At 41.2% G+C, this 144,179-nt stretch overlaps 1 protein-coding gene and 1 pseudogene across 2 annotated transcripts; both read left to right on the top strand.

Annotated features, from left to right (window-relative positions):
• The first annotated feature begins 23,475 nt into the window (after positions 1 to 23,475).
• On the top strand, positions 23,476 to 23,756 carry LOC147604141 (small ribosomal subunit protein eS28-like; annotated as a pseudogene).
• Positions 23,757 to 58,231: 34,475 nt separating this feature from the next.
• LOC147604140 (Regulator of chromosome condensation (RCC1) family protein) lies at positions 58,232 to 100,124 on the top strand. 2 transcript variants are annotated; one of them, XM_086795237.1, is made up of 7 exons: positions 58,232 to 58,523; positions 65,668 to 65,823; positions 97,830 to 97,988; positions 98,070 to 98,270; positions 98,482 to 98,622; positions 98,949 to 99,200; positions 99,384 to 100,124. In XM_086795237.1, exons 1-7 carry the CDS (start codon positions 58,334 to 58,336, stop codon positions 99,533 to 99,535), a joined length of 1,251 nt encoding a protein of 416 aa, XP_086651363.1. In that variant the 5' UTR covers positions 58,232 to 58,333; the 3' UTR covers positions 99,536 to 100,124. The 2 variants fall into 2 exon arrangements, with proteins under 2 accessions (XP_086651363.1, XP_086651362.1); XM_086795236.1 differs by having other exon boundaries at positions 58,234 to 58,523; positions 99,372 to 100,124.
• Positions 100,125 to 144,179: the final 44,055 nt, after the last annotated feature.

Here is a 144,179-nt window from a genome sequence, read left to right as displayed (position 1 = left end):
TCAACCCACAGGTCCATATAAAAAGAGCCATGGACTCATCTGTTGAGGACCAGCAAGGTCAATCAACCAAATCCATGCCCGGTTTCAGAAAACAACTCTTATTCCTTGTTCCAATATCTTCCACGACGCACGTGTGGATATCTTCGGCGACCCAGAGCCCGAGCATCGTATGGTTAGCACCCTCTAGGATCCTTCGCAGGTGAACTAGCGCTTCACTCATAGGCCGCTTCCTTGGTCCCTCATCCACCGTACCGGAAGCTCACCATTTAAATTGAACCGAGGCTGGTCAAGACCTCGGTCGACCTTGCTACACGAGACGTCCTCCATTGACTCTCCGTCAGCAGTTGCAACTTTATCAGTTCGGTCTTCATGACCTTAATCCTCAAGACGGTCAAAATGCTTCCCCAGCATTCTTAACATGAAACAATCATTTACAAACAGTCACAAATACAGTTTCTATATCAAACTCTCGTCTTTCCACATTATCCCTCCTCAATCCATATTACTTAATCCACATTCCATTCAATGTGTTTTCATTTTCATCCATTTACTCATATCGACGACACATTATTTTCCATACACATTCACGTTCATTATTCTACATACACATCCATGCATACATCCACATCATACCTCCAATCCCACATCCACATACATACATCCACATCCGCATTCACACATCTATATCTATGTGTATACATCCACATCTCCATGCATACATCCATATCCCCATTCACATTCACATCCACATCCACATCTCATCCATACATTCACATCTCCATGCATACATCCACATCCACATCCACATTCACATGCATACATCTACATCTACATGCATACATCCACATCTCCATGAATACATCCACATCCACATTCTCTTTCACATCCATACATCTACATCTATATGCATGCATCCACATCTCCATGTATACATCCACATCCACATTCTCATTCACATCCATACATCTACATCTACATGCATACATCCACATCTCCATGTATACATCCACATCCACATTCTCATTCACATCCATATTTCTACATCTACATGCATACATCCACATCTCCATGTATACATTCACATCCACATTCACATTCACATCCATACATCTACATCCACATGTATACATCCGTTTTCACATTCATACATCCACACTCCCATTTCCACATCCACACATCCACATACATACATACATCCCTTTCCACATACATACATCCCTTTCCACATTCCCATTCATATAGCCCCATACGCCTTCACATCTATTCTTTTACATCACATCCATTCTCGCCCTATCACAACCCATATACATCTTATCTCATCACATACACTTCTTATCTCATCCCATACACATCTTATCACATCTTAACTCATCTTATCACATCCTAACTTATCTCATATGCATCTTATCACATCTCATACACCTCTTATCACATCCTAACTCGTCTTATCACATCCTAACTCATCTCATATACATCTTATCCCATCACATATACTCTTACCTCATCCCATACACATCTTATCACATCTTAACTCATCTTATCATATCCTAACTCATCCCATATGTATCTTATCGCATCTTAACTCATCTTATCACATCCTAACTCATCCCATAAGTATCTTATCACATCTCATCCCATAAGTATCTCATCACATCTCATACACCTCTTATCACATCCTAACTCATCCCATAAGTATCTTATCACATCTCATCACACCTCATACACCTCTTATCACATCCTAACTCTTCTCATATACATCTCATACATCTCTTATCACATCCTATCCCTTCTCATATCTATTTATAGAATACAAGGGAATTCTTATATTGATATAAGATTTCTTTATGCATCTAATTATGCATAAATTCCATTTAAGGAGACTAACACTTTCGAAATAAAAATCAATCTTTTATGCATCTTCCTATGCATAAATTCATTTTAAATGAAAATGACACTTTGAATTAAAATTCAATCTTTTATGCATCTTCCTATGCATAAGTTCAATACACTTTTGAATTAAAATCAATCTTTTATGCATCTTCTTATGCATAAATTCAATTTAGATGAGAATGACACTTTTGAATTAAAATCAATCTTTTATGCATCTTCTTATGCATAAAATTCAAATGTGATAAAAGTAACACTTTTATAATAAAATAAATTTTTTTTTGTAATATTTTTATAATAAAATAATAATTTATTTATTTTTTCACCTCTATGCACGAAATTCAATTTGATAAAAGTAATATTTTTATAATAAAATATTTTTTTTCTTTACAGTTTTACAATAAAATAATCATTTTTTTTATACCTCTATGCATGAAATTCAATATGCTAAAAGTAGCGCTTTTATAATTAAATATTCATCTTTTATGCATACCTCTATACATGAAATTCAATTATGCTAAAAGTAACACTTTTATAATAAAATATTCATCTTTTATGCATACCTCTATGCATGAAATTCAATTAGGCTAAAAGTAACACTTTTATAATAAAATATTCATCTTTTATGCATACCTCTATGCATGAAATTCAATTATGCTAAAAGTAACACTTTTATAATAAAATATTCATCTTTTATGCATACCTCTATGCATGAAATTCAATTAGGCTAAAAGTAACACTTTTATAATAAAATATTCATCTTTTATGCATACCTCTATGCATGAAATTCAATTAGGCTAAAAGTAACACTTTTATAATAAAATAATCATTATAAAAACTTGACATTAATTAATTAACCATTCACCTAGGATAGAGAATGGTTGGTTTTGTTAGAAAAGAGAGAAAAATACCTTTTTGTAATGAGGTATAACATTTTTAGAGAAGACATAAAACATAAGAACCATTAAAGCCATAAAAATCATAAAATAAGTGAAAAGAAGAATCTCCAACTTACTAATGACTTTCAAAGCTTTCCTTTGGCTTGATGGTTTGAGGGTTCAACTCTTGTTTGGACAAGAGTGGCCAACCAATCTTTGGAAGAGGGAAATGTCGAAAACTAATGAATTATTAATAAATTCATAGTTCTTGGCTTGGGTGAAATAGAGTAACAATGCCTTAAACACTATATATTTTCAACAAGGGGGAGGCTTCTATTTATAGGAAAAATTGAGCTCCTAACCAAACAAACTGATTCTAGAATTTTTCAAGTCAGTTTGGTCAATTTTTGACCATTTTTAGGTCAGTTAAGCTAACTTTTTGGAACTAGACTTGAATGAGGAGAGAGGAGAGATGAAATATCTCAATTTTTGATGATAAAAAATTCAATTTGTCCATGTGAAGTAGGCGCCTCATTGAAGGCCCTCCCCTTTCTTACATATATGTCAAAAATGGAATCATTATACTCAAAATATCTCATATTTTTAATATTGCTCATAGTTTCTTACTAATAAACCTTGTACATATTCAACTCTTCATCTTATGTGAGAATTGAAGGGACTCCCCTTCCTTACATATGTGTCAAAATGGAATCATTATACCCAAAATATCTCATATTTTTAATATCACTCATAGTTTCTTACTAATAAACCTTGTACATATTCAACTCTTCATCTTATGTGAGAATTGAAGGGACTCCCCTTCCTTACATATGTGTCAAAATGGAATCATTATACCCAAAATATCTCATATTACTAAAATTACTCATAGTTTCTTATTAATAAACCTTGTACATATTCAACTCTTCACCTTATGTGAGCATTTACTCATTTTTGGGTATCTTCTTTTACAAAATTGGATTTATCTCCTCCCCACACATGGATTGATCTTATTGCTCCATAAGAACCTTAATTGGACCATAATCTAAGATTTCTGAAAATCTAGACTCTTAAGCTAAGGTCCTTTATACCCATTTCCAATTAATTCCAATTGCACATTGGAAAGTTCTTTCTGAATATCTATTTCAGGGGAATTCATTTTAATAATATGAAAAAATTTTCTATCTAAAAATATTCAAAATCTGAATATTCTCTCTCTAGAATATTTTCTCTCTCTAAGTCAAAACAGGTAGAGACAAGATCTTTTATATTTCTGAGGAGGGTATTCAGGAGAAGATGTTGGACATTTTGAGAGGCTGGGGAGGAATCTTACATTCTCTCCCACTTGAAAAACGCGAGATGTTCTCATCTCGCAAACTGGGATAATTTTACAAGATGCACGAATATGAGACTAAGAGAAAATTTAATTAAGATTAACCACCAAGAAAATCTCAAAGAGAGCAAGACTCAAGACAAGAACAAAGATTTCAACTTTATGCACTCTTGGAACATAGACAGTAAAGATAGAAGAACTTTTTACACTTCCATAAGCTCGTCCATCATATGGTCACAAAAGCAGCACTCACAAGCTGCACATGTATAAGGGAACTCATCTATGGGAATAATTCGGCTGGTTATTGCAGCACCTACCTCAGTGGTATGAGGTGATCTAACAAAAGGACCCTTGAGAGGCAAGCCAAAAACGGGATAAAGGCATATCTTCTGATGAGGAAGAAAACACGCTAGTAAGAAGACCCGCTCAAAAAACCCAACATGCCTTGATCTCATCACGCAGTAGTATCGGGGACCCAAACCCAAGGCTTCAATAACCATAGCCAAGCGGACATTGTTACAAAAGTACTGCTGACCCCACGGTGTTACCCTAGTTATGTCTTGATAGGTTCGCCATTTGGTCTGAGCTACAGAAGTTTCCAAGTGAGGAAAAAGTGAGCGCTCATACAGATCTATAAAATCCTTCTTCAGAGACTCGCTTGCGTCTTGAAGGTGAGAAATCATCATGGATAAAACCAGTCCTTGCTGCCAAGCCATGAAGGAGATTAAGAAGAAAGGAGATCAATGGAAGTAAGATTACTGCGAGCGACAAGTAAGAGTTACGACTTATATAAAAGAAGGAACTAGCGTAACCTAGAAGCCAACGGGGTATCTTACCATTGAAGTTTTACTACCGACTTTCTATGACTTTAGGTTTGGCACATATTTCTATAGAAGGCTTACATGAAATACATTAGGAACTTTGAGATGAGGAGGTAAAAGAAGCTCGTAGGCTAAGTCACCTACTTTCTTTGAATTCAGATATGGTCCACAATATCTGGGAGATAACTCCCCAAGAGATAAAGAACTCCTTTTGGGACTGTACTCGAATGAAGACCATATCTGCTTCTTTGAATTCTCTGACTGTTCTCTTCTTATCTGCATACTGCTTCTATCGATCCTGGGCAGCTTTTATATCTTTATGAATTGCCTGCGTCAGCTGCTCCATGTCGTCAAGCATTTGTCTGGACATCTCAACCCTAATCAATGGGTCGGATCTAGTTAATGGAGTTAAGCAATCTTGTCTGAGACGGACCCTGATTAGATTGGTATGAAGGAATTGGTCTCAGAATTTGGGTTCTTGACTTCCCTGTGCCCTTGTCATGGCAGGAGTCGGGCAGTCTTTTAACTGATGACCAAAACCTTGGCATCCAAAACACCGGTTCTCACTTCTGAACTCCTCGTTCAGAATCCTTAAAACAGGTGGGCCTCCTGAGGTATTCTGGGGAAAGGGTCTTCCTTTTTAAACAGAATCTTTCTTTTATTTTTGAGAGGGAATAATTATAAGATCAGAAAGGGAGGTTCTTACTCCTGCATACTTCAAAGGCTGGGGGAGGAATCTTACATTCTACCCCATTTAAAAAGTGCGAGATGTCCTCATCTCGCAAGGTAGAGGACAACTCTTTTTCTTAAGATCCAATTTATTCTGGGGTTCCGTATATTCAGGTCAACCCAACAGATTACGGGGATAAATATCCCTTATATAGAACTCATCATTAAATAACAATTCATTCAGATCATATCATTCATATCTTTAACACGATAATGGTCCATTAGACCGAAAAATTTCTTTCTGAACATTCCTCCACGGGAATTTCAGATAAACAAGTTCTCAATTTGTCATCCCTTAACTTGATCTACCGTGTCAAGTGTTAACAGTAGCAATTTGACAGCACAATCCACTAATCTCATAGTGATTTGCTGAAATCATTATCATCATTCCAGTTATGAATATTATCATAGGGACTCATCCCATTCATCCTCATTGTGGTTTCGCTCAGCTTATTACATTTCAACCAATTCTCAGGAATCATCCTCATTGTGGTTTCGCTCAGCTTATTACATTTCAACCAATTCTCAGGAATCATCATTATTCAATACAGAATCCAAATCAACTCATCAGGTCTCAAACAGAATTAAAAATCATATCAACCACATTCGAATTCACCAACTAGATAGCATTAATGCTTATAATTTCAAGTCTTAGATTTACTCGTATATACTGCCGGTAAACAGCTACAGTTATACCCTCGATATATACGGGTAGTCATGATACTTGGAACTATAAGGTAAATACCATCATGTCTAGGCTTCAAGCAAGTCAAAGTTCCATACAATTGCGGTGCTTCCATCTGAAGATCCAATTACTAATTTATGAATTTTTTAGTTTGAATATCAAATTGTATTAATTTATATCACACAATTACAACCTTTTTGTGCTTCTTGATAAATTTTTGACAGATTTCGCTTCTCAGTTGATCTTTATTAGCCAATTTGCTCTGATACCAATTGTGAGATCCATGTCCCCATGCACAACGGATTCGGGGTGCTAGCAGCGGAAGTAGCATTTCTTGCGCGAGGCAAGGTCCCACACTCGGGGCCTCGTCCACAGATATCCGGACAAGAGACTAATCCGTCGGTTTTTCCAAAACCGCACCCGAAAAAACTTCCCTTATCCGGAAAGCACGGGCGATTCCTCTAGGATAACTTTTTACTCTAACGTAGTCAAGACCATTACTGATCAAACTGATCCGACTACACCTATAAAGATACTCGGTCAGATCAAGGAAGAACTTGCACTTGGATCATTGGGATCAATGCTTTTTTCCCCATCAAGAGGCACAGCCGTTGATTCCTATCCATAGAACAATTACTATCCGGGATTTACTTCATCTATCATAATAACAGAAATTGAGTCTCGATTTACGGATCCATCAGTCCAACCTAACCCCATCCGATCCCATGGGTTAGCCAACCGCCCAACCACTGTAGTGATGGGATCCAATTTGGAATTTGGTTAGGTTTTGTCCCGGGTACCAAGGAAAAGAGTTCCCAAGGCCCCCTAGCCAGAAGTTCATGCAAACATAAAACTAGTCACACCACTTACACACCCAATATGAAATTGCCTTTTTCTCAGTATCAACTAGCTTTAAAACAATCCTTTAATAAAACCATTATGTCACTGATGACAATCCTCAAAGTCTCTGGTTGAATCCTTATTTCTAGTCATTCATTCATCGGTGTACTTATGGCATCATTGGCAACCAGAACGCTCACCACCTGTTCACTCAGGGGCCTTTTCCATAGTTTCTAGCTCATAGTAACCGGCGATATATTCACATAATAGAATGGAATCTCCGTGGATCAGCAAGATCAACCCACAGGTCCATATAAAAAGAGCCATGGACTCATCCGTTGAGGACCAGCAAGGTTAATCAACCAGATCCATGCCCGGTTTCAGAAAACAACTCTTATTCCTTGTTCCAATATCTTCTACGACGCACGTGTGGATATCTTCGGTGACCCAGAGCCCGAGCACCGTATGGTCAGCACCCTCTAGGATCCTTCGCAAGTGACCTAGCGCTTCACTCATAGGCTGCTTCCTTGGTCCCTCATCCACCGTACCGGAAGCTCACCATTTAAATCGAACTGAGACTGGTCAAGACCTCGGTCGACCTTGCTACGCGAGACGTCCTCCATTGACTCTCCGTCAGTAGTTGCAACTTTATCAGTTCGGTCTTCATGACCTTAATCCTCAAGACGGTCAAAATGCTTCCCCAGCATTCTTGACATAAAAGAGTCATTTACAAACAGTCACGAATTACAGTTTCTATATCGAACTCGCATCTTTCCACATTATCCCTCGTCAATCCACATTACTTAATCCACATTCCATTCAATGTGTATTTATTTTCATCCATTTACTCATATCGACGACACATTATTTTCCATACACATTCACGTTCATTATTCTACATACACATCCATGCATACATCCACATCATACCTCCAATCCCACATCCACATACATACATCCACATCCGCATTCACACATCTATATCTATGTGTATACATCCACATCTCCATGCTTACATCCATATCCCCATTCACATTCACATCCACATCCACATCTCATCCATACATTCACATCTCCATGCATACATCCACATTCACATTCACATTCACATGCATACATCTACATCTACATGCATACATCCACATCTCCATGAATACATCCACATCCACATTCTCTTTCACATCCACATCCACATCCACATCCACATCCACATTCTCTTTCACATCCATACATCTACATCTATATGCATACATCCACATCTCCATGTATACATCCACATCCACATTCTCATTCACATCCATACATCTACATCTACATGCATACATCCACATCTCCATGTATACATCCACATCCACATTCTCATTCACATCCATACTTGTACATCTACATGCATACATTCACATCTCCATGTATACATCCACATCCACATCCACATTCACATCCATACATCTACATCCACATGTATACATCCGTTTTCACATTCATACATCCACACTCCCATTTTCACATCCACACATCCATATACATACATCCCTTTCCACATTCCCATTCATATAGCCCCATACGTCTTCACATCTATTCTTTTACATCACATCCATTCTCGCCCTATCACAACCCATATACATCTTATCTCATCACATACACTTCTTATCTCATCCCATACACATCTTATCACATCTTAACTCATCTTATCACATCCTAACTTATCTCATATGCATCTTATCACATCTCATACACCTCTTATCACATCTTATACACCTCTTATCACATCCTAACTCGTCTTATCACATCCTAACTCATCTCATATACATCTTATCCCATCACATACACTTCTTACCTCATCCCATACACATCTTAACTCATCTTATCACATCCTAACTTATCCCATATGTATCTTATCACATCTTAACTCATCTTATCACATCTTAACTCATCCCATAAGTATCTTATCACATCTCATACACCTCTTATCACATCCTAACTCATCCCATAAGTATCTTATCACATCTCATACACCTCTTATCACATCTTAACTCATCCCATAAGTATCTTATCACATCTCATCACATCTCATACACCTCTTATCACATCCTAACTCATCTTATCAGATCCTAACTCTTCTCATATACATCTTATCACATCTCATACATCTCTTATCACATCCTATCCCTTCCCATATCTATTTATAGAATACAAAGGAATTCTTATATTGATATAAGATTTCTTTACGCATCTAATTATGCATAAATTCCATTTAAGGAGACTAACACTTTCGAAATAAAAATCAATCTTTTATGCATCTTCCTATGCATAAATTCATTTTAAATGAAAATGATACTTTGAATTAAAATTCAATCTTTTATGCATCTTCCTATGCATAAGTTCAATTTAGATGAGAATGACACTTTTGAATTAAAATCAATCTTTTATGCATCTTCTTATGCATAAATTCAATTTAGATGAGAATGATACTTTTGAATTAAAATCAATCTTTTATGCATCTTCTTATGCATAAAATTCAAATGTGATAAAAGTAATACTTTACAATAAAATAATCATTTTTTTATAATATTTTTATAATAAAATAATAATATATTTATTTTTTCACCTCTATGCACGAAATTCAATATGATAAAAGTAACATTTTTATAATAAAATAATCATTTTTTTCTTTACTATTTTACAATAAAATAATCATTTTTTTCATACCTCTATGCATGAAATTCGATACGCTAAAAGTAACACTTTTATAATAAAATATTCATCTTTTATGCATACCTCTATGCATGAAATTCAATTATACTAAAAGTAACACTTTTATAATAAAATATTCATCTTTTATGCATACCTCTATGCATGAAATTCAATTAGGCTAAAAGTAACACTTTTGTAATAAAATATTTATCTTTTATGCATACCTCTATGCATGAAATTCAATTATACTAAAAGTAACACTTTTATAATAAAATATTCATCCTTTATGCATACCTCTATGCATGAAATTCAATTAGGCTAAAAGTAACACTTTTATAATAAAATATTCATCTTTTATGCATACCTCTATGCATGAAATTCAATTATGCTAAAAGGAACACTTTTATAATAAAATATTCATCTTTTATGCATACCTCTATGCATGAAATCCAATAGGGCTAAAAGTAACACTTTTATAATAAAATATTTATCTTTTATGCATACCTCTATGCATGAAATTCAATTAGGCTAAAAGTAACACTTTTATAATAAAATAATCATTATAAAAACTTGACATTAATCAATTAACCATTCACCTAGGATAGAGAATGGTTGGTTTTGTTAGAAAAGAGAGGAAAATACCTTTTTGTAATGAGGTATAACATTTTTAGAGAAGACATAAAACATAAGAACCATTAAAGCCATAAAAATCATAAAATAAGTGAAAAGAAGAATCTCCAACTTACTAATGACTTTGAAAGCTTTCCTTTGGCTTGATGATATGAGGGTTCAACTCTTGTTTAGACAAGAGTGGCCAACCAATCTTTGGAAGACGAAAATATCAAAAACTAATGAATTATTAATAAATTCATAGTTCTTGGCTTGGGTGAAATAGAGTAACAATGCCTTAAACACTATATATTTTCAACAAGGGGGAGGCTTCTATTTATAGGAAAAATTGAGCTCCTAACCAAACAAACTGATTCTAGAATTTTCCAAGTCAATTTAGTCAATTTTTGACCATTTTTAGGTCAGTTAAGCTAACTTTTTGGAACTAGACGTGAATGAGGAGAGAGAAGAGATGAAATATCTCAAATTTTTATGATAAAAAACTCAATTTGTCCATGTGAAGTAGGCGCCTCTCTGAAGGCCCTCTCCTTCCTTACATATATGTCAAAAATGGAATCATTATACTCAAAATATCTCATATTTTTAATATTACTCATAGTTTCTTACTAATAAACCTTGTACATATTCAACTCTTCATCTTATGTGAGAATTGAAGGGACTCCCCTTCCTTACATATGTGTCAAAATGGAATCATTATACCCAAAATATCTCATATTTTTAATATCACTCATAGTTTCTTACTAATAAACCTTATACATATTCAACTCTTCATCTTATGTGAGAATTGAAGGGACTCCCCTTCCTTACATATGTGTCAAAATGGAATCATTATACCCAAAATATCTCATATTTTAATATCACTCATAGTTTCTTACTAATAAACCTTGTACATATTCAACTCTTCATCTTATGTGAGAATTGAAGGGACTCCCCTTCCTTACATATGTGTCAAAATAGAATCATTAAACCCAAAATATCTCATATTTTTAATATCACTCATAGTTTCTTACTAATAAACCTTGTACATATTCAACTCTTCATCTTATGTGAGCATTTACTCATTTTTGGGTATTTTCTTTTACTCATTTTTGGGTATCTTCTTTTACAAAATTGGATTTATCTCCTCCCCACACATGGATTGATCTTATTGGTCCATAAGAACCTTAATTGGACTATAATCCAAGATTTCTGAAAATCTAGACCCTTAGGCTAAGGTCCTTATACCCATTTCCAATTAATTCCAATTACACATTGGAAAGTTCTTTCTAAATTTCTATTTCGAGAAAATTCCTTTTAATAATATGAGAAATTTTTCTATCTAAAAATATTCAAAATCTGAATATTCTCTCTCTAGAATATTTTCTCTCTCTACGTCAAAACAGGCAGAGACAAGATCTTTTATATTTCTGAGGAGGGTATTGATTACAGGAGAAGATGCTGTGGAGTGGACATTTTGAGAGGTTCGGGAGGAATCTTACAATCCCAATTCGTTTTTCAAGTAATATTTGTGCTCTAATTTTCTTTAACCCCAATTTTAGCTTGAATCTTCTTATAATTTTTCATCTTGATTTTTAATTTCAAGATAAATTTAAAAAAATGATTCATACTAAAACTAGAGGATTGCCTAAGGAAGGGGAACACACAGAAGATGAGGAGGAAGTGTGTTGACGACGGTTGCGTGCAGACACTCTTGATATAGGAGGATAGCTTCTACATAGGTTAGCACTAAGATAGAATGGGATTCCATCGTTAGGGGGGATTACCATTCAAGAAAAGGGGTTACAAGCTTGAGGAGTGGTGGGGAGTTACACATGAGAGTGGGGGACACCCACGTGCTTGAGGAGTTACACATGGAGTGGGCTAGTGGGGTAGCCCAAGAGTCACTGACCCATTCAGCACTATATATACACCCATTGTATCTTGAGTTGGCTTCATGAGAGTTCATGAGATGGCATGAGATGAGATAATGCGATCATGATGCTTTTGTCCCATTTCTTGTGTCTTGAGTATCATCATGCCTTCATTATGTTATTAAGTATTGCTTTTAATCATCATGTTGCTCATGTTTAGTGAGGATTAGTGTGTTTGCTTAGGTGTTCACACCATGTTTGGGACGCCAACCCCAAACACTTTGGCACGCCCGGTGTAGAGTCCTCGACTCTCTTACCCATCAATGTCCCTTCTCCGTAGTGTCAGTTCTTCTGTTTTCCGAATAATGATAAGTCTCCTCGTGGTTCCACGGGCGCTGCCGAAAATGCAGTGTTGCATTGCATGAAGTGACGAATGTACATGCAACAGATTCCAGGCATCAAGAATGCCAGCATCACCAGCAGCTGACACTGTTTTGCAGATGCGGAAGTACCCACTGGTAGTGGAAAAGTTTTAAATCACATCGTCTGGGGTTGAAAGCATGGGAACTGCCCCAGTTCAACAGGTCGTGGAAAAGGCGAGTACATAGATAGCACATCGTGAATGTACTCACGGCGCCTCTGCCAGGCAGTGAGCACAGAGGCCTAGCAGGCAGCTGACGCAACTAACGAAGCAAACCCAACATCAAGCCTGCTGACTGCATCATCACAACATCCTTCAGTCCGACCTTCCTGACAGAAGGGAAGGGGGGGGGGGGGGGGGGAGAGTCTCTGATCTGTTCGCTTTACACGGATACTGTGTGCCTGCCGACAGAGAAGAAGCTCCAGCAAGTGAGCGGTCTGGGGGTCGTGTAGCGCCATCCGGAGAGAACTGTAGCGCCGGTTAGTATTGGGCAGAATCAGCGGTGAGGTCCCTGCACTGAGCTAAAGGATCAGACGGCCGCCATCGAGCAATGCACAAAATGACTGGTAGGTTTTCAAGCTATGGGCATTGCGCATTCACACCTCAAATTGCTTTTGGGCTTTTTACATTAGGGACACTGTCCATTTCTTTTCCTCTTGGGCACGAGTGGCCGATTGTACTTGTCAAACAAATTTAGCTGTGGTGCATCCCTTGTAACAGCAAAAATAATCATAGGAAGTGGGCCATGCAAGAAAAATAATTAAAATAAAAATAAAAATGGCAAAAGCTGAATGCTATCTTTTGGCACTAGCTAATGCGGAATTGCCGCCATCGCGGGAGTCCGGAGCATTGCTCCTGCGAGACGACTGCCCCGAATGCGCGAAATGTGACAGATTCGGACACAAATCCAAGCATTGTCCGAATCTGCCCAGCTCGAGATGTCAGTGCAAGGACACTGCAAGGCAGAGTGTCCGTTTGCCTTTTGCCGAGAATGCAAACAAGTTGGCCACGAGGACAATTATTGTCCAAGCAGATTTGAGGAGGAAGTGTTGCATCTTCCTGACGTGCTGATAGTTTGCAACTATACATGGGCTTTGGGTACGTTGGGAAAATTTGAAGCCAAGCTTAGAAATGCATGCGCACTTAATCAGAAGTATGGGCAATATTGTAGGGACCATCGAAAATGCAAATATTTTAAAGGAGATCATGCTGATAGTGTCTGCATTAGGAGAAGGTTTTTTGCATTGCTTGATCAACTTGATGCATTATATACATCCCTAGAGGAGAGGGAGAGGGAGAACGACAGGGCGGAGCCTGAGGGAGCATGGGAGGAGAGGAAGAGCCAGGAGAGCCAGGTGTCCTTGAATGTCCGTAGCCTTGCATCGGGTGGGTCTCGTGAGTGGGCGGATAGTCCAGATGATGGTTCAAATTCGGTGGAGTCTGAGGGAGCAGGAAGAGCCAGGTGTCCTCGTATGTCCCTAGCCTCGCATCAGATGGGTCTAGTGAGTGGGCGGATAGTCCAGATGATGGTTCAGTTTTGTTCCTTACTCAACGACGGATGTCGGACTCTCACTACTGACACGTCGGATAGTCAGGAGGTCACCATTGCTGATTTGATGGAGTCAGATGATGCTGATAATGATGTTTTCTCCTTTGTTCTTGATGATGATCCCAAGGAGCTAGCTTTGGCTAGTAGTGATGCAGATGTGAGGGCTCTCTTTGAGTCTGTTTTTCAGATTTTGGACACTCATGTGGAGGTACCATTGCTTTGGTTCGCCATGCATGCTTGTGATGACGTTTAGACGACGTCAGCCCCAGCTCACAATTCCCCCTACATGTTCACTAGTGTGCCAGAGTCGGATTCCCTGACTTGTGATTCAGATGTACGTGAGTCTGACTTTGAGTCAGGAGAGCCAGGTGTCCTCGAATGTCCCTAGCCTTGCAGATGGGTCTCGTGAGTGGGCAGATAGTCCAAATGATGGTTCAAATTCGTCTGAGGGAGCATGGGAGGACAGGAAGAGCCAGGAGAGCTAGGTGTCCTCGAATGTCCCTAGCCTCACATCAGATGGGTCTAGTGAGTGGGCGGATAGTCCAGATGATGGTTCAGTTTTGTTCCTTACTCAACGACGGATGTTGGACTCTGACTGCTGACACGTCGGATAGTCAGGAGGTCACCATTGCTGATTTGATGGAGTCAGATGATGTTGATAATGATGTTTTCTCCTCTGTTCTTGATGATGATCCCAAGGAGCTAGCTTTGGCTAGTAGTGATGCAGATGTGAGGGCTCTCTTTGAGTCTGTTTTTCAGATTTTGGACACTCGTGTGGAGTTACCATTGCTTTGGCTCACCATGCATGCTTGTGATGATGTTCAGACGACGTCAGCCCCAGCTCACAATTCCCCCTACATGTTCACTAGTGCGCCAGAGTCGGATTCCCCGACTTGTGATTCAGATGTACGTGAATCTGACTTTGGTGCTGACTTGGATGATGTTATGTCATGTGCTTTGGCAGTTCCTATATGTAGTGCCGATTCCGATGCTATTCTGGATGGCCCCATTGTTCAGATTCCAACACATGTAGATGTTTCACTTGACAGTACAGATGCATCCGATGCCTTTCCAGATGGTCCGACTGATGGTCTGATGGATGTTGCGGATGCAACAAATACCTTTCCAGATTATCTGACTGTGCCTCACGATGGTTCGATCGATCCGAGTTTAGCTTTGACACTTATGCCACCACTTCAGCAGATGTTCAAAGCTTATGCAGCGGATGCCCACATGTATGCTAAGTTTCAGATTTCGACCCCCATGCTGTTATCCATGCGGAGTCCTGACCGCATGGAGGATTCCTTGGTACAGCCCTTCTTCATCATTGTTTGATGCAGTCGGATCATTACCGACATCCGCATTTCCATCTACTTTCCGACTGATCGCCTCCGGATCCAAGGCCAGTGCCTCACGCGGATTAGCAGAATGTACTCCATGTTCTTGGAGTCTGAATCTTCTTGTGGATGCATGATTTTTCATTTTCATCTTGTACCCTATAGCATGGATGCATTTGTATATGGTATGCACACCGCCTTGGCATTACACTATGATGATTGTGAGTTCAGGTCATCGGATTTCTCATCCGCGATCCACCGAGCATGCCAGGTGTTGACGGCAGGCGCGTGCACACACTCTTGATAGGAGGATAGCTTCTACATAGGTTAGCACTAAGATAGAGTGGGATTCCATCGTTAGGGGGGATTACCATTCAAGAAAAGGGGTTACAAACTTGAGGAGTGGTGGGGAGTTACACATGAGAGTGGGGGACACCCACATGCTTAAGGAGTTACACATGGAGTGGGCTAGTGGGGTAGCCCACTAGCCCAAGAGTCACCCATTCAGCACTATATATACACCCATTGTATATATAGTGGGCTAGTGGGGTAGCCCAAGAGTCACCCATTCAGCACTATATATACACCCATTGTATCTTGAGTTGGGTTCATGAGAGTTCATGAGATGGCATGAAATGAGATGAGATGAGATAATGCAATCATGATGCTTTTTGTCCCATTTCTTGTGTCTTGAGTATCATTATGCCTTCATTATGTTATTAAGTATGCTTTTAATCATCATCTTGCTCATGTTTAGTGTGGATTAGTGTGTTTGCTTAGGTGTTCACCATGTTTGGGATGCCAACCCCAAGCAAAGTGTACCAAAATTACTTGAAGGAAACATAGCTAATTTTCACAAAAAAAGGGGTACACATTCGCAGCCATCGCAAATCCTACAAATGAAAGGATTTCTTTGATTTATATTTAATTACCAGGATTGGCATGAGAAGCAGCAACAATTCACAATAGAGAAGCCGCAACTCATTACCTGCTTGAGCTTGCCTCCAAATGACTAAGTCTAGTCTGTTGTGTAAAAAGAGCAAGTTGGTTCAAATATTATTTGAGAGTGTAATGTATGGTTGCTCTATTTTTGTAGAAAGAGAAAGTTGGTTCAAATAATTGCAAAAGGAGAGAATGCAATGAAGACTGCACATATACAATGCAGAGAACTTACATTCCATGCATTCTTCAACAAGCACGTATATTGGCATCTCTTAATAACCACATCACTTGATATAAAGTGCAAAATGTAAGAAGAGAAGCCAATCTTGTGGGAGGTTCACGCGGAAGGAGAATCAAAGGGAATAATATCCTTGAAAGATTATTTGAGCGATTGCAAAGCAAAACACTTCGACACCGCATTTGTATCTTGGCAAAAAGTAATGTGGTTTTCTATCACAGCATCACCACACCTCATGTGTACAGCAAAGACGCACCATATATAGGTAAGCTTAGAATAGAATATTTCATTCCACGATCTTGTGCAGCAAGTATAGGTATGCTGATAAGACTAACTCTAAATTATCATATTTATTATACCACAGGTGGTGGGTTTTAATGAAGGACATAGTTTCTTTCCCTGAGCTTCGTCATCTTGTAGATGAGTGGGTGTTGAGTGAGGTTGAGGATAATGGCATATATCCAAAAATCTGGATAGAAGAACTTGTTGGAAAAGAGGTATGGAGTTTATGCCCATGGTAGTTAGATTATGCCAATGGGACATACCCCCCTAACGAGGAGGCCTTGTGGAAAGTTATTATCCATGCCTTGCTCCATGTTATATATTGCATGCCTTGCTCCATGTTAACCAATTGACATAATTTTGTGAAAAGCAAATCTACAAGTGACCTATAGCTGAGGGATCCAAGCAACCTATAGGCCATGGCAGGAAAGGTGTAGCCAGGGCAGGTAGTGGGGAAGCATTGCCTACAAATGTCGCAAAAGATGCAAGTGGGTGAGGTAAAGGTGCAACTGATCTTGGCACCAAAAAAAAGGGTGGCAAGTCAAATGTGGAGATCTCAGGCATTACAATAGGCTGGCAAAGTTTTTTGGGGGCTTGAACAAGTCTGGAAATATAGGAAGCCGACCCTCATCTTTGGGAGGATATTTAATGGTGTGGGAATATTTTCCAAGAGGGTTGCCTATAGATAAGGACACTTCGCTAGTTTCTTGCTAGAACATTTGGAAGAAAGAGCTTGTTGAGGCTACATGTGTTCTTGCCAATGAGTTCTTAAGAGAGGATGGAACCTTTGTAACCACTTGCATCGGTGATCATTTTGGTGACATAGTGGAGACCGCCAAGCACATGATCTTGCTCTAGAATTCACTTTATATCTTGAGTTACAAGAGAGCTACCATCACTCTGACAAGATAGATTTTGAAGAGCTATGAACCATCACTTTCTTTTCTTCTAATATTGGGAAATTAAAAGAAAACTCTAAATCATTATTCAAACAAATGAGGTGTATGTCATGAGTGTGCATGTAATAATGTTGATTGTTGGGATGTTTGTTCGACACCCACCAAACAAGCGTCCGACCTTCAACATATATGAGAGTGAACGGTAAGGATACACCTGCTACAACCTCTGAGTTTACACACTACACTGACCTTCTGAGTCAGTTGCTCCGCCTAAAAGGAAGGTGTGCCACTCATATTAGGGGGATGGATAATCAACCACTACGGGGGTGCAGCTAAGCAACCCATTAAGACTGCAAGGTATAGAATAAACACTATGCACTTTTTATTGGTAATGATTCAATACAATGTAAGACACTGATCTTAAGCTTTTCATCATTTTGGCAGGTGGCTCCTTGGTATTTTCACAATGGAGGGGAAACTAGTACTTGATTGATTTGCAGGGACTGGTGTCATGGCTAAGGTATGTAAGGAGCTTCACTGACATTATATAAGTATAGAAAATGATTGGCTGTGCTATAATCAGGAGTTGGCTCATTTGCAAGATGTGCCCATAGACTCGGGTTCCATGTGGTTTCAAGGTAAAGAATTCAAGAAAATTATTCAAGCAGCACGCAACCTCAAATTACATTGGAGGAACCTTGGCATGGATAACCCCAATGGTTGCCAGGGCATGCTTCATATGTACCACGTGGTGCTACTTCTACAGCTCGACAACTTTCTTACTATCCACCACCACTTGGAGCTACCAATACAACCCGACAACTTGCTAATTATCCACCACCACCAGGAGTAGAAATGACACCAGCAATGATGCCATACCCTTGTGGTATACCACAGCCTAACATTACCAACCCATATCAGTATCCAAATTGGGAGGGAACTCCATGACCTAACACAAACTAGCAAGATCATGCAACTTCAAGTAGTGCTAGTGCCTTACATGGAATATGAGTCATGGAGATGACCATGTCATTGGTTGCCAAAAACATTTATTGTTGTTTTCCATGGATTTTGTATTCATTGTCTCATGTATGGAAGTGACTTTTATCAATATCTTGCAAAAGTGTAAAATGTGTTGGTGTGTACATTTGTTAATATTAAGAGAGAGAGAGAGAGAGAGAGAGAGAGAGAGAGAGGGAGGGAGAGAGGGAGAGAGAGAAAGAGAAAGAGAGAGAAATTTCCTGTGTTCCATGTGAAATATCTTACAAAAGTGTGAAATGTGTTGGTGTGTACATGGGTCAATATCCCGAGAGAGAGAGAGAGAGAGAGAGAGAGAGAGAGAGAGAGAGAGAGAGAGAGAGAGAGAGAGAGAGAATGTCCTGTGTTACATGTGAAATATCTTGTAAAAGTGCAAAATGTGTTGTTGTGTACATGGGTCAATATCCCAAGAGAGGGAGAGAGAGAGAGAGAGAGAGAGAGCGAGAGAGAGTGAGAGAGAGAGAGTGAGTGAATGAGTGAGTGAGTGAAAGAGAGACAGAGAGTGAGATAAAATGTCCTATGTGTTACGATTTCAACCAAGCACACTTATTGGTGTTTTCCATGGATTTTGTATTCAGTGTCTCATATATGGAAGCGACTTTTATTGATATCTTACAAAGAGAGTCTACATGTGAATTGTGTGTGAGAGAGAGAGTGAAAGAGAGTGTTATGATTTCAACCACTCGCCAGTTTCGCAAAACTGCTCGCTCGTAATTGCTCGCAAAAAAAAAAATCACCCTTATTTTAGGACACAGTGTGTCCATAGAAGGACTAGCAATGGACCCGACGAAAGTGGAAATCATAAGTGAAGGTGCAACCACCTAAGAATAACAAGGAATTAGCCAGATTCTTGGGATTAATCAAGTGGCACAAGTTCATGAGATTTTTGGAAAATGTAGCAATACCTTTGTATAGTCTAACTGTGAAGGATGTTGACTACATCTGGTCAAGAGCATGTCAAGAAGCATTCTAGAATCTGAAACGGATGCTATCTTCAGCTTTGATTCTTCAACCGCCAAACTTTGAGCTAGTGTTCCACATGTTCGTGGATGCTTCCGACTTGTTGGTCATAGGAAGTGCCTTAATGCAGGAATCACATGAAGGATGGTTCATACCAATGTATTATGTAGCAAAAGATTTTTTAAAGTAGAAAGGAATTCTTCCACCACGGAGAAGGAGTCACTTGGAATGATTTTCTCAATCAAGAAATTCAAGCATTATCTATTGGGGAATGTTTTCAAATTCCACGTGGATCATAAGGCTCTTGTATCTGGTAAATAAGCCAGACTTATCAAGAAAGCTAGCCAGATGGATGCTATTGCTGTGCAAGAGTTTGAGTTCACACAATTAAACACACCACAGGAAATAAACATGGAAGGTGGTAGATTTTCTATCTAGACAAGAATCTGGAGAAGCTCCAGATTTTCTATCTAGATTTTCTATCTAGACAGGAATCTGGAGAAGCTCCAGATGGGGTGGAGGACGATTTTCTAGATGCACAACTCTTTATCATAGATGGAGAATAATAAACACACCACATGAAATAAACATGGAGTGTGGCTGATTTTCTATCTAGAGACTGGAATCCAGAGAAGCTCCAGATTGGTTGGAGGACGATTTTCCAGATGCATAACTCTTTATCATAGATGGATAAAAACCAAGTTGGTATGATGAAATGTTGTAATTCCTCTTCGATTTGTCTTTTCCAAAGTACATGTCACGAGATTAGAGGAAAACATTGACCCTCCAAAGCAAGTCATTCATGGTGGTGTGGCATGATAGTTATAATAAATGGGCATAGACCAGATCCTAAGAAGATGCATTCCTCAACATCATGAACAACAAGCTGTGCTGGGCAGAGGCACATCAAAGAATTAGTGGAGACTACTTTTCTAGGGAAATCACATGAAGGAAAGTGTTCCAAGAAAGAATATGGTGGCCAACAACATTGAAAGATTCCCACACATTTGCAAAAGAGTGTGACAAGTGCCAAAGGCTAGGGCAGCCAAATGATTCAGAAAAAATGCCTCACAACCCTAAATTGCCACCCTAGGCATTCCAAAAATGGGGTCTAGACTTTGTAGGCCGGTCCCATAGGGCAATGGACAAGCAAAATCCATGAACATGATCTTGAAAGGAATTTTGATCAAGACAGTGAATGAGAATAGGACAGATTAGGACACCAAACTTCACTTTGCATTGTGGAGGTCTACCATACTCCGAGTGACTTTTTGAGCAAACCAAAAATCAAGCAAGGAATGCCAAAAGGCCTACTATAGAGAAGGGTATTCATCAATGCACAAGCAATTTACATTGTCTTCAAAATGGTGCAACCTGGTGTTTGTGTGCTTTTGTGTGTCCATAAGTAGATTGACAATGGACCATATAAATATTGAGTGAGAGATAGAGCCAGAGGGAGTAATAGAACATAAGAGAGCACATTGGTTACACTTCAGTGTATATATTATGGAACATTCATAAATACATTGACACCAAACCATATAAATATTGATTGTGAGATTGAGCAAGGGAGAGCCATAGGTATAAGTTGTGATAATTGGTAGTGCAAATATTTCCTAATCATGTGGCCTCCTTCACAACACAAAATTGAGCAAATAGAGTGAAACTCAAAATGGATTCACAAGTAGATTGAGCTACATGCCCTTGTAAGCTCATGAACAAACACATTGAAACTCAAAATTGAATGCAAAAAACCAAGGAAGACAATATCCTAAATCTCAACCATAGCAAGTCATGTAGATTCACACTCATCATCAATAAACATGTGACTCTTTTGTGGCGATGCTCCTCATGGTCCACCTCAAATCATGGATCTTCAACCATGGATCTTGCCATCACTTTAGCATACTCTGGCAGTCGACTTTACATGAAAGCAAAAACAAAAATAGGCTTTTAGGTAGTACAAACAATTATGTACATCCCACACAAACTCATATTCGTGTTCCATTATTAGAGCTACGTTTCACTACTACTATATCTACAACAATGACATCCTGGCTTCATGACTAAGAGTCAAAAACACAACTATGTTATGTTGTTGTCCATTCGATGAACCAAAAAACATAGGTATCCATTACCACAACCATAGCAAAAAAAAACATAGGAATCCATATCCAAAACCATCGCTAAAACCATAGCAATAAAAAACATAGGAATCCTAACCAACTACTATCAAAAACACAAATGTCTAGTCACTATTGTTGGTATGAGGAAGGTGTAGATGGTCACTACTAGTACAGACTTCTCCCACACGTGGATCAATCTCATTCATCAGCAGCTTATGAACCACTAGCATTCTCCTATCTTCCCTGCTTTTCCTAGCATGTAGTAAGGGCTGCATGTATGAACTCTCATCCTTGTCCATTGATGCTGCACACACACATCCTGTCTTCAAAAATGCCCTGAGAATAGGGGTTATACCACATCCCAACTCAAGACAAATAACATTGCGGTGGCAAAACAACTCAACAAAGTTGCTCAAGCCATAAATGTGAACCTCCTCTCCAAGACACCATGCCACTCCTCCTTTTAGTAGGCTCTCTAGCCTGTGACATAAGTTCATAGTCTACTTAATACACATAATTGGTTGTTCTCTTTGCAATTACCTTCTCACTACTACCAACACTCTCTTCATTGTCAAAAATAAGAAATCTAGGAAAAAAGGTCAAACAAGTCATGAAAGAGCCAAAGATGGCACTTACTATGAACGGATATGGTATCCTCTGACACCTTAGTGTCATCATCATCAATGTCTCTATTTTGCTGCGCTCTCCACATTGGCCACCATGACTCCATAGACACATGCAAAGTTCTCTTAAATAAAAAATGCACAATATGGTAAAGAGATTAAAGCACTTCAATGAGAGATGGGTGTGCTGGGATATTATGTACTAAAGCTAGAAACACGTGTGAAAGAAAAGGGATTTGATAAACTTGAAGTTAATTATTATGCAAGTGGTGTATCTAGCTAAGGCTTGGAAAGTAGCCAAGAAAATAAAGGATCAAGCATGCCAAAGCAGGTCATACATCTCAAGTGGACCAATCATGCTTGGATAGCAACACAATGTTTCGTGGATATCAAAGAGGGCATACAAACTATGGCTAGTATACTAGGATTTTAAGGGCATCCAACAAGTAAGAGCTCGGGTATACACATAAGAATGACATTTCTCTAGGTGAAAAATAAATAAATGGTTGTCCTACAATGTGCAAATAAGGCTTAAAAATAATATGGCCAAGGGAGGCTGCACCGACCTGGCCTCCGGCCATTTTTTTCTAAAGCCATGGCGATCACACATCATAACATAGATCTAAATTATAATGACCATACTTGCTTGCTTGCAATAGCTTGCTTTGGTGGTAGATTATGCCTATGTCAAGAATCCAAATCAAGAGCTTCAATAAATGGATACGCCTGTGGAGCTTGCAATAGTGGCGAAGGTCATCAAACAAACTAGATCAAGAGGGCAAGTGACCCAAGTTAGGGTCAAGTTTCCGACGGATGATCAAAATCGTCTCATTAATGAGAAATGTGAAAGGTCTAGTCCAAGAAGGTATGCATTGGCTTTGTTTTAGTTTTCTTGCATGGGACAACAACATGGTTTTTTTCTAATTGTTTTCAGGTCTAGAAGGTGATATTCTCACTTTGCCTTGAGTCAAAGAGGGAGGCTAGGAGGCTTCGATGACTTCTAGTGAATTTGCATAGTTTTGTGGTATTTATAGTTTGTTTGTAGGAGTGAGTTAATTGGCACAAGTGAATTGCCATGTTATGCCATACATGGATGGATACGAGATACTTTGTGAGATTAAATTGTAGTGGCGAACTTTTGTTTTAGCAACAAAGACAAAAAAAAAGGCCATGCTCAGAGGCCAAAGACATTTTGCTAGGTGCCAAAAAATAAATGGCTGGCCTACGATGTGCAAATAAGAAAGAAAAAAACCCATAATTTTGTTTTTGAAACCCATCACAGACACCACCGGCATGGCCTTCGCAGGCCCTAATGTTTTTGTAAACACCCATTATAGACACCATCATCATCCTCATCTTCATCACAAAAAAGAAACACATGAAAACCCATCACAGACACACCACAGATGAGTGTGTTCTCACAAAAAAAGATGCCTAAGGGAGGCCATGTGTCACGCGGCCTCCCCTGGCCATATTGTTTTTCTAAAGCCATTTCCATTACAACCACCATAAGCATCATCATCATCACCCAGATATGGATTATAATGGCCATGCTTTACAAAACAAAAGATGCCAAGAGGAGGCGCACCTCCTTTGGGCATCTTTTTTTTGTGATGAGAACATACTCATCTATGGTGTGTCTGTGATGGGTTTTCATAGGCATTTTTTTGTGTGATGAAGATGGGCATGATAAGGGTGTCTGTGTTGGTGGCGTGGCCTCCTTAGGCCATAATTTTTTTTTGTGAAAACCCATCACAGTCACCACATCATCCCCATCCACAAAAAAAATGTATGGCGTGAGGAGGCCGCACCTAAGGCCATAATTTATTTTGTGAAAATCCATCATAAACACCACCACATCCCCATCTTCATCACATAAAAATGTATATTTTTTGCAAAGAGGGAACCCAAGACACCACATCATCCCCATCTTCATTATTAAAAAAAACAATTACAAAGAGGGTTTATACCAAAAAAATTTGTGGCCTAAGGAGGCTGCGTTGATGCAACCTCCTCAAGCCATAATTTTTTAGTGGTTTACAAAAAAAAAATGTTTGAGGAGGCTACGCCATTAAAAAAATTATGGCCTAAAGAGGCCGGCATGGCCTCCTCAGGCCATAATTTCTTTTGTATAAACCCTGTTTGTAAAATCTCTTGGGAGTGCATTGATCACCTCAACTCTGTGCCACACGTGACTCTCTTCTGGTGTGCGAGGCCATAATTTTTTTAGTGGTTTATACAAAAAAAAAATTATGGCCTGAGGGCACGGCCTCCTAAGGCCATGATTTTTTTTGTATACACCTTGTTTGTAAAATCTCTTGGAGTGCACTGATCATCTCAATGGTCCTCAACTATATGCCACACATGACTCTCTGCGCTGCTTACTTCGCACTCAGCCAGCATTCAAGCATGAGCCCCGTTTGACCCAGTTTTGCACTCATAAGCTCCCACACGAGCCATGCCAATGTAGCTGAGCAAAGAAGAAGCAACGTTTAAGGAGGCTCTTTAGCAAGACTGCCTAAGGAAGTGCTGCCCAAGGAGGCACTTAAAGAGGCAATAAGGAGGTGTTTGCATGCTATAAACTGAAAGCATAGCTCAGTAAAGCATGGAGAGAAGGAGGCGACATGAAGGGGAAGCAAAGCCAGTGGCATGGTGCCTGTGTCGGGGATCTAGTTGTGTGTTGTGGAAAGCAACCCCGTCCTGGTAAGCAAGGAGTTGTGCTGGTGAAATACATTTGATATTTTTCACATGTGTTAAGTTCAATTTTCCTCCCCGTGGGTTTTGGGGCAAAGTACAGTTTGTAAATACAATAAAATCCTGATATATTTTTTGCCATTTTGCATGTTGTTTTTTTCATGCTTCCAAGTTTTTATGATGCAAGTCTTTCACCTGCTTGATAAAGTCAGTAGCATTTTCATTGGGCTTCCTTGTTTCATTGGTGAGTTCAACTCTCAAGGCAATCTATCTTGAAGTGCTTTTAGACACACCTCTTTTAGATTGTCCCAAGCTCGACACGTGCGGGCTTCAGTAGTGAGATCAATTGGTCTCTCCATAGAAACCATCTACCAACTATCTTGGAAGAGTAATAGGGTGACTCCATATTCAATTTCCATGTTGCATAGTTTGTATTAGTGATTTTTTCAGCTTCTTCCAAGTGTAGGCTACTCAAGTTGGGTGCCATTGACTCAATAGAACAATCATCTGATTCCAATTCGGGTTTCGATAGTAGCTGGAGCTGACTTCGAAATCTATTTCTAACTATAGTAAACCTTGCCAAGAAAGTAAACCCAGCAAAATAAGTAAACCCGACCAAACGCTGAATGCCATCTCTAAAATGTAGAAAGTTATGCGAAAACAGGCAGTGACTATCTACAGCAACAAGTCACTAGTTGTCAGCAATAGGTCGACGACTCTGTTTTAGTAGGCAAGTCAACATCTTGTTCAGTTGTAGGTCGACCTTGATGGCTAACTCTCTGATAGCTAATTTAAACGACTCATTTCAAGAGTTGATTCAAGAAACTGATTCTAGTAAGCTGATTTAGGCAGCTGGTTCAAATAGCTATTTCAGACAGCTGGCTTCGGTTAGCCAGAAGATGATATGACATCAACAAGGTAGAAGATGACATGACTTTTGTAGGTCAAACGATGACTTAACTGGCCGAAAGATGACATGGCATGGGCTAATCAAAAAATGATGTGTCATCAGTAGGTCAAAAGCTCATGTAGATTCTATAGATCTGAGTCTACAAGAAGAAGTGGCTGATATTGAATCGACAATCCAAGTGCAGACTGCTGAATGCCAAAATGTAGAAGATTGACTTAGCAGTTGTGCAGTGCCGACGCAGAGCAGAACGGCTATAGATATGCGAGCGGCGTAGATCTAAGGCAACATATGTGACTAAAGTTAATGCAAATACTAGTGTACCTGATCTCAGAGGCTAGGTGGCATCTAGGAAGACTCTTCCCAATGGTAGTAAATGAGGCTCTAATACTGTGTTAAAATTATGGGGACAAGGAAATGTGACATAACGACTAGCAGTTCAGATTAAATGAACAAGTTTGAAACTAAATCAGTTATGACCATCGAACCACCCCCCACACAAGTGCTTATGCCCGATGGTAGGACATTAGAAAAAGTGTAGGTGATAGAGGCATTGATCTAAGCTGCTAAAGCAAATAAGGAAGAGACCTTGCAATTGGCACAACATCGATTGGCAACCCAATTAGCCCAATACGAGTCCCATGCCAGGACTGTGCAAGTAGTGCCCGATCGTCTCAAAACAAGCAATAATATTGCGCCTAACACTTTGGCAGAGATGAATTTCATGGATTTAATGAAAGCACTCCACCAAGAGGGAATGAAGGCTCATCAACTCCCCAAAAATGTACATATGTAAATAAAGTGAGAGCTTCAATGGTGCTCAACCTACATTCAACCAGTGAGTGTCCAGTCCCAAGGGCACACTATAATGGTACCTTCAATGGTGCTCAACCTACTGGCAAGGACATGCAACAGGTGCAATAGGAGCTCTATGGATAGGGATATCAACATGAACGCTCCCTGGTTGCGAGCGATGAGAGTAGAATAGGTGTCTCTCTCAAGTTAACCTCAACTCCATCATATGGTGTATAGGTCGCAAGGTTTGGCTCAGAGGTAGCGGCGGTTGAGGCCGAACCTCTGAAGTGGCTAGCTACGCGACCAAAAATACTGGTGGGGCTGGCTTGGCTGGTGAGACTTGGTTAGGGTTCTCACTTCTTCGGGCTGGGGATCCTTCCATTGAGTTGAAATCTGAAGATGTCTCACTCGTCCCTAGTAGAGGTCCTTGTACAACGCTAAACTGTATAACGCTAACGATCGAAGGTCCTAAGCCTAGTGTACACTAGTACGTATCTAGTCTAATAGATGCACTATCATCTATTTCAGCCTCTAATACACGCCCAGATAGTAGGTGCATGTGATTACAGGGTGCAGGAAGGTCCTACAGATGCCCTGGACAAGTTTGGAAATTTTTGAAATTTTTTGGATTGGCCAAAGTTTTTTCGAAACACGTGTTTTATGTTTCTTAAACCGTCTGGCACCAAAAATAGTGCTTTTTTCAGGTGGGTCAAGCGTTGCAGGCGTTGGCTCCCATAGTTAAGGAATCTTAACTATGTAAAATTACAATATTTTTTGGGTCTCGCACAAGTTGCGATAATGTGATCACAATTTCCTAAAACATATAATATGCAAGTACTTTCTAAAAATTTTCTATACTTTTTTTTTCCTGGACCTACCTTTCCCCTTTTACCTTTTCCCTTTCACTTTACACTTTTTTTAACTTTTTCACTTTTACTGTTCATTGTTTACAATTTCACTTTTTGGTTTCACGTTTCGGTTTCACCGAAAAGGGGGTTTTGACTTGGGGCATGCACACATTAAATGCGTCCAACCACACAAAATAGACTTTTGGAAATTTGTGGTGGCCTAAAAGCCTGCACGCCTTAAATGTGGCCAGCCAATTAAGATGCCCGGAGTTAGAGAGGATTAAGTGAAATTAACTCGTGTTAATTACACTAATGTGAAATTGCAAAAAATACAAAAAACACATAAATTTCTGTGTGTGCCAAATCCTCCCCTGATTTATGTTATTATCCCAATTTCTCTGCACAAGGAGTCAAAATTGGAATAAACCGTGTGCTAGGAAACCAATTCTAGGGTCTGTTTTACCCAATTCTTTCCATTTTGATGCTCAATTTTATTGTTTTTAATTTTGAATTTGAAAAAATATACAAAAACCAAGAAATGCATAATTCAAAAATTGGACTTGCACAATTGAAATTTGAAAGAGGAATTAATCTAAATGAACTAATTGTAACACTCACAAGAAATGAAAAACAAGCAAAAAATTAGACAATATGCAAGAATTTGAACAGTGTAGAAATTGCAAAAAATGTAAAAAATCAACTAGAATGCAAACATTTCCACAAAATGGACACATTTCCATCTATTAATATCTACCCTTCGTGCAAAAACAAAAAACAAAATTCAAAGATACACACACACGCATTCAAAATGCATTGTGGCTATGAGGTAGGGATATTCCCCGGCACAGCACCATTTATGGGAAGCCCTTACACCATAGAAAGAGTGCAAGAACTAGCCAATGTTGTGGGACCTTGCCTCACCGCACTCATGAGCATAAACAGCTCAAACCGAAAGGTTAATCTACCATAACCTAGCCTACAATTGTATAAACAAGATGTGTCACTCACCTTGTTGCTCGGATTCTCATAGGAGAGCTTGTTGTTGCACAACCACACTCCAAGCGCTGCTCCAATGTCACCTGTCGCACTCCAATGAAAGCTCGACCCTCCTCTCTCACTCAATCACACACTCACTCTCTCACACACATGCAAGCAAGCACACAAGAGCTTAAACATGCAAGAGGCAAGCAAGAAAGCTATAGCACATGAGTATAGAGAAGAAAAGCACTCTCTTGAATTACCATAAAAGAATGAATGGTGAGCATACACAATGACCCTTATCTTGGTCTATAGCCTTTACACCTTGGACGGCCATACTTAAAAAGTAGGTCCATAGCTATCCACGGCTGCCTAGGCTTATGCAAACACCTAATCTAAGAATACAATCTCCATTATTAATCACGTGGCATGCCTTTCATAGACAAGCGGCGATTGCACACGTAAAATATACAATGACACTAGAGAGGTGTCCGATGAGGGTTAGCAGATGTTCCCCATGAGATATTGTTTTAGATTTTTCACGAAAACATGAATGGTAATACCATTAGTAACAAATACTGTTATCATTGTTTATGGAAACTAACGTGCTTTTGTCACAATACTGACCCCTTCTCCAATGGAGGTTCCCATTCTTGCATCGGAGATTGGGAACCCCTCCTCTTATGGAGGTCCTTCTAGAATTGAAGTAGGCACATCCAATTCTCTTTCCCTTATCGGCTCATTTCTTGGATACATTATGTGGCTTGGCCATCTTCTCACAACAGGCAGTTATAGTTGTACTAGTTTGTGAGGCCATAAAGTCTAACAATTTGGGGATATTTAGTGGTGCTTTCATGATCTCCTTTCCATAAATAGGTGTCGGTCAAACTGGAAAATTCATCTTTGAGAGGGGATCAGGGTTTCCATATGGTAGTTGTCCCTTCAACCAATCAGGGATCAAATTATGAGAGGTGGAGGCCTCGTACTCTTCCATGATGACACTCGGCACATCTAGAGGTTTGTGAATCTCAGTAGTAGATATTAAGGTACTGGGGTGTATAGTATCTGAGACTCTCACTTTTTTGGGTTTTGGATCAAGATCATCTTGTTTTTTCATAACTAAATCGCTAAATTCTTGGAGTTACTTAATCTCCTTCTAAGGGTCAAGATAAGAGCCAAGTTTTGTCATGTGTGATCTAGTTTCAAGAATTACAGGTTCCCATGGGATCTCCTTCCCCGTACTCTTGGTTTTGGAGGGTATTTCCCTACCATGTTCAGAATCAGCCATTGTGTCCAAGGAGTCTAAGTCCTCATTCAGGTCGCTAATGATGAAGACTGGCTCTTTAGGCATCCCAAGATTTGTCTTTTTGGTTTCCTTCATTTTCCCATCCTTAATCAACTTTTTTCTTCTTCTTTTTAGATTTCGCTAACAAGGCCACAAATTGTTGCTCAAGAACATGTTGGTTTTGGGCTTGTAGTCGGGTGGTAGCATTCAAAGGTGTGTGATCTAGAGTTTTTAGGATCTACCTTTGAGTTTGATTACTTACCCCAATCATGTTTAGGGGTGTGATGATGAGTCCCATCTATGGACTTGTCACCACACAATATTTTTGGGGCAGTCCTTAATCTAATGATCTATTCCATAATGGTTACAAGTAACCGGTGGCATGTTTGAGGGTACTGCTTGGTTGAGTTGAGGAAAGAGAGCATTCCAAAACTCAATGGGGACCTTGACAGTGGTAACATTGAAAAGGTATTCTTCTAGCTATGGTGTTAATGTCTTGGCCCCTTCCCATCACAATAAGTTTGTAAACTGGCTTGGCCACCCCTCTCCCATCCACTACATAATAGTCAAGATAAAGCTCTTTGGGGTCCTCAAAGAGGTGGGAGGTGGGCTCAACATCTACCTCATATTCTTAGTAATCAATAAGCTCTTTGGGGTCCTCAAAAAGGTGTGGGGTGGGTTTGACATCTACCTCATATTATTGGTAATCATTAGGCTCCTCAAAGCTTACTTGATTAAGAGGTGTCACCCATGGTGGAGGTGGTTGTTTTGGTCCCAAGAGTGGTGGAGGTAATGGCACATTGGGTGCATGGTGCATGCCCTTTGATAGGGATTGTTGCTTGGGATTGTTCAACCATTGCTTGATTTGTTACAGGACTAAGGGCTAGTTTTTTTTGTGGTGTGCAATGCTAGCTATGGTCTTGTTGTGTTGGCAAAGCTTACTTGATTAAGAGGTGTCACCCATGGTGGAGGTGGTTGTTTTGGTCCCAAGATTGGTGGAGGCAATGGCACATTGGGTGCATGGTGCATGCCCTTTGATAGGGGTTGCTGCATGGGATTGTTCAACCATTCCTTGATTTGCTACAAGACCAACGGCTAGTGTTTTTTGTGGTGTGCAATGCTAGTTGTGGTCACGTTGTATTGGGAATAGCTTATAGGCATGTTCTTCAGCCTCGAGCTTTGAGACCATAGTTCCCATAAAAGCTACATCTACCATTGTAACATGCTCTTAAAATTGGACATTTTCTACTGGTATGTCCTTGGAATACCGATGTAGCTCTCTCCTTGGGTACATGTGTGCATTGTCAAAAGCTTTGGTAGCCTTCATTTCTACTTGGAGGGCTTTTGAGAAGTCACTCCAAGTCATTTCTGCTAAGGTATTACCTTTAGCTATAGGTTTTATAGTGGTGGGTGGTGGTGCTATGAGGTGATCGATGATTGCTAATGTAATAAACGTAGAATCTGAAGCTCTTACTTGCTTTATCATCAAATTATCCTCAAGTTGGATGGCATTTGTTTGGGACATCATAGCATAGCGGAGGCTACACTCCAACCCACACACTTTGTCAATCCGTGAATGCAACCCGGTTAGCGCATAGAGGCTATCCCGAATGGGAGAAGATTAGTTAACCACACACTAATGACTTCTAGTCCTACTCAATCCTTCTTCAACACTCAAGCAATCAATCTAACATAATCAAAGCATCAAGATTAGGCTACACTCAAGCATAAAAATGCAACTTATGCAAAGAATCTAACATGCAAAGAGCTATCACACAAGCCTCAACTACACATCATTTCATGCATAAGCTTCATCACATGCACTCTACAATTCACAAATCAGATTTTAGCATCAAAATATCATTAAGAAATCTAGATTAGCAAGTGTGTAGACCATAACCTCATATCATTGAAAATGTAGAGAATAGAGAGTACAAGATTGAAGCAAGAATGGAGATGGAGAGCCTTGGGAGAGCACATGAGAAGGAGCTATGGAGCAAGCTCTCTCTATGAGCCTCTCAACCAAATGACCAAAGAGTACTCTAGCTCTCAAATGAGCCACTTTTTATACAAAAACTCTAAAACTCCCAAAAGTTCCCATGTGGGATTATTGTCAAGCCCTCTCTCACATTCATCTACAACTTGGAACTCTTTACAAGAGCCCTAAGTGTCTTTTTTGTTGCATCCTTGCATTGATCTTCATTCATGCAACACTCTCCCCTTCCTATTTTATGCACGTCCTCGAGTGCGGTAGGAGCACGAGCTGCAAAAAACAATAGATACAAGTAAAGCCTTTTATTGAAAAAAAGAAAAGAAAAAAACCAGCAATGATAATTTCACACGTGAGCATACAAGTGCAAGGCTGATTAAAGTTTTAAAGAGTACTAAAATAGGTGAGTAAAGACTAGTCAAAGTGAGACTTAAGTGGTAGATAGTGCTATGCAAAGGCAAGTGTGCTTGTACACCGCCGGTTATGACCGCAGTCTCAATGTCCTACAAGTATTTAAGTTATTCCTAAGTGGCAAACCTACTCCTAAATATGAGCAAAGGTGATTGGAACTCTTTTTTTTTTTTGATGTGTGTGTAGAAGGTGATAAAGATTAAGGTTCCATCCCAAAGAGACCCAAGCAATGGCCAAGAGACCTCCGCCAAGAGAATCTAAAGACCGCTAAGTATCTCAAGGGCGACAGACCCTTTTTCTTTCTTTTATGACATAAGGAGTACCCCATGAAGATGAGGGCATCGGTCTCGAGGGCCCATAGTGTACCCCAGAGTCCTACCAACATCTATCAAGGCGATAGATTCCTTGAAGGTCTTCTTCTGAAGTTTTTTAGACGTCCGTGTTCACCCCATGGAAACCAAGGCATCGACCCCAAGGTGCTAAGACAACCCCAGGTCCTACCAAGCATTCCTCATGGCTGTAGACACGTCATGTCTCAATTCACTTTGTATATATATATATATATATATATATATATATATATATATATATTAGGGTATATTTTCGTAAAATTTTCTTATTAATCCTAGCACCTAGCTCATACCTAAGAGGTAGCTACCACTAGGGATAACTAATATACCTTGAAAGCATAAGAACTTGGCATACTCCCTTGGTATATATCCTACACTGTCTTTAGATAGAAATATCTTTTACTAAGTCTTCTAAGAATCTAGAATTCACTTACCATATTTTAACAACTAATCAAAAACTTAAACCAGCCAACATTGTGTGAACATGCAAACCATATATCAAAAGATAAAAGCACATAAAGAAATAAAGATTAAGATTTGAATACACCTGTTGTAGTGCCATGTTGATGTTGTTCGTTTGCATTGATGCATTGCTGATTTTGTGTAGATTGCTCTTCCTTGGTCTTTGTAGGCGTAGCATGTCTCCCCCCTTCCTAATTTGTGGGCACGGTAGGTGGACTGTTGGGGCATGTTAGATGCTCTTGTTTATCTGAGATCTCTGCAAAATGGTTATTAACAAACAAGAAAAGAAAAGAAAAGATTAAAATTTGCTATTGGTGCCAATCACCGAATATAGCCGAGGGGAAAAACCCAGTGGGATAAAAGTGCCCTGGCTTGTCGATCTTATTGTGGAGTCATTGAGCTTACCCTTACGCTGGTGGTGGATCCATGTCCTCGTCTGCTGGAAAGATGGTATCAATTTCCTCAGGATGCAGGGACAACCCCTCACAAAAACCGGCCTCTGGAGAAGGTGGTAGAGGAAGGAGTGCTTCCTCACTAAAATATGGCATTGGTTCTATAGGAAGGTTAAGCAGACAATTTCGATTTTGGAACTGCGCAATATAGGTACTCATATTGATCCAATATTGACATGTTGAGGCTTGGGGAAGGAGGGCTTGCAAGATAGGTGGTTGCAAGTCATTTAAGTTTGTATCCCTCCATTGTTGTGCTTGAACCTCCTCAGGTAATCTACGTTGATTTGGTCCTCTCTCTGGTATTCTCACATTAAGAAGATTATGGCGTTGGGGTGTAATTCCCACAATTTGTTTCATTAAGCCCGTGCCATATCGTCTAAAGTAAGAGCGGCATATCCATATGTGAAGCTTCTCCTAATACGAGTCATGCACACTCTTGACAATGTGGAAATGGGTGATGCTGTTGATAGAATAACGTGACAAAGTGATGCCCACAATAATTTTCACCTAAGGGAGCATAGAAGTACCTAGAATGAGTTTGAAACGGAGGAGCACTATAACCCCCGCGATGATCAGGACGAGTACTATCAGGGTCAATGCATGGTGGACATGTATCTCGCCAAATATCCATCAGGAGTTATGTGGACGTAGAACAATGAAATTCAGAACACTCATATCCATCATTACAATTCCAATCACAAACAAGATTTATCTCAAAAAGAACACATCTTCTAAAGGCATAAGGAACCACATTATTCAAACATTGATCTACCAAAGAGCTTCAATTGTAGTGTTAATGCCTTATCTTTGGTTTTAGGTATATCCTTTTTAAGAGGTGGGAGTTTTAGCAATTGTCTTGGAATTTGAGCAAGATAAGAGGATTTAGGCATTGAAATGCTAGAATCTATGCTCAAATGAGACTCATTTGGACTTGTCTTAGGTACACAAGTTGATGGTGGAATGGTGTAACAAGGAGAAATTGGGACAACCGGTGTTTCAATACATGTTTTAGGAAGATCAACACAAGTAGATTTGTAGGTGCTATCACAGCCACCTATCCTTTCTTGAAGAGTTTGTGTTGATTTCTTTTGCACCCACTGATATGGAAAATCAAGGGTGGCTTTTGGAATCTTTCTGAAACACTCTTTTACCCCTAGCAAACCATGGCATTTTGGAAGCCAAATTGCTGTTGCCCCCTCATAATAGCCTTGTGCTTTAAGAACATGTTTTGGGACCCATCGACGAGTAACAATCCGAGGTTTAGGCTTGGAAATGATGTGCTTTTTAGAAGGCTTGGTAACTAGACTAGATGGTACAAGTTTGTACGCATCTTTGGGTAGCCAAATTGATAATTCCTTCTTGCCTGGCCTTCTTTGAGCAGCAACTAGAGTAGTTGGAACATGCCAACCATGGCCCTCACTTGAGTACTCATCAATTATCCACATCATTTGTTTTGGAGCTTCAAGAGCAGATTTTGAGAGTGGGTTGTGTAAGGTAGAAACATTACCCTTTTGACACGATACAGCTCGTGGAGTAGCAGATCCCAAGATGCAATCAGAATCAATTTGCAACTTGTATTGTCTATTCTTCCAATCTAATGAGCAATTGGTAGCACTTAACCACAATCGACCGAGAACAGCCTCTACTACTGCCTTGGACTTACGTGCCACATAAAAGGGCACTGACATCTGGTGATCCTGGATGGACATCATAATGACACATTTTCCCTCTATAGGGTTATCTTCGCTTGAGAAGCTTCGTAAGTCAACAGGAATGTGTACAAGTGTTGGTTGACCCAAGGCTATCCATGTGTCAAACGAGAGAACATTATAATCTGCACCAGAGTCAATTAAGGCAGAGACAAAGTAGGTAGTCTCATGAAGATGAAGGCACACTTGAATATTGAATGGATCGACATATGGTTCATCAGTAGCCAACTGTAGGGCCAACATAGAAGCTTTGCGACGCTCCTTGGCTTTTGCAACTCTAGCTTTAGCCTCTTCTTGAGCCTGACATTTAAGTAGGTCAAGTGCTTCTTTCCGTGTTTGTGCAGCATGCATCTGTTGAAGCATGGCTTCAGTTAATGGTTCATTGTATTTCTTGAGACGACTTCCATTAATGAAGTTAGGCATTTGTTCACCTTCTAGTGTCTCTAAACGCACTGCACCACTTGGAGTAAGCTCATTAATCACAAACAGTCCTAGGCCACGTTTCTTGAGCTTTCTCTTATGCTTCTTAAGTGTGTACAAGAGCACAAGGTCCCCTTTTTTGAATCGGCCAGTTGTTACATTTCTATCGTACCATTGCTTCTGTCTCCTCTTCTCGGCATACATCCCCATTACCGCCAATAAGCGGGTCTCATCAAGCTTTTCCAATTCATCAATGCGTTGTGAAAGCTCATGACCATTCCAATCCAATTGTTTAGCTACTCGTAGAGTAGGTACAAGAAATTCAATGGGAAGAATTGCATCTAGCCCAAAAGCAAGCTCAAATGGGGTTGTGCCACAGATGTTCTATAGGCTGTCCTATATGCCCAAAGAACTGAGTGCAACTTTTGCTCCCAATCCTATGTCCCTCAACAATCTTTGTGAGTGCTGTGCAGAGAATCTTGTTAGTACTCTCGACTTGTCCATTGGTCTGGGGATGATAGGGTGCAGAACGCTTGTGAATTACCATAAATTCTTGAAGCAAAAACTCTATGACCTCATTTACAGAGTGCACACCTTGATCACTAACAATCTCAATAGGTAAGCCATAGCGTGTAAACACGTACTCATACAAGAACTTGGCTGTGGTTCTGGCATCATTTTTTACTGTAGCCTTTGCCTCTACCCATTTGGTCAAATAGTCGGTTGCGACTATAATATATTCTGCATGCGTGTGACGAGCTGGAGGTTTAATGGGACCGACAAAATCAATACCCCATTTTGCAAAAGCACGTGTGCTTAACATAGGCCGCAATGGCATATTGTCCTTTGTGATGGGAGGTTTGGTCCTTTGACAATCGTCACAACGTTTCACATATTCTTCGGCATCCATTTGTAAGGTTGGCCACCAAAGCCCAGACCACCTAATCAACTTAGCTGTGGTATTGCCTGAAAAGTGTCCACCCCCAACACCTGCATGTGCATGAGTTAAGATTTTCAAATAGTCAGCTTCACATACACACATGCGTAAGTTGCCATCCTTGCCCCTCTTGTAGAGTTGGCCCTCTATCAGCATATAGTTTGCCGCTTCAACTTTAATAGCACGCTTTCGATGTTTAGGAATTTTTTGATCCGTATGACCATGCTGAAGATAGTCCACAATATACTTACTCCAACTTGGTGTAGTTGAAATTTTGAATAATGTGACATTATGAATTGGCTTCTGAATTTTACATGAAGCACAGTTACGAACAAATGTTTCAGCATCTGCATGCATGGTAGGCCATCATTGCCCATCCTGAGATATACGTCGCACACAAGTAGTAGCTGATGCATGGATTCCATCGATACCTGCATGTGCCCATTCCAAGATTTCCTCATATTAGTCAGGGTTAGGTATAAGCCGCAACACTCCATCATTACCCTGACGATATAATCTTCCTGAGATTAACTTGAACGGTCGCCATAGGTCCACATTAGGACCCGCTAGTTGTATCTGCCCACTTGTCAAAATTTCTAAAATGGATTCAGACCATTTAGGAGCTGTCTCTACAAGGAAAAGTGTTGAATCTAACATATCATCATCCACACCCACAGGAGCTTCGCCAGAGGTGATTCGAGACAAATGATTGGCCTAAGATGAGTTATTCCTTTTCGAACTGCCACTTCAAAATCAAACTCAAGAAGGATGATAAACCACCTCACAATCCTTCCAGTTGCACAAGGCTTATTTACCAAATATAGCAACGCTTGATGGTCCACAAAAAATATGAATTTGTTTGCCAAAAGGTAATGGCGAAACTTTTTCACTGCATATATCATGGACAAACCTTCTCTTTCTGTTGTGGTGTAATTCTTCTCAGCATTGTTCAACTGTCGACTAGCATATGAGATTGGGAAATCCTTATTATGTTCTCCTGATTGAGCCAAAATACATCCAATTGCAAAGTTTGAAGCATCAATATGGACATGAAAGATTTGGTTCCAATCTGGTGCCCGTAAGATGGGTGCCGTCACTAATGCTTGCTTCAACTTTTCAAAGGATTCCTCACACTCATCAATCCAATTAAACTTTACAAGAAGAGCATATAATGGTCTGGCTAGGACAGCGTACATGTAGATGAATCTACGGTAATAGCCACAATGTCCCATGAATGTTTGTACCCCTTTAGGGTTGATAGGCCGAGGTAATGAGACAATGACATCAATTTTATCCATATCTGTTGAAATCCCATTGCGAGAAACAATATGGCCCAAAATTTTCCCTTGTCTTACCATGAATTTGCACTTGTCAAGATTCAAGCATATACGATAAAGTTGACACTTTTGAAACACAAGTCTGAGGTGTTCTATATGATCATCACGCTCTTGTGAATGAACACATAAATCATCCATGAAGATCTCAAGAAATTGCCTAAGGTACTCCTTGAATACATGACTCATTAACCGCTGAAAGGTTGCTGGTGCATTTGTTAGACCAAATGGCATAACACGATAGGCAAAGATGCCATCTTCAGTAGCAAAGGTTGTCTTGTGTTTATCCTTTGGATCAATTGACACTTGATTGTAACCGGAGAATCCATCCAAGAAACTATATGCCTTTTTCCTTGCAACTCGTTCCAGAACATGATCCGTGATTGGAAGTGGGTAATGATCACGCACAGTAGCTGCATTTACCTTCTTGAGGTTTACACATACTCGAAGTTTTCCATTTTTCTTGGGCACCACTACAATAGGGGAGACCCATTCAGTGTGTTCAATCTCATAGATAAATTCTGCCTCTAAGAGCTTGTCTATTTCTTCCTTTATCTTCCGTGCGAAATTTTCATTGTAAGTATAAGGACGTTGCTTGGAAGGCTTTGCATCCTCTCGCAATGGAATTGTATGCTGACATATGCTTGGATCAACTCCTTTGAGGTCTTTATAACTCCAAGCAAAAACATCGCGATACTCCTTTATTGTTTGTATTAATAACTTCTCCTCATCTAAGGACAAGTCTGTGGCAATCCACACATAGCGAGGCTCTTCTGCTGGCTTAGCAATATCAATCTTTTTTCCATCTTCTGGACCATCGTATGAAACCCCTGGCATGCTTGGTTTTTGTCGCATGGGCTGTTGAAGAACAATCTTCCGATCTTGAAGAGTGTACTGTGTGAAATTGGGAGGAACATTGAGACCTTGTTCTTGTCCACTTGAGTCTTCACTAATTGAAGAGCATGCGGTTTTGAGCTCTCCTTTGCCATCTTGCATCGGTTTTTTTTGTTCAACCGTTGTCTTTGCACTTCCGACACTCTTTTAAATCGGTTATAGATTTGAGTTTTGGTTTTTGTTTCTTCGTTTTTTTACGATTTTTGCTAACAGTTGTTAGCTTTTCCCCTGCTTGGAATCCATCTGATCGTTTTACTTGGTCTTTGATACTATCTTGTGCTTGGACATAGTATAGATATCCGCGAGAAGTGAGGTGGTGGTCGAGAGTTTTCACTCTTAGACTCCTCCTTTTCTTTTTGTAGTCTCTCACGTTGTTCCCGCTCATCTTGTCTACTGATTCTCTTATGGCTCTTACAGCATTTACGTTTAGGTCGGCTTCGAGGGATCTCTACTTGAACCTCCCTTCCTCTCAAGAGTAGGCGTGCCTTTCCTAACTCTTCCTCAGGGATTGTCACATCATTATTAAAATCAGAGTCCCATCCATCTTCCTTATCAGCATCATTAGCAGATTCGAGTGTTAAATCCTCTACTGAGACTTCCTCGACATGCATAGCTGTTGTGGATGCATCCCTATAGTACAAAGCATCTAGAAGGGCACGTGGTTGTACCATTCGTATAGGAATAATATCATATCCATCTGAGTCACAAAATTGAATCGGCTTCGGTAAAGCACATGTCGATAATGTTGCAAGGACATGACTCCATTCTAATGGATCAATTAAATGCTCAGGGAAGGGTTGTGGAATGTATGCCTCGTCTGATACACTTCGATTACCCTTAAGTCTCTCAGTGTTGAAATCCCTACATGAGGCTCCACACATCCACAGATCTTCTCGCCCGTCTGACAATGTAACTCTTGAGCCCTCAGATGAAGCAGAATCAAACTCATCTATTGGAGACCTTGTTACATCACGATATGAGTGATTCCTTAGGTTGACCCTTGTGATGACAGAATCATGTCGGAGGTACAAATAATTGTATCCCCAATCTTGAATCATTTGAAATTGTCGCATGAATGGTCTACCCAATATCACTTCATAGTTTGGATGTTTTCCAAAATCCACTACTGCAAAGGTGTGCTCATATTCAATCCCACATGTGGTGACCAATATGTTCTCAAGTAGCCCAAGGGGATGTTCTAAGCTTCCATCTGCTAGCTACAAGCGCATCTTGGTACTCCTAATAGCTGGTTTGCCCCACTTTTTCCAAATGGACCTTGTCACAATGCCCACTCCTGCACCACTATCAAGTATTGCAGTTGAAACTACTTTTCGCACTTCTAATGGGAGGGTAGCATTTCCCTGATCGTCCTCACAAAATTTTCCTACTTTGTTGATAGGAACTGGCATAACATGCTTTGTCTCAGGGTGTATAGTACACTCATGGTGACCCTTTTGTAGCAATACCTGCTTTGACAAACATGTGGCAATATCATTCCACAACTCAAGTCGAATTTTTATCAAATCAAGCAAAGGTAAGGTACAAGCCACTGGTGCTGACAAAATAGCTTGCACGGTATTCATATCCTTCTCCTTTGTCAACCTTTTATGCATGGAGGGTATCCTCAAGGTTTGAGAACAGTTCTCATATTCTCCCAGATATGATGGTAAGGTTTTCATTGTATGCTTACTTCTAGGAGAAACAATTGTTTGAACTTCCTCCTGGATGCTTGGGCGTCCAAAGTTGTTTTCCGTGCCCCTGGTAAAATCCACCTCAGAGAATGGAGGTGAACTAATAGAGGACATGTTCTCATTAACTTTCTCATGAACTGCGGCCCACATCTCATTTGCCATGTCCTCATTAGCATCAATAACTTCATCATTGCATGGGAAGACAAGGCTAGGTGGTGGCAGAATACCTCCTTTCAATTGGGTGTCAATTGGTGCAGACCTTCGCTATGAGCTTGTGAAATGAGCTCACTTTTCATTTCCCGACTTGATGACACTTTTGGTATGGTTTCTAATGTTGGCTTAAGAGAGGTTGGGCCCCAAGGAATAGGTGGTGGTGGTCCCTCAAGTATGAGCTTCCCTAATGAGTTGCTGATGTACAGCTAGATTGATCTTCTCCTCATGAGGGTTTGGGTATTCTTGAAGCTTCTTGGGTAGCTCAGATAAAGCTGCAATGCGACTTCTATGAGCATCAATGATGGCATCTAAAGTCTCATTCACTTTATCCACAAAAACAGAACCCCCACAACTATCCTCGGTCATACTAGTCTCATCTTGTTTAGCACTAGGTCCTGGTTGAGGTTGATGTTCCTCATGCACTTCTTGGGATGTAAAAGTTTTATCCCTCATGTTTTGTTTAGAGGCTTCTTGAGAACTAGTGGATGCACTTTTAGTTCGCTTGTTTCGGTTTTTCTTCCTCCTAGTGGTCTTTTTTCTATTGTCCACTAGATTTGCCTTTACATCCCTAGTTCGAGGTGTCTCAGCAATCTGTATTTCGGCATTTCGTGTCTGTGATCTAGTCATGACTCTAAGTGGCACGACATCCTCATTCTCAGATGAAGGTGGTGATGGAACTACCCCTACAAGGTTGAGTGAGACCTTTGGTTGAGAGGTGCCTTCCTCATGTGGTTTCAGCAAACAATCCTTTGGGAAGTGTTCTACACAACACCCTAGACAATGTCTTTCAATTGGTGGAAACTGTTGTACTGTTGTATTGGATCGAGATGCTTGCCTTGAGCGATGTGGACAATCACAAGCCCAATGGGGTTCTCCGTACTCATAACAGGGGCCCATTGGTTTGGCCTCTACTTTCCTTGGCTGCCATTGACCTGAGGGGCCTGGAGTCCTAGGTTGGTAGCCGCCTAGCAACATTAAAGAGTTTTGTTCCCCTGGTTGAGTCTCCAGTGCTGGGCTTGGGTATGCGGGACTTTCAAAGAGATTTTCTTTGGATGAATATGATGCGTATTCCTCTTCCACATAGCCTGGGTTTACCAAGTCTCTACACATATTTGAATTGTCGTAGTCAACAACCCTCACAGGAGCAGGAGGTTGAGCACCAAGAACAGGTCGTGCTTGCTCTTGTGCCATCAGTGGCTTACGTTCAAAATTAGTATATTGTTGATACATTTGTGGAGCCACTCCACCCCTTGGCTCCTCACGTTCTTGTCTCATTCTTGCAATGCGAGTACATTCTTGTGTGGTATGGGTAAAGTTCCAAGCACAAGCTTGGCACCACTTCTTTGTGAGTTGGTTTGAGACTAGAGGAGAAAAGGTATTACATTCCTCTGTTTTATGGTTACCGCCACATGCTCCACAAAGATGAGGACCTGTAGGAAGTACACTCCTCATTCTCTGCTGCTGTTGTTGTGGCTGCATGGGTGGACGATAGGTCTGTCCCAATCTCCTTAGTACTAGGTTAGCTATCTGGTCTGGATTTACTAGAGCGCTAGACCCTAAACTTTGGTCATCACCCCACTGATCTCTAGGTTTCACCCCTGGGCCAGAACCATCTTGGAATTTGAAGTTATCGGTGAAATCCATAGCATCATGGCAACACTCATTGAAATTTGTATGCTTCTTCGCATAGAGATGTGTATGCAGTGTTGAATTTTTGAGTCCTTTTAAGAAGAGAGAAATTAATCGACTTTGGGCGGGCTTCTCATCTTCTGGGCAACGATTAATGTACTGCTTCGTTCTATTTACACAGTCTCTAACACTCTCATTCTCGCCTTGCTTGAAAGAGTAGATGTGTGCTACCGTGTCATGTTGAATTCCCATCAAGGAAAAAGCAGCAATGAATCTCTCTTCCAAAACTCGTAAAGAAGATTTGTCTGAAGCCTCTAATGCCTGAAACCAAGCAAGGGCTTTTCCCTCAAGAGTGAGTCCAAATCCTTCAATTTGAGTATGCTTGTCAGCCACTTGCTCAGCTCGAACCGCTTGCCTAAATGCTGCTACATGGTCATATGGATCTCCCGACCCTTCATACTTCTTTACCAGTTTCTGAAGAGTTGATGGCCTTACTTGTCTTGAATACTCATCATAGGGCCTACGGCCTCTCACTCTCAATGGGAATTGTTCCTCTCTTTGGTAAGATGGTCCACATGCATCCCAAATTGGTGTAGGGCCCCTATTACCAGCCTCACCAAACCCCTCCAAAGATCTTGTCACCCGCATTTCAAGAGGTACATTTATGGGAGGCCGAGTTGGCTCCCCTCTCCTCCGATTGTCATAGTGAGAAAAATGTTGTTGTGGTGTGATCTGTGGTCGCACTTTTGATGTAGGACTATATCTTGGTGCTAGAGTTGGGCTACTAGCAGTGGTCCACTTTGATGTTGAAGGTCTCTCTCTAGTGAACTCTCGTAGGGGAGGAGCAACAGTTTCTCCAAGAAAGGCTGTCTCTCCTGGTTTGGCTGTATTTGTTGAGAACACTTCCATGAATAATGGTTGTCCTTTCCACGTGAGCTCCCGAATCTCCTTCCAATCTAAGATTCGGTATTCATTGGCCCATTTATCAATTATTCGGTTCATGTGTCCTGCAAGCTTCTCAACTACCACCACCAGTGCTAGAGGAAGATCTAGCTCTGGCAATTTAGTTGTGGCATAATATCCCTCTAAAGAGTCCTTATAGACCTCTTGAAGTGGGTCATCCTGTAAGACCTTTGTCACTGGAATTTGTCGTATAAACTCCCATTGGTTCTCAGCCCCCTAATCCATTTTGCTCTTACCTTTCCTATTTCTTTCCAAATTTAGATCTACAAGAAGTAAATCATCTATGGATGGTTTTGAGGACTGGGCATTGGATGGTCCAGGCATGTCCGGCTCAATGAGCCAATCATCTCTAGACTCCCTTGCTCTGGAAAGTTTTGATAAGTCTAAGAACTCGGTTTTAGAGAGCTCCCCTAATTTGTCTACATTTTCTGGATGGTAGGTGACTTCGTAGCGAACACCATCTCCACCCATGTACATGTTACCCTGGTCATTGACTAGAGGTGCTCTATCAAGTTCTGAGAAAATGTCTGTGATCTTAACAAGATACCGTTGTTGTGGGTCCCTAAAGATCTCAGCTCCTTGAGCATTCGTGTAGACATATTGGAGTCTCACATTGAGTGTTAACCCCATGGTGTCGGCTTCAAATGGATTAAAGGATCTTGTGGGTGTTCTATTTGGGGCTAAGGGATGACTATTTGTCGGCCCTAGATTGTCCATGGACAATGAGCTAGTTGTTTTGGAGGAAAGGGTATCGGATTGGGATTCAGAAAGGGTTTCAGCAATATCTGCCAGATTTCCTACCGATTGGGTCCCACTTTCTTGCGTAGGTACTCTAGAAGGTGCCCTAGGCCCTATGGCAGAATCTATAAGACGTCCCGACCGCAAGTGCATAAGGTCAAATTTTTTTATTTTTATTTTTTTTTGTTTTGTTTTGTTTTTGTTTTGTTTTGTTTTTTAATATATATATATATATATGTATATATATATATATATATTTTTACCCTACCTAACCACTAAAGGCAACTAAAATGAGTATATGTGTAACTATCTATCCTCTTTTTTTTATTTTTTTGGTTTTTTTTAACGATTTTATTTTTTTACCTTTTTTTTCTTAATTACAAAAAAATATGAATCACGCTAAACAAAATACTAATTATGCACACAATTACAAAAATTCTAAATTAAAGTGCAAGCTACTTTAATTATGCCAAAAAAATAAAAAAGAAATGAAAAATTACAAAATATGCAAAGAATATGGACTCCTAAAAAAAACACATAACTTATGTTTTTTTTTAAATTTATATTTCTTTTCTTTTCTTTTCTTTTGTTTTCTTCTCCTTTTGTTTTTTTTTATTTTTTTAATTTTTCTTTTCTTTTTTTTTCCTTCCTTTTTCTTTCTTTGGTTGTTTTTTTAATACTAATAAATTTCGTACTGATTACACAAAATTATGAATCACGCTAAAAAAAATTACTAATTATGCACACAATTTACAGAAATTCTAAAAAAATGCAAGCTACTTTAATTATGCAAAATTTTACAAAAAAATTAAGAAATGAAAAATGGACTCAAAATACGAAAATAAAAATTGATTTCTTTTTTTTAAAATTTTTTTCCTTTCTTTTTTCTCTCTTTTTTCGCTTTTCTCTTCTTCTTCTTTTTTCTTTTTTTTCAAAATTTATTGTTTTATGGTTTTTTTTAATGCAAACAACATAAAAATTAACAACAAAAAATAAATAAATAAAATAAAATAAAATAACAAATTAACAAATTAAAAAAAAAGAAAAATTACTAACCTCTTTTTTTTTTCTTCTTCCTTATCGCGTCCGGGATTCTGGGATTTCTGCCGCTCCTCCTTCACGTGCCTTCTGTCAGATGCCACCTCACCACCAGCTGGCTTTCACGTTCTTCTTGCTCTCCTTCGCTCTTCTGTAGCCCCTCGGCTTCGGCCTCTCCTCACCACTACCGGCAGCGCTTGCTTCGCCCCCTCTTGGCCGCCTACCGGCCCTTAGCTGCAGCCGGCTTTTGACCAGTCAACCAACAGCCGCGCAACGGCCACCGGCCAGTCTCCACGCAGCCCCACAGCTGCCGCCTAAGCACCCGCCTTCGTTTGCTACTCCACGCGGCCCTTAGCGTTGCAGCCCTGCCAACTGTTGGAATTAGGGTTGCAGGAATGCACACACAACTTCAAGAAGATGAGGAAGCTTGAGCACAACACAGTAGTGTATTATGAGTGCCAAAAAATGAAAGATTACAAGCCCTAGAAGATAATAGGCGTATATACAATGCACGGGGGAAAAAACCTCCTAGTGAGGGAAAAAGTGCCCCGGCGGTCCTAAGTGTGTTCACACACATCACTACTATAATATGGTAACAAATCCCCCCTGGAGTGATGCGGTGAACAAGAGCTAGCACTCATGTATAGGGAAGTGTCTAGCTATGTGGACGAATCCACAAAAGGGAGTAAGCCCAAAGCTTTGCGAAAAGCTTCGAACTTCTCACGAGGCAGAGCCTTTGTGAAAAGGTCTGCAAGGTTATCCTGTGTTGGCACATAAGCCAAACTGATCTCTCCTGCAGAGAGTCTCTCCCTGACATAGTGGTAGTGCACCTCAATGTGCTTCGTACGAGCATGGAACACTGGGTTCCGCACAACTGCCAATGCGCTCTGACTGTCAGTGAAAATGGTGGTGGCAGATGGCTGCCCAACACCCAAATCAGCCATAAGGCGTCTGAGCCACACACACTCAACCGTAGCTGTGAAAGCTGCCCTGTACTCAGCTTCACAACTAGAAGTGGCCACAGTAGGCTGCTTCTTGCTCAACCATGATATGCATGAGCTTCCAAGCATGAAGCAAAAACCACTCGTGGACACGCGTGTGTCATAACAACCAGCCCAGTCAGAATCTGAAAAAACATGTAAATCTGGCGGCAATGATCCCCCCTTGGGATAAAACAACCCAAGATGCCGAGTACCACTCAAATAGCGAAAGATACGCTTCACTGCCTGCCAATGCTTAATGCCTGGGCTATGCATAAATCTGCTCACCTGTGAGACTGCAAACTGAATGTCTGGCCTCGTAATGCATACATAAATGAGGCAACCAACAGCTGTCTGATAGAGTGTGACATCAAAGTGATCTCCAGCATCATGAAGACTCAACTTCAAACCTGTCTCCATTGGAGTAGCAATAGGCTTGCAGTCTTCAAGGCCAAATCTCCGCAACAATGTTTCAATATACTTTGTCTGACACAAAGCAATACCTCCATCACACTGCTTAAATTGTATCCCCAAATAATGATGCAAATGCCCCAAATCTGACATCTCAAAAGAGGCATTCAAATCAGCCTTAAAATCAGCAATATGACTCTCATTTGGTCCTGTGAGCAGCATGTCATCGACATAGAGAGCAATGATTAGATGTACACCATCCACACGTTTAACATACAAAGTGCTTTCTGTTGGACTATTCTGAAACCCATGTGCAGTCAAATATGCATGTATTTTTTCATACCAAGCTCGTGGAGCTTGCTTTAAACCATATAAAGCCTTTTTTAACCTGCACACTTTGTTTTCCTGCCCTCTTTGAACAAAACCACGAGGCTGCGATACATACACCTCCTCATGCAAATCTCCATTTAAGAACGCAGTCTTTATGTCCAGCTGATGTACATTCCAACCATTATGAGCTGCTAATGCACAGATGCTACGAACAGTGGTCATACGACATGTGGGAGCAAAAGTCTCATCAAAATCAATGCCCTTCTCTTGAGCATAACCTTTTGCAACAAGCCTAGCCTTATGGCGATCCACTGTGCCATCAGGCTTACGCTTCAATTTGTATACCCACTTAGTGCCAATGGCCTTCTTGCCAGGGGGCAAGTCACATAAAGACCATGTACCATTCTTCATAATAGCATCGTATTCTGCTTGCATAGCAGCCATCCAATTTTCTGAACTTTGTGCCTCATCAAATGAAACAGGCTCACTTTCATCGCACATACTAGAAACAGCCAATGCATAACAATCTGACGCATAAGAGGCACCATGAGAGCCAGAACGAGTGCGACTAGACAAAGGGGCATCCAACTTGCTGTCACGCAAAGTCTGCACCAGCCATCTAGGCATATTCCTAGAGCCCTCAATCTCTTGTCTCTCATCCTCAAGTGCATCATGCACATCTGCATCAGATATAGGCTGATCTGTGCCATCATTTAAAACCTGCATAGGCTGAAAAACTGCCTCATGAGGTATTGCACTTGACTGTGCACCACTGAAAAGAGGCAACAATGTATCATAGACATCACGTGAGCTGATATCTGTCTCCTTAGTACATGAAACCAAGGGCTGAACTGCATCTTCCACAAATACAACATCACGGCTAACCAAAATGCGCTTTGTCTGTGGATGATACAAACGATAGCCTTTGCTCTCAGCACTATATCCAACAAAAATACATTTGACAGCTTTGTCATCCAATTTTCTGCGATGTTGCACAGGCACTAATGCATATGCCAGGCAACCAAAAACACGTAAATGGCCAACAGATGGCTTGCGGCCATGCCAAGCCTCATATGGAGTGACAACCTGTAATGCTTTGGTGGGACACCTGTTTAGTACATAAGTGGCACACATGACAGCCTCAAGCCAAAAACCATGTGGTAGACTTTGACTCTTAACCATACATCTTGCCATTTCCATGAGAGACCTGTTTTTTCTCTCAGCCACACCATTTTGCTGTGGTGTATACGGCACTGTACATTGGTGTTTTATCCCACGCTCAGCCAGAAATGCATTAAATTCTGAAGACATATACTCCCCCCCTCGATCTGAACGGAGGGTGCCCATCTTACTTTCTGACACATTTTCAGCCATAACCAAAAACTGTTTGAAGCACAAAAACACTTCGGACTTTGCCTTCAAAGGATATACCCATGCATGCCTGGTAAAATCATCAATGAAAGTCACGAAGTAAAGGTAGTTTCCAAATGATGGAGTTTGCATGGGACCACAAACATCACTGTGAACAAGCTGCAATCTGCGTTCAGCTCTCACTGATCCATCTTTGGGAAAGGAAGCACGCTGCATTTTACCCAATATGCAGCCCTCACAAACATGCTTGACAGGTGCCTCAAGCTTAGGCAAAGAAGACACCATTTCAGATTTCTGCAGGCGCAGCAAACTTGCAAAATTCAGATGACCAAAACGTGCATGCCACAGTTTTGCATTTGAAATAGCCTGCGTATCCATAATAGCACATGCTGAATCCTCTACACATTTGCCATCCATATTGAGCTTATACAGCCCTCGACATAGTGAACCAGATGCTACAATGATGTCACCACAAGAGAGATCATGAACAGTACATCTGTCATCCACAAATTTTACAACCAAACCTGTTTTGGCAAATGCGGAGACTGACAGCAGATTCTTTTTGATCCCTGGCACATATAATGCATCAAAAAGTGTAAAGGTGTTGCAATTTGCAACATTCAGCACAATCTGTCCAACTCCTTTAACGGGATAAGAGGAGTTATTGGCACAAGTGACAGTATTCCCTGTGGGAGCAGACTCAAGGAAAGTGAATAAACTGCGCTGCGAGGTGATATGCTTAGTGGCACCACTGTCAAAGTACCATACATCTGAATCTACTGCAGACATACATGTGTCATGCAAAGATGGGTCATAACTGCACTGCGCATTGAATGCCCATTCTGTATCTTGTACAACATTAGCAGATTCATTGTTAGAAGGAGAGGCATCTGCAACAGCCATACCAGCCTCTTTCTTCTTAGCCTCTTTCGCAGCCAGCTTAGGACATGCTTTGATGACATGATCATTACCCTTACAGTACTTGCAAAATGTCTTCTGTTTGTCACCCTTCTTCTCATCTTTGTCTTCCTTCTTTGGTTGCGTAGCATTTGCAGATTTCTGCTTACTAGAAGAAAAGCCAGCTTTACCTTTCCCGCTTCTCTGACTAGCAACGAAAGCTTGATCTGCGACACGCATAATATTCCTGTTTTGCCTTGACTGGTCTTCTTGCAGCAAAACAGAAACTAACTCCTCAAATGATAAGGCATTGGGATTGCCTTTCATCATCAGGCGAAGAGTGGAAGCAAAACCCTGATAAGAATCTGGTAGACCATTCAAAACAGTCTGCACAAGTGAACTGTCTGACAGGATTTCATCTGCAGAAATGAGCTGCTCTTTGAAATCCTTGATCTTTGTCAAAAAGCTATCCATAGAATCACCTTCGTTCATATGCTCATTCTCCAACTGTTTTCGGAGATAAGCAACACGAGCCTCATTTCTTGCCTGATACAATGTGGCAAGTACATCCCAAGCATCCTTAGAAGTCCTGCAGGAGCGAATATGTGGGATAATGGTACGTTTGACAGACAGCGCAATCAAGGCATGAGCCTGCGCATCTCTACCATCCCAACGAATCTGCTCTGCTGAAAGTGGTGGTTCTCGAACAGCTGCTACAGCACTTGTGCCTGCACCATCATCAACAGTACCTGTTTCTGATGTGTTTGCAGCATTCCCAGCCACAATAGGACGTGCATCAATACCCTGCACAATGTTCCATAACCCCTTTGCTACCAATACATGTCGCATCATATATGCCCACAATGGATAGTTGGTGCCATCCAACTTATCCTCAGCAGCCAACATGCGGAATACATCATTGTTGTCAGCCATGGCCAATGACTGTACTACTAGATGTAAATGCTGTCTGTAAGAGGTAAACCTGTATAAAATCGACCTGTGCTATGTAGCACAGCCCAAAACAGACGAATGGGCACCTGTCCTGCAGATTTTAATCTTGACAGAAAATCTGCACAGCAGGACGATTTTGCCTGCGCAGTACTTGGAATGCAAAAACGGAGGGCGAAATGACTTCAGATCAAAATTCTGAAACCTGCAGACGCTCGTGAAACCTCGTCGCAATCGGAGGAGATGAAGCGGCAGGTGCCGGTGATGCTGCCCGGGAGGAGGAAGCCTGCTCTGATACCAATTGTTGGAATTAGGGTTGCAGGAATGCACACACAACTTCAAGAAGATGAGGAAGCTTGAGCACAACACAGTAGTGTATTATGAGTGCCAAAAAATGAAAGATTACAAGCCCTAGAAGATAATAGGCGTATATACAATGCACGGGGGAAAAAACCTCCTAGTGAGGGAAAAAGTGCCCCGGCGGTCCTAAGTGTGTTCACACACATCACTACTATAATATGGTAACACCAACTTCTTCTTGCCGGCCACCACTGCTGCAACCGGCTGCTTCTTGGCTCCGAGCACCCCGCCTTTCCGCCCTTCCTTCACTCTGCTCGCTGCTCTCAAGCCAGCCGCCTGCTTACTCGTGGCCACCTCTTCGCCTTCTTGCCTCCACTTCCTTCGCGAGCTGCAGCCCACAGCTTCACGCCTTGATCAACTTCAACTGGCACGTCAGCTCTGCAGGCGCCCCCCACTGCGCTCGATGCAGACAACGCCCCCCACTGCGGCGCTTCTACAGGCTGCTGCCACGTCAGACGACGCCCCCCACTGCAGCGCTCGATGTAGACGACCCCCTCCAGCTGCCACGTCAACGTATATATATATATATATATATATATATATATATATATTAAAGCCGCCTTCTCTCTCCTTTCAGCCGCCCGCCCAACAGTCCTTCACCTGTCTACAGCAGCGGTTCAACGAATAAATATATATATATATATATATATATATATATATCTCTTTTTCTTCACTGCGCCCGATGAAGACGCCTCCCCACACAACTTCACTGCAACCTCTTTCCGTGTTTATTTTTCTTTTCTTCTCTTTTTTTTTAATTTAAAAAAAAGGCCGCCTCCAACACTTCCTACCTACCTCTCGCCAACCCCGTCAAAAATACAAAAACAGAAAGTACTTAAATCTGATTAATGGCGGGATTTCTCTACCGCAATGGGGTTTTAATTTATTTTTTTTTGCTTCTAATCAAAAAACAGAAAACACACAAGGCACCCTTGAGATCACACACTCAATGCCCTTGCAAACTCTACTCTAATCTACCCTAATCCACGATTTTGCAATCAATGGAACACTTAGTATGAAGTAATAGTTAACACCCTTCACTAACTTAGGTGTGCGTTCCCCGGCGGCGGCGCCATTGTTTGGGACATCATAGCATAGCGGAGGCTACACTCCAACCCACACACTTTGTCAATCCGTGAATGCAACCCGGTTAGCGCATAGAGGCTATCCCGAATGGGAGAAGATTAGTTAAACACACACTAATGACTTCTAGTCCTACTCAATCCTTCTTCAACACTCAAGCAATCAATCTAACATAATCAAAGCATCAAGATTAGGCTACACTCAAGCATAAAAATGCAACTTATGCAAAGAATCTAACATGCAAAGAGCTATCACACAAGCAAAGAATCTAACATGCAAAGAGCTATCACACAAGCCTCAACTACACATCATTTCATGCATAAGCTTCATCACATGCACTCTACAATTCACAAATCAGATTTTAGCATCAAAACATCATTAAGAAATCTAGATTAGCAAGTGTGTAGACCATAACCTCATATCATTGAAAATGTAGAGAATAGAGAGTACAAGATTGAAGCAAGAATGGAGATGGAGAGCCTTGGGAGAGCACATGAGAAGGAGCTATGGAGCAAGCTCTCTCTATGAGCCTCTCAACCAAATGACCAAAGAGTACTCTAGCTCTCAAATGAGCCACTTTTTATACAAAAACTCTAAAACTCCCAAAAGTTCCCATGTGGGATTATTGTCAAGCCCTCTCCCACATTCATCTACAACTTGGAACTCTTTACAAGAGCCCTAAGTGTCTTTTTTGTTGCATCCTTGCATTGATCTTATGCAACAGCATTATCCATGACGTCCTCTCAAGTGGTGATACCTCTAATGACCAAACCATTACGAATATGTTCATGTTTAAGCCCGTGCATCTTTATGCAACTGTGAAGCCACACTCCACAAAGCTCCCTCAAGTACAACTTGCTTTAGGTATAACCTTCAATCTCCCATTGGAGATTGGTAACAAGATATTATATTTTTATAAGAGCTAAGATATTATATATACACAAATTTAAATAGTTATAAACAAAAAATTAGTTATATAGCTAAACTAAATAAAATATACATATGATTTATCTATACTATAAATAAACTATTATATAGTTTATATATTAGCTAGTTTAAATAGCCTAGCTTGTTTATATAGTTTATATAATTTTTCATGTTATATATTTTATCTACTTTATTATTATTATTATTTATCTAGATCGTTTTAATGCTAATTGGTTTATTTTAGGAACCTAATTGATTTTAGCAATTTATATAATTTATATAATTCATCCTATTCTATATTTTAGCTACTTTAGTGTTATTGTTATTTACCTAGATTATTTTAATACTAGTTGGTTAATTTATTTTAGCTTGTTCATGTATTTTAGATACTTTATTATTATTATTATTTATCTAGATTATTTTAACGCTAGTTGGTTAATTTTAGGAAACTAATTGATTTGAGCTTGTTCATATATTTTAGCTAGTGAGCTTGTATTTTAGCTACTACTTGGTTAATTGAAACAAGGTAAATGATTTTAACTTGTCTATTTATTAAAGGCTAGTTGATTTTCTATAGCTATTTTAGTTATTTTAATGTTTTAGCTACTAAATTCTAGCTAGTTTAACTCTTGCCCATAAACATGTAGTAGGAGGTGTATCTACCAAGCCTAGGATACAAAAGATGAATTAGGCTTACACATAACATGACTTTTAGGCTTGATTCATTACCAAGCCTAAATTACCAAAGCTAAATAGGCTTGGGTTTAGACTTGCATGGACATAAAAAGGATTCTCACTTGTACCAGGGTGAAAAATGGGCTTACCAAACTGAAATTAACCCATTTGTTTTTTTAAATAAATTGACCATTACAACTACATGAGTTTGGAGTAATCTAAATTAATGTTAAATTTTTTTAATTAAATTATAAAACCTTTATAGGTCTTCTAATAGATTGCCATAATTTTGTAAATGAGATCTAAAAATTTATAACCATTAAATTTAGATTTCAACTTAGACTCATTCTATCAAACTTCATCTATTTTCTAACCATTGAGCCTTGTACGTTATTGCTCTTATGCACAAAAAGTAGTGTGTTTTTTCCACCTATAAGCTCTTAAAATAATTTTAAAATATAGAAATAATAATTTTAAAACACCAATAAATCAAGGTAGGCTCTATCTTTTGTGAATTTATTATGTTTAAAGTGGCTTGTTGATTTGAGCTAAGATGCAAAAAGTATAAGCATTTTGAAGACAGAATGTTCTATAGTCTAAATCTACAACATAAGGTACTTGCTAAGAGTGTGCATAAGGAAATATGTACTTACAGATATCCAATTCTCAAGCAGATTACATCATTAGATGCCTAACTTCATGTGTGATGTTTTATTAGAAGATCTTTTAATGAAATTCCACTTGTAGCTAAGGGTGATTGGACACATTAAAGGTGTAGAAAGGCAACCTATTTCAAGGCGCCCAGGTGAACAACGGTGGGCACCCTTACCACGCATTTACCCTAATATGCTATAATATTATCAATGAATCACATGGGTGAGAGCTAAACTAGCTAAAATTTAGTAGTAACTAAAATATTATCAATGCATTATAACAAGGGGCTCTTACAAACTATGCTTTGCAAGTACCGCACAATAAACCATGTAGCTATGTGATACCTTCATAGGCATCCTTGTAGTAAACAATTTACAATGAATTCAAAGGCAAACAAGTAAAACATGATCAAACAACCATGCATTACTCATGCATCCAAAGTCTAGTAAACCAATTGATGGGTCTGAGATGAGACTTCTAGTCCTCAAGTCTCACAACTCTGATCATAGATCCTCTAACCGTAGTCCTGCTGAGGTCTCCACACCACCATTCCACATGAAAATTTAATACCTTGAGATTTCTTTAAACTGATAAAAATCTTTATTCTATTATGCACTAGAGTGAATTGTGGGCTCATCCTCATGCTTGAGTTTAATTCAAGATCTTGTGGGCTAGACTAAGGCTTTTGAGATATGCATGAGCACCCTTTTTCTAAAGTGAACTAATAGAGGTATGTATGACACCCGATTTTGGTGAATAAATTAACATTTATCACTTCTATTTACTACCCATGGTTTTACAAATCCACCCTTGGTTTCCACCATATCATGGTTTTTCAACCTTAGTCTATTTAGCCTTTGAAGATTTAATTTATTAATGTGCACACACCTTGCTTAAGGTAAATTTATTTATTTCCTTAAGAATAACCATAATGCTTTAAGCTGGATATTAATAATAGGGTAATTGGAACGTGTTGAACAACATGGGATTGGGCTAAGTCTATTGGAATCGGTTAAAGTTGATAAAGGATTTAAACACATTAGAAAGTGGGAAATTGGGTGGACCCGAGCTATGGGTGCTTTCCAAACCTAGAGAGCAAACCTAATTATAGATTTAGGAACTTAGGAAAATATGGGAATCCATTTTAGATTATAGAAGTCTTTAGTGAAATTAAGATAGAACAGTCCCCTTCATAATCGAGGAATAAGATGCCATGTTGAGCCCAAGGTAGTTGTGATGCCTCTTATTTATGAGAATTATGAGGTGGACATAAATTTGGAAGAAACATACTTAATTCCTATGATAAGCTCTATTTTAATGTAGCTACGAAGAGAAAGATGTTAGATTGCTAAGTAGCGATGGGATATTAATGTATGGAGGCTCAACGAGTGAGTCTCTCCACCCTTAGTCTAAATCTTGATCATATCTTTTTGCGATACCTAGATTATCCCATGACAGCCTTTATAGTTGAGCATTTACTACTGAGTTGTCGTCGTTGATGTGTGAGAGACTTGCTCTAGCTTGGCATTTTAAGGAGCTGTACGTTTTGACCTCGGTTGAGCAACGAAATTATTGGTTAACTCACAACACTATTACCGCTTACTGCAATCAAGAGGTGATGATGATCTATCAAGAGGAGAACATCTCTTTAGCTATGATACATTTTAGGATGAGGACCATAGCCCAACTTATGTTGTATGGGCTTATGCCTAGAAACTTTAGAACTTTTAGACGAGTTTATCATGTTCTTAGTTTCTTTCTTTCTTGACCCAGGATTTTGTGCCTCCCCGAGTCATGGACCACGTCTATCATGGCATGATAAGGAGAGAGTATCGTAGGGCCATCTAGATGATGAGGGTTGAAGACAAAGCTCATGAGAGGGTAGAAGACAAAGCTCATGAGAGGGTAGAAAAGTAGGATTGATGAGGTGAAATTTAGAGATTAAAGGCCTCATACCCTTAGCCTCTTATAATTTTATACACCATGTTATAGATCTCCTAACCTCTAAAGAAGCCTATGAGAAGATGAACAAGCTTTTTGGGGATCAAGCAAATAACTCTAAGTTTCTTTACAGATAGATTTCTATGGTCTTATAATGTAACCACATGAGATCTTTGATACTCAAGTAAATAACTCTAAGTTTCTTTACAGATAGATTTCTATGGTCTTATAATGTAACCACATGAGATCTTTGATACTCAAGTCCATGTTGGAAGAGCTTTATGGGAGCCTCATCACCAAGCTGAAGAACCAGCCAAATCTTACCTTGGAAGGGGTCATAGCCTCCTTCATGAAAGAAGAAAGGAAGATTAAGAACAAAGAAGAGGGAGAACCTCCTTCTTTACATAAAGAAAAAACCTGGTCGATATAGATATTTGGCACAAATGTATTGGTTATGTGAAAGCACAATGATTGAAGTCTATGTAGAATTAAGAAATTATTATAGGTTTGCCAAAGTTTAAGGTGGATGGGATGCATAAAGTATGTGAAGCATGTCAACTTAGAAAGAAAACAAAGAATGTATTTTCACATGACAGGAACATAAGTAAGAGAGCACTTAATGTGGTGCACTCAGATGTATGGAGGCTGACAAAGACGACATCAATGGGAGGATGTTGTTACTATGTATCTTTCATTGATGACCACACAAGGAAGGTGTGGGTCTATTTCATGAAAGAGAAAAGTGAAGTGTTTACTCACTTTTAGAATTTCAAAGTGTTGGCTGAAAAGCAAACAGGTTTGTAGGTTAAGTGCCTAAGGTTAGATGGAGGGGAAGAGTACTTCTCCAATTAGTTTAATGAGTACTTGAGAGAGCATGAAATTCAAAGACAATTCACATGCACGTACACTCCACAGCAAAATGGTATTGCTGAGAGGAAGAATAGGCACATCATAGAGGTTACTCGTGCATTGATTGGCTGAGAAGAGCATGCCTAACTATTATTGGACTGAGTTTATGACTGCAATTTACATTATGAATAGGACTCCCACAACGGTGGTGGTAGTGCATGGTGTTACTCTAGAGGAGAAGTATACTAGTATAAAACTAGATTTGTCACACTTGAAAGTGTTTGGATGCATCGCATATGTATACTATCCAAAGGCTAAAAAATGTGTGTTCATTGGTTATTCCCTTGAGCAAAAGGGATATACATGTTATAACCTTATTTCACATGAGATGAGGGTAAGCGGAGATGTTGTCTTTGATGAGATGAGCATTGATATGCTACTGTAAAAGACTCAATTATGGATGATATACAGGAGCAAGTGGTTGTGGAGAATACATGTCAATAATCACAACCATTAAGTGGACCAAGAGAGTTCTTTAGTAGTGAAACTATTGATAGACCATGGAGTGGCAGATTGCGTTAGAAAATTAGTCTTGCAAGTTCAGCAAGTGCATGACATAAAGGTAAAGATAAGGTTGATAAGTCTCTTGGTATGCCTGACATTTAAGCAGGGCATTCATATGTTGATGGAGAGTCTAGTGGCTACTTGTACAATCAAGTTATAACATACTAATCTTGCCAGCTCACCTTCACATTATGGACTGCTTGTACATAGTATTCTAGCACTTATGTTGGTTTTTCACTTATCTTTTGTAGACCTTTTTTAAGACCAACAAGTTAAACAAGATTTTAGCCTTCCATCTCTATGCGTGTCTTCTCCATTGTTGTGAGTGTGCTTGCAAGAGCTCAAGCTCTCTCACCTCCCTCAATCTTTTCAGTAGTATGGTTACAACCAATATTAGTGTCCTTCAATTACAGATACCAAAGGGACAAAAGAACAAGAGATGTGTCCTTCAAAGAAACACACCAAAAAGGGACAAAAGAACAAGAGACCTATAAAGTAGTATGGTTGTCACAACCAATATTAGCTTTAAGGAAACATGCACAAGAGGGACGAAAGAACAAGCAAATAAAAATGAGGACAAAACTACGTGGCAATAGCTACAAGGGATCACATCAACATGTAGCAAGCCATGAATGACATCTGTCAACCTTCTTGGGGGGTGATAGCAACTATGGGCGATTGAACACTACTAGGAGCACATTTCAACATAGTTGTAATTCAACGGTGCCAAGCCCTTAAGGGGGTGTGTCCCTTCACAAAGTTAAAACACACACACACACACACACACACACACACACACAACACGCGCGCGCGCACAATTTAACGCGCGGTCGCGCCACTACAGAAATGGAGGAGCGAGAAGGGCAGCAGGAAGACCAGGCTTGTCGTTGCTGCTGGAGCTGGGGAGCCGGTACGCATGGGCAGCTGGCCACTGGCGCCTTCCACGATGAACTTCTTCCCCAGCCCCTCCCCAACCTCTCGGCTTCTCCCCTACGCCACATCGCTTGCGGAGGCTCCCACGCAGCTGCTGCCTTGAGTATGTCACATCCATGAAGGCTTATTTATCTGGAATCGTGTACATTTGAATTCTACACACCCACAATGTATGTATGAATGTAGAATGCCACATGTACATGCGTGTGCGCGCGCGTTCAAAATATGTACATATGTACATAGACACATATCCATTCATACGTGTATCTGTACATATACTCGTGTTGTTGAATGTATGTATTATTTGGGTACAACACAATTGTGTATATACGTAAAATTGTATACTTGTATGTAGAATGTACACATGTATGTATGCATGTGCGTCTTAGTCATACATAAGTATCTGCCTACATATGCTTCTGCACACGTGCACACAAATGTATGCCTACATACAATTACTTACATGTATCACGCATATACAAGGCATTCATGAACATATGTGGTCATCCACACACATAGTTATGTTTGTGTGCGTATATATTTGTGTGTGTATGTCTGAAGCCTTTGTATATTCTCATATGACTCTAGCAAGGTAGTAGAGGCGATTTATGCAAGGTGTTTATGGTCTGATGAAATCCCTTTATTAAGTGTGAATATGTAAGGCATCACAAAAGTGCTAGCTGCTGTGACCCAAGTTTGTATAAGTCCCAAAGAGTTATCACAGAGACTCTTTCATAGCTCCTCCTCCTAAGGTGGGCACCTCACAGAAATGCCAAAGCGGAGTCAATTCTATCATCCGGGCGATATCAAGAATTACTATGTGCATACCCTATATTTCTTCTATATTGGAGTGCGCTGACAATAAGTAAGGGCCCCCTTGATTCTTCTTTTGAAAAGACACACCGCCACCACAACATTTCAATATGTCAAAGCATATTCTTGCAAAAACTAGGAATTCCATTGGGTTGGAAGCGGGTTGCACCTCTCGGATTGGGTTGAAACACTATTCCTTCTCAAAGAAACCATGAATTGGTCTTTTCTCTCTTTCCTCAAACTTCTCCTTTTCTAGCCGACCTGTCTCGAGTTGATCGTAATCTTGTGCCACTGCATGTTCAACAATTGTAGAGGCAGAAGAATCCTAGCTAAACATATTGGCTGCTCCCTTTCCCTTAAAATTGGATGTGGGGACACTTTGGCATGTCCGGATAATTTCTACCGGTGGAGGTTATAAAAAAAAAGGCAGGGGAGGGGAGGAAGAAAACGGAGGTGGGAGGATGAGGAAGCAGCAGGCTTGTGGAAGGCTGAGGGTCGGCACACAGTAGGCTAAGGAAAGCAAGAAAGAGGAATGCTGGTAAGGTCAACTTTGGGGGGGGGGGGGGGTGGGGGCGGGGATCCATAGGAGAAGCAGGATGAAAGGGGGAGGTGAAGCAGACAACGCTGCAAGAACTAACTTTAGAAGGGGAGAGATGGGGCAGCTGGTAGAGTGAGTGTTGTACTATGGGGGGAAGGGCAGATCTCTCTTGGGACTTAGCACTGACGTGAAGGGGAGAAGGCTCAGCTAGAGCTTGGGTGATTGTTGTTGGTGGAGTAGGAGCTCCTTGAGGGCTTACAAAATAATGTCTATTGTGCCGCTCTTCAGATATAATAAGCTTTGCATGCCCTTTGGGACAAAACTATGTTTCCATTATGTTAAGAACTCAAGCTGATCCCATATTGCCAATGAGGTGATAGCTCAAGTGGTGAAGGTGTTTGCCTAGGACCAAGAGGTCGTGGGTTCAAAACTCCCCTTGGTCCTTCCTCGGTGACATCGCCTATGGCCGGATAATTAAGCGCCTACAAGTGGGCGAAAATCAGTAAAACTACGGGAGGATCTGTTAGAAGTCATCTCTTGTCTATATTTATACACCAGGGCCTCTGTTGTGGGTGTGCCCGCCCTGTATAAGGTGTTTTATCATTTTTCCACACTCTCCGTATTTTTTCCTATTTTTTTTCCATTTTTTCTAGTGGTGGGGAGGGTTGCCAGAGGGTGGCAGGAGCACTCCAGAGCTGGCCGATTGTCCCAACAGTAGTCCTGTGGCTGGCCGACTGCACACAGGTGATGCGTGGGCTTCAGGACTGCTGACCGACTGCACACAGATGAGTCGTGGGCATTTTTCTGTTGGCCGACTGCATTTATGCAGTCGTGGGCATCTTTTATGCTGGCCGACTGCTCTCCCAGGGGCATATATATAGGTCCCTTGCCCCCACCACTTATTCATTCAGTTTTCTCGGGATCTTGTGTATAGAGAAGAGTTTACAGACCTATCTCTCTGTGTTTCTTGTGCTGTTTATTTTCTGCAGTCTACTTGCTCTTGTCTACCCAAGTTTGGTTATCATTTCCGCTGCATATTCTGTCATGGTATCAGAGCCCTAGACTCGAGATAGATCTTGGGAGTTTTTATGAGCAAGAGGGGGAGCGTTAGGCTGCTGATTGGTGGACTGTTTTGGGCTGTACGGGAAGAGAAGGTGCAAGAGGAAGGCGGGCTTAGGTGCTGGACAGCCACTTGCAGGTTTATAGATTTTTTTCCCACCCACCCACCCTTTCAGGTCTAGAGATGGCTGAGAAGCACATGAAGATTCCGACTCTCCCCACGTTCCCAGTGGATCGTCAGTTGGACGGGTCCAATTACGGCATCTGGAAGGTCATGATGGAGTCGGTGCTGGAGTCATATGACCTTGGTGATTTTATCATCATTGGAGTTCCACGGCCGGAAGCAGAGGAAGGGGAGTTACTGTCGACGAGGAAGGACCGCGAGGCACAGGCACACATGTGGGATCGTGTCAACGCCAGGGTCCGGTCATTTATTTTCCTCAACTGCACACCACAAGTGATCAATCATGTGAAGCACATGATACTGGCGAGAGGCATATGGGAGCACTTGGCTTCTTTGTATAACAGGGTATCACCCATGAAAAGGATCTCCTTGGAAGTGCAGATGCGGGTTATGAACCCTGCAAAGTCTTCGACGATGCGGAAACACATTAACAAGCTGCAGGCCCTTCAGCAGGAAGTCCTACAAGCTGGGAAAGAGATATCATCTGAAGACATGGCCATCACTTTGCTGTCCCACTTGCCTGGTCAGTATTCTGCTTTCTATTCCTCGTTGATTACGAGTGGCAGGCTCAGCACCATAACCTGGGAGGAGCTTGTGCCAATGGTCTTGGACCAAGAGGAACGCTTCACGAACCCTCCTCACAGCGGAGGTTCGGAGGCCTTAACTGGGCAATGGTCGAAAGGCCGGAATACCAAGGGCAAAGGGAAGGCTTCACCGAAGAAGTCTTCTGAGAAGAAGCCTGATTCAGAACGAGAGAAGCTGAAGGTCGAAAGATCTTGTAATGATTGTGGCGAGAAAGCCCACTACTGGAGGAAGTGCCCTAAGCGGACAGGGAAGAGTGCTTATTCCTTAGCCTCAGCTGCAAAGACTCCAGCATTTGTGCACTTAGAGATGGTGGACTCCGATGCTTCATCATCTTCGAGCGAGGAGGCAGTTGGCTTCACCGCGAAGGATACCCCGGAATGGATTCTCGACAGTGGTGCTTCCAGGCACATGACTCCATCCCGTGACTTCTTTCTGGATCTGAAACGGCAGTCAGGTCGCATCTTTATTGGCGATAACTCCACTATTCCGATACATAGTGAGGACCGGATGGAGATTATTCCCGACGGCAAGGGGGGCAAGCATGCTTCCCGTGTTCTCTATGTCCCTGCTTTGGGTTTTCATCTTCTGTCAGTGCATGAGGTATGCAAGACTGGCTTTCGGGTGGAATTTGAGGAGCATTCAGTTGCTCTAAGGGACCGTGAGACTGGCCAAGATGTTTGGGAAGGCGGTGTGGAGAATGGCATCTACAAGCTCTCTGCACTCTCCTCATTGACAGGTTCTCAGGTCGGAGATTTGTGGCACTTTCGTTTTGGCCACTTAAATGTGGATGCTTTGAGGCGCGCCTTCCGGGACCAGATGGTGGTTGGCTTGCCAGATGTTGGTAGTAGGCAAGGACGTTGCAGTTCTTGCATATGTGGTAAGCAGCACAGGGAATCCTTTCCGAAGCAAGCTTCCAGGCGGGCTTCGAAACCATTGGAGTTGATTCACTCTGACCTGTGTGGAGCTCAGCAGATACCATCTTTGGGAGGATCTCTCTATTTTATGTTGCTTGTTGATGATTGTACCAGATTCACCTGGGTCTACTTTCTTTCCCAGAAGGACCAGGCTTTTGCTCGGTTCAAGGATTGGCACGTGATGGTGGAGAAAGAGTCTGGATATGAGGTTAAGACTCTCAGGGCTGATAAAGGAGGTGAATTCTCCTCGACTGTATTTTTCAGATTTTGTGCAGATCATGGCATCAAAAGGGAACTGGCCAATACTGGATCGCCTTCGGAGAATGGAGTTGTTGAACGCAAGAACAGGACTGTGGTGGAGATGGCGAGGACCATGCTGGAGCATCGTGATCTTCCTCGTCCACTTTGGGGTGAAGCTGTGGCAACGGGCTGCCCATACCATCAACCGCTCTCCGACGACTTCAGTACCCCATATGACTGCATTTGAGGCATACTTTGGCAGGAAACCCGATGTCTCACACTTCCGTGTCTTTGGGAGTGATGCGTTTGTACATATTCCGAAGAAGCAGAGGGGGAAGCTTGACTCCAAGTCCCGCAAGCTGGTATTTGTGGGGTATAACTCTCTTTCCAAGGGATACAGGTTGTATGATCCAGATAGGAACGAGATTGTTGTCAGCCGGGATGTGGTCTTGGACGAGCATGTTCCAGCATCCACTGTTGAGGAGCCGCCACTTCTTGGAGATCCAGAGGAGTCTGATGATGATTCCCAGTCTATCATTCCAGTTGATCCACCTCAGTCATCACAAGAGGTTGAGGCCGCAGCTGGAGTAGAGCCCACGCGACCACAGGAGGCTCCACGATCTGTTCGAGTACCTAGGTGGTTGTTAGACACCCTTCGGGAGTCAGGTGTCACGGAGTTACCCTCCGAGTGGACCACAGAGAACGGCCCTCGAAGATCACATAGAGTCCGAGATAAAAGCAACACGGCGGAGCTTCTTCAGGTGAACTATGCTTTGATGTCTCGTATCATGCGGGATAAAGCATCGACTACGAGGATACCTTTGCACCGACAGCACGGATGTCCACGATTCGGACCGTTCTTGCCCTTGCTTCTTCTCAGAGGTGGCCCGTGTATCAAATGGATGTAAAATCTACGTTCCTTAATGGTGACCTGCAGGAGGAGGTGTACGTTGAGCAGCCTCCAGGCTTTATTGTTCCAGGATTGGAAGGGATGGTTTACAGGTTACGTAAGGCCTTGTATGGTCTTAAGTAGGCTCCCAGGGCTTGGAATCAAACGATTGATTCCTTCTTTATTCGGACTGGATTTTAGAGATCGGTTGCAGATCCGAACCTGTATCTCTTTCGGGAACGCGGCATGGTCACGCTTATCATCCTTTATGTGGATGATCTCATTCTCACCGGCGGTCATGTGGAGCACATTGGAGTGACGAAGACTGCCTTGTCAAAGGAGTTTGAGATGACCGATTTAGGCTTACTCCACTTCTTTTTGGGATTGGAGATTTGGCAGACCTAGAGGGGGTTTTTCGTCTCTCAGCAGCGGTATGTTCATGAGTTGCTTGAGGCCTTTGGGATGGAGAACTGCAAGCCTATTACTTCGCCGATGGACCCGAACACAAAGTTAACCGTTGCATATCCTTGTGAGCCAGTTGATGCCTCGCAGTATCGGAAGTTGGTTGGTTCATTGATCTGGTTGTTGAACACCAAATTGGACTTGAGCTTCTCCGTGGGGCTGTTGAGCTCTTTTATGCAGACGCCATTGAAGTCTCATTGGGACGCAGGATTGCGGATCTTGCGGTATCTGCAGAGTACGAAGGATCTGGGACTCTTTTACACGGGAGGGAATGGAGTCAAGCTCCAAGGTTGGAGTGACTCAGATTGGGGAGGAGATCCAGACACGAGGAGATCTACTTCAGGATACAGTTTTACCCTCGGCTCAGGAGCAGTTTCTTGGAGCAGCAAGAGGCAGCCAACTATTGCCCTTTCTTCGACAGAGGCAGAGTATCGGGGTGCTTGTGGTGCTGCTTGTGAGGTTGTATGGCTGCGGAGGCTGCTAGGCGAGATTGGGTTTCCACAGAGGGAGCCCACAGTCATCCAGTGCGATAACCAGAGTTGTATAGCTATTGCTCGGAACCCGGTTTTCCATGCCCGGACCAAGCATATAGAGATACAGTATCACTTTGTACGTGAGAAGATTTTGGCTGGTGACATCTTGCTACTTTATTGTTCGACGGAGGACAATGCGGCGGACCTCTTCACGAAGTCTCTACCTCAGGCTACGCTCAGGCTGCACTCCAGCTCCCTTGGGTTGGTTTCACAGCCAGGAGCTGAGAGGGGGTGTTAGAAGTCATCTCCTATCTATATTTATACACCAGGGCCTCTGTTGTGGGTGTGCCCGCCCTGTATAAGGTGTTTTATCATTTTTCCACACTCCCCGTATTTTTTCCTATTTTTTCCCATTTTTTCTAGTGGTGGGGAGGGTTGCCAGAGGGTGGCAGGAGCACTCCAGAGCTGGCCGACTGTCCCAACAGCAGTCCTGTGGCTGGCCGACTGCACAGGTGATGTGTGGGCTTCAGGACTGCTGGCCGACTGCACACAGATGAGTCGTGGGCATTTTTCTGCTGGCCGACTGCATTTATGCAGTCGTGGGCATCTTTTATGCTGGCCGACTGCTCTCCAGGGGCATATATATAGGCCCCTTGCCTCCACCACTTATTCATTCAGTTTTCTCGGGATCTTGTGTATAGAGAAGAGTTTACACACCTATCTCTCTGTGTTTCTCTGTGTTTCTTGTGTTGTTTATTTTCTGCAGTCTACTTGCTCTTGTCTATCCAAGTTTGGTTATCATTTCCGCTGCATATTCTGTCAGGATCTTGGGCAGTCAAAAAAAAAAGTTGATCCCATATTAAAATATTTTGGTAAATGACTTCTTCATGCATGGTACTTTATTTGTACCTATACTTCAATACATGTGCTTTCATGCATGCTAGTAAAGGCCAAAAGCCAACGACAACATTTTTGGCTTTGTTAAGTTGTACTCTTGCATGTTTTTTTGCATTGAAATGGTTTAGTTTTCTTGTGTTTACCTTTGCGTAGTGCTTACCCAAGTATTAAGCAAGTGTTTACCTTTGCTCAGGAAGTGGGGAAGCTGTAACATGGGGGAATGGCAATTCAGGGCAGCTTGGTCATGGAGATTCAAAGGACCTTTGTGAACCAACCCTTGTAAAAGGGCTTCAATCTATTCAAATCCGGAGTGTGTCTGCTGGCTGGAGCCATACAGCATTCATTTCAGGTATAAATCCAGCCCATCGTTAGAGGGTAGAGGCAATTATGATCGCTCCTGCTCCCTCTCCCCACCCCATCCCGCCTCTACCATCTTCACCTTATATGTCTAAGATGTACAAATATGTTTCACACATTCACATGTGCTGCATGTCGAAGTTTTTATTTTACGAAAGTATGGGGTTGTACATTCGTGGTAGTGTCCTAACAGTTTCTTACAAATTACAAATTGTGGTGCATACACAGACGGGGTGTCATGTGCATGCACATGGACATGCTAATCCCAGGCTCATCCCTGATTTGCAGCAGATAAAACATCAGGCTTTGGAGTACTCGCAGCTGTCTCATAGGCATGAGGAGGTATGATGTGTGGACCAAGACCTTGTCAGCAGTAAATAGATTTATACATGTCCATGGAAATGGCCGACAGCAGGCCTGCCAGTTTATTATTCCTCCCTAGGCCTATAGAAGGCATCTTATTACTCGTTGTTTGTTATCTCCCATCAAGGTAGGGCAGGTCATAGATTAGGTATTATGTTTCCTTTTTGGGAAGGCCAAAGGCCACAGAATGATATACCTTTTTGTACCATATGAATATAGTGAATATACAACCATCTCTCTCTCTCTCTCTCTCTCTCTCTCTCTCTCTCTCTCTCTTTTTCGTAATGGTTGGTTGATTCGATTACGAAAATGTAATACAAAGCAAAGGTCGCATGACCCTCTATACATAGAGGCCGTCAAACCGCACACACTAAAAGGCCACATGAGGCATTCCCACCGTATGAAGAGCATGTAACCAGGTTTGCCCTGGTGATAACATGTGCATCGATCAAAGAAGAAACTTGCCAAAGCAATAGACCATGAACACTCTGGACATGACCTTTCATCCTTGATTGTGAATCAAAGATGACAGCATTTCGCATGAGCCAATTATGCCAAAGACCCAACCATCGAAAGAAAACAAAGAAGACCTCATGTTGCTGATTGTTTCCCCCGGGCTGATCATGTCCAAATACCCACTGCTTGGGTGACAAAGTGTGTCCGGTCACCATTTGCCACATTGAAGAGATGAACTCCCATATCTGGCGAGCTGCGGCGCAAGAAATAAACCTGTGCTGCTGAACTAGATTCTAGACAAGTTTGGCAGAAGAAACAGTTGCCATTTGAAAGTCTTGGACGCCAAAGGGCAGTGGCCAAAGGCAGGCCCCCAACCATGACTCGCCAAATAAACACTTTGCCTTGAAAAGGAAGCTTGGAATGCTAACCACAGAATAGGATGCACTTCCACTAGGAGGTCGTTTTCTTAACATTCCATACTTTATTAGCTTTTTCTGTAAGCCATCTCTTCTCTTGGACCAAAAGATGATATACAACATTAGCGGAAGCCTTCAACAGCTTGGTCTTGCTACCCAACACCCAATCATCCCATGCATGAGAGGAATCCATCCCAAGAAGGCGCCCCAGAGATTGCACTTGTTGCAACTGTAACCAAATACACCTGTAACCTCGGGGCACACGAAATCTATGACTCACGGTGGAATGATAACATTCGCAGCTGCTCGGGCAACAAAGTATTAGACATTCTCACAACACCTAGTCTCGCTTTACGATTGAATTGCCGTCTACAATTATTTTTCTGTGGCTAAGTAATCACACGAGGGGTAGCCAACACCTCTGCAAGCAGGGAGTTCTCATCTCAACGAGAATCTGGAGGTCTCCAAGAAGTGAACTGTAACACCTCCTGCCGTGATTTAACCAAATGATCTAGCAGAGGAGAAGCAGATACATGCACAGATTGTGAAGCATTTAGAACATCCCACCAAGATGCAACAATCTGGGTCTTCCTATGCACAATACCCACATCCTCCAAAAATGCAAGTCATGTCTATCCATAGCTGGGAATCAACACACAGCCACTGACATGCATACATCATGAAGAGAAGAGTCATAACTGCAATGTACAGTCCATGCCCAATCATCTTGAGCAAAACTTGCAGATTCTTTCTTCTCTGCACTTGGTGTAGATGCATCAGCCACAGCCATGTCCGATTCTTTCTTTTTCTCCTTCTTTAGCTTGTTCTTGCACTCATTTTTGTAGTGCCCTGGTTTCTTGCAATAGTGACACTTGTCCTTCTTTTTAGGCTTATCACCTTCTTTCTCTGCGTCCTTACTTGAGGATTTTGATTTTGGCTTATAGCCACCATGCGAAGAAGCTTTACCTTTGCCTTTCTGACTGGCAACAAAAGCTTGGCCACCAACTCGCATAACAGATATGTATTGCCTAGATTGCTCTTCTTGCAAGAGTACTGAAACCAGCTCATCAAATGTAAGGGCATTTGGATTTCCCTTCATCATGAGTCTAAGGGTAGAGGCAAAACTCTGATAAGAATCCGGCAATGCATTGAGAACTGACCAATGTACTATCAGGATATATCTCATCCACACTAGCAAGTTGCTCCTTAAAATCTTTGATCTTAGTCAAGAAGATGTCCATTGAGTCTCCCTCATTGAAGTGCTCAGACTCCAACTATTTGCGCAGATATGCAACACGGGCTTCATTGCGCACCTGGTTTAATGTAGCAAGTGCATCCCATGCCTATTTTGAAGTCTTACACGACCGAATATGAGGAATAATGCTTCGCTTTACAGAAAGTGCAAGCAATGCATGTGCTTGTGCATCTCTTCCATCCCGTCTCGTTTGAGCAGCAGTGGGAGGTACTGGTGGTGCATGTGGAGGAGCCACATCTGTATCAGATTCTACTTCAGATGTACCTGTAGCACCTGGTTGCATTGGTAGTTGTGAAACAGGACGAGTTTCACTACCACTGACCACATTCCAAAGGCCTTTAGCAACCAGTTCATGCCTCATCATATAGGACCACAATGGGTAGTTAGTTCCATCAAGTTTGTCCTCAGTAGACAACATGTTGAATACATCACTACTGCCGGCCTTGACTGTCTACCAAATGCAAAATCTTTCAACACACTGCAAGTACTCAGTATTCATTGAATGCAACCCCGGATGGCTGCCAACTGAGTGAATCACCCGAAAAGTGTATGAAAAATAACACAAAGAAGAGAATAGAGTGTTATTGGCGAAAGTATGATGGTCGATGTTGTTGAAGACACTGTAGATGCTACTGCACACCAAATCTTTGGTGCTGCACAGCCCAAACACCCAAAATCGAGCAGAACCAATCCAAAATGACGTCTCTCCGGAATGTCTGCAAAGACCTTGCGGTGCCCAAAACGCGCCCGAATTGCGCTGCGGACCTCGAAAACTATGTATACTTCGTATACGAAACACTACAGTATATACCTTCTCCTAAGAGGGTATCTCAATTGGAGACAGAAAAACAGGGTTGTGCGGAGGGACGCAGACTACTAGATCAAGTGTCAAGGAAGCTAGCTCTGGTACCAATTGTTGGAATTAGGTTTAAGGTTACAAGAATGCACACACACAAGATAGAGAAGTTTGAGAGCACACAAACTCACTAGATTAGAGTAAACAAATGTGTGCCAGATATAAAAGATAAGTACACACCCCAAAATGAAAAAACCTCCTAGTGATATAGCTGCCTGAGATTGCAAGGTCCCTAGTAAAGATTGTTGCAGTGTCAGCTCTTGAGGCCTGATGAATACCATACTGACGAGCAAGGTGTTGAGCATTAGACAAAAAGCAATCCCAGGCTGACATTCCTTGTTGTATAAAACATAGCTGAAAATTATCAATCAATTGCATCATGTATCCATGAAAGACCTCATGATTAAGAAATCTATGATTGAAGCGCAAAGGTAGCCTCTCAAGCAAAGTTTTATAAACATCCATAGGCTGATGCATTATGTCGAAGACCACTGGGAAATGATCCGAAATATGCTCCAAGTACCAGGATACTGGCGAGTGTGAAAAGTAAAGCCAGAATCATAAGGATGCAGCTAGGACCAAATATCTTGTTTAAGAACTAGAGACATAAAAGAGTCCCAAACCCGCCTTTCTGGAATATCCATTATAGAGTGAGGCGAATCAGGTTGATCAATAGAAGAGCAGATATTAAATTCCCCATGAGAAAACCTGGTTTTCCTAACCTCAAACATTGTTGCAGATCTCGCCAAAGAGAACAACGAGCCCCTACTGTATGGGAGCATACACACCAACCAACCAAAGAAGTTGTTCTTCATAAGTGATCTCCACAACCATAAATCTACCATGTACATCTTGATACACAATGGAAGGCTGAAAACGATCATGGACAATCATCATCACCCCTCTCTCTCTCTCTCTCTCTCTCTATTCTCGGTGTATGTTGATTTTTCTTGCACACCAAGAGTTCCTATTTAGTGCTTAGGGCTAAAAGAAGACGTAGAGCTTCCGTGTATGTGACATTGGTATCAGAGCTTCAAGCTGATTTTGAGATATTGTTGCTGCCAATGTCCCACCCACCCTTACCACATTGCGCATGGATGAAACCATCGCCCGTGTCTTGATCTTTTGGTGGTGTGGTGACCATGCAACATTGTATTAGCAACATTAGGCTCAGCAAGGCTAAGTGCTGTTGGTGTCCCAAAAGAAGTGCATGGGTCCAAGGAGAGGAACTTAGCATGTGTCAAGATTAAACCCAAGGGTAGGGTTTCATGAGAGTTGGTAGCCAGTTGGGGTTGCCCAAGAAGCTTTTATGCATTAGATACAACTGACTTTGCTAGAATTGTCTTCTCCGATTTCTCCAATTTTGATATAGGGGTCCAAGTAGGCAAGAGGACAAAGGGGAACAGATGTACAGTTCTCTACATCATACTTGGAGTGGATTTAGAGACATAAGGCAAGGTTTTGAGTGAAAGGGTTGCCAAGAAGTGAAGGATGACAAGCATGGGAGACCATATGTGGAGATAGGGGATAATGATAGTCGTTCAGGGTCAAAGGTTGGAATCCCGTCATCAAGTTTAGCAAGAGGGGATGTCGTGTGCATGCACATGGACATGCTAATCCCAGGCTAATCCATGATTTGCAACAGATAGCACATTAGGCTTTGGAGCAGGAGTAGCTGTCTCACATGCATGAGGAGGCGTGATGTGTGTACCAAGACCCTGTTGACCAGTAGTTGAGCATGTATCCGATGGAGTCGGCAGTAAATAGATTTGTATGTCCATGGAACTGGCCGACAGCAGGTCGGCTAGTTATTATTCCTTCCCAAGGCCTATAAAAGGCAACTCATTGCTCATTGTTTGTTATCTCCCCCCTAGATTAGGTATCTTTCCTTTTTGGGAAGGCCAAAGACCACAAAATGATGTACCTTTTTGTACCATATGAATATACTGAATTTACAGTCATTTCTCTCTCTCTCTCTCTCTCTCTCTCTCTCTCTCTCTCTCTCTCTCTCTCTCTCTCTCTCTCTATCTATCTATCTATCTATCTATCTATTCTCTGTCTATGTTGATTGTTCTTGCACCAAGAGTTCCGGTTGAAAGAAGACATAGAACTTCCACGTATATAACATGGAGGATCTTCTACAAGCAAAACTGAAGGTCAAATTGCAAGTAAGAGAGAGGAAGGATATTATTAAAATTATTTCTTAAAATGAATTACAATAAATGGCTTCTGCCTTCCCATCTGTGTGCAAGATGGAAGCTTTATGTAGAGTGTATACAAGGGTGCATGATGCACATACAATGAAGGTAGATGAGTGATTGATGAATAAGGGGTAGAGGTCTATATATAGGCACCTATGACGAGCTAGGTCTATATATAGGCACCTATGACGAGCTAGGTCCTGGTGGGCCACCTGGATTAGGTCTGACCTGACCCAATGAACCATGATGCACATACAATGAAGGTAGATGAATGATTGATGAATAAGGGGTAGAGGTCTATATATAGGCACCTATGACGAGCTAGGTCCTGGTGGGCCACCTGGATTAGGTCTGACCTGACCCAATGAACCATATCACTGGCGTGGCGTAATATTAGACTAAATAAGAAAGTGTACATCTTCTTGAAGCTTTAAGGCTTATCTGGATTTATCTTGGTGCCGGTTCAGGCCCAAAACTTGGGATATCTCAGGATGGCCCACTAGGATCAGGTCTAAATTGGCCCAAGGACCATAGCACTAGTTAGACTAAATAAAAAAGTGTAGATGTTCGTGGAGCTTCGAGGATTATCTGGATTTTGGCATGAGTGGGAGGTCATGAAAATTAGGGATCTCAGTAATCAAAGAAGCGGGACCAATAAAGTAAACAATGCTTGTAAATGAGGCAACTCTTGCTCTTAGCTTTGGTGAATTTATGTTTAGAAGGCAACATGGCAGCCCACAAAGGTTTTTATGAAATTGCCTGGTGTAGACCTAAGTGTCCCGTTACAGTTCCACAACGATATGGAGAGAGAAAGAAAGATACATAAACATCTACGAAAGATCCTGAAGGTTCTGTGAGACCAAAAGAGTGTCACAATAAATGTTGGAGAATGCACAGGCGGAAGCATAAACAAGACAAGAGAGAGAGTAGAGAGAGCTTGTGGACAAGATCACCTTTTATATTAGCTTGAAGCTTTACAATGGCAATTGGCCAGCAAGAGAATGTTGAACTTGTGCAAGGGAATGGATGAGATAGTGAAAATGGGAGGCCTCCTTATATAGTGAGTATGTGCACTTGGCCGACTGCTCTAGGACAGGCCGACCAGCTCTCACGACCCATAAATAGAGGAGAAAATACAATAAATGTCCAATAAATGGTACAACCCAATTACACTGAAATGCATAAATTCTAACACCCCCTCTGTAGCTCATAGTGTGCAAGAGTCAGAAGAAGATAAGTTGATGAAGATGCAACCATGGACTCTCCAGCATCGCGAATACTGGAATCACCTCGGAGAGAGCATCCACCAACTTGTTTCTACCACGAATAGCAAGGAACTTTGCTTGGCCACGAATTCCCACACAAGTGTGCAGTACACTCCAAGAATAGATGATGAGCTGCTGGACACATTGCACCCATAATCCCCAACAGTGGACGGTGAACACATCACTTCCCAAAAGCCTCGAACAATGAACTTGGAATAGATCCAGTTCATAATCTCTGCTATACAAAAGATAACCATGTCTTGCCAGATATCTAATGCTTGGAACTCCGAATCACGGTCCCCATGCACCAGTAAGTGGAGCTGCAATCAGCCCCCTTTCCCGCCCACAAGCCTCCTCTAGTTGAAAGCACATGGGGGGGAACTGCATGTGTACTAGACAAGTACACCATCTGGGTCCTCTTGAGCCGGAAGCGCCCTAGGAGCCCTAGAAGTGGTACTAGAATTTGTATCACTATCACGTGTCATGTCTTTGCCCTTTTTGTGAGATGAAGCCTTGCCCTTGGTCTTGTCCTTCTTCTTGGACAAACAATCCTTGGACAGATGTCCTCTTTTTCCGCAAGAGAAGCAGTGACTCCGACCTTTCTTCTGAATCGAGGAAAGTGCTTGGTCAGAACAGTTGATTGACACTTTCAACTTACCCTCTGAAACGAGAACGGACTCCTCCTCCAAAAGTAGGGAGCTAAGAGGGGAAGCTTGGTGAGGATAAGTGCAGCCAGCTGAGCAGAGGACAAAGTAGCACCCATAGCCAGTAACTGGTCATGGATAACCTTGGCCTTCATAAGGAGCGATTACATGGAACTGTCTTCAGGGAATAACAAACCGTAGAGTTGCTGTCACAAAATTTCTTACCGCTTCTATTTTTCTACTGTTCATGTGTGGCATGTGGAGCCTGACATGACATATATGTATGGCTAGTGTAGCTTGACATGGTGTGTCTGTGTGGCATATGGAGCCTGACATGATAATACATGTATGGTTGGTGTAGCTTGACATGATAGTACATGCGTGGCTTGTGGGGCTTGACATGGTGTACATGTATGGCTCATGGAGCTTGACATCATGTAATTCTCTGGGACTAGCTATCTTGGAGATCTTTTGTATTTATGTTTTGGGAAGGTTCCGGAAGGATCATGAGCCTTGGACATGTTATCGGATACAACTGACCAGATGGGTGTTTCTTCCAGTCTAGCGTGTGTGCATGACTTTGATTTTACCTTTGGATGACTTGTCTTGTTTGCCTGGATGATGCTTGAGATTTATGAAGGGAGCATCAAAAAGTTAAGAATTCAGCTCATACAAGGGAAAATTCAGAGTTGGAAATGAGCAGAAAAAGGGTGGACAGCCACCTAAGTTTATGCCTAATGAGTCCAAGGATGCAAAAGGGGGCTTAGAAAAGAAGCCGGGGGGTAAAAAGGATGATCCTAAGCTGTCCAGACAACATATTTTTGATTGCATGAGATGGGGGAAGTGCTTCACAAGATCACATGCAAGATCACATGAAAGCTCAATGCTCCCAGAATCTCAAAAAGAATAATGTGCAGGATGCCAAACCGAGTGTGAATGTTATACCCGATGTTCAGGGTAACACTGCACATGAACCAAAGAGCAAAACCTTATGCAAAGCTTGGGGGAAGTTAAAGGACCAAATAGCTTTATTCCTTTTTGATAATGTCTCAATAGATAACTTCATATCCATACAGATGGTTGCTGCTCTTGGGTTAAAGCCCGACGAATTGGGCATGGACTTTCATGGAGATGTTGTCTTTGAGGGCAAGGAAGTTAAGGTCACTCCTATCATTGGGAAGCTTCGCATACAGATACAGGGATATTTGGATCATGAAGACTTTCTCGTGGCACCACTTACGGAATGTGATGTGATACTTGGGATGCCTTGGCATTATCGTTTGGATCCCAAGATTTTGCACAAAGAAAAGAAAGTTATGTTTACTCATAGGGGTAGGGAAGTTTGTATTGATGCGGCTACTACTGGGAGTACCATACCCGTTGTAAGCCATATATCTATTTCAAAGGCAATAAAGAAATTAGCTTGTTCTTACTTGGTCTTTGTACGTGATAATGTTGAGCATGATGTTGTAACTCCCGTAGATCAAGATAAGATTGATTTCTTAAGTGAATATGGTGATTGTTTTGTTGATTCACTACCAGGACAGTTACCCCCAGAGAGGCCAGAGGATCATTGTATTGACATAATCCCTGGGAGCTCTCCTCCTAACCGACCTCCTTATAGGGTGAGTGCTGCCCAACAAGAGGAAATCATGGCTCAAGTAAATGATTTACTTGAGAAGGGGTTCATAAGATCAAGTTCTTTGCCTTATTGTTCTCCAGTTTTACTTGTGTAGAAAAAGGATGGGACATACAAAATGTGTGTTGATTATACGGCCCTTAACAAGATTACTATCAAGAACAGATTTTCGATTCCTCAAATCGATGATATTCTTGACAAACTTGAGAGAGCTGATTGTTTCAGTCGCATTGATCTTAAGAGTGGTTACCATCAGATTTGAGTGGTACCTCAAGATGTGCACAAAACGGCTTTTCGAACATCATTTGGACTATATGAGTATTTGATTGTGCCATTTGGACTTACAAATGCTCTCGCCACTTTCAATAGAATGATGGACATAATTTTTCGACCTCACCGCAAGTTCACAGGAACTTTCTTTGATGATATTATCATTTTTTCAAAGAGTGAGGCTGAACATAAAGAGCATCTTGCCATTGTTTTTGAAGAGCTAAGGAAACATAATCTTTTCATCAATGGGAAGAAGAGTGAATTCTTCTTGTCAGAAATTCACTATTTAGGGCATATTGATAGAGTACACATGGATCCCACAAAGATTCAAGGTATCAAGGATTGGCCAGAACTGCAGAATGTGCATCAAGTTAGGAGCTTTATTGGTTTATGCTCTTATTATCGTCGATTTATTCGACACTTTGCTTTCTTAGCTTCGCCGTTACATGATCTAACGAAGAAGAAAGTAGCATTCCATTGGTCGGAACCTAAAAAGACAGCTTTTCAGAAGTTGAAGGATGCCATCATATCAGGGCCAGTTCTTATTATTCCAGATTTGCGTAGACCTTTTGTGGTCGAGTGTAATGCATGTGGAGATTGTTTGGGGGCTATTTTGAACCAAGAGGAACATGCAGTGGCTTTTGAAAGCCGTCGCCTGCAACATGTGGAATTGTATTTATAGGTTTATGAGAAAGAGTTGGTAGCCATTATTCATGTCCTTCAAACATGGAAGCATTATCTTTTGGGGGCTGAATTTATGGTAAAAACAGATTACCAGAGTTTATGACACTTTCTTACACAGCCTAAACTCTTGGAAAAGCATCTAAGGTGGGCAAACTTCTTGTCCATGTTTCATTTTCAAATTTTGCATACACTGGGAAAGAAGAATTCGGTGGCGGAGGCTTTGTCACGCAGGCCTCAAGTGCATGCCGTAACTACCGCCTATCAGGGATATTTAAACTTATGTGCGAGAGTGCATAGTGTGTCAGAAGGTCAAGTTTGACAGACACAAGACACTTGGTTTGCTTCAGCCCTTACCTATTCCATAGGAACCATGGGAAAGCATTGCTATGGATTTCATTATGGATTTGCCGAAATCGGCACATGGAAATGATGCTATATGGACTATTATAGATCGTTTTAGCAAACAGGCACACTTTATTCCTGTGAGGAAAACAATCAAGCGAGAGCACATGGCAAAGTTGTTCTTAGCTCAAATTTTCAAACATCATGGCATGCCCAAGTCTATTGTGGGGGATAGAGATCCTCGGACTACCAGTTTATTTTGGCGGGCATTGTTTGATAATATGGACACAAAGCTGAGTTTTTCATCAGCGTATCATCCTCAAACAGATGGTCAGAGTGAAATTGCAAATTCAGTTATGCTTGACTTGCTCAAGTGTTATGTATCTCAGCAAAAGTCAGATTGGGAAAAGTATTTGCCATTGGTTGAGTTTGCATACAATAACACAGTGCATTCTTCAACTAATAAGGCTCCATGTGAGATAGTCTATGACAAGGTGGTGCTTTCACCTATCTTACGAACAAAAGATGAAATCTTTGCAGCAGATGAGTATGTCCATGATTTGGATATTGCATTTGCATAGGTTCAGACAACCATAGAAAGATCTCAAGCCAAACAGAAAAAGGAAGTTGACAAACACAGGCGAGAGGTGGTTTTCAAGGAAGGTGATTGGGTATTACTTAAGTTTGAGAAAGTACGTCTTTGGAAGCGGCCAGGTAAAGAAGGCCGGTTTCCTAAGCTTTCAAATAGGTATTACGGGCCATTTCAAATCTTGTAGAAAATAAATGAAGTGGCATATAGATTGGTATTGCCCGATCACTGGAAAATACACACTGCCTTTCATGTTAGTTTGCTGAGGCCTTATGTGGGACCACCTTCTATGAAACCAATTTTGGAAGATCCACCAGAAGTGGATGAACTTGAGGAGGTATTGCAACCTGAGTAGATAGTTTTTCATAAAGAGCGCAAGCATGTAGGTGGCAAGCTAGTGCGCAGGTATCTTGTGAAGTTTAAAAACTATTCGGCTATGAATGCAAAATGGATGGACAAGGATTATTTTGTGGATTATCCGGAGCTTCTGAAGGCCTACTTGGAAGCTTTTCAGTTGCGATCAACTGCTTAGAAGCCGGGAGGAATGTCACAAAATTTCTTACAGCTTCTATTTTTCTATTGTTCATGTGTGGCATGTGGAGCCTGACATGACATACATATATGGTTGGTGTAGCCTGACATGGCGTGTCTGTGTGGCATATGGAGCCTGACATGACAGTACATGTATGGCTGGTGTAGCCTGACATGATTGTACATGTGTGGCTTGTGGGGCCTGACATGGTGTACATGTATGGCTCATGGAGCTTGACATGATGTAATTCTCTGGGACTAGCTATCTTGGAGATCTTTTGTATTTATGTTCTGGGAAGGTTCCGGAAGAATCATGAACCTTGGACATTTTATCGGATACAATAGAGCAGATGGGTATTTCTTCCAGTCTAGCTGCACTCATGTGTGTGCATGACTTTGATTTTAACTTTGGATGACTTGTCTTGTTTGCTTGGACAATGCCTGAGATTTTTGCCTGTGTTGTCCATGGGGTAGGGGACGCCTGGGCACCCTATGGACATGTATGTGCACACCTGTTTGGGATTGACAGGTGGTCTACATGTGTTTTGTAGGTGGTAAGTGTCCCCAATAACCCAATTTACAGCTATACGTTTTCACATACTAATAAATATGGGTGCAGGTTCACACACTTAATAAGTGGCCGGACAACTTAAGTTGTACACACTAGACGGGACTTATTTAATACATGTGGAAGCCATAAGGTGGGCACCGGACTTTATTTATACCCACTTCTAGTAGGCACCCCCTTTTTTGGACCCAAAAAGCACATGTTTGAGCTATTTCCGGCAGGGAGCCCTTATTACTGGCAGAAAACTCAGATTTGGAGCATGCGCCTGCTTTTCTGAGTGCAATAGAGCTGGTCGACCATTTTTTGCAGCTGTGGGCAGCCTTTTCTCACCATCCATTGCGACAGAAACCATCTAGGTGTATGGTAGAAGTTGGTCGACTACTCCTGGGAGCCTTTCTGGCTGCTGGCCGCTTTTTTACAGCTCTTAAAAAGCTGCTGGTCAGGGCACAAAAGAGGGGAGAAAGCTGGCCGATTTGAGAGAGAGTCATCTTTTGTTGATCGGAGTCTTCTTGGAATGTGTGTTGTTGCCAGTCGACCCCTTCTGTGGCTTCTGAGAGCTGGTCGACTGTTGCTAACAGCCCTATAAGGTTGGTCGACTAGTTCTATGAGCCAGACAGGAGGAAGATGAAGATGCAAAGTTGTCCCGGGCTGATGTGGGAGTGCTATGGGCTGTCCATGGTTGTCCTACACATGCTTTATGCCGAGAATGCTCACTTGTGCTGAGAATTTGTCAACAAATTCAGTTTATGTTATGTCTTCTTGTTTTCATATTGTATTGGAAGAAATAGGTGCAGCCAATGGTGAACCCTGGGCACCCGCAAAGGTGTATTGGAGACTCCTTTTTGGTAATCTAACCATAAAAGAAGGGGGGGGGGGGGGTTCAGCCCATCTTCTGGCCCCTAGTGTGTACTATGTAGATTTGTCATCTTGTTTTATCTGGCATGCGTATGTGTACTTTCAGATTTCATGATTGATAAGATTTTCCGTGTACAGTTGCCCTTGCAAGGTAATTGCCCTCATCGACGAATCTCGAGCAAAGAGATCCTCCAATTTAGACCAGACCTGATGAGCAATGGTGAGAGTTTGCACGGCTGGTGAGACCTCCTCTATGATGGTCTGCACAAGCACAGAATGCGCCTTCGAGTCGCGATTCTCCCAGTCTTGTAATTCCGCAACAAATTCATCCTCCTGATCCTAAGTCCACCTAGAGTTCTGAGGACGCTCGGGCTTCCTTTCAGTGCCTCGAACAATATCCCACAAACCCTTGTGGATGAACCAGATCCGCATCTGAAGCTTCCAATGTGCATAGTTGGGTCCTTTCAACTTGTTATCGTTGTTCGTACAAGGGGGGAGCCGTATCCGCAGCAACAAGAAACATAGATCTTAGCTCTCAAAGACTTCTCTCAAGTGCTTTCCAACGAAGCGAGGCTCCAGAAGCAATCAGCCCCCTCTCAAACCTGAGAGAGGAGGAGGCTGGACAGCAGCAAAACAGTCCAAGAAACCACCGGGAACCTCCTACTGGAAGGGCAGGGACTCGTGCAGGAAGAAGGAGATGTACAACCACTTGTCTGGCAAGTCTACATGCAAGAAACTCACCAACAACTGATGCCGGAATAGAAAACACAGCCAAAAGAACTCCAACGCTTACCTCTGTAGAAGAAAACGCAGCCAAGAACCTGGCTGGCTTGCTTCTATAGGAGAAAATGCAGCCAAGAAACTGGCCGGCAGCAAGAAGAGGGCTGGCTGGACCAGAAAACGCAGAAGATTAGGAAAACGCAGCCACTGTTTGGGACTGATCTGCAGCCAGGAGGAGGTAGGGTAGAAAACGCAAGGCACAGAAGAGATAGCGGGCAGATTTGCAGAAGATGGAGCAGCCTGAACCTAAGCGAGTGATACCATGTTGGAGAATGCACAGGCGGAAGCATAAACAAGATGAGAGAGAGAGTAGAGAGAGCCTGTGGACAAGATCACCTTTTATATTAGCTTGAAGCTTTACAATGGCAATTGGCCAGCAAGAGAATGTTGAACTTGTGCAAGGGAATGGATGAGATAGTGAAAATGGGAGGCCTCCTTATATGGTGAGTATGTGCACTTGGCCGATTGTGCTCTAGGACAGGCTGACCAGCTCACAACCCATAAATAGAGGAGAAAATACAATAAATGTCCAATAAATAGTACAACCCAGCTACAGTGAGATGCATAAATTCTAACAATAAATACATGAAATGGCCAGCTCATGCAAAAGAAAACAAAGTAGCTACCTATACAAAGAAATGATCACGTGACTAGAGAGTTACAAGGTAGCCATGTGGTTGTAATATAAATGCTCGTACAGATTTATGGGGGATCACAGTGATGGAGTTGCTTTTATAATTTCATGTATGCTCTCTATGTCCATAATGTGTGGTATGTTTGTAAAGAATCTCTATGATCTCCAGCTATCGTGGGCGTGGGGGTTTTGCAAAACACTTGACCATTAATGCAATTAAATACTGAAATTGGCTAGAGCCTTAAACATATGCCACTTAATCCACAATACTGTAAAAGAGAGATGTGCACACCTAATGCTGCATAGAGGCCGGAATGGGCCTACCCCCCCTTGGAGTATTTTATTACGGTATTACGCAAGGAGAAAATATCATGTACAAGCTTTGAGGGCCCTACTCTTCCCACGGGAGATGCTGGATTATCCATATACAAACCATAACACAGCCCAGCACCACGAGGAAACCATAGAATTCAGTCGGTACACAGGCTGTAGAAATGCTGAGCCAACAATATAATCCATACACCTCTGTGTGGGTACTGATGCTTCCCCAAAAACCAGAGGTCTTCATGCAATAGAGTTGGTACAGCTGGTACAACTCTCCATTCAGTCGGTACAGCCCTCCATTCAGCTCGTACAACAAGTACATGTGTTGGTACAGCAGGTACAATGGCTGGTAAAGCAAGTACAATGGTTGGTACATCAAGTACAAGGGCTGGTGCAATTGGTACAGTGGTTGATACAACAAGTACAAAGGCTGGAACAGCAAGTACAGTGGCTGGAATAGTAGGTACAGCCCTCAAATCAGCTGGTACAACCTCCATTCAGCCGGTTCAGTACATAAATCAGCTGGTACAGGGACGATGCAGCCATCAAGAGGCTACAAAAATAAAGAAACCTTCTACTGAGGAGACTGAAGGAGTGTAGAAACTCTCCACAAGTAGTAGTTGACAAGAATGCAGACAATCAACATGGTATAGGCTAGTGTGCAGTAAGGGAGCCTCTCCCAAATGAAGAGAGGGCTCCAATTTATAGATTTGGGCCTCCCATGAGCTAAAATGGCAAGAAAAGGCTATAATAACAAGTGGAGAGCCACACAATAGCTGAAGTGACAAGTGGCCTTTGAAGGAGTGTAGGAACTCTCCACAAGTAGTAGTCAACAAGAATGCAGACAATCAACATGGTAGAGGCTAGTGTGCAACAAGAGAGCCTCTCCCAAATGAAGAGAGGGCTCCAATTTATAGATTTGGGCCTCCCATGAGCTAAAATGGCAAGAGAAGGCTATAATGACAAGTGGAGAGCCACACAATAGCTGAAGTGACAAGTGTGAGGCCACTTGTCTCACTTTGGTCCACTTTCTTGCCACATGTCCCAATCTAAGAGATGGGTCCTCACATAGTATTTACCTTTAAAAATATCCCAGTTGGCAGCCCATTTGTCATAGGCACTTTGGCAACTCTTGGTATTTGCTCAATTCCCGACGTAACGACGCGAACATAATTTCTATTGGAGTCGGGCCAGAAATAGTAACTCTCCTAAATTTTAGGAGTGTGATACTTTGTATTCCAAGATAATCTCCCATTCCCAAGCTTGTACTTTTAAAATATTTAGATGTCCTGAAGTCCACTAGACCCCTTTTATATTGAGAAATGTCCAGGCTGGTGATTGGTAGACCGTGAAGGGACCATGAAGTAGTAGCTCGCGCCGCCGTGCAAGAGGACCACAGACGACATGTGAAAGATGAGCGATTCCTTGCAGCTTTGGATGCAAGGGCGATACTGACAACTTTCTCAGCTCATCTTCACAAGAAGGTGAACTCCCAGTAAGTATAATGGTGAACTCGATCGCATTGCTTTGTATCCTTGGATTCATCAATTTGAAGCTTATTTTGTTGTGGGTAGAAAGTCAAATGTGGATAAAGTAGTGTTAGCTAGTTGCTATGAGGCCATTTCTCGGAGGACTCATTGGGCCCAAGCCAATTCCCGTTTTGGAGTTGCCGCCTATGTATGGGACCATATCGTCACCAACCTCAAGAAGCGGTTCTTACTGTCTCATTATCTTGAGCGGCTTGAGGGCGAGTTCAGGGATTGCATCAGAACACACAACTAGTTCTTCACTTTGCCAACAAAGTCACTCACCTGCCTTTACAATTGATTAAATCTGAGGAGGACAAGAGAGGACTGCTTCTTTATGGTTTTCCTTTATGGTTTGGACATGCAGATCAATGGGTTTGCGTATTTTGAACCGCCGATCTTTGAACGGGCACTCGCGCTTTTGCAAAGTGCCGAAATGAAGTACACTAGTGGAACGTAAGACTTTCAAGTGTGCATTGCCCAAGGCAATTACTGCAGGTGGCAAGAGTAGAACCGATTGGGGTCTACCCCAAGACAGAGCATGGGAGCCTTTGGCTCCATGAACTCAACCAACACGCCGAAACTCACTCTAGATTAGAAAGCTTAGGCAAGCAAGACCGAAGGTAAGCTCAACCAGGATGAGCAAACTTTGTATAAAAAAGAAGGGGTGATAGTTCTATTGTCATACAATAGGGCATACTTCTAAGGCATGCCCTAAGAAACCCCTTGTCTAGATTGTTGGGGTAAAGGCATTATGCCCACTCTTATAGTGTGTACAAGCCCATAAGTTATAGTACATAGTACACTTAGTACTTTTAATGTACTAAGTGCACTATGTGTACTAGTGCAATATACATGTGTGATAGGGGAGTCACACACTCATATACTTGAGTTGACTTATCCCCACAACTCTCTCTCTCTCTCTCTCTCTCTCTCTCTCCCTTCTTCTCTGTGTATGTTCTCCCACATGAAACTCTAACCCTAATTCTCCCATTCAACTGGTATCAGAGCCCTGGTTTTAGGGTTTTGTTCTCAAGTGTGCAGAGCTGGAAATCAACCGCTTGTAGGCAACGTGAGCAGTTGCAGCAAAGCGTTGGTGGCCACAAGGCGTTAGGCAGCGTGAGCAGTTGCAGCAAAGCGTTGGTGGCCACAAGGCGTAACCCCACACCGGCAGTGATGAAACAAACAGGCTGGCGGAGCTTCTCTCGAAGTGCTTGTGAATAGGCGAAGTCGGCGCAACATTAAGCGACGACGGCGATCTCTCCATCGCACACGTGGGAGATCGTAGGCCTTTTTCACCAGGCGCCGTGCAGCCGAGGAGTCGGGCGTCCATACTCGCTCGTAGGTGTGTTCGCCTGAGTAGGCGAGGTGGAGAAAGACAACACCATATGCGTTCTCTGCAGGCTTGCACTTCGACGGCTCTTACGTGTTCACGCGCTGCTGAGCGCCCCTCGATAGCTGAGTCGTGGACGGAACCAACCTGGATAGCGGCCTCTAGGCCCATGGAGTGAGCGAAGCCTCTTGTGGGCAGAATCGAATCCAGCAGCAGCAGAAGCAGCATCAATACAGCACCATCAGATTTCTGCAGCAGCACCTCATCAGAGCAAATTCGACGTCTCCCCTTTTCCTACAATCAGAAATTACGAGGTATTTGCGTCAATTTCTTTTGGGATTTGCAATTGAGCAGGTACAATCATCAATTGAGCAGGTACAGGTACCAAATTGCTCAAATTTTGAGCAAAATTGGCAAAATTGAGTGACATTGGTCACAATCAGAGTCAATTTGCAGGAAATTGGATGTCGAAATTTGGGGCTTTTGATGTAATTGTGCCATTGGGCATTCATACATGCTGTATGATGTGAGAAATCTCACATTCGGGCAAAAATTGCAGCAAATTGCAGTGTAGAACAAAGGGCTTTTGTGCCGATTTGGTTGATTTGCATGCATGCACTTGCATTTGATGCTTTGGGCAATGTGTTGATGCCTGTCAAGCACTCAATGTGCCTGTAAATCAAGGGGCTTTTATGTATTGGATGTATATGTGGCCAGGGGGAAGCATTATGAAGACTCTGGATGCCTTCATGTGCGTCAATGTACCATGTATGATCAGAAATTGATCTTAAATCAAGGGGTTTTTCAAGATTTTATGCTTGTTGAGCTTGGCAAAGCAGCAGGCAAGACTTTTATGCCTTGAATCCTCAGAAATCAGCTTGCAGTCAAGGGGCTTTTGCCCAATTTCTGTTCGGGACTATTGTAAGCAGTGATCAAGACTGTAAAAGTCTGATTTTCACTCATTTGGACAGCCAGGAGAGCATTTATTGCTACTGTACTTGCTGGTACAGATTTGGTACAACTTTGTGCAAGTTTTGGCATGGCTGTACATTGATTTGAGTGAGGAAAAGGTTCATTTTTAGTTGCTGTACTTGCCGGTACAGATTTGGTACATCATTGGTGAGCACTTGGTACTGTTGTACAGTACTTTGGAAGGGGAACAGAGCACATCTAAGGTGCTGTCCTAAATCTGCAGCAACCAGATTTTGGTGATTTCATCACATACAGTGGGAGTAGAGTTGCATTTGTGCTTCCGCAGTGGGAGATAAACTTTGGGAGAACAACTGTGAGCACTTTGTGTGCTTTTGGTGCAGTGTTTGCACATCTTGCAGGGAGTCAGGCATTGACTGTGACAGGTTGCATATTGCTATGGCAACCACAGGTGAGAGCTCTTCATTGCTTCACATCAAGAAGCTTGAAGGCTCACATAACTATGATATTTGGCAAACCCAGTGCTATAATGTGTTGCTCCAGAAGAAGAAGCACAAGCCTATCAAAGAAAGGGGTGTAATGCTCGCTTCTCTTACTGCTGAAGAGTGGGAAGATATGGATGAGTTGGCAAGATCTACTATCATGTTGTTTGTGTCAGACTCTTTACTTTTCAGCATTCGTGAAGGGAAGACAGCTTGGGGAATGTGGCAGAGATTGCAGGACTTGTATGCCCAGCAAAGTGCCTCAAGCAAAGTGTATTGGTTGAAGAAACTCATAGGTCTTCAGATGAAGGAAGGGGCGTCTATGACAGCCCATCTAAATGAGTTTAATGGTATTGTCAGCCAGGTTATCAATCAAAAGTTGCCAATGGACGATGAGTTCAAAGCCACTTTTCTCTTATGCACTTTGCCAGAGAGTTGGGACACATTCAGGACAGCCACTAGCAATTCGAATGCTATGCTGTCATATGCAGATGTTGAGGGTGCTCTCCTTCAAGAGGAGATGAACAGGAAAAACAACTCTGTTGGAAAGTCCAATGCAATGAATGCACGTGGGAGATCCCAGCAAAGGGGTAAAAGCCAAGAACAGGGAAAGAGCAAGTCCCGCTCCAAAAAGGACTTGGAATGCCATTATTGTGGCAAGAAGGGACATATCAAAAAGCAATGCTACAAATGGAAAAATGATCAAAAGGAAAAGGGAAAAGGCAAAGACAAAGACAAAGGTGAAGCCAAAGATGTAAAGCCAAAGGACAAAAGTGGAGTCAAGATTGAAGAAGTCAATGTGTCACATGCAGGTGACAGTCCTATTCACGTCTTCACTTGATGCCCATTCACTTCTTACAGGAGATGGTCATGGTATGCACTCATGGATCATTGATTCAGGTGCCTCCTTTCATGTCACAGGTTGCAGAGACTTGTTTGCCAGGTATACTGCTGGCAATGAAGGAGTAGTTTATTTGGGTGACAACCATGCATGCAAGATTCTTGGCAGAGGTGATGTGAGGCTTGTGTTTTCAGATGGCTCACAGCTTATGCTCCATGATGTCAGGCATGTGTCTGAGATCAAGAAGAACCTGCTTTCTACTGGACAGCTTGATGATGTTGATTATGTTACCACATTTGGTCGTGGGAAGTGGAAGATTAGTAAGGGCTCACTGGTTGTTGCCAGAGGCTCTAAGGTGGACACTCTTTACTTCATGCATGCTGGTGTTTGTCACCATGCTAATGTAAATGCAACTGAGCTGCCGGAAATCTCTATGTGGCATAGCCGGTTGGGACACATGAGTGTCAAGGGAATGGAGCAATTGTCTCGTTTTGGTTACTTGCCTTCTCTAAAGTTTTCAAGTTTTTAGTTTTGTGAGCATTGTATATATGGCAGGCAACTCCAATGCCCCCACAAGAAAGCTCTTGGACAAAAAGATGCTCAGTTAGAGCTTGTGCATACAGATGTATGTGAGATGCCTCAGCTTTCTTTGGGAGGGGCAAAATACTGTGTGTCTTTTATAGATGATGCCACATGTCCTCTTCGTTTGAAGAGTGATACATTTTCAGTGTTTCAGAAGTTTGTTGCTCATGTTGAGAATCAAACTGGCAAAACACTGAAGGCTTTGCGTTCCGACAATGGTGGAGAGTATATGTCCAAACAGTTTCAGGACTTTTGTGATGCTAAAGGCATCAAGAGGGAGCTATCTACTCCTTATGATCCTCCACAAAACGGGACAGCAGAGAGGATGAACAGGACCATTCAGGAGAAGGTCCGTTCTATGTTGTCACATGCTGCATTACCTCATGGTTTTTGGGCTGAAACTGTTATGACAGCCGTTCATCTTATAAACAGGTCACCTAACACGAGGCTTGGTGGGAAAGTGCCAGAGGAAGTATGGACAGGGAAGCCTCCGTCCTACAAGCACTTGAGAGTGTTTGGTTGCGTTGCGTACGTGCACATACGTAGGGAAATGCGCACCAAACTTGATCCTAAGTCTCACAAATGCATATTCCTAGGATATGGTGACAGAGGTGAAATGGGGTATAGACTTTGGGATCCCATGAATAGAAATATTATACGCAGCAATGATGTCATTTTTGATGAAACATGCATGTATAAGGAGCCTGCAAGGCAACAGGAGCCTGGCAGAGTCATCTTTGATGATGATGGACATCATGGACAACAACCAAGGGCTGTAAATCAGCCATTACAGCAGCAAAACCAGCCCTTAAATGGTGCTGAAAATGGTCCAAATGGACAGCCAGAGATGGCAGAAGATATCCCTATGGATATACCACAGATAGAGGAGATACCGGGCATGATTTTTCAGCCTTATGGCATGGAACAGGAGCCACCAATAGGTGATATGCAGGCTGGACAGCAACCTGCAAATGATGGTCATTGGGTACGGAGGTCCACAAGACCCTCTAGAGCCCCTGACAGGTTTGTTCCAGGGGTTGACTACTTGATGCTCACTGACTGTGGGGAGCCCTCATGTTATAAGGATGCTTTACAGAGGGCAGACAAGGCTCTTTGGGAGCGTGCTATGAAGTCAGAGATGGATTCTCTGCACAAAAATGGAACATCGAAGTTGGTGCATTTGCCTACAGGCAAGAAGGTTTTGCCATGCAAGTGGGTTTACAGGCTCAAAGTTGCACCAGATGCAAAGCCAAGATACAAAGCCAGGTTAGTGGCTAAGGGCTTCAAGCAGGAATATGGTGTGGACTTTGATGAGATCTTCTCTCCAGTGGTCAAAATGACCACACTTAGAGCTGTATTAGCTTTGGTTGCTCATGATGATCTGGATTTGATTCAGATGGATGTGAAGACTGCTTTTCTTCACGATGATCTCCATGAGGAGATATATATGCAACATCCAGAGGGTTATGCAGTGAATGGAAAGGAGAAGCTTGTATGCAAGCTGAAAAAGAGTCTTTATGGGCTCAAACAGGCACAAGGGAATGGTATCATAAATTTGATACATTCATGAAATCCTAGGATTTCAGGAGAAGTGACATAGATCACTGCTTATACACCAAGAAAGCTTTGGATGGCAGTCTATTGATCCTCATCTTGTATGTTGATGATATGTTGATTGCCGGGAAATCTCGTAAAGAGATGGATGCCTTGAAGAAGAGGCTGCATCAAACCTTTGATATGAAGGATTTGGGTGATGCAAATCACATTTTGGGTATGCGGATACTTCGGGACAGAAATCAGCATGTGTTGTATTTGTCTCAGAAGGAATACATTGGCAAAGTTTTGCAGAGGTTCAATATGGATGGGGGGAAGAAGACTAGTACTCCTTTGCCTCCATATGTGAAACTCAGTGCTATGGATAGCCCACAGTCGGATAGTGACAGGGTTGATATGGCCAAGATTCCGTATGCTTCAGCTTGTGGCAGTCTCATGTATGCCATGGTTGCTACCAGGCCGGACATTGCATTTGCAGTGGGAGTGGTTTCTAGATACATTGCCAAACCTGGCAAGAAGCATTGGGAAGCAGTGAAAGGTGTCATGAGATACCTGAAGGGCACACAGGATATGTGCATATGCTTTGGCAAACAGGATGCATTAGTGCATGGTTACACGGATTCGGATTATGCCGGTCATCCAGATAACCGGAAGTCTACTACCGGTTATGTGTTTACATTCACAGGAGGTGCTGTGTCATGGATATCCAGGATGCGGAAGTGCACAGCCTTATCTACTACAGAGGCCGAGTATATTGCAGCCACAGAGGCTTGCAAGGAGGCATTATGGCTATCTCGGCTAGTGGTTGATTTGGGTTAATACAGGGGATATTCCATTGCTGCATTGTGACAGTCAGAGTGCCATCCAGTTGGCAAAGAACCTTGCCTTTCATGCAAAGACGAAGCATGTGGATGTGAAGTATCACTTCATCAGAGGTGTGATAGAGAACAAGCAAATTCAGCTTGTTAAGATTCATACGGATGACAACCCGGCTGATCTGTTGACAAAGAGTTTGCCTCCGGAGCGGTTTGCTCATTGCAGACACTTGATGGGCATTGGATGAGGCCAGTTTCAGCCTTGATATGGCCTTGTATATTATCATGTACATGCTGATTTTTCTTTTCCTTCATTTAAGGGCACTTTGCCTTTAAGTGGGAGGTTGTTGGGGTACAGGCATTATGCCCACCCTTATAGTGTGTACAAGCCCATAAGTTATAGTACATAGTACACTTAGTACTTTTAATGTACTAAGTGCACTATGTGTACTAGTGCAATATACATGTGTGATAGGGGAGTCACACACTCATATACTTGAGTTGACTTATCCCCACAACTCTCTCTCTCTCTCTCTCTCTCTCTCTCTCTCTCTCTCTCTCAGCACGGGTCACGAACCTCGAACAAGAGAACACGGCACTCAAGGAGGAGGTGAGTGCATTGAAAGTGGAAATGGTAGCCATCAAGAATGTTGAGAAGGAAGAAGGGGAGATCAATGACAACACTCTCACGGCCATCAAAGAAGAGATCTCCAAGGAGATCACAAAGGACATGGAAGGAAAGCTCGAAGCCAAGCAGTCAGGATGGGTCGAGGTGGTGAAAAAGAACATCCGTAAAGAAGTGAGGGAGGAGACTCAAAGGGAAGAAAACCAAATCATTCACACCACCATTGAGGAGGAGAAGATGAGGCATGCTCGCCGCCTCAACATTCGGGTCACAGGTATAGCCGAGACACCTGACTCCACTCCCGAGAAAGATGGACAGCTTCTATGCATGAAGCTCGGCTACAAGGAAGAGTACCCTCTCCCCTTCACCAAAGCATGGAGAGCCGGGAAAGACTCAACACGCAAGCAAGCCCTCATCCTACAGTTTGCAGGAGAGACGGAGAGGGTCACCTTCATGAGGAAGAGGGTCATACTACGGGGTTTAGAGGGAGCTCCCATTTTCTTGGATGATGATCTCACGAGGATGCAGCTTGAGCATAGGAGAACTTGCATGCCACGAGTCTTACACGCGAGGAGAGAAGGCAAGAAGGCCTTCTATCGAGATGGTCGGGTCATCATTGATGGCCGGCCCATGGATTAGCGGTTTGGGGCCTATGGGACACAGACCAGGCCACTGACAGAGATACACATAGCAGTATGGAACTGTAATGGTTCACTATGGGTGCAGCCTGGACGACTGGAGCATGTTATGGTGGGGAGAGACATCATACTTCTGACAGAGACACATCAGAGCCCAGAGAGAGGGCTACCTCGAGTAGAGGGATTCCAGTGGGAGTCAGCATACAGGAGGACCACACGCCAGGGTACCTCGAGAGGGTCGGGGGGAGTAGCAGTCCTATTCAGACGGGAGCTACAGGGGAGACTGAGAGTGGTAGCACAGGATCCAGAGGCCAGATACATGTGGATCAGCTTACAGCTCTCACAGGACAGGGTTATATACATAGCTCTATGTTACTTTTCTCCTCAGGATCCTCCTATGTCATTACAGAGGATATGCCACAGGAGGAGGAGACAGGAGCCTCGCCATACACTTGTCTGTCAGAGGAGATTATGCATTATTCTACACTAGGGGAAGCATTTCTTACGGGCGACTTCAATGCCCACACACAGAGCAGACAGTGTGAGGTGTATGACTATGATGACATGGAGATCCTCCACCCTGTGGATCCAGAGGAGATAGGGGCTAGTCGGGCATCAGAGGACACTGGACCAGACAGAGGACATTATGGGGACCACTTACTAGAGTTGGGAGCCAGGCATCGTCTCGTTATTTATAATGGGATACTACAGTGGCCGGGATCAGGAGGGCTGACATGCTTCCCACATGGGGGTCATACACGGACCGGAGGCACGGTGGTAGACTACATTATGGGGTCTTTGGAGGCATCACAGCTTGTCACCTCATTCTCCATTCCACCTCGTCCTATTGGGGCAGATCATACATACTTGGCATTTTCACTAGCCGGATCACCAGTATCACCAGCCCCCCACATACCGACGCCACACACTACCATCTACTTCACACATGACATGGCAGACATATACACTGGCAGAGTAGAGGATGGGCTCCTACTCATGGATCCCCTGGCATCTATGGATACCATTACAGCCCAGCTCGCATCACTCCTACACACGGCTGCATTACAGAGCTTTCCACATCGTGTACACTCAGGAGAGCCTGCGAGACCTGGGACTATGCCCCAGAACAGATGGTATGATGACGAGTGCAGAGCCCTATACTCACGGCTCCGCATACAGAGAGCCTTGGGAGCCATCACAGAGCAGGAGTCGAGGAGAGAGATGAGGAGACTTACTCGCCGCAAAAGGCGGGCCTTCGCAGAGACACAGGAGCTAGAGATCTTTCATTTCTTCATGAGTAGAGATAGCCCTGTCTCATGGCGGCACTTCAGAGAGCCCCGGACCCCGACACCTATTGCAGACCCACAGACATGGCACACATATGCAGAGGGTCTATACCATGCCCCACAGCAGCCACCTATACCTCAGCCACAGGAGCCTCGACCTACCACAGCTAGCTTCTTTACCCACTCGATGGTACAGGAAGCTATCCGCCGCCTACAGCATGGACGGGCCGCTGACCATATGGGCCTGCAGGGTGAGCATCTCATATATGCAGTAGATTCTTTAGCTCCTTTTCTTGCACACCTGTTTAATAGGGCACTAGCAGAGGGTTTGCCTGCGGAGTGGACGATGCACACCATTGTGCCGATTCACAAAACAGGGGATATGCTCGATCCGAGCAACTACAGGACGGTTATGGTTGGCCACGTGCTGGCCAAACTCTATGGTGCAGTGCTGGAGCAAGAGCTTAGCTTATATGCTGAGCGAGCAGGTTTACACTCATCAGGGCAGGCAGGCTTCAGGAGAGCTTTCTCTACCACTGACCATGTATTCACTTTGAGATGTATGATTGATCAGGCCAGAGTGAGGAAGAGAAAGCTCTATTGCTGCTTTGTGGATTTCCGCAAGGCATTTGACACAGTACCACGAGAGAGGCTCTTTCAGCGCTTGCAGTCTCTTGGCATACCAGCAGATATGACATGGGGCATCTATGCATTATATGAGCAGGTTTTTGGGCGAGTCAGATGTCCAGGAGGTATGTCCGAGACTATTGCTAGCACCATTGGTGTGAAGCAAGGATGCCCACTTTCCCCCACGCTATTTGGGTTATACATTGATGAGGTGGCTGACTTCATTACACGGGGAGGCGGAGATGGAGTTGATTTAGCAGGTACCTCAGTACATATTATGCTCTATGCTGATGATATTGTATTAGTGTCTAAGTCCCCAGGTGGTCTATAGCAGCATCTACATGCACTCGATGATTTCTGCACACAGAGGGGTCTTACTGTGAACCTTGGGAAAACCAAGGTTATGGTCTTTCATACATCGAGACAGGGCAGGAGTCAGCTGACATTCACTCTCGCAGGATGCCAGGTGGAGGTGGTGACATCATACGTGTACCTAGGGGTTACCTTCTCTGCAGCAGCCACACGCTTTACCATGGGTTCAGCAGCCAGAGCTAGATTGACACGGGGATATGCAGCATTGGCTATGCTAGAGAGACAGTGCCACCAGGCGCATTTTCAGGAGCCCCGGACGAAGGGGTGGCTATTTGACACATTAGTCACACCGGCATTGATGTATGGAGCAGCAGTATGGGCGCCAGGCCTTGCTACCCATTGGTGGACACAGATAGAGAGACCACAGGCCCTCATGATGGCACGCATGATACGCAGCAAACCGTCAGTACCTCATGACATTATCCGAACAGAGTTTGCTGCGCCTCCTATGATGGTAGAGGCCATATTTCAGACTATATGCCTGCTAGATAGATTCAGAGAGATGCCACAGGACAGATTATCATACAGAGCTTTTCAGGCATCTAGACAGTTGGCTGAGGCAGGAGACAGAGGATCATGGTATGCACAGGTCACACATTGGTTCTCACAGCATGGCCTAGACATGGATCATCTACCACCGTTCCAGTATGACAGGGATGCACCACATATCCGTCTCTCTCATAGTGAGAGGAACAGAGTATTGAGATAGGATCTATGGCAGCTCTATACACGAGAGACATGGATATCGCCTACACAGCCTCTTCCACCGAAGATGCTATACTACAGAGATCACTTCATGAGTATCACTGATGATGGATTTATAGAGAGGCCTAGATACATGGAGGGCTTTTTACCACACGGCTCTCGAGTGGCTATTGGTCAGCTCAGAGTTTCATCACACCGATTGGAGATTGAGACTGGCAGAGCAGCACGGATCCCCCGAGAGGAGAGGGTATGCAGATTGTGCAGAGAGGAGGTGGAGAGTGAAGAGCATTATGTATGCAGATGCAGAGCATATACAGCCATCAGAGAGAGATATCCCATTTTATTCAGAGAGCCACATTCCCTACGCCAGATCTTTGAGGCAGCAGACCAGCGCATACTGGGGAGATACATTCTAGACATACAGCGCCACAGAGAGACATTATTACAGGCTCAGACAGCTCCAGAGGGGGGGCGACAGACACAGATTACTACATTTTTTCAGAGATCCATACCCCTCCCAGCCCCTACACAGCAGGGAATTACTCTCCAGAGAGCAGAGACACTTAGAGCCCGCAGGAGACAGAGGACACCTGGCTTTCGGACACCACGCCTATACCAGAGAGAGATGACAGAGATCAGAGCTCAGTTTCACAGAGAGGGTGTGGAGCGACTGGCTCGCTTCAGAGCACACCCAGGCATGTTCTTCAGGGAGCTGTGGACACCCCCTTCACTGATGTATACCATTTTATACCCCCAGTATGGTACAGGATGGAGCTAGCTAGGTTGCATATCATGATTGTATACTCCATGCATATAGCTTTGCATTCTTCTAGTAGTAGAGCTCCATCCCCTGCACACCCAGATTCAGCTTTTTTATTCAGTACTTTTTCATTTTGTTGGGATGACAGAGGATACCCCATACAGGTACTCCGATTTGTCTCATAGGCCGAGTTCGGTCTTTTGGAAGACGTTAATAAACTCTTTCTTTCTTTCTTTCTTTCTCTCTCTCTCTCCCTTCTTCTCTGTGTATGTCTCCCACATGAAACTCTAACCCTAATTCTCCCATTCATAGACTACAACTCCAGCCTTGACAGCTTTCTTTGTGAGCTAGGCTCCCACACAGACCTTCGAGGATGCTTCTAGTTCTTCAGCTCCTATTTCCATGGTGGTTGTCATTGTCAACCTAGGAGCTCGAAGATAAGTAGAAGGGCACCCATGACCTGGAGTATGAGTGCAACAAGTTACTTTAGACGTTTGGCCAATGGCTACATAGGCGGCCTGAGAGTCGTCGTCTTGTTTCACAACGGCAATATAGAGGATGTGATTACGGAACAAGCTGCTCGGTGGGCTCGTTTTTGATTGACTTGGTAGACAAGTAGTTAGAGAGATTTAGCACAGGTATGACCGCAAGTATCAAGTTTGAGGCTCGTAGTGCTAAATTAGTCATCAAGACACAGAATTTGTGCGGGATTTCTTGGTTACCCCTCTTGTAGGGGTAGACATAATCCTAGGGATTTGTTGGTTTCACAAGTTCCACCAAGACATTGACTGGGGCGGCACACTTTTTGGATTCTTCGGAATGTGTCCAAGGCTCCTTTTGATCATCAAGTGTGAGTCAGGGATACCTAACTTTCCTCTCATAAGCCATATGCAGGCTAAACAAGAAATGTGGATTGTGTAGTGATCTATGTTCAAACCACGGAACAGTTTCTAGTGCTTTCGAGAACTACCAGGCCCTACATGAGCAATTCCAGAAGATTTTCCTTTGGGACAATCTCCCTCTCAAGTTCCCCGGACGGCTAAGTCCAAAGTCGAAGAGCTCGATGTCAGCTTTTCGATGAGCCCTAGAGCGCCTTCATACTATCAGGTACGGTTTGTCGATGGAGACATCCCCACCAAGACAACATTCCGCACTGAATGGGCCCACTACGAGTCTGTGGTCATGTTCTTCGGATTGGCAAACGTGCCGACGACATTTAACCGCATGATGATGCATGTTTTTAGAACTTGATTGGAAAGTGTTATTTTCTTGGATGACATACTTGTATTTTCAGCTACAATAACGTGGGATATCGATTAGATCCTAGCAAAGTGGCAAAAATCGATTCATTACGTGGGATATTGATTAGATCCTAGCAAAGTGGCAAAAATCTTGAATTGGGAGATTCTAGAAACGGCATATGATGTATGATCGTTTGTGGAAATTTGCCAAGCATATTTCATTCACACCGACAAGTTTTCTGACCTCACACGTTGGCAACTCTCACAGATCTGTTCAAGGGTGTCAAGACTCGTAGGCAATGCATCCACATGACTCTACTTGGACTGTAGGCTTTCAAGGGCCTCAAGGTTGCTTTAGCAGAGGTCCCTTGTTTAGCGCTTGCCTCATGGAATGATCCATTCTAGGAAATCACCGATGCAAGTAACATCGCCATTGGAGTGCTTTTGCAGCAGAATGGTCATTCCGTTGCTTACACATCTTGTAAGCTGATCCCTGCAAAGAAGAATTACTCGGTCTATGATTGGGCAATCCTTGTCAAGGACTCCTTGCCGTGATCCATGCTTGAAACATTTTAAACATTTCCTATATGGGCACGACTTTGAGGTTCACACTAATCATTAGACATTGCGTTGACTTTAGACGATGCTAAGTGTGCAATGGAGTGACCGGCTTTATTGCTGGAGCCAGATCGTCCAGCACTTCGGTGGCATGATCAAATACCTTCCAGGCAAGGCCAATTTAGTGGCCGATGATTGAGCAAGAAAGGAAATTTTTCCTACATTCGATCCACACGGATGGATTTCGTTGGTACAAACTAGACAAGATGAAGCACAAGTACGTAGATTCCAGGGAATTCGGTACTTCGTGGGAACAAGCATTGGATGCCATAGGGCCATGCCATTTCTTGATACAAGATAGTTGGCTTTTTTACAAAATTCGAATCTGTGTCTTGAAGCAGTTTCGGGCAACTATTCTCTATGACGCCCATGATGCCATCGCTGGTGGTCATAGAGGCATGAACTCAATGTTGGAGAAGATAGAGAGCCAATTCTATGGGCCCAGAATGAGGTGGGACGTGTTCACTTATGTGCAACATTGTTCGATTTGTCAAAAGGTGAAAGCATCGCATGGGAGGAAAGCAGGTTTGTTACAATTGTTGCTGATTCTTGACAGTCTTTTTCAAGATATATCTATGGATTTTGTGATGAGTTTGCCTCCCAGTCTGGGTAAGCGTAACACGCAGTGTTTGACGATTGTTGATCGCTTTAGCAAGTTTCTTATGCTTATTCCTTGCAAGGCTAATGTTACTGCTAAAGATGTTGCAAAATTGTTTATTCGGCATTTTTTTTCCCAAGAAAAGATCCTGCCATGAGTTACCAAAAGTACAACCAAAATCCGGCATTGGTACTACCCAATTGGTGGCATTCCTAGGACCATTGTATCGTATCACGATGCCAAGTTCACTAATCATTTTTGGAGGGCATTGTTTGATAATTTTGGCACCAAGTTGAATTTTTCCAATGCATTCCACCCACAGCCGGACGGCTTGACAGAGATTTACAACCAATCGGCATTCAACGTGCTGAAGTGTAATTTCCATGATCAAGCAGTTCTTAATGACTCGTTTTCTTCAGCTATTGGCAAGACTCCATATGAGGCGGTGTTAGGAAAACCGTTTCGGTCATTGTTGACCAGGAGATTGTCTTCGGTTCTTGACACTAACCGATTGATGGAGTCTTACAAGGAGATCTTAGAGTTTGTGAAGGACACGTTGGCCAGAGCACGTGCGGCCTATACTCATTTTCTCAGAGTAGACTTCCTACTACCTAGTATGCAGTTTTTTGTTTAGCAATAGCCTTTAGGTTGCATTTTGATACGTCAATGTAATGACTCATGTTATGTCTAATGGTTTTGAGGCTTGAGCCATGTAAACAATGGAAGTTGCAAGTTCAAACTTTAATATTTGCATATTTAACTTACTATGGTCATTGTACTGGACTTCTAGTTTTGCAAATGTAAATTGTGTGCAAGTTTACTTTCCTTTTTTTGTTTGACATATTATGACATATGAAATGGATTATAAAGTTCTCTTCTCATTTATCATTTCTGAGTGCCAATAATTTGGTTATTGCCTATAAAATATAATGTAATTAGGGCTACATATGTTTCAGCCCGAGTGAGCCAAACATACTTGAAACATACTTTCATACTCGTATGCGTATGCTTCACATATGTTAAAAACTATGTTTCGGACCTTTTTCCCATTGTGAAGAAGATCAACGAGGTGTCCATCAAGTGAAGTTACCTTCCAATTGGACCATGCATGATGTGTTTAATGTTTGTTGGCTGAAGCACTATGCCGGACCTGCTCCCATGGATGTCCAAGATGAACGGGAACCAGATATTGTCGACAAAGCTGAAGTGATAGTTCCAGATAGATCCTTTTGCTCATGTGGGTACAATGAGGATCACAGTGGGGAGACATCATCATCATCAATCAAGAATGTCTAGGATGGTTGAATGTAGGGCCTCAAAGAGTCTTTTGAGATCCATTGGCCGTGGGGGGCATCTCTCTGTCGCTGTAAAATCTCCTGGACCTGAAGCTGTCATATGAAGGTCCATCTCAGGCCAAAGTGTCTCGGATGTCTGGCCCGCTGCAGCTGATGGGCTCTTTCTAGGGTGACTGCTAAAGGCAGTGAGGTGCAGTCCCCAGCTGTATGTGTCGTCTGGTCCTCTTGGAGAGAGAGAGAGAGAGAGCGTCTACTAAAGACCCAATGGGCCTACAATAATGTCCATGGTATATCTCATCAAAGCAGCATGAGAGTTAACACATATAGGCGTGATCATCAGGTTTACATGTGTAAAGAGACTTGATAATTTAGAAGCTATGACTGGGACAAAAACTTTTGAGTGTGCTACTAGTGGTTTTTTGAGTGTTCGTGTCAGTTTGGAACTTAGTTTCTTGTGTTCTTATGTTAACTATTGACCAAGGTTTTGTATTCAAACAGAAGAGCAAGCACTTTTTACATGTGGTAGTGGTGGATTCGGACAGCTTGGGCACGGAAATTTCGAGTCTTCTAATGTCCCAAAAATAGTGGCAAGGTTTGCTTCGATGAAGGTTTCCCTTGCAGCATGTGGCATGAGACACACTCTGGTACTTGTTGACTGTAAGTTTTTGCCATCCAAATGATATATTTAATCTTCAGCTTCTCTCGCGTGTTCATTATCTCTATGTTCCTATGTTGCAGCAGGAAAAGACTCAGCAGTATATGCCTTTGGCTCATCCAAGCGAGGCCAGCTAGGCATTCAATCATTTGGGGGAGATTTATCTGTATCAAAAGGATGCCTGGAAGCTCACCCCATTTGTCATCCCCACATTATTGGGAGTCTCAATAGGCATGCGATATCGTCCGTTTATGCTAATGGTGACCATAGTGCAGCTCTAAATGGTATTCGAGTGCTGATTCAAACTCTTTCAGTGTACCCTTGTTGATAAGACACTAAAGGAAAAACATCGTAAGCGAATGGTCTTCTCAACAAATCTGCTGCTTTTCTGACTCCTTGAAACAAGACAGCTCAAAACGAAATACAGTGTTGATTGTTCTGATTAATTATGCATTGTATTTTTCCTGACTTGATCTCTCTTGCATGAGATTGCAGACTGTGGGGATCTTTACATTTGGGGAAGAGGCTACAGTACTACCGACAACATTTTGTTCCCATCAAAGGTTTCAGGGGTGTCAGGGGAATTGAGGTTCTGCCAAGTCGCTCTCGGCTGGAATCACATATTGGCATTAACAAGTGACTCTCTCTCTCTGACTGGGGGGGTGTGTGAGTTCGTGTGTGCATGAACACTCGACTGTTTCCACCTGTTTTTTATTTACATTACACTTTGTTTAGATTTGGTTGTCCACAAAATATTTTGCACGATTCATCTGATATTCTTATTTGAGAAGAGTTTGAAGTGTGAGACCCAGAGTGTCTTGCAGTGCTTGTGCTCTCCTCCTCAAACGAGTGTTTTGAGGGGAAGTTCTTTTTCCACAGGTTGTGATGGATTGTTTTACGAAAAGAAACTTTCCTGACTCAATGTTTTTTTTCTGTTTGATGAAATAGCATATTTGTTTCAGATAATGGTCTAGTGTATGCAGCTGGAAGCAACCGGTATGGAGCATTAAATGCTATTCAAAACCCCACTGTAAATGAGCACTGTGATCCTAATTGCTCAGAAACAACAGATACAAACACAGGCCTGTCAAGAAAGACAGAACCTGCTTCCTCAAGTCAAGAGTCTGAAGTCTGGATTAACCTATTTGAGCCCTTGAAAGGATCTGGTGTCAGATGGGTGGCTGCTGGTTCAGAACATTCTGCCATTGCTCTGGGTGAGTAGCTTCGAAACAACTAGCATTTTCCACTGGGACTCTGTTTAATATTTGGAATTAAGGAATCAAGAAGCATGTTCTAGTTCATGTAAAACACTCTACTTGGCTTGAAAAAGCATTCAACTTGCTTTAGTATTACTTGTATCCTTATATGGTTGGGTTTTTTCGTAGATGATGGGTCAGTCATGACATGGGGATGGGGGGAGCATGGCCAGCTAGGGTTGGGAACAACTAATGATCAAAGCCATCCTGAGCGCGTCTCCAGTATACCCAGAATGCTGAACTCTCAGATCTTCTGTGGATGTGGTTTCACATTTGTATGCAAAGCATGCTGAAGTATAGAGGATGCTCTCCTCCAAAAGAAACCATCGAACTTGAAAGACATCAGGGACAAGTCTTGTTTCTATGGTTCATGAAAGCTTGGGTATATCGATCGAGTAAAGGTAGCTTCGACTAATGAATTTCGGCCAGAGGAACCAATTATGTGGGTAGTAAGTTTTGAACCTCCCTTGAGGCAGACCATATTCGTACATTATGATAACAAGGCAATGCATGCGTTTAGTCTGAATGATGAATCAAGGTTGTTAGAGCATGAAGATAAGGACGGTGGATTTTTAGAGGTTTTAGCTATAAAAAAAAAGAGGTAGTAGGGTGAGTTGTACTCTTGTGGTGCACTGAGAATTCAACATGCAGAATCTGTTTAGGAGTGGACTGGTTTTGGAGGTTCTCCATGGTTTTACAAATTAGTGGGCATGTCAATGTTTGGAAAACTTCCATAGTACAATTTCGTGGAGGTTTTTCAACAAAAGGAGCATACAATGCTCCCAAGTGATCCTGTAACTCAGTACAATTTTGGGTTTTGAAGGTTGATTTAGAGCTTGTATATGCTTTTACCTATTTGCAAATTATTATTCATATAACTAACTTTCGAGTGCAAAATAGTACTGGTGTGGAACACTTACTACATGTGAAGACTTTTTTGCACACAAAAAACACTCTGTTAAGAAAGCCCTCTTCACGGTGGAAGACTTCTGTGCAGTCAAAGTGCAAAATGCTCTTTGCATGTGAAACTCTCTTTGCATTTCAACTCTCCTGGTACTAAGTTTCTTTTTGAAAACAAGCCTTTCTCAAGGACGACGTGCTTCACTACCCATTTCTTTACTCTTACCCATACCTACTTTGATGTCTGCATCCACACGACTCTGCTTTAGGGAACGCATCCACATGACTCTGCTTGGACGGCAGGCTTTCAAGGGCCTCAAGGTTGGGTTGCTTGATGTTTGCATGTGTGCATCCTTTAAAGATCCCATGGACATCTGAAGGTAAAATGATTGATGTATGTAAGAATTTGTATTGATACATTTTTGTTTACATTAGCTATCATTAACAATACATCTTAACTAACTACATTTAAAGCCTTGAATCTCTTTATACTTGCTCATACAAACTAGTCTCTAACACCTCTAATGTTGTGAACTATGCTCTAGAAAGGTATTCGTGGTAAGGTTATAGATTTTTCTTTTGTTAAAGTTTTCAATCAACATTAAATATTAATTTGTGGTTTGACATGGCACAAAGATACACCCATAAATGTGCTTAGCCATTAATCTTTAGTATTGGTTCTTAATTAAATAACAAAGGTTTCAAATATTAAGGTTTAGTGAGGGCTAAAAGGGTAAAGTTACAGGAATGTATCCACGTATATCCACTCACTTTTTATGAAACACAATTTCTATACGTAGAGACTTTTCTGATTTTGAAACCTAAACTTTGTGTGTGTAATTTGTGAATTGATTAAGTGGATGCACAAGTTTCATCTCGTTTGAAAGACTACAACCTTTGCTTTGAACTCTTACATTAGTGGGTTTTGCAAGAAGGGAGTAATTTTGAAATCTATAGATGGGGGGAGAAAGGAAGCCCAATAATATCACCCATGCCTCCCAAAGTGGAGGCAGCACTTGGGTTTGAATCTACATTATTGGCATCTAATTTTAGAACCCACTCGTACATCAAAAAAGCTAATGCTGTAAGCGGGCTCTAGCACGAGTGGTCTAGCTCGGGTCATTCTACTCGACCAAAACAAATGGACTTGGGTTCAACCCTTGACATCCGTGGTGTGTGTGGAGCTCAACGTCATCCTCTCCCCTCGCATTCTTCTCATAGTATTAAAGCGATTGTTTGTGTGAAGATCTCAAGAGGCAAGCAAAGGAAGTGATACATGGGTAAATGTAATTCCATCTCTTTCTCTCTGAGATTTTGGAGCAGAGATAGGGAAGTCCTTATTGTGTGTGGTGCAATGCGTGTGTGTGGAGCTCAACGTCATCCTCTCCCCTCGCATTCTTCTCATGGTATTAGAGCGATTGTTCGTGTGAAGATCTCAAGAGGCAAGCAAATACATGGGTAAAGGTAATTCCATCTCTTTCTCTCTGAGATTTTAGAGCAGGGAAGTCCTTATCTTAGATTTAGGTATTCTCCTAGGTGAGAAGACCATGATGTGTGTAGTTAGCTAAAATTTTGTGCCTTTTGGGTCCCATTTTGGGTCTACACTCTATGAAAGTGTCGATTTTAACTATGTATGCGGCAGCGGAAGAAAACTGGTTGCAAGATAGTATGCAGAATCCAAGATTTTCAAGAAGTTGGTGGATGTATTTTTGTGTGATTGTTCTATGTACAATTACAATATATAACACGTGTATGGTAACACTGTGTTGAAGATTATAGGTTTGCTCTAAGTAGAGAAGTTATTTGCAAGTATTGTTTGGTAAATTACTGCTCGTAAAGATGTTTGAAAACTTGTCATAAATTGTAGGCAAAAAGTTGGACAAGAAAAATTTTCAGGCTTGAAAATTAAGGATGACTAATTTCCTTACAGGAAAAGGATATTGGGAGAACATCATAGGGGATGAAAAGGAGCTAGAGATTGTTGAAGAAAATCCCTCCCCACAACAGGTGCATGCATATGAGAGGCATATAAAGCATGACATGATGAAAAAGCCAGAAAGGTGTTGTACTTGTTGTTCGTTAGTGTGATAAACTCTATGATTATGCATATATAGGATGCATAAATTTCTAAGGAGGCAGAGCGAGTCCAACATTTAGCTCTTCCTTTTCCCAGTATATCTCAATTCTCAACACACTCGTCTCATTTTGGGATGTTCCTTTTTCTAGTAATTTACTAATTTTTGTAATGCTTAGATTGGGGTTTTCGATGCTCCTACTTGGTACAACAAGACCATGATATGGCTTGAGCCTATATCCATTAACTGGTTTGTTCAAGATTACCCCATCAAATGTTTCTAGCTCAAAGGTTCTAGTCCCTAACTTCCTCTAGATTATGTATGGTCTAGTATACCTCATTTTTAGGTTTCAAGGATGTGGTCCCATTTTTGAATTAAATAAGGAGATTGCATCTCCTCCTTCAAAGATTTTGAACTTGCTTTACTGTCTACTTGTAGTTTCCTTCTCTTTTGCACTATTTTAGTGGTCTAGGCACTAAGCAACCTCTCTTCATAAACTGTTGAATTATGTGGTTCTCTGAGTCTTCTGGACTTAATCTTTATGTGACTGCTATCCTGAACCTAGACACTAAGAGTTCCATGGGCATGATTGCCTCTATACCATACAATATGTTGAAAGGTGTGAGACTAGTTGTGTCCTTTTAGGTAATCTTGAAAGCCCATAATGTCGAGTGCAGTTTCCTATCCCAGTTAGTCATGCTCTCATTCATTGTTTTGATTAGAATTCCTTTTAAGGATCTTGTTGGTTGACTCAACTTGGCCTTTTTCCTAGGGATACTATACTGTGGACTTTTTGTGCATGTGTTGCCTTGTTAGTTTTCTGATCACCTCATTTAGGAAGTGCCTTGGTCAATTACTAGATTAATTGGGCACCCAAACCTTGGCATGATATTCTCATAAAGGAATTTGGCGAGATTGAAGCTGCGTTGCAATCCCTCATTACCTTTGCCTCCATCCATTTGGTGCAATAATCTATTGCCACCAATATGTAATTGTTTCTTGTTTTTTGGGCTATCGGTTTGAATGGCCCCACAATGCTCCACTTTTGGAATGGTTCCAGAGGTAATATAAGTTGGTGAGGCATCTTGCCTATTGCATTGGGATGTCCCACTCTCTAACACATGTCAAACTCTTTTTCAAATTTGTGAGCATCCTTAAGTGAAGTGGGCCACCAGAGTCTAGTTTATTCACCCTTTTTCATGTTATATCTCTAGTGAAGTGACCTTCACTTACACCCTGATGTGCTTTAGCTAAGAGAGCTTATTGATCATGATTGGAGACACATCTTCTTAATATCTGTTCTATGTCCATTTTGTACAACTGCCCTACCATCCTTATAAATGACTTGCTCCTCAAAACCAGCTTTTTCCTATGATTTCTATCCCCCATGTATTTTGCAAAAGAGAGATCTATCTCAGCAAGAGCATTTCATCATACCAATTACTCTTGTCTTGATTTACCAAGAATAGATGAGCATATGGAAAATCATCTTCTACTCCCATAGGGGCTTCACCAAACTCTAGTCTTGATAGAAAGTCTGCCATATCATGTTCCTTCCTTGGCATATGATGATGAAGTGAATTCTTGCACAATAACAACATCCATCTTGCCGATTCACCTACTAGATCTCGCTTGTTCACACTAGGTACAACATGAAATTCAAATGGATTGCCCATACCACCTAGTGCGTGAACTTCTTGATGGAGTAGATCATCCCCAATGCTTCTTTCTTTGTGGGTGGAGTAGTTTCTTTCTACCTTTGTAAGCCTTCTGCTTGCATAATACACTGGCCAACAAAAGCAACCTTTGTGTGCTTCTTGCATCAATGCACTATAATTGACCACATTTGATGCATCCACAAATACATGAGAGATTAGCTCAAAGTTGGGTTGCTATGAAATGGGCACAGATGCTAGAATCTTCTTTAGATTTTGGAATGCTTTTTGACATCATCCAAACTAGGTATACTTAGTATTCTTTACAGTCAAGCAATACAGTAGTGTTATAACATATCTGCTAAAAACCTCAGGAACCTACTATGCCACTTGATTTGGCCAAGAAACCCGGTCACTAGAGTTCTTTGATGTTCCTTAGATTTGTAGCTTTAAAATCACCTCTACCTTGGTTGAATCCATTGCCAAGCCACTTGCAAATGATTAAGCTCTAGCAGCCAAGGATAAGGGCAAGAAATTTTAGCAAAAGACACATTCAAACAAAACTTCTGAGGCTAAAGGTGATTCTGAATAGCCAAAGAAGGTGACTTACTGTTGATATTATAGGAATCCCAGCCATGCAATTGAAAATTACTTCAAACTCCAAAACAAGAAAAAGGAATCCAACAAAGGTTCCAACAATTCTTCCTTTACTAACCTCAGAGTTCAAAGAAAGAGGACTCTGCTAATGTTGTTGTCCATGAAGACTTCTCCTCGGTAAACGGCTATTTATAATTAAAATCTTGAACATGATGCATATCTCAGTGCAACTTTCTTTGATAGTTTCTTTCTTGATAGTGGCGCTTCTAAGCAAATAACTTCTCAAAGAAGTTTGGTCAAACAATTGGAGATTGTGCAAGGTGGTCGCACAATTACGTGTGCCAACAATGCTTCTTACTAGTCAAAGGTATTAGTGAGATAGTTCTCACTAAAGTTATGATGAGGATCTTTATCTTTAGAATATACTTTTGGCTCCAGGAATAAAAAAAGAATCTACTTAGTAGGGAGCATGCCTATGCTAATTCTTTGGATATGTTTGATGGGTTATTACTTGTGCTAGTATCTGTTGATTCTCGATAGATTTTGCCTATTAATCCTTGTTTGTTGCAATCAAGAATTTGATGCACCAACTTTAGATCACTTGGATGATGCTGTAAATGTTAAAAGATTAGTAAACAATAAATCTAGGCTTATGCCTAGATGGGTTAGAAGCACCTTGTAGCATAGCAAATTGTCTGCTCCTTTGTAGAGAAGAACCAAATATGGTGCTAGAATCACTTCTTTAAGAGATAATATTGTTAAGTTTGTATTTCTTATTTCTCTACATGATGTAGATAAACCTAAGTCTTTTGAAGAGGCACAAGAAGATCCAAATTGGGTAAAAGCCATGAAGGATGAAATTTATGCCATTCAAAAAAATGGTACTTGGAATTAAGTGGATTTACCACTTGGTAAGAAAGCTATTAGTACTAAGTGGGTTTTTAAATTTAAAAGAAAGGCATATGGATCCATTGACAGATTCAAGGCCAGACTTGTTGCAAAAGGTTATGCCCAACAGAAAGGGATTGATTATGATGAAACTTTTACTCCCACTTCCTATATGATCACTATCCGATTTGTTGTTGCTTTGGCAGCCCACCATCATGGATAGAAAGTGCACCAATTAGACATCAAAACAGTACTCTTGAATGGTGACTTGCAAGAAACAGTCAACAACTAGATTTTTCCAACTTGGTCAAGAGAATAGAAGATATGCAAGCTTAATAAAGCTCTATTGGTTTGAAACAAGCTCTTAGATCTTGGTATCAAAAGATTTATGCCTATTTGACTAGATAAGGATTTCAAAATAATCCTATGGAAAGCACTTAATATGTAAAGCACTTTCAAATACTTCTAAGGATTCATGCCTATTTGACTAGATACCAACTAGATTTGCCCAACTTGGACAAGAGAATAGAAGATATGTAAGCTTAATAAAGTTTTATATGGTTTGAAACAAGCTCTCAAAGCTTGGTACCAAAAGATTTATGCTTATTTGACTAGATAAGGATTTTAAAATAGTCCTATGGAAAGCACTTTATATGTAAAGCACTTTCAAAATAGTCCTAAGGATTCATGCCTATTTGACTAGATAAGGAGCATTTCAAAAAGTCTTATTTCATAAGATAAGGATTTCAAAATAGTTCTATGGAAAGCATTTTATATGTAAAAACGACAAGTAGGATTTGCTTGTTATCATTCTCTATGTAGATGACATGCTAGTGAGATAGGCACTAGTGGGGATTTCATTACATCTTTCAAGGTTGACCTTGCCTCAAATTTTAAGATGTCAGATCTTGGTCTTTTACACTACTCCTTAGGTATGCATTTTATATAGAAAGATGATGGTATAGTCATTAAGCAGTCAAAGTACATCAAGGCACTGATTAAGAGGTTCAATGTGAAAAGCTGCAAACCCATCTCTACACCAATGGGGAACCTGTTGTAAAGCTTACTCTATAGGATGTTGGTGAACCATTCGACATAACCCCTTATGATCAATCTATTGAATGCCTAATATATTTGTGAAACTCATGGCCAAACATCCAATATGGTGTGTCGTAACTTTGAAAGTTCATGCATTACCCAAGCACTAAGCATCTTTAGATACTTGAAAGGCACTCAAGATTTTGGATTGTTCTATGCCAAGGGGGGTGATTTAGAGTTGTAAGCCTTCAATAATTCTAATTGGGTAGGTGATTATGATATACATGTGATAGTTCACATCTGGAAATGGCTTCTTTCTAGGCAAGTCATGCATATCTTCCCTAAGTAAAAAGAAACCAACTATGGCAACATTGTCCTATGAAGCTGAATTACAGAGCAGCATTCACTATGATAGTTTAATGTGTATGGTTGAATGCGTGGTTGAATATAGAGTAGCATTCACTATGATGAATGTGTATGGTTGAGAAGATTGATATAGGATCTTTGTGTTCCTTCAGGCGGCCCTACTTCTACTCTCACTGACAATTAGACCATAGTGTTAGTTGCAAAGAATCTTGTCTTTCATACCAAGACCAAGCATATTGAGATGCATTACCACTATGTTAGAAAGCAACTCCATGTAGGAGAGATCAATATGCTCTATTGAAGTACACATGACAATGTGGTAGATCTGTTCACTAAAGCCTTATCATATGCTTCCATAAAGCTTTAGGCATCTCCCATTTCACATACTAATCTACAATTTTTGTAAAACCTCACATCTATAAAACAAGGGGTTTTGTTAGATATATGGTAATACTGCATTGTGAGGACGTGTACATATGCCATTGGCACTTTTGTCCCATTGGTTAGGTTTTTCCCACATGGCCATCCAAGTGTAAACGGGCAACTTAGGGTTATCTAGTGTTAAAACCCTAGGATCTCTTTAGATAATTCTTGTGCATAAACATGCATAAATCAGGCATAAACTCATCCACCCGACCACCCCTCCCCGAGCCCAACGGATGCACACATGAATTATAATGAAGTACATCATACCTTTACCTTGTTGTCCCATACCATCAAGAGGTATAACTACAATCCAGCAGCATGTAACTATAGAGTGAAATGGTAGGTGAGTAGATATAATCCTCTATACAAGAGAACATCATATCATAATCTAGCCCAACCTCCCTTGAGTGTGCCCCATGTCCCTATTATATAGGAGGGCCCTCAAGTGACTCTTGACTCTCCATTTCCCATGTGAGACCCTTGGATGCCTGACCCTAACCTTAACCCTTAAGGGGGTTAGTCCTAACCCATGCTCCACTAGAGTTTATTCCCACATGCTCCCATGCTCACAAGTCTAATGTGGGTTAGCCTGCTAGTATATGCACACATAATGTACATATAACATACTTTCTCTCTCTCAAAACATTGCACTCTTGCAATGAAAAGAAAGAAATATGCGCTGAACATTCACAACCGACCCCCAAGTCTAATCCTCTATTTCCCAATCTTTCCACCTAAATTTAACCACAGGGATTAGTCAACTATAAAGTTTCCTTTCCTTGAATTCAAGTACCTTATCAGGTTCATGTGTGGAACATAGGATAAATCTTCGACTTCAATGAGTTCTTGAGGAGTAATTGTGTTATCCTCACCTCTCCCAGCTTCCCTTTCAATCTATTGATATGAAAGGTTGGATGAACTCTAACATGAGGAGGTAGTTTTAGTTCATACGCAACCGTTGTCAATCTGATGTATAACTCGAAATGGACCACAATATCTACGAGAAAAATTCGAGCATTTTCCTATTAACAAAGTTTGAGAATCTTTAGGAACTTTAAAATAAACCAACGCTCCTAGTTTAAAAAATTGAGGTGAGCATCCTCTATCAATATAAAACCGTGCCCTATCCTGAGCACTCCTGATAGAATCCCGAGCTTTGCTCAACATTTCCTGCATATCACATAAGAAATCCCTGGATGCATCAAGCTCAATGTCCTTAAGACCGACATCAATAGGTACCCAGGGTTGATACCCATACATAAGCATGAACGGACTAAAACCAATAGCCATATGTTTAAAATTGTTATAGGCAAATTCCATCATTGAAAGATGTTTTTCCCAATATGATGATTTTTCAGAGGAGACATCTGCACGAAGCATATCCTCTACAATCTGATTCACATGCTTTGTTTGCCCATCAGACTGCGGATGATCAGAGGAATTCATACTCAAAGTAGTTTCCTCGTTGTAAACCATTCGTTGTAAACCATTCGAGGAGACATCTGCACGAAGCATATCCTCTACAATCTAATTCACATGCTCTGTTTGCCCATCAGACTGCGGATGATCAGAGGAATTCATACTCAAAGTAGTTTCCTCGTTGTAAACCATTCGTTGTAAACCATTCGAAATAAAGTAGGAAAACATGGCATTATAACAACAGCAGGAACCAGGTATCCATCAGTGACCCGACGTTCCCACATCTGCACATGGTATTATCAGCGTGCCAAGCTACCCATATCAACATAGAGAGTCATCAACGTCTCGATGAGTCACATATGTACATCCATAAACCATCAGGTGGACTGTATAAATCACCTAAAGGATGGAACTAATGCCAACAAAGGAAGAATCCAAATTTCCTTAATAACTATATTAATAATATGCGAATAACCCGCATCTATCTAATTTCAGTACGAGAAAACGTACTTCAACATTAAATAACCCTCGAAAATATTAAATTCTCGAGAAAAAGAATTATCATGATTTTTTTTCTAATTTTTTCTAATTTTCTAGGGCCTCAAAACATGATAATTTTAAATTCCACCAAACCTATCTTATGGCATTCCAAACCTATATTTTTCCTTTAGCAATTTAGATTTGCTAAAATACCATTGATATTTTAAAAATATCAATTTTTAGGTTTTTTAAAAATAATTTCTAGAAAATTCCTAATTTTTCCTGATAATCCCATCGTTCACATGAAATTTCCAATTCCGCCCGACAATTCTCAAATCCAATGAAAATTTATAATTTTAATGGATTTTCCAAATTTTTGGGTCAAAAAATATATTTTTAAAGGAATTTGAATGGTCATGGGAGCCCGAATGGACACACCACATGCCAATCACCAACCCCACATTTTCCAAAAAATTAAAATAACCTTTGTCTAATTTTTCACTAATTTTGAAGATTTTTTTTGAAAATTTTAATTTACCCCAAACGCATTAGAATACGAACGGTAAAAAAATTTCGGAATCCCAATGGTTTTCCCAAAATACGGAAAGCCAACAGTTTTTCGAGAAAATGAAAAGACAAAAAAAAAATCGAAAAAGTTTTCGGAATCCGAAAGGTCAAAAGATTTTATGGAATTCGGAAAGCCAATAGGTTTCCCAGGAATGCGTAAAGCCAAAGGGTTTCAAGAAGATAATTCAAAAAAATTTAGAATTTTTTTTCTCAAAATTCATATTTTCTCCCCGTTTTTTAAAGCCTTGAAAAGCTAAAAAATAAAGCTTTTTTTAAAGCTTTATTAAAAAGCTTGCAAAAAAAAATCAGGGGGGCGTTTTTTGCCCGATGTGGCTGCTGCGCAGCCCCCCCCCCCCCCCCCGGCATCATATGTGCGCATAACAGTGAGAGAGAGAGAGGAGGGTCTCTCTCTCCCCTCTCCTCTCTCCTTCCTCTCTCTCCCCTCTCCTCTCTTCTTCCTCTCCAATTAAAACTTCTCTCTCCATCTCTTCCTTCTCTGTTAACTGAGAGGAAGATTAACATTTAATTAACTTTAATTAAATTTTTCTTATCATAATTATATTTTAATTATGATTAAGCTTAATCAAACTGTGCCTAGTAAGGCATTCATAGCGGGAGACGAAAATAAAAGAGAAAATTTAGATTTGAGAGAAGAAGAGAATTCCACGCACACGGGAGAGCACTCCATGCATCAATTAGCTGCCCCACTCTGCATTTTAGCACAGAAAATTGGCAGTAAATCAATAGCATTAAAAATATATATTTTTCCAAAAAAAGCTTTAAAAATTTCTTAAAAATAAGAAAAAATTCCAAAAATTATAGAAATTCAGGGAATTCACTCTACCACAAATATCTGCAATAAAATGTGCTGTATTTTGGTAAAAAATTTTGATGTCCCATACAATCAAGAGGTATAACTCCAATCCAGCAGCATGTAGCTATGATTGAAGCTTTTTGAGGGTTCTTTTAAATGCCGAGTGTGAACGCTAGAACCCTATGTTCATGTCTTCAAATGTGATGCATGTATGCTGGAAGACACCATAGATGACGGTAATACAGCATCATACCCCTGTCAGATGGGCCTTGATTCATGTCGAATTGCAGTTGTTCAGCTTCATATCCACCATCATAGGGCTCTTTGGGTTGATCAATCAGGACCACGAGCAATTTCAAAAATCGAACACCACGATTGCTGGGTCCGGGATACGGTGCCATGCCTGTATCCACGTAAGCTCCTGTATGTCTATAAAGGTTACTGGCATGAAGACTGGGAAATTGTAACAGACATGGGAGTCGCACTGCTTGGTCTTCTGAAACTCCAGTGGAGTCTATCTTCTCTTTAGTGGCATGTATAATGGGTCAACTCGTTGAGTTGGTGGTGACACGCACATATATAGACGGCTATATTCTGGAATTGTTAAGTATTCTTTTCTCTAGTCCAGTTGTATTCCAAAATCTTCTAATTTGGGATGTGCATCATGTGTGATAATAGTGGCATAGCCGCCTCGTGTGTGTACTAGGTGAGCTTTTCTCCACCTACGAAAGCAATAATTGATCATGAAAGTGACAATTCTGATCTCTAGCAGGTCAGCCAATTGAGGATTGGCTAATTTGGTGTGCCGCGCCACATTAGCCCACAATGTACCCTCTCCAGCCAAAGGGAGTAGTTCTTCTAAATCTGGGCGAGACGCTCGTAGAGGGTATGGTACATAAGGCTGCTTTGTTGGTGTGACCTTAGAGTAGGCTTCTGGTAGAATCCTTCAAGTTGGCTCAAATGGTGTTACTTGCATTAGTACTTTGAACATCAGCTTCGGTTTTAACAGTGGATTGCCAGCTCGAATGAAGCCTTCATATTTTGCACACTAGACAATGACTCCAAAACTGTATCATGAGTAAAAGCTTAAATATTGTCTTGGGGAACAGTATAGGGTACCTCCTGAGGTTACCGTTAGGGAGATGGGTGAGGTGCAGTATCTCCTTAGGGGCGAGGGGGTTAGTGCGAAAATATATTTGCTGATGAGGAGTGAAAGTAGAGAAAATGTAGTCGGCCTGAGATTTGTTAGTAGGTGGGGAATTAGGATAGGGATTAAGTAGTTTACTAGTAGCGACATTAGAATATACGGGGTAACTGGAGATGGAAGATGAAGATGATGCCTCTTCCTGACCATGAACTGTGCTGGAGGGTGGGTGGCTAGGTTTGTGAGACTTCATAAACTCTTAAAGGTCAAGGATATCCTCAGGATTTATGGTAGGATATTCAATATAGGTGGCATCAAAAGTGTAGAGTACATTAGTTAACATGGATTCTAAGTGTTTGTAGATATTAGAGTATTGTTTTAGAATTTTGAAAGGGTGATATAAGGTAGACTCCAATAAGTTTAAATGCTGGTGAGTATTGTAGACTTCGAGCCACACATGGCTTATAATCCATTGATAGCTTTGTGCTACCACCTCGTAGTTGGCCAGTGTCTCGGGAATGTCATATGAACAAAAAGGTCTAATTTTTTGACACTATTGTCCAGAATTTCAGAGTTTTGTAGTACTCGACACCAACTACGAAGGTTTAACACAATAGGATGTAATGGATAAAAGTAGATATCATGTGGATTAGTTAATACTATATCTCCCTGCAAAATTCCCATTATAATAGTGGGGTCAGCATCACGTTTAGTATTCTGCTTAATGATCTTTAGTTCACCTAGGCCTAGGTCCTCAGATAGATTTATATCGTATTGAAGTAAGGAGAGGGTTAGTGTAGACAAAAACAAAGTAAGAGTTTGAGGAGGGGGCCGAGGGGTTACTGCAACAACTGACCTATCTCCGAGGCTCGCTCAAGGGGTAGGCGCATGTCATCTGTAGGCTCTTGCTGTTAACTTCGGTCCTGTATTGCCAATTGGCGTTCCAACTCTTGTAGACAGGAGTCATTGGTGCTGAGGAGGTTGGAAATTGCGGTTTTGCAGACCATCCTTGTAGCATCCAACTCCTCGAATCGTCGGGTTGCTTCCTCTTGGGCACGTCTAGCTGTAGCCTCTCTTTCTTGAGATTCTGTGATTCTCTTTCTATGACCACACTTGCACCACTTAATTGGTTGATCACATGTCTAATATTATTCACATGATTAGCTATCATTGCCCATATCCATCCTATAAAATTTCTTTCTAAAAGAAAAAGATGTGTTATTGCATTAACTTGACTAAATCTGCCCTTAAGTCTAACCTAAGCCTTATTTGAAGACTTTGAGTTAGACACTTGGTGTATTTGAGTGTTAGAAAAGCCATGTATAATGTAAGATAAAGCCTTGGAGTCTAAATTCTCCCACATGGTTGCCTCTTCAAGATCTCTACCACTTGGTTTTCTTGATGTACCGTTGATAATGCCCCACATATCTCAACCAATCAGTGTCATTTGCATCTTAATGGACCATGTATGATACATTGATCCATCAAATTTATCCTATTTATCAAAATAAGCATCCCCTCCCATGGTCATATTGCAAGAAGCAAGAAATAATGACTATAAATCCTTTCTAAATTAGGATTTTATAATGAGAGCTTGGATCACACATTAACTCACACATTTGCTCAAACAATTTTTTTTAAAACACATTTGTGTCAAAGCATCCCTCTCCATAGAGATGTATGTTAGAAGAAAGAATCTCACACAAAGACTAAATACCCTAACATTGTGATAGCAATGAGTTTAGGGTTCTTTCTCTTTCTAACAATTCTCTTTCTAGGTTTTAAATGTTTTAACATTGGAAGATTTTTGAGTGCTAGTACTACATGTAAATGTTACCCCAACATTTTACCACAGTGTGGTGATGCCCACAAATGTTAATAATCACACAACGCCTTTGTCATTTGATGCCTTTGAGATAAAAAACAACCCATCTTTGCTTGAGCACCTTCTACTAATCACACAATGCCTTTGTCATTTGATGTCTTTGAGATTAAAAAAAACCCATCTTTGCTTGAGCACCTTCTACCTTCCACTCATAAGTGAGTGAAAATCTCCTAAAAAATTGCCACACTATTAATGGAAGCATTGGGTTAATGGGCTGTTTTTGTTGCCATTTTTCATGCTAGAGTTACTTGCCTACACCCCCACCAACATTGTGCAACATCAAAGCTACTTACCTCTTTGTCAGATGGTCATCATTACACTGAGCAAAGTTTGTAACTTTTGTTCTATAGGAGGTGAGAAATTAGCGATTAATCTAACCAAAACTTAACAATTTCTAGCAATTAAACTATGTGTGGGTTGCACCTTGAGCTTGTGAAGATGCCCATGTGCTTAACCCCTCATGTTTTGCTCTGGAATGGCCACACTAAGCTTGAAAAAAGACCCCTATCTGACTGTAAACTATGCTTAAAAGCTTAACTTTGATTAGTGCTTTAATTAGTGCCCTTAATCAACTTCTATGCATATGGGCTCTTTCACACACACAAGTTATTCAAGCTCTAAATGTCTCTTTCTCTCTCTATGACTCCATGCATTCTTAGTAGCATTTTGGCTACACCAAAAAAATTAACTCATTAACTCACCGTTTACAAGTTTAAGCCTTTCTATTAATGCCATTAATCATCATTAGATAATGAGTTGAGCATATTTGTTTATGAATCCACTTTTTCTCACTTTAGAGACCTTTTTCTCACTTTGAAAGGGTTTTGAGACACTCCAAACCCTTCTAATCCACTGATTTTATCACATCAATCATAAGCATTTGCAAAATTTACCTCTTGTAACCCACAATTCAAGTTGAATGTGTTGCGATTTGTGGTGCCATTGAGCATAGGATAAGGGTAAGGCATGAGTACAGGACCTAGACCAGAAACATGCAGCCACACTAGACTTGGAAATTATCCCAGATGAGCACATTTGTAAGAGGTGCACTTCCCTCATATAAAAGGGGTCATTTTCAAGCAATGAAAAAAAGTTGCTCTCAAGTCTTTCTATGAGCACAAGTTTCCATCTTATAGCCTAACTGAACTTGAGTCAAGCTTGATTAGTTCGATTAGTTCATCATTACGTTTGTAATTAGGGTTCATCCTCCATAACATTAGATTAACTTAATCAATGTAATTAGGCTTAGCTTCCATAGCCATTGATTAGGGTATCATAAATTTCATCATGGCATCAGAGCCTTTGCTCTCTCCTTGAGCTTCTCATTAGTATCTCTCTAGTATCATTTGCACTAATTATGTCATTAAGGTACTAAGTCTAATCTTATCCTCTCATCCCCTTTGTGGCTCAAACTTGTCAAGCTCAATTTTCATTGCACAAGCTACCATTAGCTCTAAAACTTTAGGAGGACCTCCCCACACCTAGGTGACTTACTTCACTAGAGGATTTTGTTGGATTCGCGCCGCGCGCTTGATTTTTGCTATTTTTTGTCGACTAGTTATTTGCTTCATTCATCATCCCCTCTTTGAATTAGGTCAAGTCCTTTTAGGGCTAGCTTAGCATTGGTACAAGGACTTTGTGCATATACTCTCTTGAGTTGATTTCTTTGCTATATCACCTACAATGCACTAAAAACCACTCTCTGATTCTCTGTAATTTTTTATCTAACAATGGTGTTTTGAGGTAGATCTTTACCTCAAGCCACTTCCTCTCATCAAGGGCACAAGGTCTGTGTAAAAATCCCCATCAAAATTGCTTCCTCTAAGCTCAATTTAACCCTCCAAGAATCAGCCCTATTAATCACTATAATTAAGATATAATCTAGGTAATTATCAATCAATTAACTGTTCTGAGCAGTAACTCTCCTCGTCGCCATTATTCTCTAAAGCAAGGAAGCAAGGTGTACATTGATGGTGTCATTCATTTTTGCCGCCATACATCTTGGGTACGCTCTCACACTTCTCACATTGAGTCATACATTTAGGGTTTCTACCTCCTTCTATACATTGCTGGTGTCATTAATTTTTTCCGTCGAACATCTTGGTGGGTACACCCTTGCACTTTCCATAGTTTTAGGATTTCTGCCTCCTGTACATTCATGTCATTCATTTACGCTGTCGTTCTAGGCATTCTCTTGCACTACACATAACTTTTGGCATCAAATTTTAGTATCAGTCAATTTCTATTGTTTTGCTGTTGTTATCTGAGTACCGGCTTTCAACTTTCGGCATTGGACTTCTGCGTCCTCGTTGATTTTGCCCGGTCAGCCATCTAGCATTCCTTTTGGCATTGGACTTCTGCATCGATTTTTCTTAATCAGCCATTCAAGTACGGTTGCCAGCTTTGCCTGGTCAATAGTTCAGTCTTTAGCTTTCCTCATTCAGCTTCAATTTTTCTTGATCATTCATTCAACTACATCTGCCAATTTTTCTTGGTCAGCCTTTCAGTGTTTGGCTTTTCGCTTTTAGCTTTCCATATTTAGCAGTTAGCCGAGTTTACTTTCTTGGCCAGGTTTACCCAAGGGTGGTCGATGGCCCAGAGCATTCAGCTTTTCGCTTTCTACGTTCAGCCTTCCGCTTCGACACTCTTATGTTTGGCATTCTACATTTGGCATTCAAATTTCAGATTTTCACATTTGGCATTTCGCCTATGGCCTTCAGTGTTTGATATTTGGGTTGCAGATTCAGCATCAACAGCTTTTACTCATAGATTCTGATCTGTAGATTCAGTGTTAGCCACTTCCTTCTACAAACTATGCTCTACAGAATCCATGTCAACCCATTCTGCCCCCTACTGATTCCACGTCAAATTTTGACTTACTGATGCCATGTCACCTTCTGACCCACTAATGCCACTTCAGATTTTGACTTGCTCCTTTGATGCCACATCAGCTTCTGATCTCTTGGTTTCATGTCAACCGATTCTGCACTGCACCTACCAATTCCACATCCACCGATCCCACTTGGAGGTTCTAACCTACATATTGCTGATTTGGTAAGTTTGAGTAGACATTTGAAGTCCTCTAAGGAGTCACTTGAAGCTGTTTTTTATGTTAGATATACTTCATTTTTCACATTCCTCTACTGTATAAAATGTTTGGAAACACTAATGATTTGTTTAGCATGTTGTCCACCATTGAGGACAAGTTGGATAGCACCAACTATCCCGTGTGGGCATATATGATGAGGCATGTCCTGGTGGGGCAAATAATTTGTGTGTTATCTGGTAGGCCTGCTAGGCCCGCATTTGCTATTATTAGCACGTAGGGTGGATCCACTGTTGGAACCAATGAATCTAGTTCTAGTGGAAGTGTACTGCTTACACATGTTCCTCCTACATCATCTGCTACTATCAGCACGTCGGGTGGATCCACTATTGGAACCAATGAATCTGGTTCCAGTGCATTTGTACCGCTTGCACATGTTCCTCCTACAATAGAACAACTCACATGGGATGCTAAAGATGCACATGCACTTGCCTTGATTGATCTCTCTTGCAAACGACAAGTCATACCTCTCATATCCGTTCATGTGCTTCCTAAAAGTGCATGGGATGTACTATCCTCTATGTATTAGATCTGCAATGAATCTCAAGTTGTCTATCTATAAAAAAAGCTTAACTTGGAGCATCTGACTGAGGGTAAATCTATGGATATTTGACTCATGTTAAGGATTTGAGAGAGAAATTGATCAATATTGATGAGGTCATACCTGACAGTTCACTTATCTCTAGATTTCTCAATGGCTTGCCTGAATCCTATCAAGGATTTGCTACCACTCTCTGCCTCATGATGAAGAAGAATACAAATTTGTACACATTTGATGAATTGGTAGCTCTCTTGTTACAAGAAGAGCAGTTTTCATTCCAATCAGAACAACACACTTACTTCCGATCAGGCTTTTGCTGCCTCCCATTATGGCAAAGGAAAATATGGGGATCCTTCTCTTGCTAAACCTCAAGGTAAAGCACCAACCCATTTAGATCCTCCTAAGCCCAAAGAGGAGAATTTTGAGAAGAAGAGATGCAACTATTATCGGAAACTTGGTCATGTCACTGAGGAATGCCGGAAGTGAAAATAGAGTGAGCAAAAGAAAAAGAAGCAAGATCTTGCTGCCACCACCACAGTTGACGATGCAGAGGAAGACAATTTTGCACATGATGACTATGCTTTAACAGTCACACGTAGTGATCTGCCCGCTTCTTATGTCTTGCCATTGTCAAATGTTGATTGGTACTTTGATTTAAATGTAGAATTATCAGCTGCTGTTGGTTTATCTGATCCAGCAAAAGAGGCTAATTAGGCTCATGATGATTGTGCCTTCGTTACTACATCCTCATTGCATGATGTTACTCTGTCAATCATAGATTATGGTCATGATCCATACTTTGATGATTATGCTTTATAGCAATTTTCAACTGAGTTGTCTCTATGGCTGTTGCATTTGAGGGGGGACACATGTTGTGCTATTGGTGATGTCATTGGTCACTTCTGCATTTGACCTGTCAATTGGCTGTCTTGGAAACATATCTTTATGTAGTGATGTTTACTTGTTGAGATATATTACTCTCTTTCCTCACTTCATGGTTGAGTTCCCTCCACTTCGCATCTCATTTACATGGATGATAATGGTGTCAAACTGTTACATTGTCTTCATCTTAGTTGCCTTGTCACTATGCATACTTCAAGGTTTCTCTAAAATCTATCAATCTATGTGGGATTACACATCTCTTTTATTTTTCCATACACACCACCGTGTTTGGTGTTATTCAGAGGTTGCCTTATACTCTCATAGTAACGGCGGCTGGATGTATGCCTTGTAGACCCCCCAGTTGACAAATTTGTTATATCAGCCTGTTTCCATTTGCTGATTATCACCTTGTCAGCTTGCCCAAACTAAGGTTCCTTTATTGCTAATTGGCATTCATTGAACACCTTGATAATATATGCATGTTTCTTAGAACGGTTCCAAATGGTAGATTGCAAACCTGTTTTGACTCTTGTGCAATCGGGCCTACACCTATCTCTTGAGGACTCTTCTGATTGTTTTGATGTTGCCACTTATCACAACTGGCTATCCGCCTTATATATCTATGCACTACCCATCTTGATGTTCAATACACAGTGTCATAGTTGAGCAGATTTATACATTGCCCCGACACTTGGCATTGGCAAGCAGTGAATCATGTCTTTCATTACCTTCAAGGCACTCACGACTTTGTATTGTTTCACAGTAATGCGTCTTCTTTATACTTGTTTGCCTACATTAACAGTGACTTGGTAAGATGTTATGACACTAGGGTGTCAAACACAATGGGAATTGTTTCCTTCTTAGTAGTCCATGTATTTCATGGCTCATCAAGAAGCACTGACAATGGCCACTTCAAGTTGTGAAGCTAAGTATAGGGTAGTATTCACAGCTACTGTGGCTCTGTCGTCTATTGCCAGATCTTGGTGTTAGACATCTTCTATCACCATTTTCACTAATAGTTAGAGTGCATTAGTAGTCGCGTGAAATGTGGTATCTCATGGGCGAACAAAGCACATTGAGGTGCATTATCATTATGTCAGGGAAAGGCTCCATGCAGGAGAGATTGCCTTGACTTATGTGCCTACATAGGCCAATGTGGTAGATGGGTTTACCAAGTCCCTTTCTAGGGAAAAGTTTGAGGCTTTCTGCACAAGGCTTTAAACTTTTTACCTTTACCAGGGTAGTCTGCTACTATGTAGCATTATACGGGTCATATAATGCATTTAGAATGAATAACACGGGTTATTTGTCATTTTTTTTGTTTAATTAGACAAATAATATTTTTTATTTTATATCGATAAACTTATCAATAAAAAATTTATCGATCGATAATATATCGAACAAAAAGTTTGTCGATCGATAAATTATCGATGGAAAAGTTGGCGTTATAAGCCGTCGAAAGCTTATTCGATCGATTATCTTTTCGAAAGCTTTGTGAGAGAGAGAGAGTGTGAGAGAGTGATTAGAGAGTGACTTGCAGGTTTAGGATAAAATTTGTGAAACTTTTCTTTTTATCCTTTTTTTTAACAAAAAGCTAGTTGTGTTCACTCTAGCACCCGTATGGGGTAATTGTCCAAGGGATGCTTGAATTACATTTGAAATGGAAACAAGCATTTGTTGCATGAGGGATTCCATTCAATGTAATCAAGAATCCTTTTTTTCAAGATGCATTGATGAGTACAAACACTAGGGCTCATATTCAAGGATCATGGGAAGCTCCTTTGCCTCCCCTATCAATGCTCCTACCAAATATAGCGGGCATATCACTAGAAGAGGTGGAGGCATCCTCACCTCAACTTGAAGAGAGTATCACTTTGAACTTTGAAGTAAGTGGTGAAGTTAGGAAGGGAGCAGAAGCAAGAGAAACAGCAATGCCTAGATTGTCAAGGTTTGTTTTGGTTAATCCCAAGAGACCAAAATAGACCTTAACGATCTAGGCATTGCCATTTCTCCTACTTCTACTGCCTTCCTAACTTCACCACTTACTTCAGAGTGTAAAGTGATTCTTTCTTCGGGCTAAGGTGAAGATGGCTTTGCCTCTTCTAGTGATATGCCCACTATATTTGGTAGTAGCATTGACAGGGGAGACAAAGGAACTGCCCATGATCCTTGAATATGAGCTCTAGTATCTGGTTGAACCTCCGTGCTACTACCGCTTGCTAGTAGTTTCATATCCATGTTGTCTTCTTACAACTGGCCTTTTATTGGCATTGTGGCTAGGCCTCAATCTTTCAGAATGCTGGCTTCTTTACCTTCTCCTTCTAGAGTGGACACAGTAAGTGGCTTCCTGTGCAAATTGAACTTAAAATGGACACAATTGGTCAGTAAAGACCAAAGTGGACATATTATGCTTAAACAAGTAGTTGTGTTTAACTAGAGTGGTCACAATTACCCCATACGGGTGCTAGAGTGAACACAACTAGCTTTTTGTTAAAAAAAGGACATATTATGCTTAAACAAGTAGTTGTGTTTAACTAGAGTGGCAAATGCTGCCTACAAATGTGTCTTCTCTTTGCAAAGCATTGGATTAACTGATCTGCTATTGATTCATGTGTCGGACCACAAGATGGCATACATTCACTTGTGAACACATGTGTATTATCTTCTTCAATTGTTTCCATTAGTCATACTGCAAAGCCCAATTTCCTTTTTATATTTACATCCCCTTTGACCTTAAGCTTTGTTACATACTTATGTAGTTTAGGATGTAAGTTAGTAGGGGATATTGTGCAATGTTCAACATTATTACCAGTGCTTATTGACCTTAAGCTTTGTTACATACTTATGTAGTTTAGGATGTAAGTTATTAGGGGATATTGTGCAATGTTCAACATTATTACCAATGCCAAAAAAATGTAATGCATGAGAAATCAATGCAAAAATACATAGAGGTCCCATCACATTTACATTTTTTCCAACATATAGAGGTCGCAACACATATGCATGTCCATGAATGTAAGAGTGCTCGGAGGAAGGGTTAATAGTGCACTTGAGACGACTTGCTGGTCTACCCATGGGCCCAAAAAAGGCTTTCCACATTCTCACCATCACTAAAATTGTAGGTATCTCTTAAGAGGGTGATGATAAGACATGGGCTACCCTAGGTTACCATGGGCCCCTCGTGATGATAACTCCCATGCTCCTAATTAATGACTCTTACATTCAAGGGCATGCAATATTGAAGTATCCCTCTTCATGCAAGAATAGAATAAAATGTACTCATCAATATTTATCTTTAGAGTGTGAAGCAAGATTCGAACACAAAAAAGATAAATCATAAACTTTAAAAATCTCTTTAAAGTGTAAAGCAAGCTTCAAACACAGTAAAGGATAAAACCTACTACCCATATTTTGCATTATCTTTTAAGTGTGAAGCAAGTTTAGAACACAATAAAAGATAAATTCTAAACCTAAACTTTTATCTTCTAATAAGTGTGAAGAAAAGCTTCGAACACAATAAAAGATAAATCCTATTCCTAAGACTTTATCTTTCAAGTGTGAAGTAAGATTCAAACACAATGAAAGACAAAACTAATTTTTGTTTTCTAAAATATATGTACAAGTGTGAAGTAAAGTTCGAACATAGGTACACATATATCTAAACCTATATCTAAGGTTTTTTAACTTATTATACTAGAATTATTTTTTAATTTTCCAATTTTAGAAACATTACCTTGGAAGGAAGTGCTTCTTTTTTTAGCTTACGGCTCTCAAATGTTGAAAGTCATGCACATAGTATAATGGAATGATATGCTATTTTTATAGTGACTTGTTCCAATCGATAACTATATTGATTGATATATTATCGATCCAAATGTAAGGGCCTAAACATATAACCCAAAATACGTGATGTGTCACCGTATAATACACTTGTATAAAGGGTATAAACGTATAAAACGGATAATATTCACGTTAAACGAATCTCGTTTAACGTATAATGCAACTTAGGTCTGCTACACCTTGTACCATTCACTTTAGGAGGGTTTGTTAGCCTTGGAAGTCGTGGTGTGAATAGCCTATACACTGGCACTTTTTACCCTATGCTGGCGGGGGTTTTTTCCTCGTGTGAACACACTCTAGTGTGTTAGCCACATCAACCCTAGGGCTAGGGCTACTAGTACTTGCACTCGACACATTCATTATTCTATTTAGTACTTCTAGGTATTGCTTTTGGTCTCTCTCCTACACTCTATGTTTGATACAATTGTGTGTGTCTTTGTGTGTGTGTGCAGAGCATCTACTCCCTCATCCAACATATACTAAGGTTTGGTTCAAAGGTAGCAAGGGAGGAGGCCGAACCTTAAGGTCCAGAGCCTAATGTAGTTGGTATACACCTAGCTCAATAGACACACTATCATCTAAATATACCTCTAATATACGTCCCTAAACCGTAAGTGTATATGACTTATAGCTGCTCAAAGGCAAAGGAGCTGAATGGCTTTTTTATTTTTTATTTATTTTTTATTTTTTTGGTGTTAGAGAAGCTTGTCCAAAGTGGGTTTCATATAGTTTTGAACTCTTTGGAAAGAGTTGTGCATGCACTTTTTCAGGCTAACCACCCAAAGATGGTCTATAGTTAAAGTGGGTCCCTTAACCATGGGAAATTGTAAATTTTTTAGGTCTTGTATAGGTTGCGCCAAAATGACCGCAAACGATCTAAAACCTATAAAGGCAATCAAGGCTAATAGCTAGTGGCCCAAATTATATGGAGATTAAGTCTAATTAATCTACGCTATTAACACATGCAAAAACGCAAAAAAGGGACAAAATATAGAAATTAATCTGGTTTATAAATCCGACCTAAATCATTGTTTTCCTTGCAATTTCTCCGTATAAGGAGTCAAAATTGGGATAAATTCTATGCCTGAAACCCAATTTTGAGATCTTTTTACTCCAAGTGATTCAATTTCTAGCCCAATTTATTGTTTCTTTTCTTTTGTGTGAATGTATGAAATGAATAGAAAAACAAAAATATACAGAAATTAAAAGACACCCCAAATAAAAAACGTTCATTTCCTAAGGTAAAGATTGATTCCCTAAGCTAAATAGAAATTGCAACTGAAATCACAGGAATAGCAAAAATTACTATATGCCCCAATTTAGAAGAAGTAAAAGCTAAACATTAATTTTCTAAGCTAATAAGAAATTGCAACAGAAATCATCAAGAAATTGTAATAGAAAGTAACCACAATGCAGCAAAATATACCATTTGTTGGGAGTTTATTTCCTACTTACTGCCGAAAACAAAAATCTCATGAAATTAAACCATTCACAAAACAAGAATTCTAAATGCACTATGGCTATGCGGTGGGGCTATTCCCCAAAATGCGTCATTTTTGGGTGGCCCAACACCATAGGAAGGATGCACGATGCAACCACATATCATGGAGCTTCGTCCTTCCGCACTCAGGAGCACAATAGCTCAACCGAGAAACCAAGGAGTCCTAGCCTAGCACACAAATACATGGTTGAGGTGTGTTACTTACCTCGTGAGAACGCAGGCCACCTCGGATTCTTGTAGGTAAGCGTCGTCGTGTAGGAGCACCCGAGAGCTCCACTCCATTGCACCGCCGGCACTTGAGTAGAAGCTCGACCCTCACTCTCTCTCGCTCACTTCCTCACTCACATACCCCTCACATAATGGAGTAAACAAGAGCTTAAAACACACAAGAGATAAGCAAGGAAGAAGAGGAAAAGAGCACTCACTTAGATTATGCATAAGAGAATTGAGTGGTGAGAGTTACATTTTGCCTTTTATGTGTGGCTTCTAGGGCTTACACTCTTAGGTAGCCAAAGTTAAAAATTAGGTCCTAGGGCTAATTCGACCACTTTAGATTGTGCAAACACCTAATCCACAACTAGTACTCTCCATCTAAGATCTCATGGTGTGTATTTAATAGACAAGCGATGATCACACATGAAAAATAATACAATATAGGCACATTCTAATGAAATCTGACCATTAAGATGATAAGGTGTTCGGCATCAACGTTGTTGGATGTATCTGGTAGTGGTTTAACATGTATATATGTCTGGCATGCACGTTACAACTAAATATGCTTCGATGGTGACCAAACATTATAAGAGTGAGGGTAGAGAACCCCCTCAAAATTGGCCCTTTGGCTCATACATTGAAACCAAATGTACTCTGATGGGGTGACCAAACTTTGCATGAGTGAGGATGGATCCACATATATGCACACTTGCAAAAATTGGTCACCACCCATAAGAGCACATTTGGTTGCACTGTGCAACCCATTTACTTGGTTTTCAATGTGTCATGGCCTTAAAGAGGCCCCTTAAAATCGGGACTTTGGCCTGCACATTGTAACTAAATGTGCTTCGATGGTGACCAAACTTTGAAAGTGTGTATATGGGGTCCACATATATACACTTACAAAGTTTAGTCACACCATCAGAGCACATTTGTTGCAATATGCAACCCATTTGCCTGGTTTTCAATGTGTTGTGGCCTTAGAGAGTCTCCTCAAAATCGGCCCCACACATTACAACTAAATGTGCTTCGATGGTGACCAAACTTTTCAAGTATATATATAGGGTCCACATATATACACTTACAAAGTTTGGTCACCATTGCAGTACATTTGGTTGCGATGTGGGTGCCAGACGCCTAATTTTCAATGTGTCATGGTCTTAGAGAGCCCCCTCAAAATTGGGCCTTTGGTCTGCACATTGCAACCAAATGCGCTTCAATGGTGACCAAACCTTGTAAATATGTAATTGTGGAACCCACCCTCACTCTTTGAAAACCACATGCACATTGCAACCAAATATACTCTGATGGTGACCAAACTTTGCAAGTGTGTATATATGGACAACACCACCCTGACTCTTGTAAAGTTTGGTCACCATCAAAGCACATCTGAATGAAATTTTTAAGCCAAAGGCTCAATTTTTAGGGGGCTCTCTAAGGCCATGGCACATAGAAAACCAAGCATCTAGCATATACATTGCAACCAAGTGTGCTTCGATATGGTGACCAAACTTTACAAGTGTATATATGTGGACCCCACACTCACTCTTGCAAAGTTTGGTCCACCATTAGAGCCCATTTTGTAATGTGCAAGTCAAAGAACCAATTTTGAGGGGGCTTTCTAAGGCCATGACACATTGAAAACCAGGCAAATGGGTCACACTTTAACCAAATGTGCTATGATGGTGACCAAACTTTGTAAGTGTGTATATGTGGACTCGGTCCACATATACACACTTGCAAAGTTTGGTCACCATCCGAGCTCATTTAGTTTCAATATATGGGCCAAAGGCCCAATTCAAGGGGCCTCTAAGGACCAAACACATTGAAAATCTAAGCATCTAGCATGCACATTGCAACCAAGTGTACTTTGATAGTGTGACCAAACTTTACAACTGTATATATGTGGACCTGATAACCCCTATTTTGGCACCAAAATAGTATTAAAGAAGTGTTCTACATTGGAAAAATTTAATTATTTTATCAATCTTTGATGGAATTTATGCCTTTGTAAAATTTCATTTCAATATATAACCACTTTGTAAGTGTTTAGAAAAATAGCAAGTCCGCAAATTTGTAAAAGTCAATGTATATTTAAATTTGCTCATTTCTTTAGTAGTATGAGAACCTTAGCCAACTAGGAAAATGAAGCCTCAATTTAGAACCTTAGAAGAAGGAAAAATTATATACTTTTTAAATTTGAATAAATTATCAAGAAAATGTGGTTTGAGTGGTTGGAGAAGTGCACGACTCCTTTCTCATGAAAATAGATTTTGTCTTTCTTTTTTCCCTCTCTTCCACTTTCTTGCTTCTTGCATTTCTTCTCTATCTTGTGCAACTATGTCTCCTTTTAGTGAGAGAGAGAGAGAGAGAGAGAGAGAGAGAGAGAGAGAGAGAGAGAGAGAGAGAGAGAAAGAGAGAGAGAGACCAAGATCAATAAAGTACCATAGCTTAGTTTTGTGTGTGATTTTTGAGCATATTCTTGTATTAATAACCTTCTTAATCCTTCCCAAAGCTTAGAGCCAAGCTCTTAACATATACTTTGTTGGCTTTTTACCCACAAATTTGGACTACCCTCACTCTTGTAAAGTTAGGTCACCATCACATAGTACATTTGGTTGTAATGTGTGAGCCAAAGGTCTCATTTTGAGGGGCTTCCTAAGAACATGACACATTGAAAACTAGGCATCTAGCATACACATTGCAAACTAGGCATCTAACATACACATTGCAACCAAATATGCATTGCAAGTGTGTATATGTGAACACCACCCTAAATTTTGCCATGTTTGGTCATCACATTAGAGAGCATTTGAATGCAATATGTAAGCCAAAGGCTCAATTTTGAGGGGGATCTCTAAGGCCATGACACATTAAAAACTAAGCGTTTGGTATCATGCACATTACAAATAAATATGCTCTGATAGTAACCAAATTTTGTAAGGTTGTATATGTGGAACCACCCTCACTCTTGCAAAGTTTAGTCACCATCACTTTCAATGTACAGGCCAAAGGCCCAATTCCTAGGCGACTCTCTAAGGCCATAACACATTGAAAACCAGTAAATGGGTCGCACATTGCAACCAAATGTTCGTTGATGGGGTGAGCAAACTTTGCAAGTGTGTATATGTGGACCTAATATACACACTTGCAAAGTTTTGTTCACCATTCGAGCACATTTCCTTGCAATGTGCAAGCCAAAGTTTAAAATTTTGAGGGGGCTCTCTAAGGCTACGACACATTGGTCAGCATTGGAGTACATTTCATTACAATGTACATACCAAAGTCTCAATTTTGAGGGGGCTCTTTAAGACCATGACACATTGAAAACCAAGCAAATGGATCGCATATTGCAATTAAATGTGCTCTAATGGTGACCAAACTCTACAAGTGTGTATATATAGACCCTCACTCTTGCAATGCTTGGTCACCATGTGAGCACATTTGGTTGCAATCTATGAGCCAAATGCCCAATTTTGAGGGAGTTCTCTAAGGCCACGACACATTGAAAACCAAGTATTTGTCACACACATTGCCACCAAATGTGCTCCAATGGTGACCAAATTTTGCAAGTGTGTATATGCAAATACCACCCTTACTTTTGCGAAGTTTAGTTCCATCATAGCACATTTGAATATGATGTGCAGGCTAAAGGTCCAATTTCTAGGGGGCTCTCTAAGGCCACAACACATTGAAAACTAAGCATCTGGCATGCACATTGCAACCAAATATACTCCAATGGTGACCAAACTTTGCAAGTGTGTATTATGGACCCACTCTCACTCTTGCAAAGTTTGGTGACCATCAAATCACATTTGGTTGTTGCAATGTGCAAGCCAAAGGCCCAATTTTGAGGGGCTCTCTATATCCACACCATTGCACATTGAAAACCAAGTAAATGGGTTATGTTGAAAATAAATGTGCTCTGATAGTGACTAAACTTTGCAAGTGCGTATATGTGGACCCCATATACACATTTAAATTTTTTTGATCACCATCAGAGTACATTTTGTTACAATGTATGGGCAATGTGCAGGCCAAAGGCCCAATTTTGGAGTGGCTCTCTAAGGCCACGATACATCTGGCATGCACATTGCAACCAAATGTGCTCTGATAGTGACCAAACTTTGCAAGTGATTATATTTGGACCCCATATACACACTTGCAAATTTAGGTCACCATCAGAGTACATTTGGTTACAATGTGCAAACAATGTGCAGGCCAAAGCCCAATTTGGGGGGGGGGCTCTCTAAGGCCACGACACATCTGGCATACACATTGCAACCAAATGTACTCTGATGTTGGTGAGATCAAACTTTACAAGTGTGTATATATGAACCCCACCCTAATACTTTTAAAGTTTGGTCACCATTCGGAGTACATTTGGTTGCAATGTGCGAGCCCAAGACCCAATTTTGAGGGGACTCTTTAAGCCCACAACACATTGAAAACCAGGTGTCTGGCACACACATTGCAATGAAATGTGCACTGATGGGACTAAACTTTACAAATGTGTATATGTAGACACCGCCCTCACTCTTGCAAATTTTGGTCATCATCGGAGGACATTTGGTCGCAATGTGCAAGCTAAAGGCCTAATTTTGAGGGGACTCTATGAGGATATAACACATTGAAAACTAAGCATCTGGCATGCACATTGCAAGAAAATGTGCTCTAATGGTGACTAAACTTTGCAAGTGTGTATATTTGGACCCCACCCTCACTCTTACAAAGTTTGGTCACCATCAAAGCACATTTGGTTGTAATGTGGGAGCCAAAGACCCAATTTCGAAAGGGGGTTCTATAAGGCCATGATGACACATTGTGAAAACCGGTCCAATGGCATGCACATTATAACCAAAAGTGCTTCAATGGGGTGACCAAACTTTTAAAGTGTGTATATGTGGACACCCTTACTCTTACAAAGTTTGGTCACCATCGGAGAACATTTGGTTGCAATGTGCGGGCCAAGGCCCAATTTCAAGGGGGTTGTCTAAGGCCACGACACATTGAAAACTAGACAAATGGCATGCACATTGCAACCAAATGTGCTCGATGGTGACCAAACTTTTCAACTATATATATGTGGACTCTAAGCTCACTCTTACAAAATTTGGTCAACCTTGGAGCACATTTAGCTATTGCAAAGTGTAGGCCAAAGGCTCGATTTCGAGGGGGCTCTCTAAGGTCACGACACATTGGAAACCAGGCAAATGGCACGTACATTCAAACTCAATGTACTCTGATGGTGTCTAAACTTTGCAAGTGTGTATATGTTGACCCACCCTCGCACTTTCAAGGTTTGGTCACCACCATCGGAGCATAATGTGAGGGCTAAAGGTCCAATTTGGAGGGGACCACCATCGGAGCATAATGTGAGGGCTAAAGGTCCAATTTGGAGGGGACTCTCTAAGGTCGCGACACATTGAAAACCAGATAAATGGCAGGCACATTGTAATCAAATGTAACCAAACTTTGCAAGTGTGTATATGTGGACCCCACCCTCACTCTTGCAAAGTTTGGTCACCATCAGAGCACATTTGGTTACAATGTGTGAGCCAAAGGCCCAATTTTGAACGGGGACCTTTAAGGCCATGACACATTGAAAACTAGGCAAATGGCATGCACATTTATTTCAATCAAATGTGCTTCAATGGGGACCAAACTATACAAGTGCGTATATGTGGATCCCAGCCTTACTCGCAAAATTTGTTCACCATTAGAGTACATTTAGTTTCAATGTACGAGCCAAAAGCCTAATTTTTAGGTGGCTCTCTAAGGCCACGACTCATTAAAAACCCGATGTTTGGCATGCACAGTGCAACCAAATGTGCTCCTACCAAAATTTTCAAGTTTGTATAGAAGATGATAGTATGGATAGTTAAAAATTTGGAATCATACTAACAAAAAAATATGATAAAATCTACACTCCAATGCCCTAAATTTATGTCAATGAGAATGAGGATATGGCAAGATTTTGTTTACAAGAAGCGAGTAAGACATTTACAACAAATGATGCTTAAGGTATTTGTGATAAAGAAGGAATAATCTCTCAATCATATGCAATGATGCTCAAGGTATTTGTGATAAATCAACTCTCAATCATATGCAATGATTTGTAGCAAGTTAGATAAAGGGTTTAAGTCTTTGATTAAGAGGAAAATAGTTTTACCTGAACCCATTCATGTAATAAAAGCACGTGTGAATATAAAGTCTTGGAACTCATTGGGGAGCCTATACACTTATAGTTATACACACACTTATAAGAAAAAATCAAAGGAAATCATATTTTAGTTGACTTCTTTCAACAATTTTGTGTCGGAAGTATATAAGGTATAATCAATAAATGATACAACTCTACATCTTGACCCCAACTATAGCCATTTATATGGTAGTGACGTGTGGACGTGGGCTAATAATGGGTTGGGCACTTTTTCCCGCTTTAGGAGGATTTTTTTCCCAAGCGTATGTACACACTCTTATGAGTGTGTGTAAGTGACCTTATCATGTCACTTCACTTGTACTTCACTCAATCTTATCAATTTACTTTGAGAGTTGTGCTTCTATCTATCTCTCCTTGCTTTGCTACATCTATGTTTGTGTTGCTACTTTGATCTCTACTCCAACAATTGGTATGAGAGTAGGTTCTCTTGTCCCTCACCTCCTTGTTATCACCTCCTTGAGTTTCTTTTTTGATAATCGCAGATTCAACTATCCTCTTAAGTGAAGAAGATATACCCTATAGTGTGCTTTTGACTACATTAATTGCATTTTGCATGTTCAAGTTACTCTTTTGATTCAAGCTACTCTTTTAATTTCTCTAACTAATCTATCATCTTAGGTGGAGAAGGTATACTATATATTGTGCTTTTAACTACATTAAAAACATTTTTGTGTGTTTTAGGTACGTTTCACATACTTTAAGTTTTTCACAAACATCCCGGGGCTATGTCAACTTGAACTACTTTTGTTCACATTTCAATCGGTGTTTCAAGTTTCTCATCACTATCGATAAGTGCTTGCACCCTTGTAAGCCTATGTGAGAGATGCGCTTCAATTTCAATCATCTCAACTTGAAGATTACTTTCTACCTCTTCTTTTGTAGTAAAAGTTTGGACCAACATTAAAGAACATATTGTCCTTTGGTCTTTGCAATCCATCAAGACATATCCTCTTTGGAAATATTTTCCTCTTAGTCTTTTCTAAATGCCACTCTAGACCAAGAATTTTTTCTTTATCTAGTTTGAAGTTTGTGGTTGCTTGTTAGCCCTTGATGCACTAGCTCCAATGTCTTCAACCTCTTGCAATCTAGTTTGATTTCTCAATTCTTAATATCATGTCGATTCAATAAAAGAATAATTTACATGCAACTCAAAGACAAGATATGTAAACAAGATTGAAATCTTTTAAGGAAAACATATCACATTATTATTATTTAGACTTCAACTTTCATGACACATATCAAAGTCTATGCACATACAAAGCCATTGACTATTTAAATAATTTTGCAGGTGGATCTCCCTAGTTCCCACGCTCAATAGTACTAAAGCCATTGGCACCCTCTTTGCTCAAGTACTAGAGCCAAGGCCTAAGCACATGAACAAAGGGGGGTACTATTAATGTATAGCTTGAGCAACCCAGGTACTATATATCGTATGGGATCTCCCTAATTCTCATGCTCAATAGTACTAAATCCATTGGCACTCCACACTTTCTCAAACCCACCAAGTGTTCAATTCTAGAGCTAATCTTAGCCTTGCTAAATCATGTGTTATTGGGCCTTGCCTTAGAGCTACAATAATTACAACTTTCCTCCATCCATAGTTTAAACTCGACTACATGATTTGGCACTATAACTATGCATGCCATAACTCTAGTCAACCAAAGTGGCTTCACACAGTCTATAAACCACTAGCGGCATAAATCCCATAATCTCACCAACCATGCTAGTGGTATAAGTGAGGAGCTGTCATGTGACATGCTATCCCATATCTACACTAGTTGAGCTCGATATCTCAACCCCTCTTGAGCGCAACTCCATACCATGCACTCCAAGTAAGCTCTTGAAATTGTGGAGCTTCTCTATAATCAATGCCTTTGTGAAGATGCTAGCTACCTTATACTCTAACATATACCAACAAATCGATATTACTTGCTATAACCTTCTCTCTTACAAAATTATAATGCACTTCAATGTGCTTTGTCCTAGCATAATACACTGACTTACTAGCCAATTGTATGATGCGACTGGAGTATAGGCATAGGTACATGGATATACAGATGCAACTTGGGCCCACTAGTGTCTCAGACATGAGATCTAATAGCGGCTTTATGTTACAACACATGAGGTAGCTTGGTTTTTACAAAAATCTACTCACCTAGGTTAATTTTGGTATGTTGTGCTTCCCTGCCCCACCAAATCCTTACCTTATCGCACAGGGCTAAAATCCCTTACCCGGTCCTTGAGCACTTAACATTTGTCATGCATTCACAACTAACTAATTTTCTTCTTAGCATCATGAAGGCATACATGGACAAGTAGGTGGCTAAAATAGAGGCATACATGGACAAGTAAGTGACTAAAATAGAGGCATACATGGACAAGAAGGTGGCCAAGAAGGTGGCTAAAATAGAGGCATACATGGACAAGTAGGTGGTAGAGGCTATATATGTCTGTATGAGGAGCATTATGAGGAGGAGGCTTCTTCAAAACCAGAGGATGAGTAGGCAGCTAAAATAGAGGCTATATATATCCATATGAGGAGCAGTATGAACAGGAGGCTTCTTGAAAACCATAGGATGAGTGTGAAGGAGATGCATGTATGCGCCTCTCAACTTTTTTCATTTCTCAATTTGAGCACACATCCAGGGTGCTTGATTTCATCAAGCCATAGGTATAAATAGAGGAAGTTTTTAGCCATGTCTCTGAGGGAGAGTCTTCACACTATTGGTTTGCACTTAATGGAGAATATTTGGCTTTCAAGAGGACTCTTCTCACCTAACATTTTCATTGGGTGGAGTATCTTCAGTGTCTGAGGTCATGGAGGTACCACAAGAGGACATGTCATCAAATTTGTATTCGTCCTTGGAGTTTTGCTCAGCCATTCTCTAGAGGGGCTACCAAAGGATACTCAATGGTTTGCAATGTTTTTTTATGGACGATTGGATGGACGAAAAGTGCTCGATTTGGTAGAAGTTGGTCATCCTCGATTCATGGAAGTTGGTCATTTGTAGGCTTCTTTGGTTCACATATGCTTTCCTCATGCATGTGTGCAGGTTGATTTTACGAGTTATGGTTATTGCTATAAAAGCTTCAAGAACATTGTTCGACATTATCATAGATTTCTACGTTCTTACTAAGTATCATTCCTACATTCCTTCCACACTCTACACTCTATAATTTTTTATACACTTTGTAGGTGTTCTTCATTATTAGTAATCTACTAAGTATCATTTCCACACTCTACACTTTGTAGGTGTTCTTCATTATTAGTAATCTACTAAGTATCATTTCCACACTCTACACTATACATTTTCATACACTTTGCAGGTATACAATGATCTACTACAGCTATCTCAATTGGCATTCATAGTACTTGCACACACAGGTAGTTAGGATATTTGTAATTTATGTTAGAGATTAGTTATTTGTAGGTTGAAATGGCAAGCATTGATGTATTTGGGGTGCTTTTCATTGAGGATAACCTTGACAGGACTAACTACCTGTTGTGGTCATATATGATGCATCATGTATTGGTTGTCCAAAGGGCTTTGAAAGATCATCATTGGCATTGAGGCATGCCCTATCTCACTAGCACATGATAGTACAAGTACTTTGGTTCATGACACTAGTTCAGATGTAACTGTGGTATCTACCTCCCACAGTGACACAAGCTAGGTGGGATGGTAGGGATGCACAAGCACATGTATTGGTGGCACTCTCTGTGAAGAGGAGCATTATTCCTCATATTTGCTCGTCAAACTACCAAGTAGGCATATGATGTGCTTTATCAGGTGTGTTATAAGGCACGAGTGGCCTACTTATATAAGCAATTAGAGTCTAATGGATGAGTTCCTCACATGGATTAAAGATCTCATGGAGAAAATTATATATATAAATCAATGAGGCCTATTCAAGTAGTTCATTGGTGTCTACTACTATTCTCATAGCTTTACCAAATTTATACCAGGGTCCTACATCCACACTTTAGCTCATGATGAAGGGTAACCCTAATGCTGTTATGTTTGATGAATTGGTTCAGGAAAGCTAAACTACTATGCTTGTGGTAGATCAAGGATTGCTACCAGTAGAGTCAAAAAAGGTAAAGGCAAAGCCTTTGCTCAGGGTAGCTATAAACCAAAGGCAGAATCAACCCAATCTTCTGGAAAGGGTAAGAAGAAAGGTAAATGCAACTACTATCAGAAGCTAAACCATACTATCAATGAATGTAGAAAAAGGCTAGAGAATTAGAAGAAAAAATAGTTGATGCTTGTTTAGTCACTGCCATACATGCTATGAGTGATGTAGAACTATGGCATGCCCACTTTGGTCACTTGAATTTTGGCATTTTGTTGTGCCTTGAAAGGCAAGAAATGGTGTGAGAGTTGCCAAAGCATGAGGCCCCTATCAACATGTAAATGAGGGGTGCACATTTTGGGTAAGATGCAACGAGCATCATTCTTGAAAGATGGATCAATTAGGACTCTCTAGAAGTTATAGGTTATACATAGTGATGTTTGTAGTCCTATGAGGATACCATCAATCATGGGATATCTCTACTTTGTGACTTTTATTATTGACTACTCCAGGCACACTTGGGTGTAGATAAAAGCAAAGTTAAAGGTTTTTACATGCTTCTAACACTTTGTTTCTATCATAGGTAAAAATATGTCTACATGTAAAATTGGCACCCTTCATACAGATTAAGAGAGGGATTATATGTCAAAGGAGTTTCATGTATATATGGCTGAAAGAGACACAAAACATCAATGCACAGTGCCTTATACAACACATGTGGCTACTAAGAGGAAGAGCAGATCTCTCATGGAGATGGCATGTTGTTGCATGATTAAAGGCTAGGATTTGTCTAGTATTTTTTGGTCAGAGGCAATTTTGTGTGTGCCACTTATGTGCTAAACAGATGCCCCACCAAGGCCTTGTAAACGATTACCCCTTATGAAGCTTGGAATGGTAAGAATCCCTCTGTTGCTCATTTGTGTGTTTTTGGTTATCTTGCTTTTGCTCTTGTGTGTGAGCACCAATGCAATAAGGTAGATGGATAAGGTGGTTAAATGTATTTTTATGGGATATAGCTCGAAAAGAAAAAAGGATAGAGTCTACCATCTAGCCACAAAGTATCCTATAAGGAAGAACCCAAATATGTGGGACTTAGATCATTTTCGTAACTTCCACACAAAGGGTTAGCACCCTCACATGTAGGGATTTTTTAGCCTGGCCTTCATACCATAGAGTGGAGGCCAATTTGGATGTGATCAATTCTTTCTAACATGTCACATATGAACACTTGCATAGATGTTGGACATCAATATCAATGATGTAGCATGTTTCTCATCTAACCTTGTAGCACCCTCAAAATCTTGTCTACTAAGCTCTAGATCACCCCACATTTGACAAGCACCCAACATGGTAGTCCATGTCACCAAATCCAATAGAAAGGCATTTTCTCTAGTAGTGCAACAACCTCATCCAGTTGGCGTACATGGCTTAGAAGATCCATCATGCACCTAAAATACTCGTACTTCCTCATCATCACCAAATCCTTTTTAGTGTATCCTGCCAATAGTGCATTCTATGAGACTATATCTTGAACTGGATGTTCATCAAATACATCTTGAGCTTCTTTGAACGAGCCACATTTTGCATACATGTCCACAAAAGTATGAACAATAGAAGAATCGTTTTCATATCCCTCTTTGACAAGCTCAACATATAATACTTGGCCCTTGCCTATGGTTCGTATCCTATCACAAGCTCTCAAGCTATAGGCATAGGTGACAGCCTCCTGTAGGCCTTCTAACACAAGGGACAATGTGCCATTAGAAAGCCAAAGCATGCACTAGGTTCTGGAGGGCACATTTCCCTTTTTTGTTATGGGATTTGAGCCTCCCACAGGCCTTCCAGCACACAAAACAAAAAGGGGCAATGTGCCTTCTAGAAGCCAATGCATGTTCTGGCTTTTGGAGGACAAGTTGCCCTTTTTTAAAATGGGATTTGATGGCCTCTTATAGGCCTTATAACATCGCAAAAAAAGGGGCAATGTGCATTCCAAAAGCTAGCGCATGCCCTGGCTTCCGGAACCTTTTTTTAATGGGCTTTGATGGCCTCTTACAGGCCTTCCCAACACACAAAAAAAGGTGCACTGTGCACTCTACTTGGTGAGGTCTTGCACAATGATAGCACTGCATAGGTGGTTGTTTTGCCATCGTATTCATGTCTTTGGCCCTTGGCATTGGGGTGACTAAGTACACTGGGTACATTTGGTCTCCCTCCATAACATAGTGGCTTAGAATTTGAGAGGGTGGACTCGTTGGCTTAAGGGTTTCATAGGTAGGAACTTCTAGAATTTTCCCTTGTCCCTTTCTTTGAAGATTTCCATCAAGGTTAGCTGACATGTGCAATTTGTAGGCTGGTTAAGGTGGTGCATTGTGGAGAGCAGATACTGGGCAAGGCCAATGGTTGCCTTGGGTTTGCTGTCAAGTCTTGAGGTAGAGCACGGGCTTGAGCAGCCCTCTGCTGATAGCAGTTTGTGATTTTGTGATTTCCCCATCTTTGGCAATATGTGCAATAGAGGTTTGGATGGGGTCACAAATGTGGACACTCTGTGCTAGTATGGTTCTCGCTCGACAGATCGAGCACCATACAAGCTCCCTCTTTGGATAGAGATGGGGTTGGCCGACCTGATCCTGCGGTTCTCCAATGTTGGGTTATTTGCTGCATTAATGCAGCGGCCAACTGCTCAACTTGCTATCTGCTTGTGGACTCTTTGCTCTTTCCATCTAATTGGTCTTGAAAGAGGCTTCTGATATGTCCTCATGAAGTTCGTGGGAATGTGTTCCCTTGAAATTGTCCTCAAAGTCCATAGCACTCCTACAACATTACTTGAAGGAGGTATGGGACTTGGCATATAATGCAAGGGTATGTCGTCTAGACCTTCCAGGAATCTCCCTATGAGGATTTTATTAGAAAACTTGTCTCTGGCACTGTAGCGCAACGAGAATGGAGATATCTAACTCTATCGATATAGTCCCAGATGGTTTCACCATCCCTTTGTTTGACATTGTGTAACTGCTCCATCGGACTCCATCTAGTTCCGTGGCAAGAATATCCTACCTAAAGAGAATGTGGGGAAGAGAGAAAGCTTGAGTTCCTTGCAAGCAAACACACACACACACACACACAAAAGAGAGAGAGTGCAAGACACAAGAGAGATGGATGGCTGAATTTTCTTCTATCTTTTTCTCTTCTCTATAACCATATAACTAAAAGATAAGAGTACATACATAAAGGGAAAGTACTTTCCTACAACAACATACAAAGTGGTCAGTCTATAGTGTGAACTCGACTATATGAGCTTGCACTATAACTATGCCATAACTCTAGTACTCCAAAGTGAATATCACACAGCCTGTCACGCGACTGGCGGCATATCAACGATAACCTCACCAACCATGCCAGTGGCATAAGTGCGAAAGCTGTCACCCAAGCGGGTCATCAATGTCCGTCTCGTAGCACTAGTTGAGCTCGATGCCTCAATACTCCGCCTCAAGCTCAACTTCACACACTGCACTCCATGTACCTACATCTCTGACCTCAACCTGCCTGACTATGGACTAACATTGAATCCACTGCTAGAGGACTCTCCAGGTCCACTAAGCACCTATGATTGCTGCTCTACATGTGGTGCAGCATCAACACTTCTTACATCTGCATCTTCTGTTGCCTTCACTGCCGGTGCATACCAACTACTCACCTCGTCAAAGACAACATCTTTGCTTACTTGCATCTCACGAGTGGTAGGGTTATAACAGCTATAACCTTTCTGCTCCATAGCATAACCAATAAAGATGCATTTCTTTGCCTTTGGATCCAACTTTGTTCTCACTTCATCAAGAACATGTACATATGCAATACACCTAAACACTTTTAAGTGAAACACATTCGATCTTATGCTTGTAAACTTTTGTTCAGGTGTCGTACCATGAATAGCTTCAGTGGGTGTCTTGTTCATAATGTACACAACAGTTGCTACTGCTTTTGTCCAAAAATAATGTGGCATATTCTTTTCAGCCATCAAGGCACGTGCCACTTCTATAATGTGCCTGTTTTTTCTTTCTGCAACACCATTCTGTTGCAGAGTGTACCAACATATAAATTGTCTCTTGATTCCCTGCGTCCTTAGGAAATTGTTGAACTCATTGGAGAAATATTATCCCCCACCATCTAATCTCAAGAATTTTATTTGAATGCCTTTTTCCTTCTCAACCAAGGCTTTAAATCTCTAAAAGTGAGAAAACACATCAATTTTCTCCTTCATGAAGTAAACCCATGCTTTTCTAGTGTGCTTCATCAATGAATGTAACATAATACCTATAACTTGCAATTGTTGTAGTCTTGGTAGGTCCCATACATCTGAATGTATGACATCTAATGGCCTTGCACTGACATGCTTTTCATGTGGGAAAGCATGTTTGGCTTGCTTACCAAGCTGGCATGCTTCACATACTTTGTGCATACTATCAATCTTAAACTTTGGCAAACCTATATTTTAGGCCTGCGTAGACTTCAGTCGTCGCTGTATATTCACATGACCAATGCACTTGTGCCCTATGTCAATATCTACAATGACAGTTGTTCCATGCATACATATGGTTGCCTTTACTTCAGGCATGTTCACAGCTAAAGTAAACATCCTGCCATTTCTATTACCCTTTGCAACCAAGTGACACTGATTTTTAAAGCCTTCCATAAAACATCCTTGAGGATTAAACATCACTTGGAGACCCTCCTCAACTATCTGTCAAACAGAAACCAGGTTCTTTCTAATATTTGCAACATAAAGTACATCTTCCAAGTACTTTACTTTGCCATCCTGCATAGACAATGACACTTTACCAACATGCGCACTATCATCACATAACTTGGTTTTTCCATTTTCTATATGTCTCTAAACCACTTAGCATGATTGGTCATGTGGTTAGAGGCGCCAAAATCCACATACCATGTATCTTGAGATCATGACATATCTCCTATTATGAAACTAAGCATGTGCTGCATCACAAACAGCTGCTCACTTCTATCATCACCTCCATGTTTATTAGATGATGCATACTTGCCTTGCTGTAGCTTCCACTTTTAATGTCATTCTGCTTTTTATAGCAGTCCTTTGCCATGTGTCTTGGTTTGCCACAATAATAGCACTCTATGCTATTTGCATTCTGATTTCTTTGCCAACCACCTCGACCTCTTTGGCTCCCCTTGCCTCTAGACTAGCCTCTTCCACTTGTGTATGATTGCTACGAATCATTGGACTATTGTTGTCCAGAATTCTGATTTCCTTGTTGGCCACTATCTTGGCCTCAAACATGACCTCTACCTCTGCCTCTACCTAAATTGGAGTAGAAGGCTTGTTCTGATGTGTTCTTGCTTTGTGAAGAAGAGTCCTCACCTAAAGATTTTTCTTCTATGCTCACCATAGACACCAAGTCCCGAAAGTTGGGAATATTCTCCTTGATTGTAATGGAGGTTTGAATGGCTTGTACTCTTTGCCAAGCCCATTTAAACAGACACTTACCAAGTCATCATCTTCCACTGATACATTGATAGACCCAAGGGATTTAACAATGCCCTTGATCTTTAAAGCATACTCATTGATTAACATGCTTTTCTTTTCCACATTATCCAACTCCTACTTTAGTTGTAATTTCCTTGCTTTTGTGCTGGTCTGGGACATCTGCAACATCAGATTCTGCCACATAACTACTGGAGTGTTGGCATCCTGTATGTGTCCTATCATCGTGTCTGTGACACTAATGGAAAGCCAATAAATGACTTTCCTTGCATCCTGGTTCCAATACTTGAATGCCTTTATGTCCGTTGGAGTGGCATTCTCTTCAGACAACTGAGGAGGCTTCTCATTGTCTCCTTCGATATAGTCCCAAAATCCTTTACCCACCATAAGGAAATTAGTCATTTTGAACTTTCAGACATGGAAGTTGTTATTGTCTAGCTTCTCACTGACAATCTGATTAATCGTTTCACAAGACATGTTTTCTTGCAACAATTAGAAAGCTACAACATAAAATTTCTGTATGCAATATATAACACAACAGTATGCAATATATAACACAACAGTATCTTCTGTGACTACTGCAGCGATACTTTAATACAACCTGTAGGTCACCAGATCTTACCAAAGTACATGTACATACACCCAATGTCAACAATTTCTGTATGCAATATATAACATAACAGTATCTTCTGTGACTACTGCAGCGATACTTTAATACAACCTGTAGGTCACCAGATCTTACCAAAGTACATGTACATACACCCAATGTCAACAATACATGTGCAAACACTGTCTGCACTCCCAAAATGCACAGCTGCACTGCAATAACCACATTTTGATCAGAGACAATTCTCAACCAAAACTTCCCGAAACTATCAAAAATACCTTATAGTGATAGAACCGAGAGTGAGACGCACCTGAAACCATAGTTGTAATATCACCCGAGATATCAAGCACCCCAGAAGTCTGCCCACTATGGAGGTTCAGCGTTGAGAGTCTCCTCTTGTGTTTCTTCTCTTAGACTCAATAGAGGGATCTCTGTGTTTGTACGTGATGGTTGTTTTTGGTTTTTAAAAGGCATTCTATAAGGCATTTGTTTCCTTTTCTCTAGGGGGTGCCGCATTTGTTTCCTTTTCTCTAGGAGGCCCTAAGGAATTTTTTTGTTGTTTAACTCATGATTAGAGCTCACAATGGAGCGTTCCTCCGCAAGCACCACTCCCTGCGGGTGAACACGTCCTTAAAGAACAGTCTTATTGCATCTAGGTGTGGAAAGACCCTTTTAAGGCGGACGCCCGAAGCTTAAGTTAGTTCACTCGTGTCGTCAAAACTGTAGGAAGCTGGTGCGTTCTTGCTGCAGCGCGCTCTCTCTCTCTCGCGCGCGTGCACTGATACACACGGACGCACGCACGCACGCACGCTCGCTCTCACACACATTGCTTTGTATGTTTATTCGATGTTCGTGTATTTCAACAAGAAAGTTAGCATGCCCGGTGGCACCCGATTGAGGAGCCTCGCCTGGAACTCTCAGCAAGGATGGCTGGCCTGCGGCGGCGACAATGGCCTGCTCAAGGTACTTTCTTAGCTGCCATTATATACGTTACCACATGCAATCGACAGCCTGCCCTCATGCAAACTAAGCGTCCAGGACACTTTGATCGTAAATGGCAACACACTTTTTTAAAAAAAAGTGTTATATCACCAAGAAACAATATACATTGTGAGAAGGCACTTTAGGGAGAAGTCACCCAAGGAAGAAAGCTATAAACAGTAGAAAAAGACTTTTTTTTTTTTAAAGTACACACCCGGGGCCCACTCAAGTGGGTGGAGCCGATTTCAAACTGTGGGATATCAATAGCTTAGAGTTGCCGGCAGTTCTACTTCAAACTGTGGGATATCAATAGCCTCCAGTTTTCCAAAAGAGTTTTCCTCCTTTGAACGATGGAAAACATCCTCGAAGGTTGTGAGTCAGTGCTTGTAAGAAATTCTTAGACTCCATGCAATGCCAAAGAAGATGGGGAATGGGCTTTGCATGTTGTCCACATCTACAACATCTATCACTATAGACGTGCCGATTTGCCAGAAAAGTAGAAACTGGAAGTATTCCCACAAGGCATCTCCGTAAGAATAGATGCTGTTTACAACCCCAAATCATTCGAAGCCTTTGTTTCCACCATTTAGTATTTCTTATGCAAGCCTCATAAGGTATTGGCATGAGGCTAAATCCACGGTGAAGGAAGCAACAATTTGTACACATTACTTGCCGAAAGCGGCTGCAGTATTAGTATTTTAGGAATACTAGGACTTTCCAAGGCCTATAAAAAGTGGACTTTGCTCATTGTTGAGACTCATTCAATCCAGCCAAGACTGAGTCATAGACTAGGCATAGATTAGGGTATCTACCTTTTAAGAAGACAGCCTATGGTTGTAAAGACTTGTAATACCTTTTTGTACATTATGAATATACTGATTGAATACTCAGCTATCGCTCTATCTCTTCTCTCTCTTTTGTATACATTTTGCATCAAGCATGTTCCAAGATGGTGTTTAGGGCTGAAAGAAGACTCCCAGAGCTTGTGCATGTGACATCTTTACAGGCTTGGGCCACAAAATGCGAACCATTGGGTAATTGTAGACCATGTAATTGCTCCTATGCAATTAAGAGATCCATATACATAAAAAGTGGATGTGTGGCAATCGCATAGAGCAATGCACTAAGAGGGCATCCTTGGCACACAAAATTTAGATTTTTGCAATGTCCACTTCAATGAAAGATCACGATTCACGACCAAAAACACACTGGGTAGTACTATCTTGATATAACAAAAAAAATAGCTTGTTGCATTTTACAACCAAAGCCCATTGCAGTCATGACCTCAGCTGTATAGTCCCATTGAACTATATCGAAAGCTTTCTCTACATCCACTTGCATAACAAGAACATTTTGATAAGTGTATTTGGCATATTCGATCGCCAGATATACATTAGCAATATTATCCATAATTTGTCTTCTGGGGACAAAACCATATTGTTGTGGATGCAAACAATGGAAAAGTAGATCGCCAATACGATTTGCAAGCATTTTAGTTGCCAATTTATAGATAACTGGCATTAACATGATTGGTTTCCAATCATTAAAGGATTCTCCCAATGCTTTTTTAGGTACCAAAGTCACAAGGCCTTCTTTCCAGGAATTAGGCATCCATGCAACATTAATCATGTTCAAGATCGGAAGTTTAAGCTCATCCCAGAAGGCAACAAAGAATTTAACCGTTAGACCATCCTAACCAGGTCCATGTGAAATAATGCATGTGTCAACTCTTCCTCAGTGAAGGGCAAATCATATCTGAAAGCAGATTCATTGTCAACAATGGGATACACACAATTCAAGAAATTTTTTCGAGCATCATGAACATCAATATTCACAATAGAAGAACTCTGAAATATGTGATGATAATGATTGACACATTCAGTTGCAAGCTCCATTTTTGTGGATGTCCATGTGCCATTAAATTTCTTAACACGCACAATTTTGTGTCTCTACCTATCAGCATGCAAGCTTTTGAAAAGTTGTTTCGATGAGCAACCTTTATCTTGGATTTGCTTACATCTCGATCGGATTCACCATTTTTGTATCTTTCTTTGTTGATTCACAAAAAGACACGCTTTGGCTTCGCACAACACATTTTGTTGATCTTGCGTAAGTGTTTGAAGATGGCTGAGTGTCGTGAGCAATTGGATTTGTCCCTTAGCCATTTCAACTTTTAGCTTGGCATCAGCAACACAGCACCTACCATAGTCAGCAATGACTATCTGCATTTGTTGCACAAAACGAAACCAAGCAGTGCCAACATTATCTAATAGCTGAGTAGAAAGCAGAGAAATGGCATCATGTACTAAAGCTCTGAAGGCATCATGCGAGAGATAGCTGTTATTTATGGGTAAATGGCAACACGCGCGTGCGCGCGCGCACACACACACACACACACATATAAGAGTTTTTTTTTTCAATTTAAAAAACTTCCCGAGGAAAAATGAACCAAAGATTTGAGTGAGTTCCTTTCTAATTGGCTTTATATGTCTTGATTTAGCCTAGAAAAAGTAAGTGATAAGTCTTCATACCTACTAAGTATTTGATTAGCTTTCAATGGCATATCTTCGAGCTGCTTAGTCTTAATGAACAAGAGGCCAAGACATCTTTGATCATGATATTGAAAGAGTTGTAACAAAGGTCGGAGAGAGTGAAAGAGTTAACTTATAGTTGGTGCACCCAGCAACCCTTTAGACAATATGGTGGTGTTAGCAAGATCTGAACTGGGAGTGTTGAGAGTGACAGAGCACATTACGGATTCCAACACGGTCACCGAGGCAGTTATAACATGTTATAGCCAAGAAGGAGACAATGTACACCATTCCTCAATTTATTTAATTGCTCCAAAGAAAATATGCAAGTGATAGTTGTAGATAGGTGCATGTATGTATGGGTACAAATATGTATGTATATATGTACACACAGGTACATGCAGAGAAGAAAAATAATGGTACATATGGATATATGTACACACAGGTACATATGGAGAAGAAAATAATTGAATAATCAAATATTCAAAACTAATTTATGTGTCCATGTAAATGTAGATGCAGATATGTGTTTTCAGGTATGTGTATGTATTGCATGTATGCATGCATGTGTACATACTATCATTTAAACCAATACTAGATTGATTTTTGATGTATTATGTTACCATATCCAGGTCTTAAAACTTCCCGGACCAGGAGCTTCCAATGACAATG

The sequence above is a fragment of the Cibotium barometz genome, chromosome 62 (assembly GCF_041138505.1).
Source record: "Cibotium barometz isolate CiBa-2024 chromosome 62, ASM4113850v1, whole genome shotgun sequence".
Lineage (NCBI taxonomy): Eukaryota > Viridiplantae > Streptophyta > Polypodiopsida > Cyatheales > Cibotiaceae > Cibotium > Cibotium barometz.
The sequence above is the reverse complement of the archived record's forward strand: the minus strand, read 5'-3'. Positions and strand labels throughout refer to the sequence as shown.

Bases quoted from the DNA above. Each gene is read 5' to 3' on its own strand.
- LOC147604140 (XM_086795236.1), top strand. From the start codon at position 58,334: ATGGAGGAGCGAGAAGGGCAGCAGGAAGACCAGGCTTGTCGTTGCTGC. The intron at 65,824-97,829 runs GTATAAATCCAG...GTATTCAAACAG, and splicing joins CCATACAGCATTCATTTCAG to AAGAGCAAGCACTTTTTACA. The intron at 99,201-99,371 runs GTGAGTAGCTTC...GTTTTTTCGTAG, and splicing joins ACATTCTGCCATTGCTCTGG to ATGATGGGTCAGTCATGACA.